At 43.9% G+C, this 118,347-nt stretch overlaps 9 protein-coding genes across 12 annotated transcripts; 1 reads left to right on the top strand and 8 right to left on the bottom strand.

Moving 5' to 3' along the window:
• Positions 1–9,522: 9,522 nt before the first annotated feature.
• LOC115793514 (uncharacterized) lies at positions 9,523–10,834 on the bottom strand. The gene has a single exon (XM_030748544.1). The coding sequence runs from the start codon at positions 10,832–10,834 to the stop codon at positions 10,052–10,054; it is 783 nt and encodes a 260-aa protein (XP_030604404.1). The 3' UTR covers positions 9,523–10,051.
• A 1,017-nt stretch (positions 10,835–11,851) lies between these two features.
• Positions 11,852–30,970, bottom strand: slc22a15 (solute carrier family 22 member 15). The gene is made up of 13 exons (XM_030747580.1): positions 30,818–30,970; positions 28,604–28,747; positions 28,379–28,511; positions 26,601–26,765; positions 26,289–26,418; positions 25,218–25,278; positions 24,431–24,597; positions 21,192–21,332; positions 19,117–19,202; positions 18,282–18,390; positions 18,100–18,172; positions 13,692–13,850; positions 11,852–13,448 (listed from the first exon to the last, which is right to left on the bottom strand). The coding sequence occupies exons 1-13, from the start codon at positions 30,965–30,967 to the stop codon at positions 13,404–13,406; spliced, it is 1,563 nt and encodes a 520-aa protein (XP_030603440.1). The 5' UTR covers positions 30,968–30,970; the 3' UTR covers positions 11,852–13,403.
• Positions 30,971–31,049: 79 nt separating this feature from the next.
• On the bottom strand, positions 31,050–33,332 carry LOC115792932 (uncharacterized). The gene has a single exon (XM_030747581.1). It carries the CDS (start codon positions 33,166–33,168, stop codon positions 32,200–32,202), a length of 969 nt encoding a protein of 322 aa, XP_030603441.1. The 5' UTR covers positions 33,169–33,332; the 3' UTR covers positions 31,050–32,199.
• A 2,305-nt stretch (positions 33,333–35,637) lies between these two features.
• On the bottom strand, positions 35,638–36,522 carry LOC115793558 (uncharacterized). The gene has a single exon (XM_030748605.1). The coding sequence runs from the start codon at positions 36,436–36,438 to the stop codon at positions 35,638–35,640; it is 801 nt and encodes a 266-aa protein (XP_030604465.1). The 5' UTR covers positions 36,439–36,522.
• Positions 36,523–37,750: 1,228 nt separating this feature from the next.
• Positions 37,751–47,910, bottom strand: kif11 (kinesin family member 11). Its single transcript, XM_030748109.1, has 27 exons — positions 47,740–47,910; positions 47,448–47,556; positions 45,978–46,107; positions 45,554–45,651; positions 45,365–45,443; positions 44,944–45,129; positions 44,735–44,859; positions 44,550–44,640; positions 44,329–44,474; positions 44,020–44,116; positions 43,653–43,748; positions 43,304–43,392; positions 43,119–43,206; positions 42,804–42,877; positions 42,604–42,718; positions 42,438–42,509; positions 41,460–41,595; positions 41,044–41,216; positions 40,799–40,924; positions 40,505–40,660; positions 39,679–39,818; positions 39,383–39,543; positions 39,180–39,298; positions 38,799–39,021; positions 38,428–38,600; positions 38,212–38,322; positions 37,751–38,005 (listed from the first exon to the last, which is right to left on the bottom strand). The coding sequence occupies exons 2-27, from the start codon at positions 47,519–47,521 to the stop codon at positions 37,892–37,894; spliced, it is 3,192 nt and encodes a 1,063-aa protein (XP_030603969.1). The 5' UTR covers positions 47,522–47,556; positions 47,740–47,910; the 3' UTR covers positions 37,751–37,891.
• A 12,279-nt stretch (positions 47,911–60,189) lies between these two features.
• LOC115793465 (early growth response protein 2b-like) lies at positions 60,190–61,616 on the top strand. Its single transcript, XM_030748479.1, has 2 exons — positions 60,190–60,406; positions 60,559–61,616. The coding sequence occupies exons 1-2, from the start codon at positions 60,253–60,255 to the stop codon at positions 61,614–61,616; spliced, it is 1,212 nt and encodes a 403-aa protein (XP_030604339.1). The 5' UTR covers positions 60,190–60,252.
• A 5,700-nt stretch (positions 61,617–67,316) lies between these two features.
• adob (2-aminoethanethiol (cysteamine) dioxygenase b) lies at positions 67,317–70,450 on the bottom strand. The gene is made up of 2 exons (XM_030748558.1): positions 70,208–70,450; positions 67,317–68,871 (listed from the first exon to the last, which is right to left on the bottom strand). Exon 2 carries the CDS (start codon positions 68,713–68,715, stop codon positions 67,960–67,962), a length of 756 nt encoding a protein of 251 aa, XP_030604418.1. The 5' UTR covers positions 68,716–68,871; positions 70,208–70,450; the 3' UTR covers positions 67,317–67,959.
• A 19,317-nt stretch (positions 70,451–89,767) lies between these two features.
• Positions 89,768–101,326, bottom strand: znf365 (zinc finger protein 365). 4 transcript variants are annotated; one of them, XM_030748278.1, is made up of 7 exons: positions 101,165–101,326; positions 100,508–100,619; positions 99,450–100,117; positions 99,045–99,354; positions 97,679–97,850; positions 97,298–97,347; positions 89,768–95,995 (listed from the first exon to the last, which is right to left on the bottom strand). In XM_030748278.1, exons 3-7 carry the CDS (start codon positions 100,105–100,107, stop codon positions 95,770–95,772), a joined length of 1,416 nt encoding a protein of 471 aa, XP_030604138.1. In that variant the 5' UTR covers positions 100,108–100,117; positions 100,508–100,619; positions 101,165–101,326; the 3' UTR covers positions 89,768–95,769. The 4 variants fall into 4 exon arrangements, with proteins under 4 accessions (XP_030604138.1, XP_030604141.1, XP_030604139.1 ...); XM_030748281.1 differs by having other exon boundaries at positions 97,298–97,344; XM_030748279.1 differs by lacking the exon at positions 100,508–100,619.
• A 2,194-nt stretch (positions 101,327–103,520) lies between these two features.
• sult6b1 (sulfotransferase family, cytosolic, 6b, member 1) lies at positions 103,521–110,128 on the bottom strand. Its single transcript, XM_030748620.1, has 7 exons — positions 109,781–110,128; positions 108,502–108,614; positions 106,611–106,700; positions 106,028–106,154; positions 104,953–105,047; positions 104,709–104,868; positions 103,521–104,577 (listed from the first exon to the last, which is right to left on the bottom strand). Exons 1-7 carry the CDS (start codon positions 109,974–109,976, stop codon positions 104,450–104,452), a joined length of 909 nt encoding a protein of 302 aa, XP_030604480.1. The 5' UTR covers positions 109,977–110,128; the 3' UTR covers positions 103,521–104,449.
• Positions 110,129–118,347: the final 8,219 nt, after the last annotated feature.

The following is a 118,347-nucleotide window of genomic DNA, read 5'->3' as shown; positions in this document are numbered from 1 at the left end:
CGCCCTCGCCCCCACCGCAGAGGGCGGCCCGCTCCTCCTAGATGCCCATTCACTCAACAATAGACACAAACAGGCGACAGGACATACTGGCCTGGGCATGGAAATGCAGTGCCCAGTCCCCCCCAACCACCCCACCATGGCCCCATCCCCCACCCCACCCCGCTGCAATGCAGGCACCCCAGGGCCTCAAAAGCGTAGACCGGACATCCCGACGTCAGGCCAACCCACCCCACCCGGCGACGCGGCCGGGACAGCAGAGGCCCCCCCGCGCCAGGGGGGGCCCACCGGGAGCCGGCACGGCCCCAGTGCCGGGGCCCCAGACCCCAGCCCCCAAGCCATACAGGGAAGACCAGCCAACCGACCGAGGGCCGGCACCACCCCCCCAAGCACCCCGCCCACACCCCAGGACCAAAGGCAGCACCATCCAAGCCCCCACCACCATCAACCAGGACAGGCACACAGACATCACCAGAAGGTCGCCCCAGGACTCCAGTCTCAGGAGGCTACCAGCTACCCAGGCCCCCGGAGTCCCCCCCCACCCCCCCACAAAGCACATCAGGAGCAGAGCCCGCAGCCCACCACCCCCACTAAGTAATGGAGCTGAGCAGTGGGAACCAAAGAGAGTCAAATTCCTCCAATTTGTTTTTAGAAGAAGCAGACATTCTCTCTAAACTAACATGATCTACTAATAAATTTCTGTACTGAGTAATACATAGTTTATTTTTTGTCTTCCAGTTCATGAGGATCATCTTCTTAGCGATGCACAAGGCAGTAAGAACTATGTGTGATATATTTAACTCCATAATTAATTCACTGACATCACCTAAGATGCATAGTCTGGGGGAAGTTGGGATACGACAGCTAAACCATGTGGATAGATCTTCACAAATCCTCTGCCAAAATCTCTGAACTGGTACACAAGACCACAGAGCGTGTAGATGATTATCCTCTGAATTGCTTGTACAGTGGGTGCATATGTTTGAGTGTGTAAGGCCCATTTGGAACATCCTTTGTCCAGTGTAGTATGTTCTATGGAGAATCTTATATTGTACAAGTTGTATTTGGGGTCTTTTAGTCATTTTGAAGATATTTAAACATATTTCTGTCCATAAATTTTGATCCAGGTTGACAGAAAGATCACGCTCCCATTTTGTAATTGGGAGGGAAACTGAATCATCAGTTTTTATTAATAATTTATATAATTTTGATAACAATTTTGGGGTACAGAGGTTAAGAAATTCTGTTACCCAAGTAGGCATTTCTAGATTCAATTGATTGAGGTTAAATCTTCCCTGTAGGACGGCCTTAACTTGTTGATATTCCAGAAATCTACCGTTGCCAATTCTATATTTTGATATAAGTTCTTGGAACGTGATAAAATTTCCATCTTGGACAATATGTTCTAAGTTATTTATACCCTTATCACGCCATAACGGAAAATTCAGCATTTTCTTTTTCTGACAAATATCTGGATTGTTCCAAATGGGTGTTAGTTTACAGGGGATGAGTGAAGACTTAGTTATTTTTAAAAATTCCCACCAGGCTGTCAGAGAGGTATTTATACTAAGGACTTTATAGCAGTTATGATGTTTAATACTGGAACTAATGAAAGGTAAATCTGAGATTTTTATTTTTCCACAAAACGCCTGTTCTAGATCCAGCCATGGGTTGTCTAATGAATTGGATTTGATCCACTTTGAAATATACTGCAATCTACTGCTTAAGAAATAGTAATAAAAGTTTGGTAATTCTAGACCTCCACTGTGTTTTGGCTTTTGTAAAGTTTTTAAGCTTATTCTTGACGGTTTGTTTTTCCATAAAAATTTTGAGATGTTTGAATCTAGTGACTTAAACCAAGGAATAGAAGGTTTATTAGGGATCAATGAAAATAGATAATTAATTTTTGGTAAAACCATCATTTTAATGTCTGTGTAGATTCTCAGTTATCCAGGTCATAGTAGTCTCTGGAGCTTGAAAAAGGCGACTGGACTTCTTTTTGTTTCTTGAAGACGTTTCACCTCTCATCCGAAAGGCTTCTTCAGTTCTCAACCAAATGGTGGAGAGACCCAGGTATTTAAACCCCTGTGGGCGTAGTCCCCTGGAGGTGGTTACTTACTACCGCCTGTACCCTGGAGAAGCCACTCCATGCATTTATGGACTCCCAAAGATCCACAAAGAAGGAGTCCCACTTCGACCCATTATCAGCAGTATAAACTCGGTCACCTACAACATTTCCAAACACCTCGCCACCATCTTATCACCGCTTGTTGGCATCACACCCCACCACATTGAAAACTCTACAGATTTTACTAACAAGGTCCAGAATCTTGTACTGGATCCAGATGAAACCATGGTGTCCTTTGATGTGGTTTCACTTTTCACTTGCATACCTACAACTGAGGCAGTGGAGACCGTCAGAAGACGACTACAGGAAGACGATTCCTTACTGAACAGAACCAGCTTCACCCCAGATCAGATTTGTGCACTTTTAGATCTCTGCCTTACCACAACATATTTTAAATACAATGATGGATTCTACAGACAGAAGCATGGATGTGCCATGGGCTCCCCAGTGTCTCCCATTGTAGCCAACCTTTACATGGAGGAAGTGGAAAGTAAAGCTCTTGGTTCTTTCAAAGGGATGGCACCTAGCCACTGGTACAGATATGTAGATGACACCTGGGTCAAAATCAAAACCCAAGAAGTAGAAGCCTTCACTCGTCACATTAACTCAGTGGATAAATACATACGTTTTACCAGGGAGGACACCAGAGATAACAAGTTACCATTCCTGGACTGTGCGGTGCTTATCGAGGAAGATGGAAGCCTCAACATTGAAGTTTACCGGAAGCCCACACACACAGACCAGTATCTCCTCTTTGACTCCCACCACCCTCTGGAACACAAACTTGGGGTGATCAGGACCCTACAACACCGTGCGGAAAGTGTTCCCTCTAAGGCAGAAGGGAAGCATAAGGAACACACACACATTAAGAAAGCCCTCAAAACATGCGGTTACCCCAACTGGGCCTTCATCAAATCAGCTAAGATGCACAGGAATGAAGGCCAAACACAAACTACAGAGAATGGGAAGGACAAGAGGAACAACATTGTCATCCCATATGTGTCAGGCTTGTCAGAGAAACTCAGAAGAATTTTCTCCAAGCATGACATCTCAGTATACTTCAAACCAAGTCACACCCTAAGACAAAAACTGGTTCATCCCAAGGACAAACCCGCCAAACACAAGATCAGCGATGTAGTGTATGCTGTTCAGTGCAGTGAAGAGTGCTCGGACCTCTACATTGGTGAAACCAAACAGCCTCTTCACAAACGAATGGCACAACATAGAAGAGCCACTTCGACAGGACAAGATTCAGCAGTACATCTGCATCTGAAGGAAAAAGGGCACTCTTTTGAGGATGCCAATGTCCACATTTTGGACAGGGAAAACAGATGGTTTGAAAGAGGAGTGAAAGAAGCCATCTATGTCCACTGTGAACAACCATCATTGAACAGAGGAGGTGGATTACGTCACCAACTTTCCCCCGCTTACAGTGCTGTCCTGAGCTCCCTTCCCAGACGTCTCAACCCCCATTCACACCTTTGTTCCAGTGACCTCAATAGGCCACAGGAAACAATGGAGCGGAGTCCTAAGTTGGTTTCAACTGAAACCACTGATTAAATATGACCCACGCCCCCTTCACACCTGGGCACATGTGTTCAAGCACATGATCAATAGAGGGTCATAACCACCTCCAGGGGACTACGCCCACAGGGGTTTAAATACCTGGGTCACTCCACCATTTGGTTGAGAACTGAAGAAGCCTTTCGGATGAGAGGTGAAACGTCTTCAAGAAACAAAAAGAAGTCCAGTCGCCTTTTTCAAGCTCCAGAGACCATCATTTTAATGGCAGCAACTCTCCCCATGAGTGATATAGGTAAACTGTTCCAACGTGTGAGATCATCCTCTATTGTTTTTAATAAGGGGATATGATTTAATCGTACCAAGTCTGAGAGCCTGGCGGAAAAATTTATGCCTAAATATCTAATATTTCCTGACTTTAGTGGGGTCCTAGAGGTTCTCTGGAAATTACAATTCAGAGGCAAAACTGTTGATTTACTCCAATTGATAGAGTAATCAGATATAGATGAGAACTTATCTATTAGTGTGATAGTCTTCAAAAGGGAAGCTTGTGAATTCCCAAGGAAAAGTAATACATCATCAGCATAAAGGCTAAGTTTATGGTCCATATTTTCAGTTTGAATCCCTTTAATATTTACATTTTGACGGATTGCTGCTGCTAGCGGCTCAATGAAAATTACAAAAAGAGAGGGAGAGAGTGGGCAGCCCTGTCTAGTGCCCCTCTGCAGACTGAAACTTTGGGAAATGAGATCATTTGTCCTAACACGCGCATTCGGAGAGCTGTGTAGTGTTCTGATCCAGTTTATAAAGGATGAACCGAATCCAAATTTTTGCAGAACTGCTAGTAAGAATTTCCAATTTACCCGATCAAATGCCTTCTCTGCATCTAAAGACACGATTGTCGTCTCTAATTTGTTAATAGAACAATAGTCTATTATATTTATCAGTCAACATGTATTATTGGCTGAGTGCCGACCCTTGATAAAGCCTGTTTGATCTGGATGTACAATAAATGGAGTAATACTTTCTAATCTTTTGGCAAGGGCTTTGCAAATTATTTTAAGATCTACATTAATGAGAGAGATTGGCCTGTAGCTGGATGGGAGTGTGGGGTCTTTGCCTGGTTTAAGAAGCAGGCTAATGTTAGCAGAGTTTAAGGTTGGAGATAAGATGTGGTCATTCTGAATCTGAGTTACCATTCTGAAAAAAATGGGAGCTAGCTCAGACCAAAATTCTTTATAAAACTCGGCTGGAAAACCATCTGGGCCTGGGGCTTTATTATTTGGGAGATGCTGTAGGGCTTCACTAAGTTCACACAATGAAAGAGGTAAATCCAGAGCTGCAGCCTGGCTGTCATTTAGTTTTGGTAGATTTATATTATTAAGAAATTCTTCAATTTCAGTATCAGATGGGTTAATCTGTGGTGAATATAAGGCTTCATAGAAGTCTCTGAAAGAGTTATTTATTTGTTGTGGGTCATGAGTAATAATACCAGTCGAGTCTTTAATAGAAAAAATAGCTGTTTTTTCTTTATTCAGTTTTAATTGCTTGGCCAGGAATTTTCCAGATTTATTTCCATGCTCAAAGTTTTCCAAACGCAGCCTCTGCAACATAAATTGTGTCCTTTTATCAATTATTTCATTTAGCTCCAGTTTCAGTTTCCTCAGGCTGATAATTGTATGTTCTTGTGGTGAAGCGGCATAGGCAGTTTCTAAAGATTTAATTTTTTGTTCTAATTCTAACACAAGTGCTTTTTCTTTATTTTTCCTATGCGAGCAGTAAGATATTATTTTGCCCCACATTACTGCCTTTCCTGCTTCCCAAAGAACACATGGTGATATTCCTGGAATATCATTATATTCTAAGTATGCTGACCATTCCTTTTTGAAATAATTAATAAAATCTTCTTCTTTAAGTAATGATGTATTAAATCTCCAGTTCCTGATTGGTGGTGTGACTCTTTTCTGTGTCAGAGACATAGACACCGGTGCATGATCGCTAATAGTGATAGGGTGAATCTGAGTGTCTGTGATATCCATCATTATGGAGCTGCTAACTAAAAAGTAATCTAAGCGGGAATGAGATTTGTGTACTGGTGAGAAAAAACTATAATCTCTTAAAGTAGGGTGATGTGAACGCCAAGCATCGCAAAGACCAAAATCCTTCATGTACTGTTTAAGAATGTCTGCAGACTGCCAGTTCCTCTGACTCACTGCTGTACTGAGCCTGTCAATATCTGCATTAAGTACCAGGTTGAAGTCTCCTCCTATTACAAGTGTGGTGTCAGAGTGATCTGAGAGTGAAGTGAACAAAGCATGAAAGAAGGAGGGGTCATCAACATTTGGTCCATATATACTAGCAATACATAAATCTGTATTCTGTATAGATAAATTAAGTATTATAAATCTACCTTCAGGGTCTATTGTACTGTTGCTAATGTTAAAGTTTATCTTCTTGTTAATCAATATAGCTACACCTCTTTGTTTGGAGTTATAGCAGGCTGAGTACGTGTGAGGGAACTGTGGAGAGGAAAGAGTGAGCACTAGGGTTTAATCCCGGGATCCGGGATTCCCGGGAAATACGATCAGAACCATTTCCCGTTTCCCGGGAAACGTTAGACGGGAAACCGGGAAAAAAGTCGCGCGCGTCGATTTGACTTTCAGAAAGAAAAGAAAGCTTCAGAATGTTAAATTTAAGGAAATATTGAGAGAAGGGTTCGTTTAATGCGAAAAGCATTACTCTTCATTTCAGGCACGTTCAGCCTCCGTTTAAGGCTTCAGCTTCATCTCAAGCGTTTTAATAGAGGTATTACACAGTTGTACTTTTTTCCTCTTTAATTTGTTGAAATCGTAGGCAACGTGTTTACCCTAAGGTATTTTGTATTATATAATTTTATATTATTATATATTGTTATATTGCATTATATAGCCTATAAAATATGGCTGCCCTGAACAATAAAGAAATATCTGTTTAACTTCGAGTGTTTCTTTTCCTCGTTTGCAGCCGCTTACTAACAATCATGAATTAGGATACGGGCCTAATGTGTGAAGAAATTATCATGAAATAGATTGCTTTAACATATTTCGCTTTTAAAATGGAGTTGAGTAAAATGTATATTTTTTAGGCTATAAGGATTGGCCAGTTTTTCAAAAGACGATTCACAGCGAACCTACTTTAACCCTCAGACACGGTGTTATAAATTTGCTGTAGCCAGAATGGCAATGACCAAGTCGTGGAGCATTACTCAAGGCCCTGTGTTATGTTATATTATAGTGCAGTACGGTAGTTAACTTTTCAATGACTATTACAGCGTTCCACTGGTGGAGATATAGCGCAACAGATGTCGCCACGACAGCGTGGCTGAGCCATTATCAATGCTGTGGAGATGAACCATATTGTTTTGCACCAGCAGTTGTAAAATAGCTTGGTATAATTCCATGTACAATGGAGGAATATTCGAATTATATTTGTTAAGGGAGTGTTGAGGAACGATACAACACCGCATAGCTCGAGCACTCAAATGCCGAGATGTAGGTTTTATTGCGTTAATCAAGACGACGTTGCCCCCTACTGGGCATAACAGGACATAGCTGGAAAGCTACCTCTACAATATCACAATAGGTTAAGGCCGACACAGGCTACAGAAGGCCTAATTAAAATAAAAAAATAAATAAACTTTTTCCCGGGATTCCCGGGAAATGGCTCGTCATTTCCCGGGATTTGATCCATGTCATTTTCGGGAAAAATATTGAACCCTAGTGAGCACAGATGTTTTGGACACGTGTCTCCTGTAGAAAAACAACATCTGCTTTTAAGTCTTTTAACCGATTAAAAATTTTTAGTCTCTTTTCCCTCGAACCAGCCCCGTGCACATTCCATGAGACAAATCTGAGTGTGCTCATATTTAAACTAACTGATGGACTGTTGTGTGCTCACTAAGGATGTGTGTGTGTGTGTACATATGTTCTGTATGTTGGCGTGTGCCCTTTATATTGATGTGTGCGTGTGTATGTGCGCTGTATGTTGGTGTGTGTGCATCTGCGCTGTATGTTAGTGTAGTAAACTGTAGCATTGTAAGTGACGTAAACATATTGCTGAGTGCAGAAAGAAAAAAGACGTGTAAAAAGTGACCTAAGTGACATAAGAATGAAATTAGATGAGGGGAAAACAAAACAGAACAAACAAACAAACAAACGATCACGGTACTATGCTGACTCGTCGGCGTTAATGGTACTACTTAGACAGATTTAGACTATTTAATGGTACTGTTTAGATGGTTGAAAAAAAAAACTCAGAAAAGAACGTTAATATGGACACAGATCACCTGATCGATCAGCAGAGCCATGGCGTGGTGTTTTTGTCTCGGTAAAGCTGTCCGTTTACATACAGTTTGTCCACGGCGATGACAGCCCGGGAGCCTCCCTGCATGAACTTCTTCCGGATGGGGAATAGGGCCTTGCGTCGCTCCAGAATCTCCTTTGGAAACTGGTCGTTGACGCTGAAGTCCGTCCCTCTCAGCTCCCGGCCGCGGCTCTTCACCAGCTCTTTTTCTTTGAAGTGTTCGAATTTGGCCACGATCGGTCTGGGTCTGCGTGCTCCGGGTCGCTTCCCTCCCAGGCGGTGGACTCTATGGAAGGCGATGGTCTTCACGGCGTCCTCCGGGAGCTTCAGGTGAGTTTGGATGAATTCCTTCACTGTAGCCTCCGGGTCCTCCTCTGCCTTCTCCGGGATACCTGAAAACACAAGATTTTCTCTCATGCTGCGGGCCTGAAGCTCGATAATCGATTCTTTAATTTTCTTATTTTCTTCTGAGAGCCGGGTCGTTTCCTCGGTGAGGGAATTCACCGACTCTCTGAGGACAGCGTTTTCAGCAGCCAGTGTTTCCACCTGATGCTGGCTGAACTCGACTGACTCCCGCAGGGCCTGAAACTCCTTATGGAGGATTTCAACCAGGGCCAAGCGGGCATCAAAGCTGGACAATTTGTTATTAATGGACTCCAGAATGTCCACAATATTGGTGGTGGGTGGCGAAGTTGCCTCTGGGGAATCTTCTGGGCGGCTTCTTTTTGTGGACGGCGTTGCTTTGCTGGTGGAGGGAGTCGGCGTCTTGTCTGTTTTCCCCATGACGACTCGCTCAAAACACCCGTCGATGTACCGCAGCAAACTATCCAGGTCCTCTTCACCGTCCTCCAGATTGTTGAAAATAATTTAAGTTAGGCTAAGAAACTACCTATATTTTTTAGTTTTAAGCCTGACTAGTTATAAATTGGCGAAAAAAAAAGGCTAATCACGCAAATGTTTGCTGATAGAATCACGCCGCCATTAACGATACTGCCGAGATTCACAAAGTCTCGCGTGACTACAGCATAGTCTACCTATCCTCCTGCCATTAACTTTCTTTGCAGAGGTGTGAGCATGCAACACTGTCAACACTGTCATGTGTCATCATGTGTCATTTTATCTGAGGCACCTGCATCTCCTTACCCGCCTTGGTGGCCACCAACAGATCATGATCCAGTTTTAAAAAGCCTGCAAAGTCCCAGTCAGGACCTCTGAGGAGCCATCACACGGTTATTGGTCATGTCTCCGTGGTTTGTGTCCTGTTGGGAAGTTTGCTGATGTGACTTGTTAGATGGTTGCAAACCACAAGCCACTAAAAATGACTCGGCTTAGACATGCATACATAAGCATATACAGATAGCGTTCTTCTCCTATATGAAGTCTTTGGTTATTGGACTTGAGGCCTCGATCAGCGCACCGACATTTCTCATAACACCGCATTTCAAACGCCTGATACCAAACAAACCACAGGACCAGAGCAGCTTCATGTGGGTTTATTTAACTCTGCAGCATTACACTGATAATAAAGACAGAAAAATATTATATGGTTGCAACTCACAGCTGTCAGATTTACAGCTTGAAGCCAATAATGTGAGCGTTTGATCAGCAGCCAAGCAGCTCCAAAGAAAACACAGAATCCTGAAGGCTGTTCAAACTAAATAAGAGCAAAGAGGAATGATGGACAGAGGTGGGAAAACTGACTAACACCAGGAGAAATACAATAAAAGGCATAAATGCAGTGAACCAAACAGGTGGAACTACATGAGGGCGGGGCAGGCAGAAAAAAGAGGAAACAAAGACAGGAAGTAACAAACATCAGAGGTGCCGAGAGCACCGATTACCAGAACCACACGAGACAGACAGAGAGGTACAGAAGACACAAAATCTCTGAAAACACAAGAAATAAACCAAAAAAACTACAAACATGGCCGACCATGACTGTGATAAATGAAGGTTAGTTGGAAATGAAGCCGAGCAGTTTTACAAAGATAAAAAGATAAGAACTTCTCTTTCAGGAGAGTCGACATGCTTTAAATCTTCATCAATCAAAGGTGACAGTTCGGTTTAACCTGCATTATCATCATTTCTGCTTTTACAGACAGTCTGCAGTCTCTGACACAGGAAGTAGACGATCACCACAGAGAGTGCCAGGATGGCCAGAGATCTCACCACAGTACCTAAAATTAGAATCCAGTATTCAGAGTTCAGCTCGTTCACCTTTTTCTCCTGGTATAAAGGATTGTTGAAGGGTTTGCTGTCCTCCACACTCACAGGGTTCTCCATCCTGCAGGTGAAAGTTTTCACATTACTTTCCTCAGGGCTGAGCTCCTTTCTGTCTTCGGATAGTTCCCACCCTCCGTCATCTTTCTTCCAGAAGTAGCTGACAGGCCCAGCGTTAGCAACGTCTCCGTGACATATCAGTCTGCAGCTCCCTGAGGTTGGGTGGCACACCAGCGGCTGTAACTCCACCGTAGGCTTGGGCACTTCTTGGATCTCCACAGTCTGATAAGTCAGACTCTGGACCTGGTCGTTGATCTCCACTGAATACACGCCTTTGTCGCCTGAAGTCATGTTGTGGACCACCAACTCCCCGGTCACAATTTTCAGCTCTGAGCGGACTTTAAACTTACTGTAGTAAGTTAGATCAATCGAGCCTTCCACCCACTCAGCCAGCAGGTTTTTGTCGTATTTCCACACGATGCTGAAGATCGACCCAGAGACCTTCTGAGGGCTGAGCCGAAGGTCTCCGCCTGCCTTGAAGTACTTCTTCTCAGTCTGGGCCTGAGTAAAGCTGAGCGCAGCTACAAGCAGCGCTGCCAGGAGCCAAAAACCAGCCGGCGTCTCCATGTTCACAGATCAACACAACAAGTGAGAGAAAAACTCTTTGCAGAGGTCTGAAAGTTTTTCTTCTTTCTAAAGCTGCCTGTGGTTTCCTGTGGTGAACTTCATCACTGATTATTTGAAACAGGAAGTCAGCCCATTTACTGTTTACATCACACTGATCTGTATGAAGCTTTAGACACAGAACACACTGATCAGTTATCAATGATTGATTATTGGTCATGTTGTAAAAGCTCACAGATGGAAAAATGTCTGGATCCTGCAGATGATGGGAATGTTTGAGTGAAGATGAGGCTGAAACAATTTGAAGACTTCCAAACTGAACTAAATGGATTTAAAGTGACTGAAAATCAACATTTTGAAAGTTCTGCTGTCTGAAATTCAGAGTATGAATCTCCACATATTTCCACTGAAAATCACCTAAATCTGTGATCATCGGCTCTATAACGGATCAGCAAACCATGTCCGAGTCCACCTGCCCAGCAGGAGGATCCAAACAGATCAGGATCAGGGCTTCAGACCGGATAAGGTCCAGATCCAGTTCAGGCTCCAGTCATTTCCCAGCTCATCCAGTCCGGATCCGTTCATAATGGATTCATTTTCCCGACATGATCTGTATTCTTTAATTAAATGCCTCATCCTCCCAAACTGTACTGAAATACTTAAAACCTATGAAGCTGAGACATTTGAGAACATGAAACTGTGACTGACCTCTGACCTTTAACAGTAACTCAGTGAAACATTCTGCTGTGGCTGTCAGAGAGCCATCATCTATCAGTGACGCTGATCTCAGATCAGAAACATTAAAGCAGCTTTTCTCTAAATCCAATTTTTATCCAGTAATGGCAGAAATAATGAATAAAGTGAGGTTGACATTCCATCAATATATTAAATTTTACTCAATAATTGTAGTTATTATTTTGGTGAGTGCAAACCAGAAACCAGAAGTTAAACTTAGCAGATGTGCTAACCCGTTTCTGCCTCAACACATGATGGAAAATATTAAACAGAAGACGAGAAGAGGAAGTTTGCAAGTGTTTACTGTCTTTAACATAAAGAGGAAGGTTAACATTTTAAGGACCATCACATCTCTGTACACAGTTGATCTACAGAGTGCTCACAGGACAAATAAAACGTCTTTACAGCTCAGGAACATTAATCTTCTAAAGTGCTGTTTCATGGTTAAAGGCTGCAGCAGAAGGCACGGCAGGCATGAGGAATGCAACGGCCTCTTTAGTAAAGAGAGCTTTGCTTGATTGTATGAATAAAGATGTGTGCTGACTGATACATACTCTAACACTAATAAAAATAGTTTGCTGCCCCTCCCAGTCCTTAGGTGGCACCAATCTCCAGGAAGTACTCAAACACATGACCACAGGTCTCAGTAGGTCTTAATTGATGCACATGAGCCTCAGTGACTTTATTCAGCACATCCATTCATGAGCAAAAGGCTGAATAAGAACCTGGAATAAAATGCTAGAATAATAAAACCACAGAATTCAGTCACTTTCTGTGACTGCCGGTAAGAACCAAGTTATGAGACTTTTAGCTGATGCATCTGTGAATTTGAACCAGGTCACATTATTATCTGCCTCATTTATAGATCATATCTACAAGCTTTCCTCCTGACCGATCCTCAGGCTGCAGAGCTGCATGTGAGGCTGGAGGTTCGGGTGTGAAACCCCCACATCACCTGTCCCAGGTGAACAACCTGTCCTTCACTTGCTGCCCTTCATGCTGAAAGTGCAGTTGTGCAGTTTAATGCTGGCTGTCTGCATCAGGGCTCAGGGATGCAATGACCAAATCCAAGTAAAAAGCTTTTATAATAGTCTGAGCAGAAAATTTATTCATATGATCGCCGACCCGTCCAAGTGTCCACGTCTGCAGACATGAATCAGCGGGTGTGAGACGGGACGGAGGAAATCATGCGCAGGTGAAAATCCAGGAACACAAACTAACAGCATCTGACGAGACTATTTAAAGAACTGCTGTGAGGCCGTTTCCTGTCTCTGCCTTAAATAATAATAAATCAACAAGTGGAAAACTGTTTAAAAATACGCCACCTTCAGTCATATTTTACATTCAGACTGCTTCCTTATTGTTTTCTTTCAGACGAGCTGCATTTCTCCTCCCGTTAAACCACACAGTAAATTAGTCAGACCAGAACCTGCAGCCACCTGCTGTTACATCAGATAAATAAGTTATCTGAACTGCAGTGGCTGAAGGCTTTCTTCCTCCTCTGGCGCTGTGTGCTGACACTTCAACTTCCTCCTGAGAAGCAGCGCGAATCTAAAGCTGCAACTCCGGGGAGTAACTGGAGGAAATGGGGACTTTTATAAAAGGTAACACAGCTTCCTGTCAGTCTCATTCAATTCTCAGTATATCGGTGGGTCGCCTCTCCCAGACTCGACCTCCAAATACGCCACAAACACGATGACGGCGGCGTTCAGGAAATGAAACGATGGTGCTCCTCTCTCCATCGGCGCTGAATGGCGGCCCGGAGACCCGGCGAGCCCTTCAAGTTAATTAAAGGGACAGTTCACGGTTTTGAGCGATGATGACGAGGCCACCGGCTTCATTTGTGGTTCGAGCTCCAGTTTTCATCTTTGTATAAAAGAGGCTGCAGACAGGAAGGAAGACAGGATCAATAAAATAAAGTGACAATTAACACTCTTATTTTGAAAATTAAAATGTTCTGTTTCTTTGAAGTTCCCCTTTACTTGATTCCAGCTGTGGGTTATAATGTGGAAGCTGTTTCTGTAGGTTGTGAAACATGAATTTGGTTCTTAATCAGCTGTAATAACTGGAGAAGTTCTCTCATACTGTGTAACGCAGTGTGTGGTCAGGTCCGGTGTGGCCTCACCTTGCTCTCCAGCACTCGGCTGTGGTTCGGGCTGCCGAGCTCCTCCAGGGTTTCTGCTGCAGGTCTGTTCAGGGTTTCCGGCAGCAGGAGGCCCAAACAGCCCGCTGAGAGGCCGCTCAGGCAGAACACGGTGAAGGGCATGGAGGTATGGAGGGCCCGCTGCAACACACACACACACACACACACACACACACACACACACACACACACACACACACGAGGTCTTTTTAATGTCTGAATATTTTAATCTGGGCTAAACTCGTGTTTTGGGTGATGCTGCATCTGAACTGTTACTGTGAATTTCTCGGATCAGTCCAAAAGTGACATCAAAATCTCACCTCCTCACTTTTTAGGATTTGGGGCTAAAGCTTTTTTTTTATTGGCAGATAAAATGCTTCAAAATAATAATTTAGCCCCTTAACTGGCCACAGCCCGCTGTCGGGCCGTTTGTAGTTCCTTTTATATGGCAGGCTAGGCCCTCCCATTTTGATTGACACCTCATTCCGCCAATCATGTAACTGGCCGCACCACATCACCTGACAAAGCCCTCTGAGTATCATTGGCTCTGGGAAACCCATTTCTTAACACGATTGGCTGAATGAGGTGTCAATCAAAATGGGAGGGTCTACCCTACCATATAAAATGCACTTCATACGGTCCGCGGACGAGACATGGCCAGTTAATAGGCTATGAAATGGGTTGTTCAGAGCCAATAATAACCAGAGGGCGTTATGTAGTTTTTTCAGGTGATTTGTTAAATTGAGGTGTGAAAAAGCAGCAGCACGGAGCTGAGACCTCAAACTCGGAACAATGCAGCTGGAGAACGTGCAGGAATAAGTGTTCGGATTTGGTGTCAGAACCGGATTTCTTCTTCCTGGTTGTTGTGCCAGCACAGGTGAGCTCAGAGCTCCGCCCACATTTGGATTTTAGTGATATTTATGTGGGAAACATGCCAACTGAAGCCAAGAAACAGCGATACTTGATACAAGCACAACTAGCTGCAAGCAAGAAAGTAAAAGCCAAGAAGTGGTTCAATAAAAACAGAACCGGCCTCCTCTGAGAAACCACAAACTTCAGAAAGTCCTGGGAAAACGGATTCATATCCACCTGTGAAACTGAATCTCTGAATAGTTCTCCACTTTCAGCAGAAATCTGCCCACATGTGACTCCTGAGGACTTTTTAACACGACGAACGATGATGGACCCAAACCCCCCCGGCCTTTCAGTAATGAGATTCATCCTTTACCCTGTTTCTGTTCCTCATTCCTGCAGCTGACTGTAGAAATAATGGCTCAACAACAACATGTAAAATCTGATTTTAATCAATAATATGCACACTGCTCATCAAACAGACTGATCACAGGTTAGACCACACCTGTGGTTTCAGGACACACACATACCTGTGCTCAGCTTATTTTCTTTTATAGAGGTGCCATCATTTTTGTCCAGGACAGTTTCTTTAGTTTGTTTTTTAAAATATTCCTGTTGAACCATAATTCAAAAGCAGGTTTTCATGAGTTAATTTCCACTAAATTTTTATTTATCACTTTTGTCAGTTTCAAGTTATTTCAGTGACCATTGTTGATTTTTCTTTAACAGAAGAGTACCGACTCCACTGTCCACGTCTGTAAAAGCACAAAGGTGGGAAATTAAATGCATCGTCTGTTTAATACTAGCATACTCCATAATTCCCTCACATACCTACAATTTTTACACTTTTATTTTAATTTTTATAATGAATAATGAACAAGGATCATCTAAACAAATTCATGTAATTAATGACATGAAAATATTTTAAAAGATGTGCCACAGAAAAGTGAAACTGTGTTAAAGGTGCACTAGTGTTAATGAAAAACTATATTAGTAATATTTAAAAAGAGGATCTGAGATTTCTAACTACAAGCTGTTGAATTTTCCTGCTTCACCACTAGAGGTCCCTGTGTATCCAGGTTTAGGATGCACGGGTACGAGATGTCAAAGGTTAGTGTGAAGTTTAAACAACCCGTGGCCCCCCCCTTTTTCCTTTAACCTGTCACCTGTGCGCCTCATTAACAGGAGATTTTTCCCTGTGAATTTAAAACATTTACACAGCAGGCACGAACTACACAAACTGTGTGTATTTATAGACCACAGTTGTGGTTAAACGAGTTGAACAGCAGGAAGGTGTGTGAGTCATTAATCACTAATCCCTCAGAGCTCTACTTTCAGACATGTTTAAGTTTATCCAGGATTACAGATTTATTTCCTTTACTAAAATGTAAAAATATATCGTCCTGTCCAACGTGACTCAACCAAAGGAGACGTCACCATGGCAGAGAAACAGTCTGCATATTAAACATCCGTGTGGATATTTATAAACCTGAATTAGCAGAAGTCAATGGACTTCCTGAAACGAGGTGGGGGTTATGTGACAGTCGGAGGAAGCCAGTTAAAAGCTCCGCTCACCTGATGTTTGAACGCTGCACGGGGCAGCCAATCAGAGGAGCTGTGGTTTTTGTCCCACCGCAGCAGCTGGATAACCTGCTGCTTCGATAGTTTAAGGACAGCGACTCCGATCAGGGCGAATGTAAGACTGAGAGACGAACGTCAGCGATATGAAGACCATTTTACGACCTTTGTAGAAATGTAAACAGAAAAATCCCACAGCAGGACAATTTTCTGGATTAATATTAATCTTCACATTATGTATAGTACACGGAGCAGAACTGATGAGCCCAAAACACTTTGTAAGATCGCAGCTGTGTTTTAAAGCATTTCTGGCCTCTGACGTCTTGCTTTCAGCGGGTGGAGTCGGGGTCATGTCGCAGAGGTTAGTGAGTCATTAAACGCCCCGCCAAACAGAGTTTCCCCTCAGCCTCCAACATGGTTTCACTTAAATGTCTGACTTCATGTAAAACCCAGTACAGGATCAGTGTGAACACAAATACCTCAGCCAGCCCTCCACAAGTTATTTCAGTATCTTATCTGCAACCCTAAAATTTGAGAAGCTCTTACCCACTTCCTTCCTATTATCAAAAAACGCCTCAATAAGGTGAGAGGCGTGGTGGAAAGCTGAACTCTGCTGCACACTCGTGGTTTCACCGTGAATCAAACACTGAAAGTCCCTGAATAACGAACTGAAACCTGCCCTTTGTGTTTCAGTGTGCGGAGAGCACGAGCGCATCAGCACAGGTTAAAATGCTGACATCACACAGCAAACTTCAACCTTCCCCATTTACCGGCCTCAGATATAGGCTGTGATCAGAGCGCCCTCAGCTATGAATAACTAACGGGAAGTCATTGAGCTGTCAAATGCAAAAAAAAAAAATCACTTTAAGCAACACTGTCTGCTTTACTTTAAACCTGCTGTCAACTGAAAGCCGACCTGGACGTCAGCATCAGCCTGTTTGACAGCTTTTTAAAGGACTGTCAAAGAAAATAAGCAATGATAAAGGAAATGAAAGTGTGTAATAGTTCCTTTTATGATTTCAGCAAGAAGTAAACAGGATACGTGGTGCAGACGCTGTGCCCACTGGGCTGTAGTGACAGAACCCAAAAAAGGCAAAAGAAGAAACTTAGATTTGGAACTAAATGATGGCGATCATCCCACCTTTAACCCGAGTCTGTTCATCTGGGCGCAGCAGAAACATTTCATCACTTATCCAGGCGACTTCTTCAGTCACGTCCGCCACAATTCGTGATTTTAATTGTATTTTTTTTTTAAGTGTTTACTGCATCCAAGTCAGTCTGGGTCTCAGGGTGAGGATGCAGTAAGAGTTCAATTAATCGAACACAGAACAAAAACCTGTCCGACCTCGACTTCATCCTGCGTCCTTCAGCTCGTGACCGATGCACATATTTTGCCAGCAGCTTCTCCGCTGCTGCGACAGTATAGGTGTGTATTTATATATACATACACGCGCCCTATTTATTTATCCTCCTCTCGTCCCTGCTGTACAAATGCCAGCTAACATGTTTATACCATTATGCATGTATGACTGTTTTTTTCCATCCTTCAAAATAAAAGATCTGATGACTAAAAATACAAAACTATTAAAGTCCAGATTCAACAGAAGGATCAACATCTGATCTCTTCTGTGTGCTTATCTCTATGCCAACCAAAGCTCCAACCAGGAAGTGCTGAAAACAGGAAGTGGAACGACTGATCTGGTTACTGCTGCGTTTTAAAGCTCTGAAGGCACGCCGGCGGTTTCATGAGTTTCCAGTTTTTATGTTTAAATGAAGCATCTGCTCACATCCACTCCGTCACAGTCGGGACGCTTCACTGGATTTTTGCACTTCAACAGCTTCTGCTTCTCAAAGTGCTGAGTGGCTCTTAAATTCAGATAGGCTGCTTCCTGTTGCTGTTTCATGCTTTTCTCAGAAAATGGGCATTTATTCTTAAAATATCAACCCCTTAACCTCTTACCATGGAAGGAACAAATGGAGCGAGGATTCCTCCAACTCTGCAGGACATGGAACAAACTCCCAGCCCAGCGTTCCTGAAACACAAACCATCCATACATGTTAAAATCAGGCTGATCAGACCTTTGGGAGAGCTAGAAAACAAGAATTATAACAGTGCAGAACAGAGTCGCTGTTTTGGCTCACCTGATGACTGTGGGGTAGAGCTCAGATGTGTAGACGTAGGCGATGTTGAACGCTGCACTGACCATCAGTTTTCCCACAAGCGCCAAAGACGTCACACTCAGCAAAGTTCCTGCAAACACAACAAACTGTCCTCAGAGTTTCTGCCGAGGAGACCCGGCGACTGGTTTGATGGCACCAAGCAGCTTCCACCTTCATGAATCTTTGTGTTTATTCTGATAAATTTGAGCACAGCACTCAGAACAGCTCCCCCCACTCCAGGAAAAGCAGATTATTCCAGATCATGCTGGAGGAGCTTTTTCAGCCTAATTTTGGGGTTCAGCTGCCAAACTTTAGCTTTAACGTCTCAGTGACAGCTGAAATTAAAGTCAGGGCTTCAGCAATCAGCTTCAAATCACTCCCAAACGGCTGCTGAGACAGAAGCACTTTTAGAAAGCTGGGTTTTATTTTGCTGACAGGTTCTTACAGAGGGGGCTTTGCTTCTATAAGAACCTGAGAGTCCGTGAAAGCCTTTAAAACACAGAAACACCTTTAAAACATGTTCATAACTTGAAGAAAAATACAAATCTGAAGTTAAAGCATTACGCTGCAGCTTTAAGCACTGCACGGCCACAGACACTTAACCCCCACTTCCTTTCACATATTTCAGAGTTGCGTCACTGGCTTTCCACACATGCATGAACAGAGTTAATCCTGGGTAACTTCTACAAAAACTTATCAATATATAAATATTATAAATCAAAGGGAGCATTTGCAGTGGTGCAAACACACCTGAAGACGACCACTTCCTGCTGGTGTGAATATTCCAGATATGTGCAGACAGGTATCAGAGCCTCACCTGCGTTTTCAGGTATGAAGGTGGTGCAGAGGCAGGCGGAGCCTGCCAGGCACAGGAAGCCGGCGATGCTTTTCCTCCTTCCAGCCCTGCAGGACGAGAGGCAGCAGCATTCACATTCACACAGGAGTTAGTAAAGAAATGCACGACGAGCGACAGGAAGCACAGTGAGGTTAGTCACACAGAGGCAGCAGCTTCACAAGGTCTGACCTGAAAACTATTTAACCTGAAATCCTCACTTTTCTAGACTGTTTTATGGAGAGCCGTTTAGATCACAGAGATCTGCAGACATGTTTGAAACAACAAGTGCCAAAAAGTACTTCTGAAAAACCCTTTTCTATAAATCACAGCATCCAGGAGGCATCCTGGTCTAAACCAGAGCAGAGTCCAGACACCCTTTGGAGGACGCTCACTTACTGCTCGTCTCCTCAATCTTACTCCTTCTCTCACTGTCCACATGCCTCCTATGAAGGAAACACGAAGGGCTCGCATTACCACAGCAAGGACTGGATTACCAGCCTGAGGAGGAGACTCAGGGACACACGAGTGTCGGCTGAGCTGACAGAGTCGCATGGGACCGCCACCTCCAGGAGGGGCCGTATAGGTCAGGACGCACTGATTGCCTGTGTCATAAAGTAAAAATAAAGGATTAAAAACCCTGTTGGGAGCATTTAGATGTGGGAACTATTTCTTTCTCAATGAGGCTGCTCACATTACAGCTGAGCGGGGGTGCCATCAGCTACACCGTGAGGAGGCGTGTTTGGTGTGTACTAGGGTTTAATCCCGGGATCCGGGATTCCCGGGAAATGCGATCAGAACCATTTCCCGTTTCCCGGGAAACGTTAGACGGGAAACCGGGAAAAAAGTCGTGCGCGTCGATTTGACTTTCAGAAAGAAAAGAAAGCTTCAGAAAGTTAAATTTAAGGAAATATTGAGAGAAGGGTTCGTTTAATGCGAAAAGCATTACTCTTCATTTCAGGCACGTTCAGCCTCCGTTTAAGGCTTCAGCCTTCATCTCAAGCGTTTTAATAGAGGTATTACACAGTTGTACTTTTTTCCTCTTTAATTTGTTGAAATCGTAGGCAATGTGTTTACCCTAAGGTATTTTGTATTATATAATTTCATATTATTATATATTGTTATATTGCATTATATAGCCTATAAAATATGCCTGCCCTGAACAATAAAGAAATATCTGTTTAACTTCAAGTGTTTCTTTTCCTCGTTTGCAGCCGCTTACTAACAATCATGAATTAGGATACGGGCCTAATGTGTGAAGAAATTATCATGAAATAGATTGCTTTAACATATTTCGCTTTTAAAATGGAGTTGAGTAAAATGTATATTTTTTAGGCTATAAGGATTGGCCAGTTTTTCAAAAGACGATTCACAGCGAACCTACTTTAACCCTCAGACACGGTGTTATAAATTTGCTGTTGCCAGAATGGCAATGACCAAGTCGTGGTGCATTACTCAAGGCCCTGTGTTATGCCATATTATAGTGTAGTACGGTAGTTAACTTTTCAATGACTATTACAGCGTTCCACTGGTGGAGATATAGTGCAACAGATGTCGCCACGACAGCGTGGCTGAGCCTTTATCAATGCTGTGGAGATGAACCGTATTGTTTTGCACCAGCAGTTGTAAAATAGCTTGTTATAATTCCATGTACAATGGAGGAATATTCGAATTATATTTGTTAAGGGAGTGTTGAGGAACGATACAACACCGCATAGCTCGAGCACTCGAATGTCCAGATGTAGGTTTTATTGCATTAATCAAGCCGACGTTACCCCCTACTGGGCATAACAGGACATAGCTGGAAAGCTACCTCTACAATATCACAATAGGTTAAGGCCGACACAGGCTACAGAATGCCTAATTAAAATAAAAAAATAAATAAACTTTTTCCCGGGATTCCCGGGAAATGGCTCGTCATTTCCCGGGATTTAATTCATGTCATTTTCGGGAAAAATATTAAACCCTAGTGTGTACTGTCCCTTTAAGACATTTTAGAGGTCACGCTTAAGGTCACAGAGAGTGGGTATAATTTCTGTGTGTAGGTGTGTGTGTCTCACCAGTGTTTGTTGATGAAGTACATGCAGAGTGGGTAGGCTGGAAGCTCCACGAGGCCGTACATCGCCACATTCACATAACGGCTCCCGGACGTCTCGCCGGCCCCCAGAGTCAGACCGTAATACACCAGGCTGCACGCGTACCTGAGACACACACACACACACACACACACACACACACACACACACACACACACACACACACACACACACCTTCAGCAGATCGACTCAACTAAAATCCAGTAAACGTCCAAAATCTCAGCCTGAATTTCATTAATATTAAATTCATATTTTAATTAAATTCATCCACACTTGGCTAATAAATGTTTTTTGGATAGGATAACTTCTTTATGTTTGCAGCACCTCTGAAAGTGCTTTATTAAGATTAAAATATTAAAAAGTTAAGACAGAGGAAATCATCACATAAACGCAGAAACTGAGTTTTAACAGAAATCAGTGACTCAAAATGCAGAAGACGACCTCTGAACATAAAACATCTGCTCGTGTTTTAAGCTCTTTGTTCTGCTGCTGCGTCGGCTCGTTAAACTCGTTTATTTTGTGATGCGTTTGGTTTTTTTTGGAAATGCTGGGAAATTCCCAACTTCAGGAACAGTGCACGGTCTTATGATCAAGCCTCGTCATTTATTTCATTTATATGTAGTTATTTATGTGCAACAGTTTATTTATGCCATCAGCTTTGGTCACAGTTTTGAGCTCTGCTTGCAAATGATTTATTGATTACTTTAGATTTGGGATGTTTGTAACTGAGATCTCCTTCATAAAGGTTTTCTAATGTCAGACCTGTGACTGTTTTTGTCTCTTCTGCACTGGGATCTTCTGTGAGCCGGGAGATTATAAAATGCTTTTACAGGCTGTGTAGATTAAATCTGTTCGAGGTCAAACATCCACCTGTGAGACTGTGTGTGTGGCGCTAACACAGACGTGCACATTCAGCAGCTTTAACCTTTCACTTTTCATTTCCTGGCCCGTTGTTCCCTGCAGAGGAGGCTGTTTGTTATCAACACCTCAGAAGACCAAAAGCTGGGAGGTGTGGGAGCATCTCCAGCACAACCTGAGCTGATCTGCTGCTCCAAAACAAACAGTAAGAAAAGGTGAACATCCTTCAGCTCCACTGAAGCTGTAATTCAAACTGAGCAGAAAAGCAAAAGAGATAAACGTCTGTTTTCCTTCTGCAGGAGTGATACAGAAAGTGCAACACCTGACCAAAGGACACCATCAGAGCCTTTTAATAACCCGCGCTTAACGAAAGGGATAAATGCATGTTACAGCAGGCATGACACAAAGATCCAAACACACCAATAAACCGCAAACTGCAGCAGTTCAGTCATGAAGCCATCCTCACTGATACACAAAGATTACACAGAGCTGCAGCTGAAACTACAGGTTATACAGGAGTGTACACAGACACTCGCATAAGACCTTAAAAACAAGCTTCAGCTTCCATTAAAGCTCACAGGAAACTGGGAATAATCACATTTGTCCTTTATACATGGATCTCAAAGCTGCACCCTGCACAGCCTATGTGTTCATGTATTAAATATGCCAGCAGGAAGAGCCACGCAGCAACAAATCCATATTTAAATTAATAATAAGTCAAAGGAAATGAGAAGTGATGACATACACCTAAAGCTGCACGTGGATTAAAATAATGCAAAAGAAAACGGAGCTGGATGACTGGAAGCCTGCAGACTTCCATACTCAGGACTCCCAGACAGGTGAAGTCTTTCCTCTAAGAGGAGGTGAGATGGAAATGTAACAAATGTCTTGACTCCCATGAGATAACACACAAGTGGCTTCTTTGTATTTTGGCCTTGAAGAGAGCAGACTGGTGGGAGGAGACACAGCCGTCCTCTAACATCTTCACAATGAGAGCCTTTTATAATGGAGTTTAATGCAGAGGAAGCAAACAAACTTCTCCCTGACAAGGGGGGGGGTCATCAGAGGGACTTTTCCTCTAAAGTTTGGTTAAAGGCGCCTCAACAGTAGAGAAGATGCAACAAAAAAAAAGCTGCAGTAACATTGTACTAACCCCAGGAAGCACGCCGACTGCTGTTTAGAAACAGGATGAGTGTCAGCAGCCTCCGCCTTAGTTTGCACCCACGAAACACGACCGCTGCTTTAGCAAGCTCTCACCATTAAATTTATTTTTGCCAAAAGTTTAAACCAACCAGTCAGTGAACATGAAGCTGCTTCTCTGCAAACTAAGGGATAAAACTCCTCAACCTGGAGAAAAGACCAGGAGTGAACGACCTCAGGGTCGAACTCATCCTCCTTTTGGGTAAAATGAAGCTGCTGAGTAATCCTTCAGGTTGGAACAAAGTTAACACAAACCAACTCAATCGCATAACCTCCACAGCAGATAATTATTTACACATACAGGAAAATTAATTTCCAACAAAATGCTGTTTGGGGAACCTGAATGTCTGTAACCAACCTCCAAATCAGCTGAAATGCCCAAACCACCTCAACTGGCTCCTTTCAATGTGGCGGAGCAGCGGCTCTACTCTGAGCCCCTCCCAAATGACTGCACTCCTCACCCTAAGGGAGGAAGGGTGAGTCACCCTCCCAAAAGCCAAATGTCTCAAATCTTGCTGCCCAACATGCAGACGGCTCTATAAAAGCTGAGACGCTTCTTTAAACTTTAGAGTCAATAAAGACCTGGAAAGCTGCCCTCCATGTTTTCACTTCCATGTGAAAAACTCTGCTAACAGTAACTCAGTCAAACAGCTCTGCTGATGATGGCTCTCTCTCTCTCCTCATGCCTGTGCATGACTCAGGCTGAACACACCCAGAGTTGACTGAACCCACCCTGAGCAGCCTTTCTGGAACTGAAACCTCAGAGTTGCTGATCTCAGGCTGCTTTTACACTCGGAGTTTGTTGAACCTTCTTCCTGAAAAATGAAGCCCCAAAAGCTGCAGCTCCTCTACCGTCCACTCGATACTTGCTCCTCACAGACGTTCATGTTAAGCTGTCCAGATCTACAGCAGAACTACAGACGACCGTAACAACCACTCATTCGAGGTGTCGGTGGTTTCAGGGCCTCTCTACAAAACAGGAAGTCCTGCGTTTACATCCCACCACAGTTAAGAAGGTCCATCTAAGCATCAATATTAATTCTGTGCAAATAAAACATCAAATCAGGAGCAACCTGCAGGGTATAAAACGTCCACTTCAGGCTCCAACTGGGAGTCCCCACGGGCTCAGTTTCAGTGACACTCACCACACATACATGAGCACCATGGTCCGCAGGCGGAGCACCGGGTGGATGATGAGCTGCAGGACGCCAGCGCCTCGGTTTTTGTGGTCACCGGCTTTCGAGGCACCGACACGCTGCAGCATCAGGCGGTTCACGGCGTTCCCGTTCCTCTGCGCCATATAAAGCAGGACCTGCGGATCAGAGCACAGGATCAGCTGATGCATCGGCTACTTCCCGGCTGATGTTCAGATGTTTGAAAACTGAAAAACGGAGCAGACTCAAAGAAAGGAAACAGGACAGCTGAACAAGTCAATAAATCTGATTTTCATTTTTGCTCTTGAATGCTCTCTCAAATCACTAACTGTCATTCGCAGGAAGTGTGGAGTTTTAGGGTTAGGGAAGGGTTAGGATGTACATTTAAAAAAATAAAAGCCTGCAGTTACATCTGATATTTAATACATTTGTTCCCTGGTTTCCTGTTTAGATCAGCAGTCCTGTGGTCGCCGGCTTTTGTCCCTCCCTCCCGTTGTTTCCTGAGCTTACAGGATTTTCTTCCACTGAGGTCAAACAATATTAACTTCCTGTCCCCAAATTCCTCCGAGTGTAGGAGGAGGAAAAACATCTGATCCAAAGCACTTCAGACTGCAACCTTCAGAGACCTCACGCTAAAAACATGAGGCGTGTTTCTCACTGTCACTTTAAAGAATCCCAAATATGACCTCACACACACACACACACAAACTATTCCTGAAGATGATTGTAACAGAGCAGCTCAGGAATGCCTGATCGATAACGTCATTATCGTGCTTACCTCTTCAGCTCGCTCCGTCTGGCCCTGGGAATACAGCCAACGTGGAGACTCTGGAAGAGTGCTGCAAGAGCAGAAGAAGACGGGAGGACGTCACTGGGTGTGTTTGGTTTATTTTTCATTCCCAGAGTAACCGTGTGTGTGCTCACAGTTCTCCAGAAAATCTTTATCTCACAATCGTAACACAGAAACAGCAAAAAGATTCATTTCATACAGAAATTAAGCAGCACGTGCATGAAGATCACATTTTAAACTGTGCCACTTTCGTACGGTCTGAGAAACAGAGGCACAAATACATGAAGAAAACAGACTCAGAGCCAAAACACCTGCTGCTGATCAAAAACTGACTTATTATGAGGGGCCCTTTTTCTGCCTAATATTTTTGTTCTCTCCTCGAGCAGCTTCACGATTCACGGTTTAAAATGATCCTTTTTATCCTGCAGCTCCTCAGTCCATCCTCCGCCTGAAACCAGACCTTCTTGCCATCCACATTCTTCCACTTATCTGAACTATGTGTTAGTAACACACTGCAGCATCTCCAGGAGGCTCCTGAGGTGATCCCAGGCCAAACGAGCCATATATCATCTTTCCAGGGAGTTCTGGGTCTTAACCAGGGCCTCCTCCCATTGGGTGTGCCTGGAAAACGTCCAAAGGGAGGTGTCCTGATCACATGCTTGAACTTCTTCAAATGGCTCCTACAAAGCTGTGGAGGAACCTCATCCGGACCACCTGTCTCCATCAACGTCAGAGCAGCAGGAATGTTCGCAGTTCCTTTCTGTGCAGCGTTTGCATGTTCTCCAGGCGCCTGTGTAGCTTCTCTCTGCTGTAATTATGGATTACAGCAGGTGTGTGCGAGTCACAGATAAATGTAAGTCTATAAAACTGAGTGCATCATTAAAACTTTAACAGTGTAACTTTACACGATGACAGGAAATATTAGAAAACACGAGTTCTCCACATTTCCGAAGTTGTCCCTGACAGGAAATGCTTCCGAAATCCACCGGTTCAGTTTGCTTTGGTTTCCCGCGGCTGCAGGCGGCGGCTGCAGGCGGCGTCTCTGACGCGTGTACTCACACAGACAGCAGGAAGAAGAGCACGCCGGATGAGTTGGCCGCCGTCGCCAGGCTCCTCCACGGCTGGATAAAGTAGCCCAGAGCGCCAAACAGGGCGATGCCGACTGCAAACGTCATGCTGGTCAACGTCCCTGAAGGAAGGAAGACCGATCAGGATAATTAACAAATCGGTTTAACTATTAAAATTCCAAATTCCTGCACTGACACTGAACCCAAAAACTGACATTTCAGCACTAAACTGGTGGCACATAAAGATGAAGTTGTTGCAGTATGACAGTGGATGTGTAACATGATTGTGTCAGTGGTTTTGTACCCGTCATGGCCCAGTAGGACTTTCCCACGTACTCCTGCGTGAGGACGAAGCAGACGAGTCCGATGCCACCGTTCATCAGCCCCACCAGGAGACGGGAAGCGGCAAAGACCTCATAGGTGGGCGCGAAGGCGGTCACATAACCGAAGATGACCTCAAAAAACAGACCTGTGGAGGAGGGGGGGGGGGGGTTAGTTAGGGGGGAAAGCACGAGGGATGATGAGGAGGAGGAGGAATTTAAAGGGTTTCATTTTTGTTCATGTCTCTACACGCAGTGAGAATCCAACGGCTGAGCACAGAAACACCCAACGAGCCCCCGAAAGCTCGTTTGATCGAAGCAAATATTCAGTTTAATTAAACTTTTAGAAAAAATTCAATCAACCTGACTGATTTTTTTAAGCCATATATTTTTTTATTTTTTGGTTTTGTTTTTTTTTAGCTATTAAAACACTTAAAGTATGAGCTCAGTTTAGACTGAGAAGCACAGCAGAGCAGTGAGGAAGCAGCTCGTGGAATAGTTTAATGAAGGATTTACGGCTTGTTTGGCCACTGAAACCTGAGTCTCATGTAAATAAGTGAGAGTGCTCGGACAGAGACGGGAGAACAGGTTTAGTTAAACTGTCGGTTTGCTGTTAACAGGTGTTTGATTAAATTTCTGAGGTTTCTGGAGAATCGCTGAAGGAAAACTGACTCAGTGCTTCTCTTCAAAATGTCTCCGTTTATAACAGAAGTGAATTTAAGGTTTTACGCCTTCCTTTAAACCTAAATCAATCTAAATCCAGTAACGAGTAAGCGTGTTTAAAACACACTTTTGTGCAATAACTGAGCCACAGGTCCAGATCAGGGACTCCAATTAGCGGAGGTGAAGCCAGCCAGCAGCTACAGCCGCCCATCAGTCAAAGAGGCCACGGCCCTAATAATGCATGCTCTTCATCCCGGCAGCTCCTTCAAGGACAAGAGGAAGCCCCCCTGAGGCTGAAGACCTTTGACCTGTTTAGTTTGAAGGTCTTTAAAATGTGTAAATTTTTTTTTTTAAGTACATATTTCATTTTTCTTTAAGTCCAGCAAGTGATTTTCTTCTGTGAAAAACACCCTCAGCGGTCACTTCATTAGGTACACCTTGCCGTCACTCTCAGAGCTGCTTTAATTCTTCATGGCTCAGATTCAGTTCCTGGAAGCGTTCCTCAGATTTTGGTCCATGCTGACATCACAGCGTCGCACAGCTGCTGCTGACTTGTCCGCTGCATCCACGATGAGAAACTCCAGTTACACCACAAGTTCCTGTTGCCTCCCTATCAGCTGAAAGCAGCCTGCCCTTTCTCCTCTGACACCAACAAGACATTTTCTCCCAGCACCGCTGCTCACTGGATATTCTCTCATTTTCAGGCCGCTCTCTGTAAACCCAGAGATGGATGTGCAGGAAAATCCCAGCAGATTAGAAACACTCAGACCAGCCCGTCTGCCACCAGCCAACATGCCACATTCAGAGTCACCTAAATCACCTTTACCCCCCCATCCTGATGCTTAGTTTGAACTTCAGCAGGTCTTCTTGGCCATGCCTACATGCCTAAATGCTGTCATGTGACTGGTTGATTACATATTGCCGGTAACAGGCGCTTGAACAGGTGTACCTAATAAAGCAGGTGGTGAGTTTGGTAGTAGTGCAGCTTTCAGTTCAGTGTGTTTTAGGCCAAAGGGAAAACCCTCATAATGACCCTTTACCACCAAAAAACAAGATGAAATGTTTTATAAATACACGTCATCATCAGTCTCAACCTCACCTGTCAGGTAGACGGGTTTCCGGCCAATCTTATCCGAGAGAGGTCCAAAGATGACGTTCCCGATTAGAAGCCCAGCGAAGAACAGCGACCCGGCGAGGCTGACCTTATAGGCCTGCTGCTTGATGAGGAACCACTGAGGAACCACAAAGACAGGTGGAAGGTTTTACCTGAGGACTCTGAGGTTAGGCAGATGAGCACCATGCTGCAGTCTGGTCTCAGTCTCACCTCAGTCACAATGGTGTCGACGTCCTCTGTAAAGGTGACGCGCTGGCTTATAAGGACGCCGTCCTGCTGCTGCTGCTCCTTGATCCGGTACTCCGGCGAAAACCCAACGAGGACGATGAGCATGGACTGACAGGCCATGTACACCTGAAACACCCCACAAAGAGAAGCACGGTCAGCAACGCAGTCTGGGGTCATCACATGGAGACCTTTTTCTAAAACTAAATTAAAGCTTTGTTATGAAGATGAAAAATCAGGATTTAAACCAGGACAAAAAGAAACCAGCAGCTGCTTAAATGGCTGATTCTGGTCAAACTTTGGTGACATGAGGTTAAAAACTTCACATACAAGGACGTAAGTATTACTGCAGTGAGACCTCCCTGCATTTTCATAATCCTTTAACAAGACACCTGAGTCACACCTGAGTAATGTTTCTGCTTATTTGGGGGGAACTTAAACATGGCCTCTCACTTGAAATGTACAGTAATGACCATAGGAGTAGCTTTTAAAGGGAATGTGGTGTTATGGCCAAATCTGTAAAAACAGATTAAACAAGCTAAAAATGCCCATATGACCTTAAACAGGACACTCCCATCAGGTGTGCCAGCCTTATCAGTACCTCTGCAAATCATTAACAGCGGTGGTCCGCCAGCAAATAAGATCCTTATAATGCAAACTTTCCTTCTTCTTTAAGGCTGGATGAGTTTCAACTACATCAATGCTACAGGGAGGGTTAGCTTAACTAAACCAAACTCCACTTAAAAATGTTTAATCTTAAATAAAATATATGTAACAAAACATGAGACGTGTGGGATTATTTTCACTATACTGGGAGACGAGGTTAGTTTAGAAAAGGGTCGGCTTTCCTTTGAGATGTGCCTGCGCTATTTTGGTTGAATACATGTGGAAAGAAACCCGTTTCATGGTGCAGCTGCATTTCCTTCCTTGTATCAAAGTGTTTATGCTGTATGATGCTGATGAATCTGCAGCAGCTCTGTGATGCGGTCATGTAAATATGGACCACAATATCTGAGGAATGAGCATCTTGTTAAACCTGTCCCACCAAGAACACAGGTGTACAGCATGGTTTGAGAAATTGTACCTCTTAAACTGGCCCTGAGCATCAATGATGCAGAAGCATCACAGCAATAAGACTTTTCTCCTCAATGACACTTTTTGCTGTGTTTTAGGACCAAAAAGGCTTCTGAGCAAATCTGAGGAAGAAACTACATTTTTCACTTTTTGGCAGTCCAGATGGGATCTTTCCAGTTGTAACGTCCCTTTTACGGTAACTCCAGCTGTTATAAAGGAGTGTTTCAAGTATAACCTGTCCCAGATGAGGCTGATGGCTCTCATTGGGTTTTGGCAGCTTTAAAGGAACTCCTTGTTCTCAAAAACAGTACAAAGTAATGAGTACAGTTGAAGAGTAGGTCTTTATTTATTTACCTACAACAGCTACGGTCCTTGAACCAAGGTAAACAAAGATACTAAACATACTATCATACAGGTATTATAAATTATATTGTGTAATTCGTGACTGTGCTGTAAACTGCAAACTTTTAATGACGTGTCATCTTTCGGTTTCAAGACACACTTAAGTTCCATACATACATTTAAACATGCTTATTTATAAAAAATAAATAAATAAAAGAGCATTAATTGTAGTTATTTGCACGTTATGTCAGTTTAATCCCGAAATGAGCAGCTGGTTATGTACGGTAGGTGCTTTAGACTACGAGCAACACCTGCTTAACCAGACCAAAGCAGACATAAAAAGACCGACTACGATTAATATAGGTTTAAACCAGCTTTGTATGCTGAGCCGAATTAAAGGACGGCTCGATTGGATATGTACAAAGATACGAGACCATAAGCTGGAGTAACGTCGAGCTTGACACGAGACGATGAAACATTATTTTAGACGTTTATTGAAGGAAGTCTGGTGTAGAGCTCACTGCCTGGAAAAGCACACCTTCTGCACTCGTACCTCGCTAAATTGTGAGCTTGTAGCTGCAGCTAAAATGTTAAAGTGTTACAATAATTAAGCTTTGATAAGAACTGTTTTTATTTGCTAATAAATGTGCTGTTTTTGTTGCGGATCCGGTTGAGTCCCTGACAGCCACGTATGCGCTGCAGCTGCTAACGGCGGCTACGTCACCGAGCTAACACTTCCCGCCGCTTCCCCCGAACAAAACACCGATTTTCACGTCCACTCACCTGCGTCAGAACCAGCACCGCCACCGCTCGCCTCTGGTAGGGCCCAAACTCTCCGACAAGTTTAAGAGCTTCTTCTAAATCCATCACATGTGAGGTAGCCAGGAGGCTACATACACTCCACAGAGGAAGGACAAACGCAAGAGAATACATCGCCGCCCACTTCCGGCTTCGCTTGAGGCCGGCGTCCATTTTGTCGACTTTTAGGGGTAAAATAAGAGACCGTGAGCCTGTGTAGCACTGCCTCGTTTATTGATAAAAACAATTTCATGATTAGTCTATAATAAATAAAGAGACAGGCTGCAATAAGGAAAACCAATGAGGGCAGGTTAGACATACACAACACAAAAGAGTAAAAATAAGTCCCACACAGCCGTGGCACTGCTTTACAACACATGCATCAGTGAGTGCAGAGCAGTGTCAGCACTCAGCAGCTACAAATGTACATGAAGCATACTGGATAATATAAAACGACATCCCAGGTCACAGAAGCTGTTCATGCTTTTGCTATTTAAATGTTCTCATCCAGCTGTGGTTTCTTCCTCCAAAGCAGTCAGGTGAAGTTAACAGGCAGTTCTTCTCACTTTGCCTCGATGAAGTGCTGCATGGTTAAAACTCCACAAATGTCTGCTTCCAGTTTCTGCTACAGCTCTGCCTCCAACGCCAATCCAACCACAAAAAACATTTGAGCATGTACATATTTACAAAAGGTTTAAAAAAAAAAACAACCTGATCTACACATCAGGATGTTTGTTGTTTAAAATTAGCATTTTGATGTTTTAAAGTGGACCTGTTCTGCTTCCTGTCAGAAAGATCGTGGACAGACCAACAGGCTTGTTTCAGGCACAGGATGAGATTAACAACTGTTACAAGATAAAGAAGGATTATTCTGAGCACAGCTGTTCTTAAAGATTCAAAGAATAAAAATGAGTGAGACAGGTCCACCTCAGAAACACTGGTACATCCATCCATCCTCCACTTATCCTTCTCAGTGTCACAGGAGGAGCTGCAGCCAATCCCAGCTGCCACTGGGTAAGAGGCAGGTCCACCTGTACAGGTCACCAGCCTCTCACAGGGCTAACACAGAGAGACAGACGACCATTCACACTCACATTCACACCTATGGGCAATTTAGAATCTGTAATGTGCACGTGATTTGTAACTGCATCTCTAAGCTGTGATATTTTACTACAAAGACACGATTGTTTCTTTTTAAACTGAAAAACTGGATTTCAGAGCTGATGAGGACACACCCATGTCCCCTTCTTGTCTGTCTAAACACAGGCAGCTCCTGAAATCAAATAAAAACATACTTTCACATGTTCTCTATGTCATGAAGAACACCTTGAGTCTTTTTTCCTGCAGCAGGCCACAGTTGGTGTTTTCTAAGACGTGGGTGCACCACCACCTTCTCCTTTGCCATCACTGGTGTCTGGGGGTTTGGAAACGCTAACGTCTCCCAGCTCAGTATTGTCAGCCTTATCAGCACTGGTGGGAGATGATGACTTTCCTGTGTTGTTGGGCTCATTGTTAACACCGAGCAGCTTCTTATCCTCGGGCTTTTCACTGTTGGGGGGAGATTCTAAGTTTGAGCCAGAACTGAGGCACGGGAGCTTCTGCCTGAGTAGATCCCTCTTCAAAAAACACAAAACTGCAACAATGACTAAAATTACAGCAACGACGCCTCCCACAATCGGCCCGGATGAAGATGGGTCCGCGGGCTTTTTCTCCTGGTATAAAGGATTGTTGAAGGGTTTGCTGTCCTCCACACTCACAGGGTTCTCCATCCTGCAGGTGAAAGTTTTCACATTACTTTCCTCAGGGCTGAGCTCCTTTCTGTCTCCGGATAGTTCCCACCCTCCGTCATCTTTCTTCCAGAAGTAGCTGACAGGCCCAGCGTTAGCAACGTCTCCGTGACATATCAGTCTGCAGATCCCTGAGGTTGGGTGGCACACCAGCGGCTGTAACTCCACCGTAGGCTTGGGCACTTCTTGGATTTCCACAGTCTGATAAGTCAGACTCTGGACCTGGTTGTTGATCTCCACTGAATACACGCCTTTGTCGCCTGAAGTCATGTTGTGGACCACCAAGTCCCCGGTCACAATGTTCAGCTCTGAGCGGACTTTAAACTTACTGTAGTAAGTTAGATCAATCGAGCCTTCCACCCACTCAGCCAGCAGGTTTTTGTCGTATTTCCACACGATGCTGAAGATCGACCCAGAGACCTTCTGAGGGCTGAGCCGAAGGTCTCCGCCTGCCTTGAAGTACTTCTTCTCAGTCTGGGCCTCAGAGACGCTAACGTTAGCCGCCAGCAGCGCTGCGAGGACCGCGAATACAGCCACAAATTTCTCCATGTCGAGGTGATCAACGTAGGAGAGTCAGAGTATCGATCTTCATATGAATAAGAACTTAATCTTGGAAATCTTTTTAGGCGGGTCAGTAAAAAAAATAAAATGACGAACGTGAGGCCGGAGATAAAGAAAGAGCAGTCCGCCCTTCCTGCGTCTGAGAGCCGAGTGAAGGCGGAAAAAAACGCTGCGTCACTCCCAGCGGTGCTTTCACAATAAAACAAACAGAAGCACGAATCCATCCACAGTTCAGGGCTAAATTAAAATCATATCTTTGGTTTTTCTACCTATGAACCAGATGATTTCTTCCTCAATAAATTAACACACATTTTTATTGTTTTTGTAAGCAAATGTTGAAGTTAATTTAGTGATCAAGGAGCTAAAAGTAGGTAAGCAAAAACTTGAATTAGTTGCATAAAGTAGCTGCAAACAAAGAACTACATTGGCTTAATTATTCATTAATCTGACGTGTTTATGCTTCATTATAATTTCGATGTATTGTAAAAGTCAAACATAAAGTGTGACTTTAATGCAAGCCTTCCTTCACAGATGTATTCATTTGTGCTGCACATTAGGACATATTCTGCTTCCTGTCATATACACACTCTTAAAATGGCAGATGTTCATATTTAAAATGAAAGGTGGGCTTTCAGCGAGGAACGGGAGCTAAAACAGCTGGTTTCAGACAGAATGAAATGATGTATTGTTGATGAATAGAAATTATTTTAACCCAATAATTATTCAAAGCTACTCTAGAAGAGTCCACGAATAAAACAAGGAGGTGGAAATGAGCAGTTCACGTGCACAACTACAAACTGCTGCTGCAGGAGATGGGAGCTCCCATCCCTGCACTTATAATGCACACCCAACTACTGCAGTTTACATTTCATGCTCAGATTTAATTTAAACTTCCTGTCTCCCTTTAAAAAATAAACTAGCAGTGCTGTACTGACATTAATAACTGAGGATAACTGGCTTCTTTTAGTCTTGGAGTCTATCTCATGCTCCACTCTTTTCCAGTGTCCTTCCTGTGCTGCTCACACTTCTTTCGTATTTTTGTCTCCTTAGTACCCACTTGTGCAACACTCAAATACATTTAACCCTCCCTTCTCCACTTGGTTAGGATACAGCAGGAAGCAAATCTGGAGTTATGTAATCTATTCAGTATCAAAGCTTCACGTCCACCTTTCCTTCCTGGGAGTTTTCAGTCTGCAGCAGCTCTACCATCATTGCTGGCATCCTTTTTGATTCTGCTCATTTTAATTATGGTTTTATTCCTGTGCCTTTGGATCCTGTTGTCCATATGTTACATGAAGATATGCTTTGTTTTTCCTTTCTGCTCCCCAGAGGGTCACAGGTGAAAGCAATCAATACAGGTGAAGAAAGACAGGAAGTCAGGAAGTGTGACTTTCCTGATAATCCTGATCGACATCGCATTTGTATGAAATAATAAACCAGAACAGCGGCTGATTTATTTTGAAAGTACAGAGGAAAAAAACGTAGTTTCCGTAGAAACCGAAAGTAACCCGGGGACTTTTCCTGGGCATGCTCACTTAATATTTCTGTGAACTACAGCAGAGTGAACACGTGACAGCATAAGCGTCTGCATTAAAGATATCATTTGTTTTAAATTATAAAAGTAAGAAGAGCAGGCAATAAAAGTGTGTGTGTGTGTGTGTGTGTGTGTGTGTGTGTGTGTGTGTGTGTGTGTGTGTGTGTGTGTGTGTGTGTGTGTGTTTCTCTCCTCTGCCTCTTCTGCTTCTGTAGCTCCTCTTAGCTATTCTGGGGATGTTTTTGTGTTTCCTTTGGAGTTCCTTCATCCTTTGATAATTTTTGTGCATTAGACTATTATTATTATTATTATTATTATTATTATTATTATTATTATTATTATTATTATTACAATAATAATGGTGCCCTGTACTTGTGTCCTCTCCTCACAGAAACATCTACACTGAATGTGTGAAAGCTGCTGCATTATGGAGAGCTGGCTTTATAAACTTGTTATTAATGAAACGAGCTGCTGCAGTTCTGCGAGACGAACAGGAGGCGGATGATGATGATGTCGCACCCTGAAACTTCATGAACTGTGTTCCTGCTGGACTGGCACATGCTGATCATACCGGCTGGAAGCCTGTTATGGTTCCGGTCTGGGTTCCAGGGTTCAGAGTTTTTGGATTCATGTTCATTATTTGGTGTTCTTTGATCAGTTTCATCTGCATCATGCAATGCTGCTCTATCAGAGGATAAAAAAAGGAGGTGATGAATAAACGAGCAGAATATGTCTCGTTTGCATTCACATGACTTTTATTGGATTCTTTTATTTCACTATAAATAAACATTTCAGAGTAGTTTTCCTGCTCAGTATGACAAATAGTCACCTATGCAGACAGAGGCAGCAGCAGTTACAATAACACAAAACATTCATTATGTCACAGACAGAAAACCCACGCTGCCACGCAGCTTCACACAGAGTTACAGGTTAGTGGGACCGATATCCCTGAAGCCTTCAAGCTTCTTAATGCTCTTCCTGATAAATTCTCGCATATAAAAAGCAAGCAGAGCCACAGAAACCAGGACAGCAGCTCCGAAAGCTCCACCCACAAAAACCCCCCCACCTGTCCAGCCAGAGTCAGGTGTTTTTTTCTCTCTGTAAAACGGGTTACCGATGGGCTCGCTGTCTTTCTCGCCCACCGGGTTCTTCATCCTGCAGGAGAACGTTCTCACAGGATGTAGTTCATAAATATTGAGGATCTCTATCTTCTTTTCTGATTCCTCCCACTCTCCATCTCCCATCTTCCAGAAGTAGGTGATGTTCTCGGGATCTTCAGCGTGTCCGTAGCAGTGCAGAAGGCACCGAGTCATAGCCTGACTGCAGGCCAGAGGTGTCACAAACGCATGAGGCTGGGGCACCTCATCCATCTCAGAAACACTGTAAACCTGCCTCTGGGGCTTGCTGTTGATCTCCACTGAAAACACTCCACCGTCCTCTGCAGTCATGCTGCGGACTTCCAGCACCCCTGTGTTCGTGCTGAGGTCTGAGCGGCCCCTGAACCGTCCGTAATATCCCGGCTCGGTCTCTCCATCCACCCACTCAGCCAGCGGCTTATCGCTGTGTTTCCACGCCACGCTGGTGATGCGTTCAGGGACCGGGACAGGCTGCAGAGCCAGAGCGCCTCCAACCCGAAAGTATGACTTTATAACCCGGGCCTGAGAGCAGCTGCGCGCGGTCAGGAGCAGCAAACAGAGGAGCCAGACAGCAGCTGACCGCTCCATGCTCACAGATCAGACCAGAAGCACACGGAGGGCAAAAACTAGATCCTCATATCTGCCTTAAGTCACCTGCTCACGCGCCGTCGATAAGACCTTCACACCTGAGACTGAGAGAATGGCGCAGCCGGGATCCTCAGTCAGAACATAAACGCTAAAACCGAAAGTGAAGATGGTACTTTCCGATCTGACCTCACAGTTAAACCAGCCCGTACCGACTCCTGTCTGACACCGAGAATTAACAACAGTTTACATTAATATCGTATTAAAAAGTAATGACGTGTAAAAACCTGTCAGGTGTAGGACTCGAGCCGGTGTCTGATTGGAGCAAATGAATTTATTTGGCATCTTTTCATTCTTAATGTCATTTTAACCTCCCTGATTGATTCTTCATTTATCTTTAGGCTTTGTGTGTATGTACGCGCACACACACACACACACACACACACACGGCATATAAACAGAAAAAAGGTGACAGTGAAGCAATGCAGAGAAAAACAAACGTCCCTCAGAGATGAGACTCTGGGGAAATAGCTGCATGTTTGCACGTGATCAGTGGGGATTCCGTGATGACGTCACTGACTGACGAATCCAGAAGTAAACTTTGGTACTTTCCCCTGTCACCAGCCCCCCCCCCCCCCACACACACAAATATAATCAGCCATACCAGTTCAGACTTTTCCTAATTGTCTTGTCATGAACTTTAACCTCTGAGTCTCAGGCGGAGCTCTAGAAGTTTTGCTGGGATCTCCGCTCCTGTGAAACCAGAAGCTGTCCGAATGTTTGCTTTGATGGACTTCAAACTGGAAATCACCTGATCTCCCAGCATGCATCACCTACTCTGAAATCACTGATGTTTCCCCCCCATCATCATGTTGACACACCTGAATGCCCCAGACCTGCTTTTACAGAGAGGATCAGTTAATTCAGGTGCACCTGATCATCAGCATCTGACTGAATTCCTGTGGAAGCAGTGAGGATGGACTTTTTTGTTTTTACAGTAAGTGATGACATGTTGTGTTACATATCTATGGTGAGATACACAACAGCAGTGGGCAGAGCACAGAAACCTCACACTCTTTTAGTCCACTGACAGAAACACCAGTTTAACCCACTGTGGTTTAGTTGAAACCCTCATTTCTAACCAGATCAGATCATCATGCTGACACCTTAATGACCCGTGTTTAATGTTGCATTCAAGTGCCCAGTGTAAATCTGAAAATCCCCCACCCCTCTTGAGTGGATGCTGCATTTCATTCCTGAAACTCTGAGTCTTATGAATCAGATGGAATAATTAACAAGAATAAAACAAGTAAAAACCTCTTTAATTTTACAATTTGAAGGATGCTGAGACAAACACACTAAAACAGTTCATGAGAAGACACACGTTTAACATTAAGGAGGTAAGAAAACAAACAGTAATAAAGTTATTTAAAATAAAGAAATAAGAGAAACGGGTTTAGTTCTGACAGCGGAGTGGGAGCCGGGATTTCTGAGGCGTCGACGTGGCTTCGTTTTCAGACGCTTTGGGCCGGGCCGGGATCTTCGTCTCCTTCTTACCTCCCTTCTTCGTCTGGAAGACCGAAGACACAAAGAGACAGAATCACCGAAACGTGCTGAACAACTTTTTCCTCCACGTTTTAAACACCTCATCAAGACTCATCCAGCAGCATTTACGGTAACGGGCAGCTCGGGTACAGCTACACACCACAGAGCTCCCTCACATCCAGATCAGCTTTGTTATACTGATACTCGGATGCTCCGTCGTTTGCTGCTCACCTTGAAGAAGGGGCCCCGCTTGCTCTCATTGAAGACGAGGTTCTCGTCGATGAAGGACGGCTCTGTGCCCAAACTTTCGTTGCACGTGCTCAGCTCGTCTTCCAGAGAGTCCTGATGCAACAGAGAACAACAACGTCACAAACCCAACAAGTTTCTTTACATTTGATCACTAAAAAAAAAATAAAAATTAAATGTTCCAGCAGAGAAACAACATACAGGGTCAGTCTGGCTCTGCTTGTCTTCCTCCTCCAGCTCCTCCTCTTCCTCCGCCTCCATGGCGGCCTGCAGCTCCTCCTGCTGCCTCCTCAGGCTCTCCAGCAGCTCGCTGCGGCGTCGAGACTTCACCAGCTGACGGGGATACACAAACTCCCGACGCTGAGGAGTCGCACCTGAAGGCAACGGGAGGACAGGTTTGAGATTTAAAACCCAAAACTGGATACAAACTCACTGAAGATGAGTTTTTAAAAACTGAAGCTCTCCAAAAGCCCCCGTGGAGATTTATTTCTATAAAACTTCAGCATTTATTCAACTTTCCAGGGAAGAAAAAGAAAAGCTTAAAAATAAAATAAAATAAAGTTGAATCTTACCGGTGGGAACGTCTTCCTGCAGCTCATCCCGCAGGAAGCCGTGTACCAGCTGCTCGCTTGTGTCCACGTGGTGTTGGAGCTCCGCCTGCTGCTGGTCCAGGGCGGTCCGGTCCAGGGCGGTCTGGTTCTGGACAGCCATCAGAGCTCGCGTCGCCTCCTCCTGCCGGTCGGACAGCTCCGCCTCGGCCGCTCGGAGCTGCTCCGAGCAGCGATTCTCAACACTCTGCAAATCAGGACAGCTTTTAGCTTTCAGGTGTTAACAGACTCAGAAACAGGCTCAGATTGTTGTAGGGATGTCTTCAGACATGGACAGATGACGTGAAAGAGAAACCTGAGTGTAAAAACTCACTTTTCCAGTAGGAAAACCACCTGAATTCTTACCTGTTGCAGCACCTGAGCTTCAGTGGAAATCTTGCCCAGCAGTGTGAGGTGTTCCTGGGCTTGGTTCTCAATGCATTCCTTTACTCTGGAGCTCCACTGGAGGTCACGCTCCACCAGACCTGCAGTCACACATGGACACACTGAGTGTGCTGTTGATGAGGGATTAGGGTGAATAATAACTGAGGAAAGGATGAGTTTGGTACCGGACACGGAGCTGTGGATGTGGGAGCAGCAGCCTGACATCTCCTCCAGAGACTGCTGACTCTCACCGGCGGTCACACGCAGGGAGGAGGCAAGGGAGGAGCAGGTGGAGGACAGGAGGTCTGCCTGGGCCGAGACCTGATGTTCGACTGCGCTGCAACCGCTGCGACAAAGACACAGTTTTAAAGCTATCGAATAAACTGTTTAACTTCAGGTGAAGAACTGATGATGTGATGAGGATTGGGGGTGCAGTAGAAGAAAAGCTTAAATCTGCAGGTGACTTTTGGGCTCCACTCACTTGCTGATGTTCTCCTGGAGGCTCTGCAGGGGTTTCTGCAGGACTCTGGAGGTCGAGCACAGATCGGTGTAGTCCTTCTGGGCCTCCATAGCCAGCAGGTTCAGCTGATCCTGGATGCACTGGATGGTCTGCTTCATACCCTGAACGAAGCAGCACAGGAACCAGTGTTAGAACACCTGACCGACATAACCAGCCATTTACATACCACCTGAAAACACAGTCGAAACAGATAAACTGTTTTAAACTGTGTCACTGATGCAACAAAGTCAAAAAAAGGCTTCCAGGTATGTGAGGGCAGAAAGCAAACAGGATACAATGCAAATCACATGACATCACTGCAGCAACTCTTCACATTCATCCTTGATTATGGACTCACTGCACGTCTCACCGACGCTGTGCTTCAAACTGCTGAGAGAACGGTTTCTATAACCGAGCCTGAAACTAAAAACTAACGTTTTAAACTTTTACTGAGTGCATTTTTATTCTATTTTGGGAGTTTTTGTTGTTAGAGTCTGTTACCATGCTGGGTAACAGACTCTAAGACTGAAAGTGGATTAAATGTAGTTTAGTTTGAGTTTTTGAGGCTGCAGACGGGCTGAAGGTGCTCCATGTTGAATGACATTTTAAAACCACATTTTAACCACAAATTAAGTCTTAACTGACCTCTGATCAGCTGCTGTGAGTTCAGACTCAGACTTTATTAAACCCACTCGCACATCAGCCAGCATCTGGGAGCATCCAGCAGACTAAGGCTCTCAGGCTCGGTGTCCTCCTGCTTTCTCTGACCTGCAGCAGCTAATTATAACTGCAGCTGCTCTGCTCCTACCTTCTGCTGTCTGTCCTGCGCCTGTCTGATCTCGTCCTCCAGCTTGTCGCGTTCGGCCTGCAGGGCGCTCAGACTCTGCACGGCGACCTCCCGCAGCCCCGCCAGCTCCTGGACCAAGCTGCTGAAAGCCACAGCCACCTCCTTCATCGCCTCCACCTGAGGAGGAGGGCAGAGAGAGAATGAATGTCACTGCTGGAAGAAGAAGAGTATTACCTCTGATATCTGATCAAATCTCAGGCACGTTTGTTCCCTGCACAGATGTTACTGGATGAAGAGGTGCAGATGTGGACTAACTTTGTCAGCCAGAGCTCGCTGCTTCTCCACCGATGTTCTCAGACTGTCGTTGAGCTCTTTGGCTGCTGATAAACCCATCAGAGTGTGGACGACCAGGACCTCCTCCATGTCCTGTCGGTGCTCCTCCTGCACACAAACAACCCCCCCCCATTAGCACAAACATCTGGAAACACCTTAAGCTGTGCACTTCCTTAATCACAGGGTACCACCGATATGCACTGAGAACATGGCCCCCAAACCCTCACCAGCAGCTGCAGCACGCTCTCCTTGTCCTGCAGACACAACGCCTCATTCTGCTGCACCTTCTCCTGAAAGCGGGCCACGCCCTCGGCCACCAGCGGCCTGACTCCGCCCACAAAGGACTCCACAGTGGTCAGAGCGCCTTTCAGCCCCGCCTCGTTCGTCATGAGCAAACCGTCTGCACAGGAAAGACCGCAGCGACGTTTTAATCACACAGTAATTTTCTCCTATTAATGCTCGACTTCAGAAAACAGAAGCAGAACTCCACAAAGTGATGTGAACGCACTGAACGCTGCAGCTCTTCAAGAAGCACAAACCAGTTTTGTGTCGTTTTCTACACCCAAGAAAGTGATTCTCTAAAGGGGGGGCTTCCACAGAGGGGTCTGTGGTGCCCGCCGTGCACCCCTCCCTGATGTCTTACCGATGGCCTGCGAGTAGCTGCTCAGCATGTGGCGCTGTTTGTCTCCCTGCTGCTGAATGCAGCGCTGCACGGCGCTGAAGGCGCCCTCCATCCGCTGGGCGAAGCTCTGCTGGATCTCCCTGTTGTGCTGCTCCACCTGCAGGTTCAGTCAGAGAAACAGGTTTGTTAGATACGTCTGTGCAGGCTCAGTCAACCAGGTGATGGCAGGCTCTGGAGCTTGAGGTTGTGACCCACTACTGTTCATGTGCCAATGTGTGAAAGCAGGAGTGGGTCAGCACCATCAGAGGTTTCGGGTGAAATTAATTTGGGACCCAGTCTATCAGGTGACCTGAAGGAAGGTGTGAAGGGTTTTGTTAGAGGCACAGAAACACTGAAGTGAGAGGTGCTTCAGGACATCTGTGAGCTTTAATGTGAAGCCACAAAGCCGGCTTTGCACCAACCAACCAGTGACCGCGCTGCAGGACCAGTTTAAAGTTGTGGTGCTTTGTGTGACTCATCCTTTGTTGGCTGATGGATCGTGAAGTTTAATCACATGAATGTTAAACAGGAGAACAAACCCAAACTCCTTTTGGGTTTGTTCTGTCGTCTCTTTCACCCTCAGTCCAACAAAAACCTCTCAGGACTTTTCCAGCCGTCTGACTCTTTCTGCTGTTCTTAGTCTGCATTCTGTGAAGCGCCTGTTTTCCCGTCTCTCAGGAGTGCTTATCCAGAGCGAGTATCTGTTTCTCCCTGAAAGAAGTCTGCTGGAGAAACAGTGGTCACACATGGAGGGTGTGGTCCCACCAAAACCCTCTGAGTTCCTGTATTTCTGTGTTTATGCAAAGCTCCACTGGCTCAACTGCTTCTCTTTTCACAGATCTCCAGTCGTTGCTAAATCTCATAATCACACCGTTAGCCGTCATCTTCAGACTGAAATCAGATCCAGTACAACACACTGACTGAAACGAAACATGTCGCTGCTTTAAAAAGATGTTTGACCTTTTTCTTCCTGTCCAGCTTATCGTGGAGGCCCGACACGTCGCTCGTGCTGGCGTCCACCGTACTCAGGAGCTGAAGAGCAAAAGCACAGAGACAAGTTTCAGACTTTAAATTAAACTGAGCTGAAGGCTGAGAAATCCCATCAGCAGGAGGAGCACGTCTGTACCTGACCGGCTGTGTCATACAGCGCTTCCTGGGCGGAGGAGAGCTCAGCGCAGACGAACTCCTCCTGACTCAGCTTCACCTGTGTCTCCTGCAGGTCTCTGCTCGTCTCCTCCAGCCTGAGACACACAAGAGAAAAACCATGATTAAGTCAAACTGCGACCCCTGGTGGTTTGAATCTGCCACTGAAAAACAGCCCTGCACCTCTGCTGCTTTTCATCCAGGTCCGCGGCACACTGCTCCAGTCGAGTTTTACTGTCCACAAACAGCTCCGTGACCTGCACAGAGAACAGGGTCGCACATTTACTCCGACTAGGATGGATGTCCAGGTTTCCTGAACCATTAGAAAACTGAGAATCGAGAGGCTAGATACAATCATTCCTACTCTGGTGCCCAACAGCACTTAAAACTCATTTTAGGTTTTCCTTCACTCGTTTCCTGCTCTTCTGCCACCAGCACACATGCAGCCGCCTCAGACTATAAATCAGGCTCGGGGGTTGAAGCGAATGAAGGTCGTACCTTCTTGAGCTCGTCCTCCATGATGGCGATCTTGTCGTTGTACTCCACGATCTGCTCCTCATGAGAGCTGATCTGAGTCATCATGCTCCTGATGAGGTTAAAAAGATGAATCAGAGGAGTCTCCCCTCACCGTTCGTCTGCCAGTTACTCGGGTTAAAAGAGTTAAACTAATAACTGAGACCTACTCGTAGTTTTCCGAGGACAGGTACACGCCGTTCTTGTCCCGAGTGGCGGCCAGGTCACGTTTCAGGCGCGCGATCTCCTCCGTGTATTCCTGAAGGACACGAAGAAGGTGCTGAAATCTGCCGCTTCACTTATACATAAAAAACAAGCACACCCTTCCAGTCTGACCAGCTCAGGTTTTCCTGAATGAATTCCAGGAGAGACTTCTTAATAGGAACTATAAGACCTGAGTTTCTGCACAATTCCCATTAAGAAGAATTCCCTCTTTTCCCTAATATTTTGCAGGCAGTCTGAGGTCAGACCCTTCCAGACTGAAATAAACCCTGAAGCTCCCGCTGACCTCAGCTGTACCTTAATGAGCGTCCTCTTGGTGAGTTTCTGGTTGACCTCGGGCTTGTTCATTATGTTTTTGGCCCTGCTGGCGTACTCCAGCGTGCTCAGCGTCTCCTGCACACAGAATCATCAGGATGAACTTCTGCACAGTTTTAAACAGTAAAAACACAAAATACTCGCATGGCGTACACAAACGTGGCTGTGAGGCCAGAAAGAGGAGGACGAGAAATTAAAACACAATTATACAAAAAAAAAAAAAAAAAAAAAAAAAATCAAGAAAACTTAAATCTGAGCCTGGAAGTTTTCACTGATGAGTCCTGAAATGCAAAAAGCACATTTAGATCTGCTGCTCTGTCAGAACATAAAGACGTTAAAGTGGACGTACCTCCAGGTTGCTGGAGGACGGCGACACGGTGGCGATGATGGAGGTTTTTGTCCGTCCTCCCAGCGAGTCCTGCAGGATTCTGGTGAGCTTGGACTCTCTGTGGGAAGAATAAACCCGATCAATAAGACTTATAAACTCTACAGATACAGCTGATCGCTACAGCATCCTTCATTCCTATAAATATGCATCAGCAGCAGAAGGAAAGCTTCTCTGAGCTGCACTGAAGTCAAACGTGGCGTTTGGAGGACACCGCGGCGGACTTCTGTTAAAGGACGAGAGGAGAGACTCGATCATTCATCTGTGACTCGCCTGTAGGGGACATGAGGCCTCTTCTCCACCAGCGCGGTGATCACACGGCCCAGCGTTAGCAGCGATTGGTTGATGTTTCCCGCCTCGCGAGCTCGCTTGTCCACGGCACCGGAACGCCCGATGTTTTCACTGCCAGCGAGATCCACCTGGAGGGGAGGCGATAATTTTAGACTTTACAGGTCGTGACGGCCTCCTCTCCGTTTAATGCCACAGATTTTTACCAGATTGAGTTTTCCGATCTTCACGAGCTCCTCTCCATCCAGAGTGATCTCCTTCATGTGGATGGTGACGGAGAACACGGAGTGGGAGCGACTGCGGAGACAACAGGAAACGGGTGAACAAACAAAAACAACGTGGCGGTCGGTGATGGCGGTGAGACCGCAGCTGTTTGTCTCAGAGCGGGTACCTGGAATAGGCGTTCATGAGCGTGGAGGCCGTCCTCCTCTTTGCTGCTCCTCGCTCCAGGATCTGGTAGACTTCATCTTTGTTGTGGACCGTCACCTCCTCCAGACCCTTCACCACCACGCTGCGCTGCAGGAGCAAACACGGAGAAACTTCTATATGCTGAGCTTTTCGCAGCAGGTATTCGTTTCGTCCGGACCGCGGGACGCTCACCTTGTTTCGAGGGTCGTCGAAAAGCTGCAGTCGCTCGCTGACGTCCTCGGTGGGGCTGAGGAGGTCAAACAGCTCCTCGTTGTAGATCTCCAGCAGGGAGACTTTGACGGAGAACTCGGTGCCGTTCTCGGAAAGCTTTTCAAAGATCTGGTGCAGCGTCCGCGGGATGATGCCGGCCAGCGGGTCCTAAAGATGCAAAAAACAGCATTTATTACAGCATCTCTACCTGCAGCTTATTTAGTTATTCAGTTACACGCACACTCATATTTACATTAATGTTTACACGTTTGCTCAGCTTTGCTGTCCTCTTGATTTGCTTTATGTCTGCTTCTTGTTAAAGCTGACCAATAACTAAAAATGCTTGATGATATTTTCACACTGCCTCCTTCATACTCTTTAATTACAAGCCGGCCAAACTCACCTCCTCCCAGGTAAACTGCTCGTCTGGGCTCCTCTCTCCCTCCATGGTGAACGTCTTTCCCGTACCCGTCTGACCGTAGCTGTTTTTTATTTCGTATCATCAATAAAAAGATGAAAATAAAAAGTGATTAAAAACTAAATTCATCCAGCAGGGCTCACGCTGACGCTCGGGTATCTGCAGGGCACTCACGCAAACACGGTGCAGTTGTATCCCATGATGACTTCGTCCAGGATGGGACAGACGACGCTCCGGTACACGTCGATTTGCTTGGCAGACGGCCCAAAAACCTGAGGGAGGTAAATCTGCTGTTACAGCCGTAGAATTTCTCACTTCTTTGTCTGACATAACAGTGGAAAAAGGACAAAAACCAGCATCCCTGACGATGATGTCACCATCACAATGAAGTTGCAACAATGAGTTTAAAATCAGGAGAAAACTGGCAGCTGTTTCAATAAGAAATTCATTTTTTTTAAAACCTTTTTCATAGAAAAATACTAAAATAATTTGAACCTGCTGTGTGACCACAGGACGAGCTGCTTGAGTTTTACTGAATGTCCGTGTATAAAAGGAAAGACAGGAAGGATCGCCCGTCTTCACCCCGGCGTCCGCTCACCATGTCAAACGTGTAGGTCTTTCTCGACGCCTTGTCGTTCATCCCTCCCGTCCTCACGATCACCTCTTTCCGGTTTTGATCGCAGTCGATGACGCCGTAGGACGACTTCCGCTCCATGGTGTTGAAAGGTCTGAAAACACGGCACGGGAAAACTTCAGAGACGTCATCGGCAGGTCCAACATTTAGGAAAGCTTTCCCAAAAACATTCCCAACAAAAAGCTGCTGCTGGTTTTGACGTCAGATTAAAGTCACCGTTTGAGTTTTCTGCCCATCTGTCAAAGCACCATTTTAAAATAATAACTCTTATTATAATTAGAATTAGAGTTTCTGCAGGTACTTTGAGCCAAATGAGACTTTTTAATGCAACATTAATGAGCTACAAATATAGAATTCACATAATAGGGTGAGACATTTTAGACTTTACGGCCTCTTTGGGGGAAATAAAGTTTAACATTGGATTTTCTGAGCAGCTCACTTTAAATTGCTGAAATTTCTGACCTAAATTTTCAGCCCCTGCAGACTCGCCCGCTTCACTCTCCACATGGTCATGAAATGATACCATGTTAGCACATTATGGAGTCTTATCTCATTTACAGTCTTGTTTCAGAGAGTGTAAAAACCCACAGGACAGAAAAGCAGGAAGTCTAAAAATGACTGAAACTGCAACCAGAAACAGCTTTCACTCACTTCAGCTTTCCTCATCTGTAAACAGAAACCTGTGAAGCACCATTTCATATCCTGATCCGTATCATTATCCTTGGATGCTCAGAGAGCAGCTTTGCACTGATTCTTTGTCTGATCCTCGGTGCGGCCCCGTCGAGCCATTTTAACTCCATTTCCCACTTTTTAAGCCAACTTTCTCCTCACCGGCTGCCCTTCAACTTAGGTGGGTGGGGCTTCAGTGCTCTCTGTGACATCATATAGAGCTGACAGAACAAAAAAACTGCATAAACCTGAGCATCCTGCAGGGATTACTTGCATATATGTTGACCTCATTACTGAAACCATGGGTCATGCTTACTTTGAACGTCCACGTCACCATCATCATCATCATCCAGTTACAGCAAAGAACCAGCATTAAGCATTAAGACCTTCAGAGGAAATAAATCAGTGGTTTAAACACAGAGGCTCCATTTTGGGTCAAATATTAACTGTAAGACTGCAACTAATCCTGATTTTCCACAGTAAGCAGACGTTTATGTTCTCATTTGGTTTTGGAGACTGTAAAACGTCAGTGGACTCTTTTTGTAAATAAGATGTACTTTTAAGGCCTCTTCCAGGAAAATAAGTGTACTGAGGGCAGGTTATCCAGTAAACACGCAGCTTTATGATGGGTTCGTGTATTTTGCTGCGTCTGTCCGCCGGGTTTTTAGCAGATTTATCACTTCTGCAGTGTGTGAGGCTGTGTCGACAGCTAGCACTGACAGCAGCACACAGGGACGCACACGGAGGCCCGTCTCCTCTCCTTACCTGCATCGCACCACCACCTGGATGTTCCTGCCCTTCTCCTCCCGCTTCGAGCCGTTCTGGGTGTTTGAAGACATGGCTGCAGAGCTCCGCGCCGCTCCGCCGGATCAGCCTGCGGGACACGGAGACATGTCAGAGCCTTCAGACTAAACGGGCAGAAACTGAAGCGACACGCTCAGAAACGCAGGAATAAACAGCAGTTTGTGTTTTTTCCGCTTTAAATGGGACGAAAGGAGCGATCATTAGCATAATAACGGTAGCTAACACGAGCTGATGTTAATCCCAAAAAACTCACCTAATATCGGTCCGCACGTCAATTCCTCCCCCTCTGCGGGCTTTCCGATAATAAATCCAAACTCGTCGATAGGTTAATAGATCGTATATTCAGCGTTAACAGGCAGCTCCGAAAGCACAGGACGCTTCTTATGATCTACCCTGGCGCACTAAAACCTCCGACAGCATACTTTTCAAACTGTACTTTTAAATTTTGATCGACCAATAGCAGGAGAGTAACGGCCAACGCATAAACGCCATTGGTCAGCATCATCATGTGACACTGCCTTCGCGGAGCATCACGGGATCCGCCATGATGTAATTAGAAGGTAAGTCCAGCAGGGGGCGACAATGTTCTGATAAATCTTCATTAAAACAATAACAAAAACGACTTTTATTCATAATTATGAACAATTGTTACTGATTATAACTTATTTTTATATCCCAGACTAAACAGTTGGACTTTTATATGGTGTTTTAGTTACTGTATTCAGTTTTATTTTATTTCCTTTAATAAATAGAAAATACAAGGATTTAATGGCTTCATTGATGGAGTCATTTCTCTCATATTTTTGAACCTCCGTTACATATAAAACACTTGGATTTTATGTTTAAAGTGACGCAGTAATTTGGTGATTTTGAACGTTCTTGATGTGTTTTGTGGTTGTTTTGTGTTTTTTATGCTTTTTGTCTGTTTTCTTGCGCTTATTTTTTTTTTCATTTTGAAATAAAAACTCTTTTTATGATTTATGGGTCTGTTTGTGGTCATTTCTTTAATTTGAATCTTATTCTGACCTTTACGAATTTGTTTCTCCTGCCTTTGATTTGTGTTTTTAAGTTTCTTTGTGAATATTTTGCATTTTTGTGCAACTTTTTGTCACTTTTTGTGGACTTCATGTCTTCTTTAATGCCTCCGTGTCTCTTTGAAATCATCGCGTGTTTTTATGTTGTTTTCTGTCTTTGATTTGAATCTTTTTGCCCACCTTCTGTACTCACCTCTGTGTCTGTGTTTTGTGTCTCTTTTTGCTGATTTTGCATCTCGGTGTGTTTGCAGTCTTTTTGCTTCATTTTGTTTTCTTGCATTTGATGTTGTGGATTTTGTGCCTTTATCGTGCAACAAGCGTGTGTTTGGACTGTGGGAGGAAAGCAGCACCAACTGGCCACATGAATTAAAAGAACTGCATGTTTTGATGCTTTTGTGTGATTATTTAAGTAGTGTTATGAATTTTACTGAAGTAAAAATACAAATACTTCTAAAATCACTTTGTAAAACAATTATTGAAAACAAAATGATGCTGAAACTTTTCCCATTTTTTGACTCTTTGTGGACTTTTTGTGATTATTTTGCATTTGTGTGTATTTTTAGTCATTTTGCTTCCTTTTTAATGTTTCCTTCAGTTTCGGTTTTTCTTTTTGGTCATTGTGCATCTTGTTGCAATCGTTTCTGCGTGGAATAAATGTTTTTTTCTGATCTACTGAAGTAAAATTTAATTTCAGTATTAAAAAATGAGAGGAAGCAGATTTTGTTTTACAGAAACGGAATTCTGAAAATCAGGATCCTTCAGATTCCAACACTCGGTGAATTTTGGGCCTGAGCTCACATTTTCATGCAGACAGGGTTCACACAGTCCTGGTGAATCAGACGGAGGGCTTTATAGCATGTAATAACACTCAGAGGTCAGTCAGAATAGTCCTGAGTGTGAATAATGTTGTATTTGTAGAAACGAGAAATAATCCAAAAACATGACGTCAGCTGACAGACTTTAAGCTCCTCCTCCTCCGGCAGGCGAGCAGCAATCCATCTGCTGAGGACCGTCGCCCACTCAGCCTCCTGAGGACGACGAAGGGGGGTTGCCCTTTTCGCTCTGGAAACCTCTTCATTACACACACACACACACACACACACACACACACACACACACACGGAGCTTCTCTTTGTCTGATATCTTACAGTAATGCAGCCATGCTGGAGGTCCTCATTGCTGCAGCACCTCTCGTGTTTTTTCTTTTCAGCAGCTGCAGAGTTATCAGAGACAGTCATCTCAATCCGACTGTTTTAGAGATCTTTACTGATCTCTGCAGGCTCACCATCATCACCGTGAGCCTGCACGTTTCCTTCCTAAGCACACAGACTTTGGCCATTTTAATTTGTCTTTCATACGTTAAATCTCTGCTTTTCTGTTAAGTTCTCAACCTGCCACAACCTGCATGATATAAACACGATAAAGAGTCAAACAAACTCAAAATAAAGTGGAAATCGTCAGACCTAAAGAGCCCATATCTCCTCGCTTTGTTTAGAGAAAGAAGTCCAACTCAGCTCAGATTTGAGGTCTGTAAGTGAGAGGCTGTCCACGTACCCCTGCGTCACCCTGAGTTCATCTCAAACACCCTGAACGTTTGAAAAACTGACCGTTCTCCTCATCAGGAAGCACCAAACAGCCTCAGCTGCACGTGAAAAACGCTGAATGTAATCCACAACCAGAAACCTTCGTCCTGGACAGAAGAGGTGCAGGTCACTTTCCCTCTGAGTCCGGTGCTTTTAAAGTGGCGTGTAGAGGTGATGCAGACGACCTGAACAGAGCAAAAGGTGCACAAAACCTTTATTAAGCTGACAAACAGGTCAAGAGCCAAAGAACACGGGGGACGCTTTGAAAACGACAAAGTGGAAACGCAGGACTGAATGCACACAGAGGGCTGATCAGACAACAGCACACAGGAGGAAACAGGTAACAGCAGGTGAGAGCGAAGCGCTCTATTAGGGTGATACAGTACTATGAGGTCTTTGAGGTAAGATGGGGCCTGACTATTCAAGACCTTGTAGGTGAGGAGAAGGATTTTAAATTCTATTGTAGATTTAACAGGGAGCCAATGAAGAGAAGCCAATATGGGAGAAATTCAAAACAGAGCAGAAAAATCCAAAATATCATGAAAAGTCTAAAACAATCAGATCTGAACCAGGATTCAAACTCACAGTTTACATGACAAGTGATTTAATCATAGGTTCAAAAAACATCCCGTTTTATAGTCTTACTACGTTTCCAATAATACTGCACATGATAAAAAATGTCAGAGGCCCGGGAACGTGCCCGTTACACCCGTGTGGTGATCCGTCTGTGCCTGCAGGGAAATCCATTCTCTGCTTTTAGCCCGTCCTCAGACAGCAGACACGTTTGGGTTCGATCTCAGCAGCTTTCAGTGTCTGAGCCTCATGTGGCCCAAATCTGGCCGAGACTCACCTGAGTCAGTGCTGCCAGTCCCAGGTATGCCTTTGTGGCCCAAAGACATACATGGGACATGTAGGGCTGAATATTTATTGCTGTTTGGGAATTTCAGAGCACGGGAACAGAAAAGTTAACCTATGACGTTCTGGTGGCAGGAGGAACCGTGCTGTCCACATTCGGCTGGTTAACTTTGTTATCTGCTTTAAATCCGAGGAAGTGTGGGCACCAAACGCCGGGATGATTTGGGTTTGTTTCAGCCTGCTGTGTTTCCCTTCATTGTGTCTGATCTGACTCGTGTATCCAGGCAAAGAGTGTGAGCTCCCTGCAGCTTACAGCAAGAAAACTCCCACCTGACCCCCTCAGAATGAGACATTCATTTTAAGAACAATAACCTTTGCATATTTAATGAAGCCAATCAAAATGCTACCTTCATAGTATGAATATTTTCAGAGTTACAGTTGAAGGACACTGGTGGTGGTGGTGGTGGTGGGGTCCTCATCCTCTTTACCCCACATTTAGTTTGTTGGGATCTTGTTGTGATGATGAGCAGATATTAAAATATTAAACTTTCTCCACTGTGTCACCACCTGCACCTCCGTCGCCCTCATCCTCACCATCACGAGCTGCAGCATCTTCCTCCACTTCCAGTCAGATCTGCTGTCCAGCAATAACAAGCCCTCTTCATTACCATGACAATTTTAACTGCGAGGGTGGAAGCAGAGTGAGGTGGAAACAATCGTATTGTCTCTCCCCCCCACACTCTCCCTCTCTCTCTCCCTCTCTTTTTGTCATTTGCAGCCCACTCAGACCCCGGGTGACGATGACCCTTTCCGGGGGCGAGCCTCAAACCCGGAGGAGCGGCCAAACTTTTCGATCCAGCGTCCAAACGTTGGGCTGCATTCACCTCAGGAAGCATCTCCGTATCTCCCACCGTCTATCCAAACCTCCTCTCCCTCGTTCTGGTTCTCCCTTCTTCTCAGGAGAACGAGGAGGAGGCCCGGAGGACGACCCGGACGGAACAGCAGTGAGTTTGATTCTTGTTCTTTTGTCACACAGCGGTGTAACTCCACTTTAGTGGGGAGGAGGAACCGGCGTAGACTGACTTCATGGCTTCACACAGATTCCTGCTGATCACTGAAATAAGCCTGAATGAGCTGTTTTTACTGAGAAGCTCACATTTCAAATCTCTGTTTGTCTGAGAGGATTTGTGTGTTTGTGGCCAGAGAGGAGCACATGAAATGATCTGAGAGGGGGTTAAATTAATCAGTGTGCAAAAGTTCAGCATTTTAAAGAGCAGATTTCTGTTCCTGTCCTTTTCCTGGAAGCTGCAGTGAAACTGAAATGCAGTTTATTCTTTTTGCTATCGTTTCTGCCTGATTCAGCTCCACGATCAGTCAGTGAAAGACTAAAGTTTGGTTATAGTTTCCAAACAAACATACAGATATGTCACAATGTGAGCTAAATGTTGCTTTGTTTGGTAAACTGTAGATATCACAGATTAATCAATGAAAATAAGGCAAATATTGAATCATTTCAGCTGTTTTTTTAAAGCCAATTTTTAAAAAAAAAGTTTGGAATCTTTGATTTTTATATTTGAGAATTTAATTGATTAATATTAAAGTAAAAATAGGACAACAAGGTTAAATAAAATCTGAATGTGTCCAGATATTTAAGAGGTTCACTGCCTGATATCTGAGTGTGTTTTCTGTCACATTTAAAATGAGTTTGACCTGTTTCCTCATGTTTCCCTGTTGTAAAATCACCTTAAATGTGTCGAACAGTCATACAGAAAATGAGGCAAATGTTCAGATAGGTGATGAAAAATTATGAGGCGTGTTTTAATTTTTGCATGAAACTAAAAGATGGAGGAAACATTTTAGGGAGCTTCCAGTTTTCTCCTTTTCTAAGAAGCTGCAGCATCATTTATGGGTTTGAGCTTAATATGAGCTCCATAATCAGTCAGCAGAGGGCCAAAAATTAGTTTCTAAAATCCGACTCAGATGTGTCGTAATGTGGAGTAGATGTTGCTTTTTTTGATACATTGTAGCGATTAGAGGCAAATATTTGATCGTGTGTGAAAGATTTCAGCTGTTTTTTGAGCCAAGTTGACCAAAAAATGCAGTCTTTGCTTCTTAAATGTAAAAATTTCATCAATTTCTTAATTTTAAAATAAATAATTTAACATTTGATGATGTTTCCAAAGCCTTGTGCAGCAATATGTGCAAAAGATGCAAAAATGACCATCTGTGATAAATTAATTCATCTAGAATCCTGGGACAGATGGTGGTTCTTCATATTGGATTTAAAGCCATGATTGGTTCGTCTTTATTGCTTTTGTGGATTTTTGGTGAAATATTGGAGTATTTTACTGTAAGGAAACACCAAATATTTTCCTTCATCCTTCAGTCAGTACAGAAGAAAGCTGCCAAAGCAGCTCCACTTGTTCATATTTTTATTTTGTGCTTTAAAAGTTGGACCGAAGAGCGTCAAAGGTCTCGAGTCCATCTGTAGAAATGCTGTAAAAATGATCTGCAGCATGGCTCCTTCACTCAGCTAATTATCCTCCACGCTCATTCATGTGCCTGTCTATTATCCAACACTCAGCAGTCAATACATTTCCCATGAATATGCAATCACGGGTGTGGATGTGTTAGGTGGAGGGTGCATCGCCTAAAGCATCCAAACCTGGACTCATCTGCAGGGTCGGGCAAAAATTTCATTCCCAAATTAAAATCTGAGCAGTTTAACATGAAGGACGTGAGCAGAGCTGCTGGAAGCTGAGAGGAGCTTAAATCCTTCATTCAGGAGCAGCGCTTCATCACCCAGCTCCTGCTCTGCAGGGTTAAACCAGGACGAGGGTTTCCTTCCACAAATGAGTCACCCGCTGTTACAAAAACACCTACAGCTCTGACACTAAAGGTAGCGGAGAAAATTCAGATGATTTATGGTGTTTATTTAAAGTCTGAATGTCCTCTGTGTGAAGAAAAAAAACTGGATTGAACCCGGCTGGGTCACAACTTTCAGAGGACGTCCAAACCTGCAAATGATCTCCTCTTTGCTTCGGTCAAAGCCGACAAAATGATGAAAAGAGGAAGAAATCTGTGAGAGACGTTAGAGCAACGTATGCACTTAGACTAATGCAGAATAGCAAAGGTGAGGGGTCAGGGGAAACTATCATATAAGAAGATGTGTTTTACTAATTTCCAGGGAATTAGATGAAACTTTCTGTTGTGAAAGATGAGAAAAACTGAAACCGTGAGGAAACTAGCGTGCAAATGCTAAATTGCACCTATTTAGATGTTTCTGATGTCAATAAAAGGTCTCAGAGGTGACAAATGTTGCTCAGGCAGCAGCTGATGATTTATAAAACCTTCATAAGCTGCAGAAAAAAACAGTTTGGTGGGTTTTTTTTTTGGTTTGCTGAAATTAAAAAGAAGGTGGCAGGCGGTGAGCAGGCCGGACCTGAGCTTCGTTTGAGGACGAAGACAAAGATCCATATTAACAAAAACCGCAGATGACAGATGATTAATCGGCGTGGTGGGGTTTGCCGAGCTGCCGGACCCCCGGCTGACACCCCGAGCCACCAAACACAAAACCAAAAACCCCCCAGAGCCTCGGCGGCCTGGAGGAGCGTGGGCGAAGGGTGGAAGCAGGGCACCGTCCCCACGGAGAGCTCACATGTGTGTGTGTGTGTTACAGAGGGAGAGTGTGTGTGTGTGTGTGTGTGTGTGTGTGTGTGTGTGTGTGTGTGTGTGTGCGTGTGTGTGTGTGTGTGTGTGTGTGTGTGTGTGTGCATGTGTGTGTATCTGGGTGTGGGAGTGTTTAAGCATCAGAAAGTGTGTGTGCATGTGTTTCCTGTGAATGTGTGTGTGGACTGAGCAAACCCCCCATCTGCCACAGGGTGGGCGGCTCGCCACACAACGACAATACACACCAACATTTTTGTAACTGTGGGCGTTCAAAAGGCTCGGAGAGCTGCAGTCCTCCTGCTCGCTGCAGCTCAGCAGAAGGCTTCGGCTCCATCAGCACATCAAGCACACACAGTTTACCCTCCAAACACCAAGAAGGATTCAGTTCCTCTCCTCTGACTGTGTTTCCTGCTCAACGGGAAAAGAACATAAGTCACAGATTTGCTCAAACGCTTCATCCCCGACTTCAGAGCTGAAGGTCTGCGAGGTTTCGCCGATCACGAATAACTCCACAGGATTTCACAGAATCTGCTGAGCTGCCTTAAAGAAACGTGTGCTTACCAGTTTTCTCACAAGCTTCACCTTCTCAGCACATCCTCACTGAGGTGGAGACTTCCAGTCATTAGTGGGTCATCACATGGGTTTTGTGCCGGGGAGTCGGCAGAGTTGTTGCTGTTGGTTCTGCTAATGCTGCTCTTTGTCGCCAGCTTTCATTACTTTTATAGACAGCGAAGCTGCAGGAGGTGTTGGGTTTGGTGCCTCAGGAGCTTTCGGTTTGCTTTTTGTGGACGATGTGGTCCTGCTGAAGGTGATGAGAACTAGAACTTCCAATTCTGAAGCCAGAAAAGGCTGGAATTCTCACTCTGGGTTGGGGAGGAGTTGCTGGAGAAGTTCAGGTGAAGTTGGGGTTCTTGTCCATGAGGGGGTGGAGGGTGGAGCAGGAGAGCTGAGGGTAAAGGTGAAGCTGTCAGATCTATGCTCAGCCTCAGTGATACAGCGAGGAGCTCAGAGTAGAGTCGCTACTTCTGCGCAGTGAACCAGCTGAGGTGGGTCAGCATCTACCCAGGATACCTGCTGGGTGAGGTGTTTCAGGCATGTCCTACCAGCAGGACACCCCACAGCAGGACATGCTGCAGAGATCACATCTCTGAGCTGCTGCTTTGGAAAGCTTCGGTGTCTCGGTGGAAGATCTGGAGGAGGTGGCTGGGAGAGGGAGGTCCGGGCACCTTAAGCTGCTCTGTCTGAGACCTGGACCCGGATAAGGGTCAGAAAATGGATGGTTGGTGGATGAAGAGGCTTCCTGTGATTAAAGTGGATGCAGCTTCATTTCTGCTGCGTCAGACTTGGCAGTGACAGCAGTGACTTACACTTCACACTTCAGAGCATGTCGGGCAGAGTCGGGTCAGTTTGGCTGTCGGCAGCGTTTTTGAGCATCAGCTGTTCACAGAAGTGTGTTAATGCTGCAGAGGGTTTACAGTATCTGGGCGGGAAAGCCTTCAGTGGGAATCCTGGGACCTTCTGCTGGGACATTTTTCCTCAGATTATTTTCTTCACTGGAGAACTTTTCTCACCAACATGTGGGCAGGTTTCCCATCCACCACAGGGTTTTATTACCTCTAATTACAATGAAAATGGCAGAGATATCATGAGAGAGTCCTGAATTCAAATCTTCCCCCATCCTTTCCTCACAGTGAGGATGGCAGCAGAGGAAAAACTCACAGGTGGAGTCGAAGCTTTTTAAAACCACATTTCAAGACAAAGTTAGAAAATCTGAAGCAGCGATTCTTCACAGAACCACCCTGTGAGGAAAACCAGCCGGCATCTCAAAAATCAACAAACTTCATAATATTTATGTTAATGAAACATGGCGGCACAGCGGTCAGCACTGTCACTTCACAGCGACATGGTCTCGGGTTTGAATCCGGGCTGTTTCTGTTTGCAGTCTGCATGTTCTCCCCGTGTCCGTGGGTTCTCTCTGGGTGCTCCAGCTTCCTCCCGCAGTGCAAATACAGAAATGTTCTTCATGGCAGTGTGCTCATAAATGTTAGCCTGGGGGCTCTTTACAGCAGTCGTATTCCTGCAGTTTGTGTGGTTTATAATGCAGAGAGCAGAACACAGAGTTCAGAAAGAAAACTGCAGATCCAGGTCCAAAATGATGACAGAGAAACCAACAGCCAAAAACACGAGCCAGCAAAGAGACCCGGCAGACAGGAAGACGCAGCTCGAGCAGCCTTAGCAGGAAACACAGGAAGGGACCGAGACACAGCTGAGCAAAATCAAGACAAGGCAGGAAGCACAAAGGTGAAACACAAAGTAAAACAGGAAACAACAAAAGAACCCAACTAAAGGAAGAGAAACTCAGAGAAACATGATGGAGGAGGAGCAAGAAAGACAAAAACCAAAGTGAACTCTGGGAATAATTCAAGCAAAGCAGGGAGCCAAACAAACACAAGACTCCAAACCTGAGAACATCAGGATCAAAACTTCACATACTCAAACACAGAAAAACACACGTGCAGAAATAATCAGCAGGAAACAAGTGCAAAAAAAATCCAGATCAGTAAAATTTAAGCAACAGTGGAACAGAAAATGTTTCATATTCATATGTGTTTGATCGTTCCATCTGTGTGTTTGGGGTCATTAAACTAAGACAGTATGATTTAGAAAATGCTTCAGTGAAGCTGAAAATAAGTCCTGGAGGCAGTACTGAGTGGATGGAGTCACATCTAGGAGGACTTTGGGAATGCACCTGCTCAAAGTCACCTTTCCTGATGACCGTGAGCATAGGCGTAGGAATCGGGGGGAGCTGGGGGGACATGTCCCCCCCCCCAATATTGGAGACAGGAGCATTTGTCCTACCCAAAAATTACACTGTGGAGGAAAAAAATACAAAATCTGTAACTCGCGTGCTTTTATTTTGAAGGAGCAACATAGCGTCATATCAGTGCACCCCCCCCCCCCCCCCCCCCCGCCCCCCTCTGAACAGTGTGTTTTGGAGTATTTGGGAGGCGGAGACAGCGGAAATTCTTTTGAATGAAGTAAAACGGTCTGTTGGGAATGTTGCTGTGAATATGGCTCATCTATAACGCCTTGTTGTCACTTTACTTTCATATATAGAAACCAAATCTTTTTCAGTCATCTTAATCCTGGGATGGTCACTCGTCCAATATTTAACTGCTAACTTTGTCTAGAAGTTAGCTAAACTAGCCATCATGTTTTGTTATCTAATTTCAGCACAATGCCCCCACCAATGAAAAGGCTGAAACAGCAGCAGGACTCACTAAGTTAGTGTTTAATAAAAGAGTGACATCAGTGTGAGTAACAGTCACACAACACAAGGGCAACACCTGATCATAATTTATCAACATGTACAACACAGGGTTATAATAGTTTTGGATTTTACATTATAGTTTAGTTTTAGTTAGTTTTTACTTTTTTTTCTCTAATTCAGTTAGTTTTAATTAGTTTTCAGAGTGGTTTTGCTCGTTTTTATTAGTTTTTATTTTCGGTTTCATGCTTAGTTTTAGTTAGTTTCAGTTAGTTTCAGTATTAGTTTTAGTATTTTCATACCTAATCAGGTGCAAGATTCAAGGCGCAAAAGTGACTATTGTGTAATGAAAACTTGACAAAAGATACAGTTTAAAGAAATATATTCAACAACCAACTGTTCACAAGACATGCTAAATGTGTGTAATATTAAGGACACACATGAACATCAACAGGGAGAAACAAAGAAAAACATGAACTCCCAAACTCAATAAATTCTACAATAAACTCCACAATAAAGTTCAGCATCAGTGCAGTAGATTAACAACAGCTACATGTGGTGACAAAAACAAACTCTTTGAAGGAGTCAAAGCTCAAATCCAGCTGCATCCTGATGTTCTCACCACCTGAAGCTGCTTCTGTTTTGGAGCTAGCTCGGTTAGATGCTGCTAATTAAACCTGCAGGGTCTTTGCGGCCTCTGTACACAAGCTACAGAAGTTGCCGACCTCATGTCCGCATTTATGCTTGTGTAGCTGGATTGTGAGTGTTAATTACCTTGTGGTCGTGTGCAGGTGTTTGTACTCAAAGAACCTCCATACGGGACTCTGCCGCTTTCTCGGCAGACCGCAGCTATTACTTTGCGGACCAGCGCGGTGAGCGCACGCACATGCGCACTCACACAGTTGTCCTGTGGCGCTCCCAGCTTAAACTCGGAGAGCGGAAAAAATGATTTCATATCAATCCACAAGGCTTAAAAAAAAAAAAAAAACAAGTAAATGAAAGTCAGCTTATCGATAATTTCAGTTAGTTTTAGTTAGTTTTGTAAACTCGCAATTCAGTTTTAATTAGTTATCGTTTTTTCCTTTTAATTATAGTTTTTATTTATTTCAGTTAACGACAATGTTTTTTCAATTTCAGTTTTCGTTATTTCGTTCGTTTTCGTTAACTATAATAACCCTGGTACAACAGTACATTAGATATGTGTAATGATATCTTATCAGGAGAATGGTAGTACATAGAGTAATGACTCAGCTGAAGCAATGAAAACTTTTACTGTAAGGGTCAGGTGATGCTCTTAACAGAGTTGACAGCGTATGATATGTAATGTATACATCTTAGGGCTGGGCAATAAATCAGTAGCAATATGTATTTCGATAGACACGTGATCAATATAGCATTTTTGTATGCTTTGCTGAGAGTATTTACGGATCTGTTTACAGTTTCCGATATGTGTCCCCCCCCCCAATAGTAAACTCATTCCTACGCCCTTGACCGTGAGTCTGTTTATCACCTGAAACTGCAGAACACGGACTTTCATCAGCTCTAAAGTTAGATCTGCTCTGGAAGCTTCTGTTGGTGTCAGTGTGGTTTCTCAGCTTTAATTAGTTCCTCATCTTCCTCTTCTTATTAATAGGACACTCCACTGATGATTTGATGGTTGTCAGACGCAGCTCGGGCCTCGCTTCCCAAAGCATTTCATTTATTCTTTTATCCATGTTTGTGCAAGAGGACCGAGCATCCTACCGAGGAAATGATTTCAGTGATTATTCTCCCGTTGTTCACTCCGGGCCAACAATAGCGGGACTCAGTCAGAGCAGTAATCTGTTCCTGACAAGACAAGGGAGAAAACAAATGGGTGTGCGCAGTCAGTGTGTGGGCTCAGCTGGCACAAAAACACCACAATGCAACCCAATTTAGCCGGATACCAGCCATATAAGCAGACGGAGCTCCTCTCACCTCACCGGAGACTCCTTTTATGGAGAAAGGGTGACCGGAATTCCGAATGATGGAGCGCCTTTTTCCCCTTTCATGTGAAGCCAAAGCAGCTCAAAGCGCGTTCGCGTGATGGTGACAAATTAAATCCTGACACTTGAATCCACTCGTGGAGTTTTTCGAATAAAATGAATATCATTAATTTTGTTCCATGTTTCGTCACGGGAAGCTCCTATTTCTGGAGTTCCCTCTTCTTCTGTCTTCTAAACCCAAGTCCATATTTGGTGAATGACGCAACGGGAGATTCCCTTTATAACCCCGCCGCGCCTTCCCGGAGCCGCTAACGAGAGATAAGAGGCGGAACAGACAAAATGAGGGAATACACTGAACAGGTCTGAGAGTCGGTTAAAATCGCCTCCGTCAAAATGACAGCTAAGACAGCGGAGGAAGTTTCTTCGTCTCTCGGCAGCATTGTAGACGGCATTCCCAAAGACGTGTATGCAGAAACAGGGATTGTTTTTAAGCAAGAGGCCGTGGGGGAGGAGGAAGCTGAAGGGAAGGATGGTGGGGATGAAGGCGGTAAGCATTTGTGTCATGAAAAAGTCTTCGAGATATTGGAAGAAAAAGTTGCACGTTAGACGATAATCGTTTCAGGAGATATGAAACTTTCTGCATGACTTATTTCCTTTAAATGCCTGCTGTAACTGAGCGCGTTTTTCTCTGTTTTCCAGGTGATCTGCTCGGCGCACCTGAGCTGTCTCTCCAGGGCGACTTGGCGCAGTACGTGGCCACTTTACGCACGCACCCGCTGGCGTTTACCGGCAAGTTTTCCCTGGACTCCAGGAGCGCAGGGGGACCTTGGACGCAGGGGGACGTGATCAACGTGGTCAGTGCGGACATCGCCGCCCCGGGACCGGCCACGGGGTCGCCTTCAGCATCACCCAATATTTACGCGGGAGAAGCAGGAGGTGGAGGAGGAGGAGACGCAGCGGACGCGGGGGACGGGAACATGGCGCACGGGCAGCCGGATATCAGTCACATGTACGCGCCCCCACATCCACACCCACACCCTCACCCTCACCCGGCCCCGTCCTACTCCTGCAGCGGGGATGTGTACCAGGACCAGCCGGCAGGGGGCTACCTGTCCACCTCCACCTGCGCGGTCTCCTACCACCCGCCTCCCTCCTACAATTCCGCGCCCAAACCGGCAGCTGATGGCGCCGCGCTGCTCTCCATCATGCCTGAATATGGAGGCTTCTACCAGCAGAGCTGCCAGAGAGACATGCAGACCTCTTTCCCGGAGAGGAAGTCTCTCCCGTACCCCTTGGACTCCCTCAGGGTGCCTCCGCCTCTCACGCCTCTCAACACCATCAGGAACTTTACGCTCAGTGCGCCCGAAGCCCCCACAGCCGCCGCTTTCCCCGGCCACCAGAGCCTCCCTCTCAGGCCCATCTTAAGACCCAGGAAGTACCCGAACCGGCCGAGCAAGACGCCCGTGCACCAGAGGCCGTACCCATGCCCGGCGGAGAGCTGCGACCGCAGGTTCTCGCGGTCAGACGAGCTGAGCCGGCACTTGCGCATCCACACCGGCCACAAGCCGTTCCAATGCCGCATCTGCATGCGGAACTTTAGCCGCAGCGACCACCTGACCACCCACATCCGCACGCACACCGGCGAGAAACCGTTCACCTGCGACCAGTGCGGGAGGAAGTTCGCCCGGAGCGACGAGAGGAGGCGGCACATGAAGATTCACCTGCGGCAGAAGGAGAAGAAGTCCTCCGCGTCCTAATCCGACCCCACGCTGCTGAATGCAAACTTTCTGAGTTGCGTGGGCTCCTGCCTCCCACGCAGAGCCCAAACTGTTTCACCCAGTCCAAATTAATCTTAAAATAGGTTAAAATTTCCTTACGAGCCAGAGTCCCCGGGTGTGTATTTATGACAGAAAAAATCCACTCATGTCCACGCAAGCAAATCTGGGCCTGCTGGGATTCAATGAAATGAATTGTAAATGGAGTTTGGCTGACACCGCTCCCCCTGCAGCCAGTCACAGGTGGTGTCAGTGCTCCAAAGTTAATGTCACAGCCTGCTTTCAGTGAAGACTGTGTGTCTGCTGTCTATGCTTCACGCTCTCAGGGATTCAGCCACATCTGGGGCAGAGGACAGGTGGGAGGGCTCCTGCGACTGGCTTCATTTTAATGCACAAAACTTCTTCATATGAGCAAAACGCGGAGTCGCAGCGGCCTCAGAGAAGAACCGCGAGCTGGGAACCGTTTGTTAAACCCTCGCGATCCAAACAGATATGAAGTGATCTGATTTATCACACCAGCCTTTTCTATTTTGTGTGATCACACAGAAAAACATCCCCTTCAGTCCACGCTGAACCACCCAACCGCTCCTCTAACATCTGTAAAAAAAAAGGTTAAAAGTCCACCACTCTTCAATGTCAGCCACAAAAAGAAGGAAGACAGAGACTCTGACCAGTGTGATGGACGCGTAGATGTTCCTCAGGAGGTCTGAATTTGGTTTGTCTATGAAATAAAAACAGTTTGTGCTGCTCTGGATGCTCCAAAGATACCAAAACGGAGCAACAAGGAGCAACAAGAAGCTGTTTTGTGGCATTTTACTGTTATTACCGCGTTTCATCTGATTTCTTACCATAAGTAAGATGACTGGCATGAAATTAGAATTACAAAACTTAACGTTTTATTCAAAGACATCAGAAAGAAGCTGAAAATTGTATCTGTCAGCTGGCCCTGTGAACATGTGTTATTATGTTGGTCGGATATTTTTAAATGAAAAACCTTTAATTTTTTTATTATTGGAAAAACTACCATTAAAATATGACACATTTTCAGAAGAAAACCCTCCAGTTTATAATTGGAAGGTAACAAGATGCTTCTGAGATTTTCAAACTAAAAGCCCCGTTTAGTTATAGAAGGCTATCAGGAGGCAGTAAAAGCCCCTGACAGTGACCAGGATGCTTTAAAGTGTTGGTTTTTCATGATAAAAGGCTCCAATTAGTTATTAGAAGTTATCAAGACAATTTAATTCTGTGAGACCTTCAAAATAAAAGCCTTGGTTCTATGAAGTTGCTAGGATGCTCAGAAAGAAGACTTAAAATCCCTCACAGGAATTTACCAGGATGATTAAAAGTGTTGCATGTTTTTCAGAATAAAATCCTCCAATTATCGAATTGTCAGATTAAATTAAACCCTGGAGTTCGTTAGGGATCCATCAGGATGCTTTAAGATGACAGATTTTTAAAATAAAAGTCTTGTGTTTAATTACTGGAATTTATCAAGAAGCTTTTATTTGTTAGATTTTCCAAATCAAACCTTCGGATTGCTTAAAGAAAGTTATCAGGATGATCAGGAAGACCTCAGATTCTTACAGTTAGTCATATAAATTTACCAGGATGCTCTGACGTTACAGTTTTTAAAATGAAAGCCTTCAGTTTAGTTTATTTCTCGCCTTTTACTCCCTCACACACCTCTGAAAACTGCTCATTTTTTAAAACCTGAGTATTACATTATATTTAACTAACTGAAATAATTCTCCCATAGCGAGCGTAAAGACGTATCTGACATTTGTAACAAACCAAACTTCTCGGAGCTCATTTGAAAATTGATGTGAGTTTTTACTCGAGTACAGACGTCCATGCATCTGGACCAATGGGCAGCCGTAGTGTGGCAGGATCTCATGCAGCATCTACGCGAATGTCCTGGCTGGATCATCGGAGCACACTGAGGGGATACTGTGACATCACAAAGGCTGGGATGTGCTGGGAAGGGTGAAATTTCCGTTAACCTTTGATAACTTGGCTGGGATTTAATGATTGTAGCCTGATAAGCTGTTATTCCTGGTTCTGTTTTTGTTTTCAGATTTCAACCCAGTGAATGTGAGATGGAGAGAGACTGAGCAAGTGGGAAAAATAAGTAAAAGTTCTCTTTTTTCTGTGTTTTACAATTTTTATGCAAACAAGAGAAAGCACTAAAGCTTTTATTCTGAAGGACTGATGCTTCTTGTCAATGCAAATAAATATGTGATTGTTGTGTCACTGTTGCCTCTTTTCCTCTTTGATAGCGTCATATGGGAGCCGACATATGGCAGCTTTGCATGATTCAGAGTTCAGAATAATCCTCCTCAGCTCACCTTCTGTCTGACGCAAGATGTTTTAGCCCCGCCTCATTCAAGACAACTTTCAGTTGATTGGCTGCCCCTCGCAAACACATGGTTTGAAAAGCAGGTGGGCGGGACTCCTGTGCCTGAGATGACCATATTAGGGATATCCCCTGTCTGTGACATCATATAGATCCAACAGTGGAAAAAAACTGTGATAAACTCAGAGTTTAGAGCAGCCTGCAGGCTGAGCTTTACTGTGCATACGCCAAGCTCATTGATTAATATGAGGAGATACAGGACAGGAAATAAGGAAAGGCATGAAATAGTCTCCTTCAGGTGTGTTTATAACAGATTCTGACTCAGCTGTCTTAAACCTCCAAATTCAAAAGGACAAATAAATGACTCAGTAAGTAAAAAGTATGCCAATAACTTGCTACATGGGCATTAAAGGTACTTGCAGTGAATTACTGCCCTTAAAAATAGCTGAAAACCTTCCAGAATTTACTAAAGCCAGCAGCAGTGTGAGGAAACAACCACTGTGCCTCTGTGTCCCAAACATGTGTTTGTTGTGTCAAAAACACATCAGCTGATGCTGAAACATGGCCCAGCTGCACATCCATGTAATACCACTTTCTACCACAGGATGGTGCAGCAACCTTTATTTGACCCAGCCGGTTAAGAACACACCTCACTCTGAGGAAACAGGGCTCAAACAATAAATAAATAAATAAAGAAAGAACAAACATCAACAAACACAGTGGTGAAACTCTGCCCCCTGGTGGCTCTTTTAAAATGAGCACAAAATGTGACATTGAATGACATTTCTGCTTGTATCTGCATTTGGATTTGCTTCAGTTCCCCATTCATTAATGTTCTCATTTAATTTTAATTTTATTTAAATATTTATGTGTCATTTGAAGCATAAATGTATTTAAGCCACATTTGCATGGCTGTGTCAGTTATATGGAGTGTTGCAACTGCCAAAATCACAAGTAATGAAATAACTAAATATATAGTTTGAATAAAAATTGATTACACATAAATGCATGCACTAATTAAAAATAAGTTTCTAACAAGACAAACGCAAAATGCAAATGAAAAAATGAATGAAATGGAAAAATAATTGAAAATGAGGATCTGATGCATTTAAAGTCATATTCATTCTGTTATACAGATGAATACTTTGGAAGTTTTGGTCCTCCACATATGAGCAGGACCGCTCTTAAAGTGAAACTCACCACCAATTTTTCCAAATTTCAGTGGATTTTCAAAATAAAAGTTGCACTTTAATACATCCCCAAACTCTTAAACTGCTGGGCGCAGCAGATGTTTGGACTCAATGCCGTCTCTGCTTTTAGTTTTAGCATTTTTAAAGCTTCGTGCCCGACGAGTGAAACATGAGCTTTAAGGTCACTTTTCAGATTCAGCCGATAACTCGGACTCAACAAACTTCACACTGAGACGAAGGATTTCTGATCTCTTTATTCTGTAATCACATGGACATTTTCTGACACTTCTCTTAGAGACACTTTGTGCTGATAATTCTGATTTAGTGCACATCTTTCAAACAATCAGCGATACAAACCACAAACACAGTCCTGAGGAGCCGGTGTCTCTCAGAACGAAGAAGAAAAAGGCGGGCGGCGGCGTAAAGAGTCCTAACACGAGAAAAATCTGCAGCTTTACAAGATTTCAGTCCTCAAAAGAGACTCGAAGGTCTGACGTCACAAAGCCTGAAGCAGGAAGACAGTAAAGAGACATCAGCGGGGTCCTTCGGTGCTGCATTCACAGTGCAGCCAAGAGCTCGGGACATTTTGCTTCCCTTATGCAGCGAGTAATATGCGGCAGCAGCAGAGTATAAATATACGGAGGACTGAAACTGCCAAAAATCTAAATCCATTATGTATTTTAAAATAAATGCATCAAAATGAATATTAATGTTACATGGACATAAATTAACTGATATTTCTGTGATTAGTTGCTGGTGTATTTATTTATATTTGAATTAGTTACTCTTTATTTTCCATTTAGAATTTATTCATGCTTATTTATTCAAGTATTTATTTGACATTATTTTAAAGGTAGATTAGCCTCAGTTCTGCAGCAACAGGAGAAGAATTAATTCCCATTTGTTTACTTTCCAGATTAATTTTCCATTTTATTTCTGTTTTATGTGGCAGGATAAATTATACGAGTCATATTTATTTGCGATTTTGGCAGATTTTTATATGGAGGAATATCAATGTTGATGCCAAAACCACGAAGATCGTGAAGACCTCACTGAAGATGAAAGCAGAAAATTCCCAACTTTTCTTGAATGCAGCATTATCAACTTTCAGGTGTGACAAATATACCTGATCCAATTTTAGCTTCTAAACATCAGTCTAAATGTGACTGCAGGGATACAGAGTCTGAGATGGTTCACAGAGCGCCGCCATCATCACAAATTTAACTAAAACTATGGAGGACTGAAACTGCCAAAACTGAAAATGGATAAATAAATAAACTAATTTGAACAAATTTTTGGTTGTTGCCCAACTTCTTTACTTAGAGTGAATTTTTGATCCACCAACATTCAAAAAGCTGACCTCATGAAATACTCATAAAAAAACTTAACCAAGAAAAGAACAAAAAGAAAAAACTTGTCACACTTTATAGGATAATTATTTAAATTGTAATGTATCTATACCGGACTTTGGCTGTTGTTAGAATTTATACATTCACATATAATCATAATATTTAGATATATTAAATGTCACATTTATTTATTTTTTTGCAGTTTCAGTCCCGCATTTACACATGGATATTTCTGTTCTAATTTACTTCTCTACTATTTTTAATTTGTGTTAACTCTTCAATCGATTATCGTTAATTTTTTAGAGATTTCTCTATTTATTTTTGGTGAATTTGGTCATTTCAGTTCTTCATAGATCAACCTCAAGCCATTTTCCCCCCTCATCAACTTATTTACTTTGCAAAATTTTTTTAAAATATATTTATGTACTGCTTAAAGATTTAGTATTGCATATAAATAATTGTTCTCACTGAGCTACTGGCTTTCTAATTTTGGCAGTTACAGTCCTCCATACACAAAAAGAAAAATCCCAAACAGATTCTTTATCTAGTCACAAAGTTTAACTAATTTTAAATAATATATAAATGAATTTAAAAAGTGGGAAAGTAAAGAAATAGGGGATTTCTTCTCATAAATATACAAATAATCAAATTTTATAAATCCCAAATTAATTTATGCCCATTCCATTTCATGTATATGAAATATTATATATATATATATATATATATATATATATATATATATATATATATATATATATATATATATATATATATATATATATATATATGGCGGTTTTAATCTCCACAGTAATAGCCTCAGTTCTCTATGAGTTGCACTAATTTTCATCTGATTTACTTTCACAGTTATTTTGTTATTACATTATTTGTGTGTTTCTCTTGTTTGACAGTCTGAATGCCTGTAAACGTGTTTATTGAATTAAATATTTATGTGTGATTTGAGCAGCTAGTCCATATAATTAGTGTAAATATGAACACTGAGTGATTCACTAGGAGTGAGTTAGGTTTTCAGGACAGCTCAGACCTCAGATTCTGGTTTAATTTCTGTGGAAAGAATCATGTTGGTGTGATTTAATTCCCTTTTCTTTTCTTTTTTTTTGGCTGTTTTTAAATAAACTTTGTGAAATTGAGGACCATAAGAGTGTGATGCAGATCTGGTTTCCTGACCATGACATCCACGGGGGATCGCAGCACACACAGGAAGTTGTTTAGTGTTGCCTGTGGCTCTAATGTTTGTCCAAGTGAGGAGGAAACTGAACTGAATAAAATTCACTTTAGCAGAGTTTGTGTTACAGGGCTGGTGCATCACCTCTACTCTTCGCCAGAATTAAATCCCAGATTTGGCCCCTTTAACTCCTCTGGCTCTGACAGATGGTTATGGAGATCCTTCACAGATCTGCGGGTCTGCAGGGGGATCAGAGGCAGACCTCCGGGCCCGGGTACGGCTCCCCTCCGCACCAGAACTCCGCAGGCTGTGAGATCTCCATGAGCCAGACCTCCTTCTCCTTCTGCTCCGAGTCTTTGACCCCATCCCCGGGAAGCACCTTGTAGTAGTGACAGTCTCTGCCGTCGTCCGGGTCGTACGGCGGGGCCAGGATGTCCATGAACGCCGTGGGCCCGTCCACGGCGTCGATCTGGTGGAGGTTGTCCCGGTCAGGGGAGAGGATGCAGGGCCCGCTCTCCTCCGTGTACTCCCCGGTGGAGTGGAGTACGCAGCGCCGTAGAGCGCCCATCTCTCCCCGGGGCAGCGCGCTGCTGCCGCCCGGCCGTTCCAGGCGGTCGAAGCAGCTGATCCGGACCTTCCCGTACATGACTTTGAGCACGCCATGCATCCCCGGGTGGTCGTGGAGAGGGATAGAGGCTCCGCTTTTCAGCAGGAACACCCCCATGCTGAACTGGTCCGTCTCGCAGATGTGCATGTAGGTGACCGGGGGCACGCCGCGGTGATACGGATGCTGAGGAGGGGGCGCGCCGCTGTCGTCGGCTCTCCGCGGGACGAGCTTCAGGTCCGTCGCCCGCACTTCCGACATCAGGCTCCGCAGCTTGCTGTGGTTCTCCAGGAAGCACTTCGAGGCCTCTTCGCCGACCACGGGCGGATTCCTGAAGGTAACGAGAGCCTGCCGAGCTATCCTCTGAACGATGGAGGCCATGCTGCTGTCACCGGGCATCATACCGACTCGAGGAGCCGCCGCTCGGGTCTGCTGGCCGCTCGTTAGCTGTAGCTCCGCTCAGTTAGCGCCGAAGATCGTGTATGAGCGAGAGGACTCACTCCGCAGAGGCAGGAGTCAAAGCTGTCTTCCCCCTCAGAGTCCCAACCCTAAAAAAAACTATAGAAAAAACAAACCACAGAATATGATAAATAACACAAAAAAGTCAGATAGCAGTACATGTATTAAAACCTTCTGACCCCCCCCCCCCCTCCCCCCCCCCCCCCAAAAAAAGAGTCTGAGATGGTTTGCTGCCATGGCACAATTTAAAACTTACAGAGGACCAAAGCTGCCAAAAACGTATTTGCGATTAAATTATTATTTTTAAATTCTCAGCTAATTTTTAATTTTTGCTGTTTCTTCACCAAAAGTCAAAAGACTTATTTTTTTTAACACTGAATCACTTTAATCAAAAATACATTAGAGTAAGTAAATAAACAGGGATCCACGTAAAAAGAAAAGAAAGAACACAAACAATGTCACTCACTGTCTCATTTATATTTACTATAAAAAATAAAATTCTGGTGCACTGTAGGAGATGCAGACGCCTGATAAAAAAAAAAAGTTACCCAAACCTAAGTCATGAACAGCTGATGGCTCACGGTTTTAAAAGGCAGAGATGCTAACAGAGACAAAGCTACACAGAGGCAACGGTGAAACGGTTAGCGCCTGTAGCATATTCTCCACAGGGATTCTAACTGTAACCATCCAAACAGGATGCTGTAACACTGAAACGATGGATAACAGTGAAACCTGCAGACAGAGTTAAAGATGGACCGAGCTTCTGAGCTCGCAGAAGTGGCTTAGACCTGCATTCTCTTTAATGGCCACAGGGGGCGATACCTTGTGGTCCTGGAGAAGCCTGTGGGGAAGGCTGCCCTCCGCCCTGACCTCTGCTGAGTTTACAGCTCGTCCTGAATAAATAATCAGGTCTGTTTTGTGGGTACCACCGAGGCCTCACAGCCAGACAGTCCTGGGCTCAAACCCGCGGGCCTGCCTGGACCCTTTCTGTCAGGGAACTTTAATTTCCCTGATGGAACCCTCCCAAAGGGATTAATAAAGTTTAATCTAATCTAATCTAATCTTTCTGGGGTTTCCTGAACCGTGTTAGTTTAACTGGTGACTGTGTCAGCCCTGTGATAAACCAGCAACCTGTCCAGGTGGAGCTACATCCTGCTGAACAAACCTAATAAACTCACCTGCACAGGTAACAGACTGATGTAATGGATACTTAGTTACCAGAGCTGAAAGTAATAAAGGAATACTGAATGCAGTTTGGCAGCCAATATAAACCTAAAGAAAACCCACAAATCGACTCATTTTAACCCTAAAAACACCGCAGACGTGCCCCCGGAGCGCTCAGCACAGGGTTGCGCTCTCATAAGCGCGATTTTCTGCGCTCTTTTAAGCTGAAAGATTTCCGGTGTCCTGAAACCGCAGCGGAGTGAGACCTCACCTGTCCTCCGTGCATGCGGCCACCTTTTAACGGCCCGCTTTCCTCATTCATTCCCGTTTCTGCTGGTCAGCGCGGGAGCCTCCGTGTGAAGGAGACACACAACAACAAAAACACAAAGAGCCGAGCGGCACCGGGCGGGGGTGTCTGCGGTCTCCGGCGGCCTCCTTCACGCTCCGCCGCGGTCACTCTGATCGGCTCCACTGCCCCATTTTTGAATTACTGTCAAACACGTCCGCACCGCGGAGCGCTGCACGGGTCACACCTGGTGCATTGTGGGAAATGTAGTTTGCCACGCCTCTAAGGCGGAGCTCCGTGACACGGAATCAGATTTAACTCAAATGCAGACGAAATAACTTCGATATTGTTGCCATTTTTCTTCTCATCACCGCACTGCCAACACAGGCGCTCAGTCAGTTAATTTAAAGTCCGCCTAACAGCCGAAAAGAAGCACTCCAATACCCAGCATGCCTCTGAATATTTACTGCTCAGTGATCTTTGCCCCCCAGTCATTACTGAGTTACAAACAGCAAACATTTGAGTCACAGCGGGATAAATATAGAGCGATTGAAATGAATTATTCTTAAAAAATGAAGGCTTATTTCCTGCAGTCCTGTTCCAAAGAAAACACATCCACAGTACACTGTGGGCAGTAATGCGGAAATTTACACACTCACAGCCCTAATTTTCACATTTAGCACATAAATTTCACCCCGCTTGCTTATTAAAGATGCCAGAAAGCCGCGTTCTCATGATTCATGTGGAAATAAGTTGATTTTTATAATTCAACGAACCCTCAACCTACAAGAAACCCGTCCAGAGAAACCATTCACAGCCAGAAAGCCTCGTTTCAGTCTTTATTTATCAGGAAGCAGAAACACACTGATCTTATGACCCAGAGCGAGCTATCAGACCATTTCCATCAGCCCTTGGCAGGCGGACAGGCAGTTAAATAAACAATAAAATACAAAAACATGTCAAAAACACTAAACATCATAAGATAAATCAGTGCATGCAGAGCTTACGCGCCTAAAAATGCTCCAAGACTGGCTCCAAACCATCCATTTCTTTATGGACTTTATGGACTGTCAGCACACACAGACCACCAATAATATAATAAAAAAAAAATGAATGCCAAAATTTACAGCATATCCTGCAAAAGAGAAAAAGAAAACATCATAACTTTACAGCTGTGGCCAGAAGTTTCCGTCCACCCATCGTGGGCTTGAATGTCCTGCTAACTGTTTTGCTTTTAACGATTTATTTGAACTGTTCTTTTTTCCAGCATGGAATGAATGTACAGCACACATCTTTAAATCCACACCCAGTCATCCATACAGGCTCAAATATGTACATACACTCACTTAAATCTTTAAAAAGGGGTGCCGAAGGTTCTCCAATGTCTTTTACATTGACGAAGCCCATTAACTTGTCATTGGCAATCATGAGTAGTTTTTCTTAGCAGCATGAAAAGGATTTGTTCGACAGCACTCACTGGACTGATCAACACTCAGAACAATGGGAAATTCCAAGGAGCTCAGTGAAGCTCTAAGAAGGAGAACTGTAGGTTGGTTGGTAAGTTGGGAAGGTCTCTTGGAGCCATCTCTAAATTACAGATTCCAGGATCAAAAGTTCAAACAACAAGTTATTCAGATGTGTCACCATTTGCCAAAGTCTGGAAGAAGACCCAAACTTCAGATGTTCCCTCAGGAACACCCCCAGAGCAATCAAGGCTCAAGCCTGGCATGAACTGGAAATTGCTGGAACACCAGCGTCACCGTCCACAGTGAAGCCAGGTTTACATCTCCATGGACTGTGAGGGTGCCGACCAAGAACGAAGCCCCTGCTCCAGGATCGACACCTTCAAGTTCAACTGCAGCTGCCCACGTACGAGCCAGATATGTTCTGGAGAAGTTTGATGGTCAGACGAGACAAAGATTGAGCTGCTTGGCCTCAGTGACAAGAGGTGTGTTTGGAGGAGTAAAGGTGAGGCTTTCAAACCTAAGAACACTGTACCAGCTGTCAGGCATGGCGGTGGTAGCATCAGGATGTTCCTCCCAGTGGTACTGAGGAAGGAGGACTCCAAATTCTTCAACTTCACCTCAGATTAGCAGCTTAACAGTTGACACAACTCAGCAGGACAATGATCCCAAACACACATCAGAACCAGTTTAGGAAAGGCTAAAGCAGGTTAACGGCCTTCCCAAAGCCCCGACCTCAGTCTTGTCCAAAATGTGTGGACTACATTAAAGCCGGGTTCATGCCAGAAAACCAACCAGTTTAAATGGACTCTTCCAATTCTGCCAAGCAGAGCGGTCAAATATCCAGCCAGGATTACGCCAGGAGCTTGTTGATGACTATCAAAAGTGTCTGGTTGAGGTGCAACATGCTAAGGAACATTTATCCAAGCATTAGTGGGGGTCTGTGCATATGTTTGAGCCTGTGTGGATACTTTTGACTCTGTGTGGATCGGAGAAAATCCAAAATAAACTCAACCTTGTGTTTTTAAAGGTGCATGCTGCACAGTTATTCCACAAAGAACAGCTCAAAGAAATCACGAGAAGCTCCAAATTACGTCACATCCATGCCCACAATGAGTGGATGCAAACTTCTGACCACAGCTGTAATGTCAGTTTATGTGTGAGTCTTTGGAGTCCTTTTGTTTGTCATTGTGGTCTTTTGTGTGATTTGGTGCCTTCTTGTGACTGTTTTACAACCAAAGTCATTTGAAATCTGTTTTTGTGGAGATTTGGGGGTTTTGTTGAGTGGTAAGTAGGTTTTTAGAGATTCTTTGGTTGTTTCATGTATTTTTGGAGATATTTGTTTGGTTTTTGTGCCTTTTTTCAACATTTTGTAGTATTTTTGTGTTATTTTGAGCGTTTTGTCTCATTAACTTGACTGTTTCAAAGAAAAGGTCAAGGTATCGTCATAGCCTTGGCGTCGGCGGCGTCTGCTCCACAAAAACTCTAACGTTGGCCATAACTCAAGAATAATGTCACGTAGGATGCGTCTACTAAAATCTATGAGTCAAATCTCAGTGACCTTGACCTCAAGGTAAAGGTCACAGGTCAAGTTTCCCGAAAATCTTGCGAACACAGTAATCCTAGAACGATCTCACCCAGGATGCTCAAATTCAGACCATCAAACTTCACACGCTTGCTCACTGACTTCACTATAACAGCACTTTGTGCTAATTTTGCATGCATTTGTAGTCAGTTTTGAACTTCTGGTTGTTTTGTGCCTCGGGCTCATTTTGTATTGATTTGTCTTTTATATTGTTTTAGTTGTGCTCATGTTCACAGTTTTGAGTTTCTTTGTGGTCATTTGATGTGTGTTTGTGGTTGTTTTGTGCCTCTCAGCAGTTATTTTGCATCTCTTCTGTCATTTGAAGTTGGATTCTGCCTGTTTTGTGGGTTTTTTGTAGTTATTTCACATCCTTTTTGGTTGTTTTGGTTTTCTTTGTGGTTCTTTTATGCCTTTTTTTTGTAATTTCATGTCTTTTCCTTGTTTGTGCTGTTTTGTGATCATTTTGCACCTTTCCTTCATTTTGAGGGTTTGACTGTAGTCATTTTGCATCTCTGTGAAGTTGTTTTGAGGTTATTTTTGGGAGTTTTGGCCTTTTTGTGGTCATTTCAAATATTTTTTGCAGTCATGTTGCATCACTGTGGGTCATTCTGAATTTCGTTGTGGTCTTTTGTATAATTTTGTGCTTTTTTTTTTGTCTGTTTTGTGCCTCTTTGTGGTCATCTCCCTCCTTTAGCTGTTTGGGGTTTTCTTGGTTATTTGTGGTTGTTTAATGTCTTTTTCTGGTCAGTTTGAGTCACTGTAGGCAGAATGGACCCCTGAAATAACCCTACTTGGAAGAGGACGTTATCTTTATTCATCATGTTTGGGATGAACCTCAGCTGTTTGGGGTCAGAAGGTCGCATATTTGCATCTTCATCACTTTGCTCCAAGAGGATTAGGAAACAGTAATAAAATGATGGCATCTTTGTGGGTAAAAAAACACACTTTAGTTCCTGCAAGATAAACAGTGACTCATATATGAGAGCATGACTCACTGGTTGAGTTTGGCATTTCATGATAAAGACGTAGGCAGCTCATTTTGGACGTCTTTCTGCTGGGAAACACCCACCCACACACACACACACACACACACACACGCACACAGAGCCTACTTTATGGAAATTCAGCTCTGTAAAGACATTCATTCGGCCTGTTGAAAGACTTATTTTTGTTTATTGCTGACATCAAAACAGAGCGAAGCAGGATGTGGGCGCTCCTCCTCAGGATGCGTTGTCCTGTTAGGGTGTTCATCGTGCACATTCACATAATTTGACCTTTTTTAAAAACATGTCAGTTGCAGGAAACGGACCAAAATGTGATCCATGCATCTGTACTGGAGCTCCCGGTTCACCGGTCCAAACATGACATATTTGAATGTTTTGCTTTCAGTAAGATTTTTTGTCACTGTTGTGCCAAACTAAACAAACATTTTGTGTGTAACTGTTTGTGGTTATTTTGCTCTTCTGAAGTCGTTTTTTGGGGCTTTCTGTATGTTTGACTTTCTTTGTGTTTGTCTCATTGCTTTTATGGTCACTGTGTATTGTTGTGTGGTAGTTTTGAGAGCATTTATCATCATTTTGCACATTTGGGGGATTATTTTGAATTTTTTTGTGGTCATTTTCCACTTTTTAAATTGTTGTTTGGGTTTCATTGCAGTCGTTCTTGTTTTATACTGATTTTGCATCTTTTAATTTTTTGTGGTAACTGTGCATCATTTTGTATCATGTTGTAGTGTTGCATGCATTGTTGTGGCCATTTTGTGTTGTTTTAGTTGCTTGTGTTTATTTGGAGCTTCTTTGTGGTCATCTTGTGGTCTTTTTGTGGTTTTATGAGTGTGTTCTGATGCTCTCGCTGTGCCAACAGTTTCCAGTGAACCTGTAGTGACAGGATGCGTCGGTTAAGTTTTACAATGTGTATTTAGAGCTTTCCAGTTGTACTCACATCATTTGTGGAATAATGCGAGCAGGATGCGGAGCCACCACTCATGCTGACTTTTTAACACCTCAGTAATGATATAATGGACACTCAGGCTGTGTGAGTAAACTTGCAGCAATCACAAACATCCCCCTCCGTCCGTGGAGATGTCACCCGCTCCCACGCAGATCACCTCCTCACTTCCCTTCAGCTTGTAAAGATTCAGCCTGACACCCACCTACTCACAATGTGACATGGAGGCCTCGCTTCCACGCCAGAAATACTGCCGAGCATGTGTGCGGTCAGCACGTGACGTCACAGTTCTCCTGAAGCGACGTGCCGTTTTATTAGCAGGAAGAAGGCCGGCTGAAAATAGACGCAGTGATGCAGAGCTCGGATACTTTTAGCCCTGATGGCGAGCCAGATTGTGGAAGCCCCGCGTAGGCCGTCCTCCAAATCAAATAAACAGTTTAAATTATTCTGCAACAGGCGGCTGCTGTGCAGCCAGGACACACACACACACACACACACACACACACACACACACACACACACACACACACACACACACACACACACACACACTCATGCACACAGCCAGCCTTGTATATTTATAACACGACAGTAAACAGCAGAGGCAGTGCATGTTGTGCATGTTGTGTGTAGACTGCAGAGTCTTTTGAGGTTTGCTGTTCACCAGTTCACAGTTTAATTCTCTTCCCGGACAGAAAATCCACCCATAATGCACTGCTGTCATAAAGGATGAAGCACAAAGCTCTCAAAATTTACTTGAGGTTCATTTGAGTTTGATGCATTAGCTGGAGATCTTCCAAAATCAATCAAGCATTGTGGACCTGAGCTACAAACAATGTGTGAAGCTGTGAGACTGTTTCATTTTGGGCATCTTACAGTGTTTTTACAGTATTTCCTCCCAGACAGGAGGAAAAGAGGAAGACCTCAGAGGAGGTGCGTGGATGTAGTGACGGAGGACATAAAGAGGGCTGGTGCTGGGGAAGGGGGAGATGGAGGCAGATGATCCACTGTGGTGACCCCTAACGAGCAGTTGAAAGAAGAATTTTCAGAATAAAACAGGAAATGAGCAATTAACTGAAAGAAGAAGACATGAAACATGGAAATAAATATGAGCCATGGGGGAGGGACCACCAGTTAGAGATTAACAGTTAAAAAAAATAGAAACTAAAAACAGACCAAACTGTGAGCGACCGAACAACAAAGCAGAGCAGGAGAGCTAAGAACAGGATTCAAAGACCCAGTAATATTCCAAGAAATTAAACTCACAATTAGAATAAATAAGATGGGAATCCAAAAGTACATGAATACTAAACAGTGACAGGAAGTAAAATACACAAACACACACTCAGGATCGGTGGGATGAAAACAAAACCAAAACAGGAATCTAAAAAAAAAAATCACACAGAAACCAAAACTCCCGCCTCGGTCCCGGGGGTCTCATTCCCAGGGTTTCTATTATCATTAGAATTTAGTTTTCTATTTAGGGCTCGTAGTTTCTCTCCAACGGGAGTCTACGGCAGCCCAGAGGACCATCTGGTCAACAGTTGTGAAATTTGGCGCACTTCCTCAGGATAGTCTCATTATCAATTTCACCAAAGTTATGTGCCCCTGCACTGAACACTGTAGCGCCACCATTGGGGCAAAGTTGTACTTGCGTTTACAACTGTAACTTGTGACCTATGCGGCTGATTTTGGAAATCGAGGTACCATTAAATCCTTGGATCAAGCCTGTGATGTAATTTTTCCACCATATTGGATTTTATGGAAATCCTTCAAAAGCTTTCACACATCACGAAGTTCATCCAGTGTTCACCAAAAATGACTCAGATCATCTTCAGGCCAAGCCTCACAAAAGTTACTGGATGGATTTTTCAGTTTCCAAAGTGTTTGCCCATCAGAACCAATCAAAATTTTCAGTGAAGTTGCCAAACAGGAAGTGAGCTCATATCTCAGCAACACTCTAACCTATTGACACATAACTTGATATGTAGACTTGGGACCACCACAGAAGCAAGCACAGCAATTTTGTTTACATTTGACCTTTTAGGGGACGCTATAATTAGTAAAAATCTGTTTTGACCAATAGCTGCTCATGTGATCAGATTTACAATGAAATTTGTGTGTCTGCTGATACCGTCAGAGGTCCTGATAAGCACCAAGTTTTAATGTTGACTGAATTGACTGAGCCGCCATATTGGATTTAATAAAAAGTCAAACAAGTTTTTCACAGGTCGTAAATTTTGTCAGATTTTCACAAAATTTGGGATATATAATCTTCAGATCTTCAATGAGCTGATATCTCAGCATTGCTTCGGCCTACCAAGACCAAACTTCACAGTAGGGTTTTGGACCCCTCCCTGAGGACACACAAGGAACTTGGTGTCATTACACTTTTGTTAATTGCGCTGCAATTAACAAAAGTGGGTTTTTCCATCCAACTTGCTGGCAGATCTTAGCCTGTTCCTTAGCCTGTTCCTTGTTATTCTCACAACTTGTTTCCTGGCAGCTGTCGCGTCTCGCTGCTTGGTCCTTCAGTGCTGCTTACAGCTATATTTCTGTTCTTGTTTATTTCCTGATGCTTTGAATACGATATTTATTGTTTGTTATTGTTTTCATCTGTTTGTCTTTGTCTTTCTGTGTTTGCTCATGTCTCCATGTGTCATGTTCTTGGCTGCTTTCTTTAGTCACTTCCTGTCTTTACTTTGAAAGGTTCAGTTTTCCTTCGTTTCATGTGCAGCTTTTTTTTCCTGTCCCACTGATTCCCTGATTGTCTTCAGCTGTATTTTGGTCCCCACCTGTTTCCTCTTGTTTATGTTGTCTCAGTATTCTTTTGTAATTTGTCGTGTCATCCATGTAGTTGTGTGTTCCCTGTGTTTCCTGAGTTTTACTCCTAGTGTGTTCTGGATATTTGATTTTAGACTTTGTAATTCTCTGGACTAAGAAGAATTAAGGCTTGTTTAATGTCAGCTGAGTCCTTAATATTTAAATTCATATTCAGTTTTAAGTTTTTATCCACTGGGGTTTTTTTTCTGCCCTTTTCTTGACATTCTATTTTCTACGTGACTGTTTTGGGGTCATTTGCGGATTTTTTAGTTACTTTGTGTTATTTTGTATCTGTTTGTTTCTGCTTTTTCCCTTTTTTGTTTCATTACTTTAAATTTGATTCTGTAACTTTTCTTTAAATTTATAGAGTAGTCCTAAGCAGAAGCCCCGGGTACACCACCAACCTGTTCACGTCTCTAACCGTTTTTCTCCACTCGGCGACACACCCGCCGAGGAACAAACTCTGGTTATTGGTGACTCTGTTTTGAGAAACGTGAAGCTAGAGACACCGGCGACCATAGTCAAATGTCTTCCAGGGGCCAGAGCAGGCGACATTCATGGAAATTTGAAACTGCTGGCTAAGGCTAATCGTAGATTTGGTAAGATCATTATTCACGTCGGCAGTAATGACACCCGGTTACGCCAATCGGAGGTCACTAAAATTAATATTGACTCGGTGTGTAACTTTGCTAAAACGATGTCGGACTCTGTAGTTTTCTCTGGGCCCCTCCCCAATCAGACCAGGAGCGACATGTTTAGCCGCATGTTCTCCTTGAATCGCTGGCTGTCTGAGTGGTGTCCAAAAAATGACGTGGGCTTCATAGATAATTGGCAAAGTTTCTGGGGAAAACCTGGTCTTGTTAGGAGAGACGGCATCCATCCCACTTTGGATGGAGCAGCTCTCATTTCTAGAAATCTGGCCAAATTTATTAACCCTCCTAAAAACTGACTACCCAGGGTTGAGACCAGGAAGCAGAGTTGCAGTCTTACACGCCTCTCTGCAGCTTCTCTCCTCCTGCCATCCCCCCAAAACCCCATCCCCATAGAGTCGGTGCCTGCTCCCAGACCACCAAAAACCAAAGCTAAAATCAGCAAAAAGCTATTTAAGCATAAAAATTCAAAAACAATAAATAATACAGCTTCATCAACTGCACCAAAAAATAAAACAATTAAATGTGGATTATTAAACATTAGGTCTCTCTCTTCCAAGTCCCTATTAGTAAATGATTTAATAATTGATCAACGTATTGATTTATTCTGCCTTACAGAAACCTGGTTACAGCAGGATGAATATGTTAGTTTAAATGAATCAACACCCCTGAGTCACAGTAACTGTCAGAATGCTCGAAGCACAGGTCGAGGAGGAGGATTAGCTGCAATCTTCAATTCCAGTTTATTAATTAATCAAAGACCCAGACAAAGTTTTCATTCTTTTGAAAGCCTGACTCTTAGTCTTGTCCATCCTAATTGGGAAAATCAAAAACCTGTTTTATTTGTTATTATCTATCGCCCACCTGGTCCCTACTCAGAGTTTCTGTCTGATTTCTCAGACTTTTTATCTGATTTAGTGCTCAGTTCAGATAAAATAATTATAGTGGGTGATTTTAACATCCATGTAGATGCTGAGAATGACAGCCTCAACACTGCATTTAATCTATTGTTAGATTCAATTGGCTTCTCTCAAAATGTAAAGGAGCCCACCCACCACTTTAATCATACTCTGGATCTTGTCCTAACATATGGCATAGAAACTGAAGACTTAACAGTATTCCCTGAAAGCCCCCTCCTGTCTGATCATTTCTTAGTAACATTTACATTTACTTTAATGGATTACACAGCAGCGGGGAATAAGTTTTATTACAGTAGAAGTCTTTCTGAAAGTGCTGTAACTAAGTTTAAGGATCTAATTCCTTCATTGTTATGCTCTTCAGTGCCATGTGCCAACACAGTGCAGAGCAGCTACCTAAACTCTGCTCCCAGTGAGGTCGATTATCTCGTCAATAATTTTACATCCTCACTGCGTATAACTTTGGATACTGTGGCTCCTCTGAAAAGGAAAGCTTCAAATCAGAAGTGCCTGACTCCGTGGTATAATTCACAAACGCACAGCTTAAAGCAGATAACCCGAAAGCTGGAGAGGGAATGGCGTCTCACTAAATTAGAAGATGCTCATTTAGCCTGGAAAAAAGTTTGTTGCTCTATAAAAAAGCCCTCCGTAAAGCTAGGACATCTTACTATTCATCATTAATTGAAGAAAATAAGAACAACCCCAGGTTTCTTTTCAGCACTGTAGCCAGGCTGACAAAGAGTCAGAGCTCTGTAGAGCCGAGTATTCCTTTCACGTTAACTAGTAGTGACTTCATGGATTTCTTTACAAATAAAATTTTAGACATTAGAGAAAAAATTATTCATAACCATCTCAAAGATTATTCTTCATGTTCGGCTGCTTTCAGCACTGCTGGTATTTGTTTAGACTCTTTTGCTCCAGTTGATCTTTCAGAGTTAACTTCAATAGTTACTTCCTCCAAACCAGCAACATGTTTGTTAGATCCCATTCCTACTAGACTGTTCAAAGAAGTCTTTCCAATTATTGATGCTTCAATCTTAAAAATGATCAATCAGTCTTTATTAGTTGGCTATGTACCACAGACCTTCAAGGTGGCTGTAATTAAACCTCTGCTTAAAAAGCCATCACTTGACCCAGCTGTCTTAGCTAATTATAGGCCAATCTCCAACCTTCCTTTTCTCTCAAAGATTCTTGAAAGAGTAGTTGTAAAACAGCTAACTGATCATCTGCAGAGGAACGGTTTATTTGAAGAGTTTCAGTCAGGTTTCAGAATTCATCACAGTACAGAAACAGCATTAGTGAAGGTTACAAATGATCTTCTTAGAGCCTCTGACAGTGGACTCATCTCTGTTCTTGTCCTGTTGGACCTCAGTGCAGCTTTGATACTGTTGACCATAACATTCTATTACAGAGATTAGAGCATACTATAGGTATTAAAGGTACTGCACTGCAGTGGTTTGAATCATATTTATCTCATAGACTCCAATTTGTTCATGTAAATGGGGAGTCTTCTTCACACACTAAGGTTAATTATGGAGTTCCACAGGGTTCTGTGCTAGGACCAATTTTATTTACATTATACATGCTTCCCTTAGGCAGTATTATTAGAAAGCACTGCATCAATTTTCATTGTTATGCAGATGATACTCAGCTTTACCTATCAATGAAGCCAGATGACACACATCAATTAGTTAAACTGCAGGAATGTCTTAAAGATATTAAGGCCTGGATGACCTCTAATTTCCTGCTTCTAAATTCAGATAAAACTGAAATTCTTGTTCTCGGCCCCACAAATCTTAGAAACATGGTGTCTAACCAGATACTTACTATGGATGGCATTACTTTGGCCTCCAGTAACACTGTGAGAAATCTTGGAGTCATTTTTGACCAGGATATGTCCTTCAATGCACATATTAAACAAATATGTAGGACCGCTTTTTTGCATTTGCGCAATATTTCTAAAATTAGAAACATCCTTTCTCAGAGTGATGCTGAAAAGCTCATTCATGCATTTATTACTTCTAGGCTGGATTATTGTAATTCATTATTATCAGGCTGTCCTAAAAGCTTCCTGAAAAGCCTTCAGCTGATCCAAAATGCTGCAGCTAGAGTCCTGACAGGGACTAGAAAGAGAGAGCAGATTTCTCCCATATTGGCTTCTCTTCATTGGCTCCCTGTTAAATCTAGAATAGAATTTAAAATTCTTCTCCTCACATACAAGGTCTTGAATAATCAGGCACCATCTTATCTCAAAGACCTCATAGTACCATATCACCCCAACAGAGCACTTCGCTCTCAGACTGCTGGCTTACTTGTGGTTCCTCGGATACTTAAGAGTAGAATGGGAGGCAGAGCCTTCAGCTTTCAGGCGCCTCTTCTGTGGAACCAGCTTCCAGCTTGGATTCGGGAGACAGACACCCTCTCTATTTTTAAGATTAGGCTTAAAACTTTCCTTTATGATAAAGCTTATAGTTAGGGCTGGATCAGGTGACCCTGAACCATCCCTTAGTTATGCTGCTATAGGCCTAGTCTGCTGGGGGGTTCACATAATGCACTGTTTCTCATTCACCTTATTTACGTTGTTTATACTCCACTCTGCATTTAATCATTAATTGATATTAATCTCTGGCTCTCTTCCACAGCATGTCTTTCTCTCCCCTCAGCCCAACCGGTCGCGGCAGATGACTGCCCCTCCCTGAGCCTGGTTCTGCTGGAGGTTTCTTCCTGTTAAAAGGGAGTTTTTCCTTTCCACTGTCGCCAAGTGCTTGCTCATAGGGGGTCGTTTTGACTGTTGGGTTTTTTCTGTATTATTGTAGGGTCTTTACCCACAATACAAAGCGCCTTGAGGCGACAGTTTGTTGTGATTTGGCGCTATATAAATAAAATTGAATTGAATTGAATTGAAATAGAGTTCTGATATTTCATGAACATGTTGGTCAGCTTCCTGCATATTTTCAATCAGCATATTGACCAGTAAATGAATCTCACACATTGTCAGTTGACTATATTGGAAATTACAGTAATTCCTGTGTTTTTCAGTTACTTCCACATCAGCTTTGCAGTCATTATTCTGACACTCAGGTGTGCAGCGCCGGGCAGCTGTGCTGTGGAGGACGGTGTTTTAGGCCATGCTAGCTCGCACGCAGAGCGGTTCACTCCATGCTTTTCTGAGGCTCCACGGAGCTCCTTGAAATTGGAATTTGATCTCTGCACAAAAATTTCTCTTTAACTTTTGCCAGCACTGGCAGCAGAGCTCTGTGTGACATTTCAAAGATTAATTGGCTGAGACAGCTGTCCCAGAGGTATTGTATAAATGTCGCTCTCAGTATGACAACTACTTTTCAAATTCAGGATGTGCGCTGAGCTCTGATCAGGAATCTGCATTTCTAAAGCCTGAACGGGCTAATTTTAGGTTTGCGTGCCGTTGTTCCTCAGACACTTCAACTTGAGTGGATCCAAATGTGTTTTCTGACAGACTTCGGTCCACAGGGTATAGACAGGAAGCTGGATCTGAAGGCAGAAGAATCCCACAGAGAACCTTCACATGCACATAACCCCTGTTTTACCCTAGTTTTTACCCCAGGAACCTCTTTTTTGGGGTGAAATATGTAATAATATTAAACATATTGTCCTTTTTTGTTCATTCTCAGTTTTTCATGGCTGCTCCTTGGACCCTCGGGATCTGGACCTGAAGAACTTTCTATTTTATTTTATTTTAGAAGATTAGCGGGGACTCGTTTCTGGTCTTGGTTTTTTGCTTCGGCCTGTTTTTGGTGTTTTCATTTATGGTGAATGTCTTTATGGTGGGTCAGCTTATTTCCATAAAAATGTTCATGCAGACTGTGTCTACCCATATTGCTTTGAGGAGCATGTTGGTCAACATGTGACTCTTTCTTTAAACTGTTCGTACTATTACAGTGAGCATCAATGCTGTTTCTCCGTTTCACAGCCATTAGCTCCATTTGAAAGTGCCAAAAATAGCTGCACTCAGAGGGAATGCTGGCGGGAAGCCTGCTATCAAATGTAGGTGAAAAGGAGACCTTTCACATGCTCTAACTCGTTCTGAGCAGCCATGCCTCCCACATGGTGATAAGAGCCTTTAAAGTTTACCCAGAATGCACTTTTTTGAAGTTTTCTCTAGTGAATTATCAGAAACAGATCAAACATCCAGGCTACGAGTGCTTGTTTCTGTTCCTCTTCACAGAGAGCAGTTTATTCAGACTGTGATAGACGCCGTCAGACTGATGCTCAGAGCTGGTCTGAGGAAACATCATGCAGGTTTTCTCATTAGACTGCAGGTGGGTGTAAAACTGAAATACTGGAGAACAGCATGAACATGATCTGATATGTATGACAGCTGCAAACATGTTACACAGGATCTGTAGTAACATGATGTATAAGTACTGACTGTAACACAGCGCAGTGGGCACAGGAAGTGATGTGTCACTCATTTACAGCCAATAAGAGTCCAGATCTGAAGACAGCCAAGTGTCCACATGAAACACCTCAACTGACGTATAATTACACTGTAAGGAAGAGAAGTCTATAAAATAACCCACACCCCTAAAAATACTGTGAGAGGGGGGATCATTGTTCATCCTTTTAAAACACCCGAAGGTACTCATTACTTAAACTATTATACAACACACCCTCCACCACAAAGGGAAATGTGTGATACCAGTATAAGAGGAAGACATGAAGCTCCATAATACAGCCCCCTCCTTTAAAATACTCTATAGATATTAGTTAAGAATACTTGCAGTATATTTTTGTCTCCTTCTAAAAACCCCAAAAGTACTAAATTAAAAACATTCAAGTTTTTAAATAAAATTCAGGTTAAAGTTTCTTCTTGAAGTGTCACTTTCAGCATTAAAGTACTGAAAGTTTCACCCTAAATTCAGACGTATGGCTAAATGTTGGGAAACGCATAGATCAGAGGCTGTATTATGAAGCGCTGCCTCTAAAGTCGGCCTGATGCGTGTCTCCTTTCTATCAGTGCAACAACAACTGGGCTGTGTGTGTCTGTGCTCTTACAAACCTGTTATCTGCAGCCCACATGGCTCAGGCACCAGGGTTACAATCTGTAGATGCTCTCACCGATACGGCCGACCGACTGCTTCACACAACGGTTTTTTTTCTACGTCAAAGCCATGATTTCACGGCGGCGCACCGAGGACTGAGAGCGCTGTGTGAGCCTCCGCGGTGACGTCAAAGTGCCCTGTTATTGTGTTTACTCTCTCCATGAAAGATCAACACCAGCGTGCAGTATTTATTGACAGGCTGTAGTGCAGTTAGGAACCATAACATAACAAGACATTTAACATTCTGCTGAGGCCGTGAGCTCAGCAGCCAGATGATTTTTCCCAACACACAGATGGAGCTGATTTAGGTCAAAATACAGAACTGGAAACACAAATGCTTCAAATAAAGAATTTAAATTTAGAGAAAAAAACAGCCATTTGGTGGATATGATGATACATATTTTCTAATTATTTACTATTTATCAAGTGAACTAACACAACAGTGACAGTACAGAAACAGCATTAGTGAAGGTTACCAATGATCTTCTTAGAGCCTCTGACAGTGGACTCATCTCTGTGCTTGTCCTGTTGGACCTCAGTGCAGCTTTTGTTACTGTTGACCATAACATTTTATTACAGAGATTAGAGCTTGCTATAGGTATTAAAGGTACTGCACTGCAGTGGTTTGAATCATATTTATCTAATAGACTCCAATTTGTTCATGTAAATGGGGAGTCTTCTTCACACACTAAGGTTAATTATGGAGTTCCACAGGGTTCTGTGCTAGGACCAATTTTATTTACATTATACATGCTTCCCTTAGGCCCCACAAATCTTAGAAACATGGTGTCTAACCAGATACTTACTCTGGATGGCATTACTTTGGCCTCCAGTAACATTGTGAGAAATCTTGGAGTCATTTTTGACCAGGATATGTCCTTCAATGCACATATTAAACAAATATGTAGGACCGCTTTTTTGCATTTGCGCAATATTTCTAAAATTAGAAACATCCTTTCTCAGAGTGATGCTGAAAAGCTCATTCATGCATTTATTACTTCTAGGGTGGACTATTGTAATTCATTATTATCAGGCTGTCCTAAAAGCTTCCTGAAAAGCCTTCAGCTGATCCAAAATGCTGCAGCTAGAGTACTGACAGGGACTAGAAAGAGAGAGCAGATTTCTCCCATATTGGCTTCTCTTCATTGGCTCCCTGTTAAATCTAGAATAGAATTTAAAATCCTTCTCCTCACATACAAGGTCTTGAATAATCAGGCACCATCTTATCTCAAAGACCTCATAGTCCCATATCACCCCAACAGAGCACTTCGCTCTCAGACTGCTGGCTTACTTGTGGTTCCTCGGATACTTAAGAGTAGAATGGGAGGCAGAGCCTTCAGCTTTCAGGCCCCTCTTCTGTGGAACCAGCTCCCAGTTTGGATTCGGGAGACAGACACCCTCTCTATTTTTAAGATTAGGCTTAAAACTTTCCTTTATGATAAAGCTTATAGTTAGGGCTGGATCAGGTGACCCTGAACCCTCCCTTAGTTATGCTGCTATAGGCCTAGGCTGCTGGGGGGTTCACATAATGCACTGTTTCTTTTCATTCCCCTTATTTACTTTGTTTATACTCCACTCTGTATTTAATCATTAATTATTAATCTCTGGCTCTTTTTCACAGCATGTCTTTTGTCCTCTCTCTCCCCCCTCAGCAGATGACCCCCCCTCCCTGAGCCTGGTTCTGATGCAGGTTTCTTCCTGTTAAAAGGGAGTTTTTCCTTCCCACTGTCACCAAGTGCTGCTCATAGGGGTCGTTTGGACTGTTGGGTTTTCTCTGTATTATTGTAGGGTGTTTACCCACAATACAAAGTGCCTTGAGGCAACTGTTGTGATTTGGCGCTATATAAATAAAATTGAATTGAAACGGTCTGTCCAGATGTCAAAATCTAAAAACGATCTATCAGAGGGTTTCCTTCAGCAACTGGTTGGATCATCTATGGCAGGGGTGGGGAACTCCAGGCCTCGAGAGCCGGTGTCCTGCAGGTTTTAGATGTGTCCCTGATCCAGCACACCTGAATCACATATAGAAGTCATTAGCAGGACTCTGGAGAACTTGACTGCAGACTGAGGAGGTAATTCAGTCATTTGAGTCAGGTGTGCTGGATCAGGGACACATCTAAAACCTGCAGGACACCGGCTCTCGAGGCCTGGAGTTCCCTACCCCCGATCTATGGTATAAAACATAGACATAACCACCGTGATGATTTTGGATTCCACGTCTCAGTGTTACTGTTTTGTTTACTGCCATGCTGGTTTTATGGATTCATAAGCTGGAACACTGTCTCTTGGTCAGATAATTATATTAAAAATGTATTAAAAACATGAGGTCTGGTTAGCTGAGGGACTGACTCACTTTGAAGCCCCAAGTGGCCACGAGAGGAAGTGCAGTTTATGGCACTTCAGCACTGGCATCATTTTTCAGGCCCAGACAGCGATGCCTTCATTGATCATATTTACGGTTGTTCACAGCCTTCCCCCATCTAAAACCAGCATCTTCAAAATGATTCTGTAATTTTTAAGAGATTTTTGGACAGATGTGAGAAAAAGAGCCGTGTCCAATGAGCTCCGTTGGTTTTCGTCTATTCCTGTTTTCTCCCTCCGGCATCTTTGGATATCTTGGATCTGAGAAACAGTCATCAGAAAGATGAAAAAAAGCAACATAGCTGTCATCTTAATCACTTCCATATGTTTTCACACACACACAGATGGACAGATCAGCCCCCCAGGGGCCCCGGGGGCAGGAATGAGCTGTGGCTAACCGCCATCCTGACCAGTGTGCTGTATAGATGCAGCCTGCTTCAAGTTCCCATCATGCAATGTTCACACATTGATGTATAAACAAATAACGCACATCACATGATCACAGTAGCAATGTAGCATATGTCTGCTGTTTGATCTGCTTCTGCATGATGGCTGGGATCAGGACAGAGCTCTGTAAGCTGGCATCATTGTAGGCACATACACTTCTACAGCATTTATGGAAACTCTGCTTCTTTTACCAGAATTATGAAGTCCTAAATCATGACTTTGTTTAAGGATTTCTATCACAGTAACATTTTATTGGAGTCATTTTGTTCTGGATATCAACTGGAAGAAAGTTTGGCCCTTACCACAAAAGTTACTTTTAACAAAGCAGGTCAAAGATGTTTCATTTAAGCTCATCAATGGGTCCTACACAGTGAAATATTTCATATTAAAGTTAAAGATATTGATGACACAGAGATAAATAAGACTTTCTGAGGGCTACTTCCCAAAACCTGTGATAACAGGTGTGTAAAGATATTATATTTGGTGGCATTTATTAGTGTGACAATGTAATGCCACTCTTTGCTCCACATTCACAAACATAAATGTCTGAATAAAAAAAAAAAAGAGCTAAATCTTTTTGTTTTTAAGGAAACACGATACGTGACCACGACTCGATCTGCACAAAATAACTCCACAAAGACACTAAATGTAAGAAGCCCTTTTTACCACCTTTAGGCCGTTCTCTTGCTTTTATTTGTCAGTGTTTCATTGCTCGGATCCCACTGCATGTATGATTCACCTCTGATGATTTTTATGGGACGTGTAAAACTAACTCGACGATGAGCAGCTCTGAACAACTTTAGAAACCTCTCCCGCGATTACAGCCTCTGACTCAACAGTTCACAGAAGGCATTCTGAGAAATGTAAAAATGAAGATGAAGAGGAGAAGCTGCCACACCTCCCTGTATTCATGAGAAAAGACTGCCACCTAGTGGCCATTTGTGAGCACTGAAATAAAAGCTGTTAAATATGGATCACCCACTTTAATTCAGTGTTGGGAAAAGTTTTCCACATTCAGAAGAATTTCCTGTTGGAAATATTATATTCAGGAACACACAAATACAATCTATCATTTTCAGTGAAACAATAATGACATTGATTAATACTCTGCTCTTGTCTTCCCTTCATTTTGGATGTGGCTGGCTGTTATGGATCTGTAGGTCATGCTAACCATGACCTTTCCTGGTTTACTGCATGTGACTGCAAACATGAACTCTATAGAAGAGATGCACCATATGGACAAAAATATTGGCCACACCTCTTAAACTTTGAATGCGGATGCTTCCAGTCCCATTGCTTGTGTATAAAATCCAGCACCTACCCATGCAGTCTGCCTTTCCAAACATCTGAATGGGTCGTTCCCTGAATTTGAGTGTGGTGCTCTAACAGGACGCCACTACTGCAAAAAGTCTGCTCATGAAATTTCTTTCCTCTTAAATATTCCACAATCAGCTGTGAGTGGTGTTTTTGCAGAGTGGACGTGTTTAGGAACGACAGCATCTCAGCCAGGAAGTGGAGTTATAGGGCGGGGTCACCGAGTGCAGCATAGTCACCAACGCTCTGCTCACTCAGTAACTGCAGGGCTCCAAACTTCCTCCAGCACCAACATCAGCACAAAAAAGGTGTGCCAGGTCCTTCATGGCATGGGTTTCAGTGGCTGAGCAGCTTCACACAAGCCTTACATTAATGAGCACAAGACCAAGCGGTCAGATGGAGCGGTGTAACGAGGTCCTTAAAGAAATGTTTGGATGAGTTTGGTGTGGAAGAACTTGACTGGGCCACGCAGAGCCGTGACCTCAACCCCATAAAACACATTTGGGATGAACTAGAACAGAGACTGCAAGTCAGACATCGGTGTCTCTGTGAACAGGTAAAAATTCTCACAGACAGACTAAAATCTTATAGAAAGCTGTTATAGCTGTTAAAGGGGGCTTAATGTCATATTAATGCCTTGGATCTAGAATGGGATGTCATAAAAGCTCCTGCAGGTGTGATGTGCAGGTGGCCCAAAACCTTTGTCCATATGGTGCATCACAGCTGGCAGTGGTTGCACCTCTTGTTCGTATTTTTTGTACAAGTCGAGGGGCTCATTCATCATTTTTCACTGCTGATGTAACAGTAACTTTTATTTCATTATCTTTTTATTTATCATCTCACTGAGGAATCATTAAACTTACCCCCGTTTCATGACTTTTCATAACCTTTTGAATGACCTTTTATTTTATTTTTTTTTAAAAAAGACAATAAAACAGCAAATCTAATCTTGGCGTCATGTTTGATCTTTAATCTTCGATGGCTATCACACACACACACACACACACACACACACCGACCGACGGGATTCAACACAAAGTGTTCCAGATCTTCACAGTATTGCATTTTTGCACAGTGTTTTACAGACTACAGAGTTTTTGAGTGAAGGCACAAAACTAGAGATTACTTCTGCAAATTAAATCCCTACAGACGAACGTCGAGAAATGAAAATATCAAACAGAGCACTGCTGCTAGAACAGTTTTACACAAACAGGAAAAAAAACTAACGTCACCTCTACCAACTGGAAGAAAGGTAGAAGAGTCATATTCAAACAAATAGATCAGGTATAATACTTTTTCTTTTCTTACACACTTGCACCACCTCTTAGACATCGTCTCCCCAAACACTGTAAAACGCAGAGGCGATAAAACTCTTTCAAACCTGTGCATGAACCCTGCTGATTGTCCTTTACATTCCTCATCCCTTTGAATGACATCCAACAGCTTTAAGCAAAGTGCTCTCGGATGGTTTAGTGCAACTCTCCTTCCTTCGAATACCATCAAAATAGACCTCGCTCTGCTACAAAAGTACACATAGTAGTACAAGATAACAGTATTTTATAGGTATTTTTTGCTACATATGAAGCATGCTTTCACAGTAACACAAAGCTACATATGTAGTAGTAGTAGTAATAGTAGTAGTAGTAGTAGGGCTGCTTCATGCATCTTTTACCACCTTCCAAACACACAACAGGAAGCAGCTCACCAGTCAAACCTGACGCACTGCACACTTCCAGGAGATCTGCTGCTGTCTGAATAAAAACCCCAAATCCTCAAGAAAGTCCATCAGCATCAACGCAGACTGACCGGCGTCCACACAGGAAGAGACCAGCAGTGTTAAGGTAACCAAAAACCATGGGGAACTTAATGAAATTCAACAACTTGTAGCGATGAACCGCTGGTGATGCAAAGAGGGCGTGTACAGAGCCACGACCAGAAAAGGGCCATTATTCAAGAAGAGGATACGGTCACCACGAGAAATGTGGTTTTCTTCAACAGCAGCAGCACTCAGTTTATCCAAATCTATCTGGATCAGGTTTCTTTAAGTGGTGAAATTCATCAATACCCTCAACATTTTCGACCATAGAACATTAATATCCAAGATATGCTCTACATTACTACTAGAATTCTCACATTTCAGTTTGATTCCAATGAAAACACAAACATATAATTGGCTTTAAAAATATTCCAGTAAATCTGAAACAAATGGTGTTTGAAAAGGGTGCCTGGAAGCTCAATTCTCAGAGATCTGACAAGGTCAATCAAAAGTCAAATTCACACCAACTAACTGGAAGCAAAGACGATGGAATAATAGCTGGTTAATGCTGTGGCGTCTCAGCAGCAGCAGGGTAATATAAGTTCCATTAATACATATTTTTAAAACAAATTTGCATGACTTAATTTAGGAAATTATTGAAACGTTTCCAGAACCTGCAGACACCCTGTTAAACATAAAACGATTTCTGTCTGCAACTCACATAAACGTCCTGCAAGTTATAGTACTGTAGGACCACTACCTCCACTTAATGACATGTAACAGCTGTGTATATAAAATATTTATTAACACCATCAACAAAACCTAAACCGACGACAGCAAAGATACAGTTTACACCAAATACTGCCTTTTACATTTACATTCTAATCATTATATGAGTGCAAAAATGTAAACAGATCGAGGAATGATTCTGTTGAACAAGCCGTCATGAGTCGTTTAGGTATACTGCAAATGGACTGTACGCATTCACGGCACTGTTAAGTCACTTTGGATGAAAGCGCTGACGTAACGTCATTCACGTGTGATTGGAGAATCTCCACCCGTTTCTGTGTGAAGGAGCGCCAGCTGAAGCCCAAAAAGTCAGGACTTGAAGCGCAGCATCTCTTCACTGTGAGCTATACATTAACTCAGAGTACATTCGTTAAGTGTGTGGAGTCCTCCAGACCTGGGCCAAACTCCTCCTTCGTGTACCTTGATGGTTATATTCAGAGGCGTAGTGGAGGGCAAGTAAAAAAAAATAAATAAAAGGCAAAAATGCCGAGCTTCACCAAAAGTAACCAAAAAAGCTGCTTCATGGGACTTGTTTTGGTATTGTCAGCAAACCCTTCAATGGTCAGGTACAAGCCTTTGCTTCTGACAGATTCTCTTCAAGTCACAGTTTGTCCATCAGACAACCAACAGGTCACCAACTGAGGCCCATCCCACTGATGGTATTTCAGGTCAGATTCCACCTTTCTTCAAGGTAAGGAAATACTCCTCCGTCTTATCCAGGAACCACCTTAATACTCCCCTTTCAATGTGAAGGAGCAACTTTCTCTGGATTTCTGAGTTCTGTCTCTAAGGGTTAGTCCATACATCCAACAGAAGAGACTTGTTTCAGCCACTTACAGTGGTTACTTCACTATTCAGGTCAGTTTAAGATAATAGATCAGGGCTGGAAAAGCACAAGCAGACTGAGAGCCCGATCTCCTAAGGCTGGGAAGAACAGAAATGCCTAAACCTTAAATCTGTCAGCTCCAAGTCTTTGGTTCTGACAGCCAAAAGAAAAATGCACATTTGTTTGAGGCTATTTTCAATGATGGATTAGTCCTCAGTTGGTGCTCTCCTGTCTGTTGAACAAATGTACTAAATACAAACTGTGAAGCTTAAACTGTGGCTAGGTCACGCCAGCAGCTGTCTGAAGATGTCTGCTTTTCTCCACTGATGGATTCAGGCTAGCAGTTTCCCTATGTGTTTGTGCTAAGCTATGCTAACAAGTCTTTTTTTCCTCTTCTGACAGGCTGAAATGTTGTGCTGTTTGAGTTTGTCACAGACTGAGCTGGATGACATGACAGCTCCTTGACATCTTGGACATATGGCATCATGTGCAACCACAGACTTCACAGTAATGATCCCACATTTTAACCCCGTCCTCAATACTATGCTAAGAGCAAAGCCAATCCTAGCAGCTACAGATAATTTTACCACAAGCGTCCACATCAACAGTCGAGTGGAGTCAGACGGTGGCAGCTGGTGCTCATTTAGTCCAGGTAGGAGGCAGCGTGTCAGGGCCACGTCTCCAACCCACTGGTCCAACGGGGCTGCCCATTTCTGTGACCTTTCATCCTTATTTTTGTACAGCAGGAGGAAGCTTTGATGTTTCCTCCATCGTTTTTAACCATCTGTCGTGATTAGCTGTGGAGGTCTTTTTACTCTATGAATCATAAGCAGACAGAACTTTGATGGGCCCTCACATGTCAACTCCTCCCAGCTACATGCTAAACATATTTGGCCCAGGTCTGGTGTCATCAAACTCATGCCTGTGCTTTAAAATCCAAATCAGAGCTGAGAAGGAGGTCTTTACTGAAAATGTGACAATTTCACGAATAAGAAACACCCATCTTCTACCTCTTATGCAAAATCAAGTATTCCAGACATTGATTTCCCCAGCAATGCTTTCCAGCTCCTAATGAATCCAGAGGCGTTCCCAGGCCATGAGAGACATATCTCCAGTGAGTTCTGGGTCTACCTCGGGGTCTCTTCTGAATAGGACACGCCTCCAAAACCACCCAGGAAGTATCGTAATTGATCAAACCACCTCAGCTGGCTCCTTTTGGCACAAAGAAGCAGCTCCTACTCCAAGCTCCCTCCTGATGTCCAAGCTCCTCACCTTATTCTGAGTGTGAGCACAGTCACACTACAGACGAGACTCTTTCTGACCACTTGTATGCACACCCTCAATCTTTTAATTGACTGGTAAATCAAAAGCTTAACACAACCATCCATCTTCTTTTCACTTTACTTGTGAATGGGATCCTGAGATACTAACTCCCCCAAAATACTCCAAGAATCACCACCTTATTCTGGTGAAGGGGTTTGCGTGTCCTTGTGATCCTGGGAACAGTACTGTTTGGGACAAGAGCCACCCTCTATGCTCTCTAGGGTTTCTCAATAGGTCCCAAGTAAGGGTCCAGACAATGTTTGATTTGAAAAACTCCAATGAAACTGTCAACTAGAAGCTGCAAAATCTTGCTCAGAAGCAAGAAATGGGACCTTTCCTTAAGCCAGACCTGTGGAACTGGGGGTGGGTGCAAACCACAAGAGCCACAACAGTAACCTCCAGAAGCCTGAGATACTTGTCCCATCTCTGAGGGTTAACCCAAACATCCAAGAGAGGTGACTCATTTCATTGGCCACCTCACACTTCTGTTCAGCCCACAGGTAAGGGTTGGATAAGCAAAGGCCAGACTATGAGCCATTCCTTCAAGGTGGCTGAGCCAGACCTTGGAGAGAGAGCACTGACTCATGGAATAGCCACCACCAGCAGTCAAAGTCGAAAACAGTTACCACCAGCAATAATAAGCATTGGGGTCGGGTGTACTGTCCAGAGGCAAGGAACTAGACTCTCTTGTAAAACTAAGAGTACACCACTTCAGCAAAAATCAAAAGTTTCATTCATTATGGATTGTTAAGCTGAGACTGGACAATGACAAGATTTAAAAAAATCTTAAACTATCAAGATTATCCCAGGTGATTTGGCTTTGAAAGCACGGACGGAGATACAATAACTGGACTGATCAGGAGTTTTTGAGCGAACCAGGCCAGGATGTGAAGGTCTAACCAGAGGAGAGGACGTGTCATCAGATTCAACAACTAATTTCTGTCATTAGACTGTTATTAAACCTTAAATCAACAGATGAATACAAAACATACCTTTAAACCTGAAAATAAAATTACCTATTCTACTTTACCAGACTTTAAGATTTGTGCTGACAAATTCCACAAAAAACAGAAAGCTGTCATTCAATTCTATGTTTAAATATCAAAGGTTTACCCACTCATACATCCAAATGAAAAATAACCAAGTCTAACACTTTACAATGATCCCCTCCAGTTTAATAATCTATGGAAAAGTACCAAAAATACAATAACACAATGCTGGCAATTCAAACTGGAATGTACCTGATGCCAAAGAGTTCATGGAGTTGTAGTTGTTATTGCTTTATGTTGTTAACCCTGTTAGCAGGCATGGTAAGGTTCTATGTAAAAGCTGGATTTAGCCACCCATTGGTCAACAAAGCTTGGACCTGACCAGTTTCAACGCTGCCATCCTGGCGTTTTGAAACCAACTCTGAGGACACTGCATGTGTATTTGTAGGGGACTTAATAATACTAACAAGGTCAGTCCACACTATCATCCTTTTAGAATAAACATATTTACTCAAGAAGACTTGAAACTAGCAACTGAGACAATAAACTCAGCATTAAATTGTTTAACGGAGGTCATAATCCAAGCGAGCAGAAGCATTTTTTTTTCTCTTAAGACTTCCTTTTGCAACCAGACTTCGCCCCCTGCTGGCAATGAAAAATAATGCAAGTTTAAGGCACTGCACTGGCTTCACTTCAGACCTGGAAGCCACGCCCACCTTTTATAAATAGTTTTCCCTCCATTTTTGCCTGTAATTTGTTACTGGAGACGACAGCTCATTTATCGAGTTTTCAGCTAGGGAAGCAATATTTGTAAAAAAATTTGTATATAATATGTAACTAATTTTACATATTATACATACATTGCCAATCAGGCACAAAAAAAATTCCTTCTTTTAATATAAAAAAAATTTACATTCTTTTACCAATAACTGGTTTAATATCCTGAAAAATAAATTCAGAAAAGTTGTTCTAAATTTGCAATGATGCAAAAAATTCCCATGCCAAACCTACTAATGTTTAGAAATTAAATACTTCACTTTTCCTCTTCTTTACCTTCAAACACATTAAAAGTGTTGTTTCAGAAACACCCCTGTGAGTTTGTAAGCTCCAGTCAGACTAATGAATCCACCTTCAGGATAACTGAAGTGGAGTAAAAGGTGGCTGACAGGAATGGGACCATGTAGTACTTTTCCATAGGTTAACATACCGGAATGAAGCCATTGTGTAATAAAGTTTTGACCCCTGACACCCCTCTCCCTGGTTTTTCTCTGCTGGTCTAGGCCTCGTACCCGGTGGACCGGCGCCGCTGATGGTTCCAGATGTCGTCTCTGTGTTCAGGCCGACAGAATAGCCGGGACGACTGGGCCAGGCGCTCCCGGTGTTCCCGCTCTCGATCTCGATCTCCGCCTGGTTTGGAGGATGGAGGATGTCCGCTGAACTGGGAAGAGGACTGAGTTCTGCTCTCAGCGAGACCAGACGAGGACAGCTGACCTCCTGCTGACCTGGGAAAGTCATTCAGACATGATCGAACAAACAATTAGAGAAGCAGGCTGTCATTTATGTGATGGTATAATTCACTGTAGAAATACAACTTTCCACAGTAGGAGTGGGTAGTGGGTCACACGGATGATAAACCAAAACTCCTGACTGGATAAAAATCAGGAGCCTTTTCCTGGGTTACTTCCCTGTTAGATCATCAGCACCTCAAATGTCACCTGACTCACTGATGATGTTCTGAAGCTCAACAAACTTTTATGAGTTTGACAGGAAACAAGAAAGACAAATGCAACACATCCCACAGCTTTTATGGTCAACGGCTTTACATCGAAGACACAAGGACGTCCCTATCAGGTAAGACATGAGTGAGTAGAAAACTTTGGAAAAAATGAAAAACTTGCATCAAACTGCAAAAACACAGAAAGGCTGTTTTGGTGCGTCAGTAGAAAACAGTTTTTTATGAACACGCTTGATTGAACAGCTGGTCTCACACAAGGAATCAAGTTCTGAGAACCTTTACAGATAAACCCCCAGCCTCGAGGACACGCACACACAAACACACACACACACACACACACACACACACACGCACGCACGCACAAACACACAAACACACACACACACACGCACGCACAGGTAATCCCTCTCTAGTCACTGAGTGAAAGAACAGCGTGTCACATGTCAAGCCATGAATTAAACACGGAGAAATCTGACAGACAACAGGAGGGAGCTCCTGAATGGTTCAGCACCCACTCGGCCACCTCTCAGTTTAGACCAGCAGCAGCAGATTAGCTGCTCTGTCAGAGGCTCGTTCCTGCTGAGCAATAAACCTTTTTATAACTGCAGCTCATCAGTTATTGATGCTTTCTTCCCTGTCAGATAAAATTCAAATGATTCCCAATGAAAATCCAAGAGACTGGAAAAAGCTGCCATAATGATGGAATTATGGAGGGACACAGATTAATTCAGTTTAATTTATATAGCGCAAATTCAGAACAGGAGCTTTATATTGTCAGGTAAAGACCCTACAATAATACAGAAAAAAACCAAAAAATTAAAAGGACCCACTATGAGCAGCACTTGGTGACAGTGGGAAGGAAAAACTTCCTTTAACAGGAAGAAACCTCCAGCAGAACCAGGCTCAGGGAGGGGGGGGTCATCTGCCACGACCGGTGGGGGGTCTGCTTAGAGCCAATTAACCAATTAACACTTTTTAATCTTCGTCCTGTTGTTGTTTCATTTCAGTCAGAATATTTGTTGCCATTAATCCTAAAACTGTTTATTTAATTAAATAATGAGGGACTCACCTGCTTTTGGTGATTCTGTGAGGGCCGTTATCAGTTTTCTGCTGGTGCTGCTGAGGTCACAAAAATTGCAAAGTTTAGGCTTTCATTAGAGCAATAACCAACCACAGCCAAACTGAACAGAACTGGAAACGTTTGGGTTAATTCAGTCAGTACGTTTTTGTTTAAGATGACCGATGAACCAACCCTGCTCAGTGTAGGAGGAGCAGTAAAAGCAAAGTAAAAACAGGTAAATGTTAGGGGGAAAAAAAAACGAACATAAAAGATTCAAAGTAAAACCAAAGAGACACAAAATGATCATAAAGAAACACGAAACATAAAAAAACAACTGTAGAGAATTACAAAAGGAGACACAAAATATCTACAACGAGAAAGAGAGTGTACCTTGTAGTGGTTGCACTGTGACGGGCTACCGTTGACCTGGTAATACTCCACCAGCCTCTCGGCCAGAGCGATACGCCTCAACAGATTCTCGATGAAGCGCTGGATTCGAACTTTGCCGCACGTCTCCTGGCGAACTGCCGCCTCCAGAAACTTCTGGATGGTTAACACCTCCCTGCACGGCAAAAATCATTCAACTCAGAGCTTAAGTAAATATAGCATTCACCTCCAGGGCTGCACCATGAGATCCTGTCCATGAATATCATAAACAGGACCGGAGACAAGGGGCAACAGGGATGTGCGATACATATTGTCTATGATAATATCGTAATTACCGTGTTAACAATGTGCGAGCTGACGTTATTGAGTATGCTTATGAAAAAAAAAAACAACAATCAAACCCTCGGCTCTGCACATTCACTACTTCATGCTTTAGTATAGGCTGCTGCGCGTGTGCATTGAGAGTGCCCATACTGTGCGCTAGCATAGGCGCATAAACAACACACCTGAAGCTGGAAATGAGTGCACACACTGCGCCAGGGGCAGAAATTCAGACATTGCAGCCTCGCAATCTACCGCCTTATTTCTCAGGTGAGGAGGTGGTTTGCAGACTTTGTAAGAAAGCGGATAGCTCGACAACAAACCTGTTCCATCATCAGCGAGTATGAGAAATATGAAAAGCTTCGGGAACCCGCCGTCTAAGACGAGCCTAAATCGGGTAAGGTGTCTGGCAAAACACACACTCAGCAAACTTTAGCCCCGCCCCCTGACTACAGCTGGACGTCAAATAAGGTATGTTATAATCACTGCTTCATAACCCAGCGACGTTCTCGGAGCGCACCTGTTTGGAGCCTCGGATACGCTGAAGCGGTCTGCCAAAAGCGGGTTTCTGATCAGATGAAGGTGTGCAGTTTCTGTGATTTATTTTGCTATAATGTAGCGGGAATCCTCCTGGACAGCCTGTTTTTTGTTTTTCATTCTGTCAAATCTTCCGTATTGAGCGACTGCTTTTGAAAAGCTCGCCAAAGTTTTTCTATTTGCATTGGTCATGCCCAGGACACTCTTGAAAAAGAAATTTTAATCTCAATGTGTTTTTCCTGGGTAAATAAAGATTAAATAAAATAAAAATAAGTTAATGTCTCAAAAACACTGATTTAAGTCTTATATTTTATCAGCTTGCACTTCTTGTACGAACACATTTTTAAATAATGCAAAATATCGTTTATTATTGTTTTACGTTTAAATTACAGGAAATATCAAGATACTATTTTTTGTCAATATCGCACACCCCTAGGAGCAACCCTGGCAGAGTCCAGCGCCATCCACCTGGCGCATGCAGTCCACATCAGTGACATCCTGAGCTTCTCACCTCTCTCGTCGCTCCAGCTCGTTCTCTGAGGCGTTCAGCTGCTCTCTCAGTGCGGCAATCACCATGACAGCCACATCCACCTGCCGGCTCAGTGACCTCTCCCTGTCTGCAACTTCCTGCCTCTCCTGGGCCAGATGCTGCGAGTGAGCGCGCTCACACAGGAGCTCCGTGTCGGTCTGAGCCAGCTCGGTGCTGACCTTAGCCAGCCGGCGCTGCATGGTGCTATCAGCTGCCCGGAGGATGCTGGCCAGCCGCTGCCGCACCGCGGCCGAGGCTGCCGCCGTCTCCAAACCCGAGTACGAGTTCTGCTCTGGTAGGTAAAAAAAAGACGAGAAGTTACTGCAGATACAGCAGCTGCACTCTGATACTGCAATATATGGTTCTGCTCCAGACACCTGAACCCACCAGTCAGATCCAGTTCCAGGCCCGGGTCCAGTGGGAGGCCAAGAGGAGCCGGAGGTGGGAACAGGAGATGGTGGTGATTGATGTGGTGGTGGTGGTCTGACTTTTGGGAGGATGTTTTCAAATCCTCCTCATTTCTACTTCCATTTCTCTCTTCATCATCGTCCTCCTCGTCTTCTTCTTCTCCTACATCTTCATCTTCTGTCCCACCTTCAACTTCCTCGTCCTCCTCATCCTCCTCCGCCTGCGTCCCTACCCCGACGCTCTGCGTGCGCCTCCTCGCAGAGCCATAGGAATGGAGGTATCCGCTGTCTCTGCTGTCACTGAGGGAGCGGGCATGAGGCGGCCTCCCTGCGCCCTGCTGCCCCCTGCGGGTCGGGAGGCTCATGTCGTGCCACGGGATGGCCGCCGTCAGCGGGTCGGGGAGCTTACCGGTGATGCTGAAACCGCCAGTGATCATGTCTGGCGAGCGGTACGAGTGGCGGTACTCCAGGTGGGCACGAAGCGAAGCCAAACTGCGGAAACGCTCCTGTTCGCCACAGCGGGGGCAGCGGAAAGGAAGGTCACACGGAGTGACTGAGTCCACAATCGCACCGCAGGCCTGGCCATTTCTTTCTAAGAGGAAGGATCCAGAACCTCTGGAACACAGCTTCTGCTGCATCACTTTACACCTGAAAAGCACGGAAGTGATTAGGGTCGAAAGAATTAAATCTGCAGACATAAATTTACATCTTTTTTATACAGGCATGTATTTGGCCTTGCAGAATACATGTGTTTTGTCTTTCATTCCTCTTCTCTCCAGAGCATACCTCCACCTCTCCAGGCCCTCCTCCACCTGCTCCCTCCTCTCACTACAGATCAGTGTCGTCTGAAAACATCATAGTCCACGGAGAGTCCTGCCTGACCTCATCGTTCAGCCTGTCCATCTCCACTCCAAAGAAGAAGGGACTCAGAGCAGATCCCTGATGTAATCCCACCCCCACCTTAAACCCACCTGTCACTCCTACCGCACACCTCACCACTGTCTCTCTGTCCTCAGACATGTCCTCCACCACCCTCACCTTGTCTGCCACTCCTGACTTCCTCATGCAGTAACACAGGTTCTCTCTCAGCACCCTATCAGCTGCTTTCTCTGGATCCACAAGGACGCAGTGAAGCTCCTTCTGACCTTCTCTGTATTTTACACACACACACACACACACACACACACACACACACACACACACACACACACACAATCTCCAGGAATCACTTCTAGTTCAATTCTCCTTTATTTAAATTTACATTTTATTTCTGCTTAACCTCAAGAAAGGCAAAAACAAAAACAAATCTGAGTGCTTAAAGCCCCGTTTTACACCTCAGTGCTTAAATGTGCATTTTTTTTTTACACAGGTACACCGTCATGCACACCTGGAGCGACGTTAAACTGATGTTACCTTAAAGATTTGTGTGTTTGTGGATGATCTAGACTGAGAGCGTGTGGTTGTAAGCGAGCCCGACCAGACTGAACTGACAAGGAAACAAGAAAACCGAGAGGACATTTTTTATTCCTCAGTCCCCCTTCAGAGGCCGTTTAATCCCGGGTCTGAACAACAGGTACCCGTCGTTATAACCCCGCTGCACCGCTAGCTCTGCCTGCTGCTAGGCTAGGCTAGCCTGGCGGGTTAGCAGCGGCAGAAAGAACCACTGAACCCCGGCGGAAGGATTTAAACTCTTACCGCGCGCAGCGTTAACGGCTGGCTTCAGATGAACCTCCCAGGTGGCCGTTACTGTCTGAAGGAGTCAGCTGGCAGCCCGACGCACTCAGCAGCCCGCATGATGTCATTCATTCAGGACACGGAGGACCAGCCGGCAAGCTAGCAGCGCCGCTGACCGCCACATCCGGGACATCCTTTCAAAGTAAAACCCAGGCGTCACTTCCGTCCAGGATGCAGAGAAAACGATTTTTGTTCATTTGTTCATCTGATAAAGTCTTTTTCATTTTTTTTTCACAACGTTTTCACAAATTTTACTTATTTTGCTTTATTGAGTCACTGAACATTGTGGATCTGCATTGTTATCAATCCAATACCAAGTAAATACAGGGCCAGTATTGCTGATGCCGATGCTGATATTGATACCAATATCGATACTTTTAACTCACAAAGGCAGCTTATGTAGGGGAAAGCAGTGTGTCATGATCTATTATGAATCATCATAATTTTGCCAAATCTGAACTCATTTTAATGACCCACTGAATCTGTAATTTTTCCACATGTATTATGAATTATGGGTATGTATTATGGGTCTTTAAAGCACTTTGGGTCAGCTTCTCTTTTAAGTGTGTTATATAAATAAAATGTACTTGACAGTCAACACAAAATGGTTATTGTATTCAGACATTTTTCATAGTTCATGTTTGAGGTATTTTGTTCACTTTCAATAAAATAACAAGTCAGTGGCCTGAGAATATAGTCCATAGATAATCAGTCTGCTGAAGTAACAACTATAATGACCAATAACTCTTTAACATTAACTAATGCTGAAAAATCAACGAGTCATGAATGAAACATCACTTTCACCACTATATGAGGGACTGTAACAGTGACCTCTGACCTCTGTGCTGGGGGTCTGGGTCTGTCTTAGGGATTTTCTCGCTCCTCTCTTTGTTTCTTTTGCTGATCATTCTGAGACACAGCTTTTTCTTTTTCATGGTCGTGGCGGGGGAAGGCGGAGCTTAGAGCTCGGTTTCAGGGGAGGGGCAGGGCGGGTTCAGGGTGTGGCAGCACAGCTGGCTGGCATGAGTGTAATGATGATTTATCTTTTTACGCAGTCATGGGCAGGTGAAGAGAGGAGGGGGACATGGAGTGTGAGCTAGCGGCAAAATCCATTTGTCCCGCAGAAAGACGGAAAAGATTTAAAAAGGAAAATAAACATTGCATATCATGTTTGTGAAGTGTGTAGGGACCAAATACAGACATTTGTCACAGTGGTCTCTCGTGTTTTTACATACGGGAGCAACGTAATGAACTTACAAGACAAATAAACTAAAGCATCGATCCTATCAAGCTGGTATCAACCCGATACCAGCATAGGAATCGATACCATTGATATTTGGATCAATCTGCCCACTTGTAGTGCAATCCATTGCGTTACCTCCTGACTGCAGGTAGAAGTAATTACCTCACCTGGGTGAATACCTCACTGAGGACCTGGTCAAGAATGGACACCAGCGCCTCTACTTTCCCAGGCTCGTCAGACTTGGGATCAGTCCTGATGGCGGAGAGCGTCCTGTGCTCCTGCATCACTGTGTGGTACGGCAGCTGCTCTCTGAGGATGGTGAAAGCTGCACAGGACTTTATGCAGCAGCCTCCCCACCACCGCAGGCATCTACACCATCAGGTGCAGGAACAGGACCTCCTGTATTATGAAACACCTCACTCACCCAGCACACACGCTGGCTGTCCCCCTCCCTTCAGACAGGAGGCTGCAGAGCATCAAGAACAGAACCACCAGACTGAGGAACAGCGTCTTCCTGGAGGCTGATAGACTGCTGAGCTCTGGTGGTGCTCTGCAGCCTCTGCTGCTTGAAAGTGTTCTTATTTATACTAAATGACACTGTAAACGTGTTTCTGTAAATGTCGCTCTTGTGTCTCATTCTTATTGGCTTCTAACCAGGACCTGGGTGCAAACTTTTGTTTCACCTCACGTGTTGAATAATAAAATAAAAAATCCTTGAGTCCTATTGCATTTTATTTATATTCTAAATAATACCTATAGTGTTTATAATTTAATGAAATATGTTTCATATGCATCCTTTGTAGATATTTAATTTTCATTCAGATTTGTGATCCAATGAGCTGTTAGATTAGCAAGTTTTCTATAACCGTCGATCGATACATCAGACAGAAAAAGCACCAAAGTGACCAAAAATCTGCAGTAGGATTAAAAAAAAAAAGAATAGAAATATTAAAGATATTCTGAGGAAACTCAAGATTTTCAAGATTAAAGTCCTACATTTTTCTTCAAAGACTCAGATATCCTCTCATAACTGGACTTTTACTGGTTTTTATGATAAACAAAAAGAGACAAAGATGGAGTCTCGACAAAAGAGCTTTATTATTCATTGTGTGTTCCAATGAAGTGCTGTATGCAATAATACACATGTAATTCAGAGAGTGAATGTTTTACAGTACTGTTTCATTGCCACAGAATCAGGTATGCTGACCGTTTCCTGAACTGCACCAACGTGGATTCAGGTAGCTGCTGGTAGAACGAGGCTTCACCTGCTGGGTGTGTTCAACCCCCCCGAGACTACACCGAACATCTCAAACTTCACCTACTTTACCCATTCTAAAGGACAGAAAAGTAGTTTTAGTTTAAGGATATTTTTCCTCATTTCCTGCTCCAATTATAGATGTTACATAATGAGATCAGTGTTAATCCCTGTTACTCAAAAGCTTTGGTGCAGTTTATCAGGTTTTTTCTACTCTTGGATCTGTATGATGTCACAGAGAGAGGTACATCAGGTACAGAAGCCACCCAGCTGATGTTCAAACCCAGCAGCCAATCAGAACAAAATGAGCTTGAAGTGGGAGGGGCTAAAACGGCTTGAGGATGAACTGAGGGGCTGCGAATCATCCAAGGCTACTCCAGTAGAGTTCAGTGATTGAAACATGGAGCTGAAGGGGTGAGAATAATAAAACAGATTTCAGGTGAAACCAAATGAGGCGTTTCATTGAACGGACTAGTTTCACAGATTGGAGTTAAAAAGCTTGAATCATAAGATCAGTTTACTCTCCTTCTATGCCTCCGTCTTTGTTTTTCCTTCCTGTTTTACTTGAACAGTGGGACTTTGGCCCCTGAGCTGAGCCTTGCAGGCAGGTTCTTTGTCTGCTCCTCTCCTCCACCAAGTTAGCTTCAAAGATGTTTAAGGTAAAACCACATGAAGATTCCTATCTGACTCAGCCCTGGGTGGAAAAAGTCCCAGAAACTCTCCCGTCTCTTCCTTTGTCTTCCTCCTCCTACTGGCAGTGCACCTGGTAGTTGAGTTTGGCTCCCACCTTGGTTCCTGCCAGATGTTTGTTGAAGGCCTCGTCCATCTCTCGGCTCTGCTCCGGTGTGAAATGGTTCTTCCAGTCTCCAACCTCACCTTCGGAGAAACAAAAAACATGAAACAGCTGCATCTGGATTTGACCTGATCATTACCTGATTGGTTAGAGGATGGCTAACAGTCTCATAGTGCTACAAGTTTGACATTTTCTTTGACTACTTTCTGGGCACCTTTCCTGAAGATGACATTTCCAATTCTTTGGCCATGGGAGCTGGGGGAGTTCTCCTTCATTGCCTTGAAGGTGCTTGCATCTGCGATCTGCTGCACCTGAGCCTCTGTCAGGGTGAAGCCGAAGAAGCTGGAGACCTTACGGATGCTCTCAGGCAGGTCCTTTGGGAAACAGAAGAAGAAACATCACAGCACATAATAACTGACCCCTGAGGTTCTAACTGTCTGTGTCAGAAGCAGCTTTACCTGTTTCATCTCTTCATACATAACAGCCATGACATTGGGGTCGTCCATCCTCTTCTCCCAAGCCAAGGCATGGTCAAAGTATGACCCCCAGGCAACTACACACACGATGACAAAGAAATCCCCCAGTGAGCATCAGAAGAAGACAAGTTTTACTTTAAAACCCCAGAAGGTCAAAGCCATTCTTTCTTATGCTTAGTTAGGGATGCTTCTGTGATATGAGCCCTAAACTTCACACTCGGCTTTTTATACATATTTTATTCAGAACAACTTATCAGAATATGTGATTTCCAGGTCTATGCTCTAAGGAATAAATATCAAAAACTATTTTGATTTTTTTCTGAAAGAAGTCCTTTTGTTCTTCTCAGAAACATGCTGTGAGGATATTCAATCAATAATCTGGTCCATTCTTTGCTGTTTCAGGAGACTTTACAAGTTAACTGAGTGGTTTTAAGCAACTAAAGCTAAATGAGTCATTTTGGTGCCTGAAGCTGACCACTGGGAGAAAGCAACGTACAGGCAGAGTGAAAATGTAACCAGTGAGTGAAAACAGTGTAACAAAGAGCCAGATGTAGTCTGGGCAGTCATTTGAACTCTGAGCCACTGGTGGATGATTTTCCTTGGAGTGGAAATGATTTGTTTTAAATCATTTTGCTCTTTTTAAATCCATTGTCAGAATCATAGAAGCCCACAGTCTTCTTTTTATAGACACTATAAATCTCAGTTACTGGTAGTTTTATGGTGTCTGTGTTTATTGTACTCTCACAAATCTCTCTGTGCTCACTGAAAGCCTGATAAGCATCTTAACACTGCTGTGCTGGTGTAGTAAACTCACTAGGTGGGGCGACAGCGGCTCTTTTGCCCCACTTGGATTCGTCTGACATTTCCACAGTGACCCTGCTGAGTCAGCGCCGTGTGCTGTTTAGGAGCTCATAAATGCAGCTAAGTTCAGGATTATGAAGTTAAACTGTGCACAGTGAAACCAAAGGTGGTGTTTCTGTGGTCGCCGCAGGCTTGGACCCGACCCCACAGCACCAGAGTTTGTTTACTGTGTTCAGCTCTGGGATTGTTTGCTCACCGTCGCCGCTCATGAAGCTGGAGAAGAAGGAATCCCAGGACTGTGCAGCTGGGAGGACTGGGTTGTTGTTGCAGAAATGATAGAAAGAGACCAGAGTGTCTTTAGGGTTCCTGAAGACCACCAGCATCTGTGCAAGAAAACCCACAATACCATTTGATTAATAGAAAAAACCTCTTATTCTAAGCTTCTAACTTCAGGAAATTAAGACAGAAAATTTTAAGCAAAGATGGTTTTTTTTTTTTCACTGCAGGAAAACTTCAAAGTTACAGCAATTATTGTCATTATCAATCAAACAGCTAAATCCAGGGATTACACCTGGAAAAGCTGCACTTCCTTGTAGGACTGAGACCTTCATTTTCTACCACACTGAGAGATCCAGTGTCTCTCCTAAATATCCCACGAAACAGACAAATTCAGGAGGATAACGCGAGACTTTTAGCTGGTTTGTGCTTTTCTTAGCTCCACGCTGGATGTGTGGAAAACTTAAGATCTTCCTCAGAAACCATTACAGAGAAATCACCAGTGCACACCGGCTTAAATAAGGATTAGGAGAACCCTTTTCTGCAGAGCTCACGAAACTCACCTTAGTTTTCTTTTCGTAGAAGGACGCAGGGATGTTGTCGGGGTGAAGGTGAGCCCCCATAAGCCTCGGAGACGGAGTCTCATCCACTTCCTGAGGGGATTAGCAGTTTAGAGCAAAAAGAGGAAAGAAGCAGGGTGGACATACAGTAGCTACAGATTAGCTCCGGATGTATGTAAGAACATCTGCTCTTGCAGGAAAAGTGGAATTTTTTTTTATCTTCTCTCATCCCTTACAGAAGCTTCCACTGCAGGATGTGCAGTTTCCTGGAGTTTGCTTTTTACCCTACGGATGTGATGAAAACTGGGAAGGCATTCCTCGTGCCAATACTTTATCCCATGGGAAAACCTGGAGTCACCTCAAAGCCACAAGCAGTACAAATTTGAGTTGGATGTGATGGAAATGACCACAAAGAAAACAAGCTGCCGGTGGAAGGTGGCTCTCACATCAGCAGAGTGGGAGCGTCATCAGCAAATGTGCAGCTTTCCAAACTTTCCCTTTAAGGTCTTTGATTCCTGAGCTGGAATCTGTCAGGATTTCAATGCTGCAGGATGAATCACACACACACACACACACACACACACACACACACACACACACGTTTCTGATTGAACAGCTGCAGCGGTCCCAGATGTGTCTTTTCTTTCAAACAGGAAGTGAAAATGCACCTTCGAGGAAACACATCTGGTCCTCAGTGAAGCAGTCAGCTGGTTTTCTCAGACACAAACCTCAGAAATCACCGAACGAATGCTGGACTCCTGTTTGTTCACCTCAACAAGTAGAAGGAGGAAATCTTTAAGAATGGTTTCAAACTTTTAACACATGTCTTCTTTCTAATAATGAAAAAACTGAAGAACATCTTCTCCACAGTCTGCTTTTAATTTAAAGCCTGAGCTTTGGTTACAGTCCAGGGTTACTGCATATAAAGGCACACTGGGATCCACACACAGAGACAACAAACCTGACCTGAATTGAAAAAGTAGTTCAGAGATCCTGCAGCTTATGGAGAGCAGATGTAATGTTTTTGCTCTGGTTTGTGGACAGCAGGCAGAAATCATACTGAAAATGAGATGCATACTTTGAGTCTGCGTGCAGGAACTTCCAGTTTCTGAAACCATACCTGTTTACCATGAAGCTAAAGGCAGCCTAACTGGAGCCCCACCCATGAGTGGTTCACCGGTGGACGTGTTGCCGCACTGAATCTATGAGATGGTATCTGATGGTCGTGACTACGCAGAAACCGGCGTGCCACGCTAACACAGACAGATGTTATCTCCCCCCGTCTATCTGCACCACTCAATCTTTCACCTAAGGACCATCAGCCTAGCTGTGCAGCACGCCCACAGACATCAGGCTGCTTTCTTATGACTGTAACTGTTATATTAAGATTATATATGTGACTGAGGTGCAGACTTACAGCTTTTATTTAAAGGGTTTAACAACAGAAATGCATAAACTGTTCAGGACTTCAAACATCACTGCACAAACTAACATCATTTAAAATAATGTTTGGATGAAAATCCTTTGCAGTCAGTGACTGAAGTCTGGAACCCATGAACCTGTTCCCCCCTCTGAGATGCTCTGCCAGGCCTGTTTGTGGGTCTCTTCAGTATTGTATGTAGCTAGCTGTGACCTAGCCACACATCCTGCACCTGCCATTGGGCCCTTTGGTGGTAGTTCAGCATTAAAGTGCAGGTTGTGGTTTGGCTGATGCTGCAGCTCACATGAAACAGAAAGATGGCTGTGCAGCCACAGGTGTCATTAATCACAAAGGTTTTCTGGGAGTTATGCTGAGCTCATTAATTGTACTGTTAACGACAGTAATTCACTTAATTTTATTGTGCTACAGTAAGGTTGAAACACACACACACACACACACACATAGAGTGAATACCTTTAAGCCTTCTGGTCCAAGAAACTCAATCAGTGGTGCTAATTTCTTTTCTGACTTCACCCCTGTGGCCTCTTCAGTGATCTTCCTCAACACTCCCATGATCCAGTTAAATCCTGCGCGCGTGCATGCACACACACACACACACACACACACACACACACACACACACACACACACGCGCACACACACATTATTATGGCATGACAGGAAAAAGTCTGATTCCTGATTTCAGGAAGGTGGAAAGCTGAAGCAATGGAAAAGGGAGGACGCTGGTTTTGATCGAGCAATCTTCCAATACTTTTAATCCTTCGTTTCTCAACTTCACTGGGAAGCTTGCAGTGTGTGGACCTGTGGTGAAGCTGCACGTTCATTGGCTATTGACTTGTCGGTCACAAATTTTTAGCCAATGGGCATATATTGGCTAATCCTCTTTTCTGACACTTGAATGATCAAAATTTCCTAAATGGACTTAACTTTTTATCTAGTATGACCTAAAATGAACAACTAAGACCATAAACTCTGCAGACTCTGCAAAGTGTTCACAGAGGTCCCGTGCACTCTCTAAAACAGTTTTGTTTCAGGCTGCACAAAGACTCAGTTTAAGATGAATCAGGATCATTATTGAACTGTGAATCATGCAAAGCTGCTCTGAAAGAGTCTATGAACAGAAATAAGCAGCAGAGCAGCTCCACTTTGACCCGAACTGTTTTTACTGTGACTTCCCTGTTTTGTCCTGATCCTCGTCTCATGTCGTGTTTGTTTCTCCTGCTCTCGTTTCAGACTCACCACTTCCTGCTGTCACGTTTCCCACCGCTGTGATCTTCATCCTGTCCCTAATGTTTGCCCCCCCCCCCCCTCGTGTCGAGCGTTTGAGCCTCAGTCGTTCCTGTTTTTCACTCTGTTCTTTATACTTACGGCTCTGCCTGTTTTCCCTTTCGGCTTTGTTTGCCTGCTCTGATTAATAACCTGCTTTTAAAGTTGCCATTCGTGATTCATTGCAGTCTGCTGTGTAGTAATTTGCCTTTCAAAGTGTGAGTCTGGCTGTTTTTGGTTTTGCAGCTCTGATGTGAGTTAAAACTGTTAAAAACAAATACTGGATGGGATTTAAATGTTTAAAGATGTGGATCAAGAGTTCGAGGCGTGCACCTGGAGGGCTTACAGCTCAGAGGTCACACCATCTGATGCCCTTAAACAAAACTAAAAACGTGGAAGTACAAAAAGCTTCCTGAAACATTCCTCCGTCTGGCAGTTCTCGACTTCAGCTCGGCACATTACTCACCACATTTGGGGTAAGCCACCACCATGATGTCGTCCTCTCTGGCCTTCATGTTCTCCACAGCTTTTAAATTGTCTTCGGGGCACATGATGGTCGGGTACAGCACGCCTTTGTATCTGTACAGCTTCTCCTCGTCACTCATATCCTTCGCCCGCTCCACCTTGGCCTGCAGCCTGCCGAGCGGTTCCTCGCTGCTCATCCTGATTTATGGAGCTGCACAGATCCCAAACTCAAAGAAAAGAAATTCCCGAGAAGCTGCAAAGTGGGAAAGCTGCAGGGCTGAGAGTGAGGAAAGCTGAGCTGAGACAGAGAGTAAAAAAGGGTGCGTGGGAAGCAGTGAAAGGAGGACGAGGCACCAAGCACCTCCTCCACACACACACACACACACACACACACACACACAAACACACACACACACACACACACACACACAAAGAAAAATGTGGATTCACGGAGGAGTGGCTGAATGGAACTTCCTGAACAATGTTTACCAGATGAACCTGACAGACTGAATGCCCCCCCCCCCACACACACACACACACACACACACACGAGTCATTTATCAGCTGCACCCTGCTTACACGGCTTCACCTTCCTGAACTCCTTTGCGTGTGTGAAACCTGCACAGTCACGCTAACACAGACACATTTTATCCCCCCCATCCATCTGCACTCCTCAACCTTTCACCTGAGCAGCATCAGCCTACCTGTACAGCACGCCCACAGACATCAGGCTGCATTGTTATGACTGTAACTGTTATATTAATGACTGATAATCATCAATATACTCTTAATCATTCAATATATATATATATATATATATATATATATATATATATATATATATATATATTAGGGGTGGGACTCGATTAAAAAAATTAATCGAATTAATTACAAGCTTTGTAATTAATTAATCGAAATTAATCGCATTTTAATCGCATTTCAATATTTGACATGAGAAATATTAATTTAAGTTTAGTTGATGAATGAATCAATATACATAAGCTTAAACTTCTAAATGTTGTTTATTTTCCCACCAGTCTACTACACAGACTAATGAAGGGTGGAAGTGCTCCTGTGATAAGCAAACTCCTGAAATTAAAGTTAAGCATCATAACTGGATAGTTTTATTCAACATTAATGTCTCACTTGTTATAGTTGGAAATTAATCATTCTCTCAGCTGTATTCCTTGATGTTGAAATGTGTTATGCTTGTTTTAACAGCTTATTTTGAATTAAAGACTTAAAATTAAACCACAAAAAGGAGAAAAAGTTCGTTCTCCGTTTAACAGCTGCTTTTACACAGCTGTGCTTCACACTCACGGTTGCTAGGCGACATGAGCTACGCAGAGGTGACGGCAGCTGATATGAAGGCTAGCCGCTCACTTCCGGCCTTTGTGGTGTTCGTGGGCTGCGAAAGACGTGGGCCGGGTCCTTCGCAGGATGCGGCCCCTAATTTGGACATTGTGCGTCGATATAATCTGTATGCCGGGAACTCGTGCACTGAGAAACGTTCCACGGTGCAAAGTGCGATTAAAATGCGTTAAAATTTTTAACGCGTTAATTTCCCCATAATTAATTAATCGAAATTAACGCGTCCCACCCCTAATATATACATATATATATATATATATATATATATATATATATATATATATATATGACTAAATGTGACCAAGGTGCAGACTTTCATCTTTAATTTAAAGGGTTTAAGTACAAAAAATCATAAACTGTTCAGGGCTTCAGGCTCAAACATAACTGGACAAACTAACATAATTTTAAATATAAGGATTGTTTTTAATACTTGGACAAACACACACACACACACACACACACACACACACACACACACACACACACACACACACACACACACACACACACACACACACACACACACACACACACACGCGTGCACGAGTCATATATCAGCTGCACCGTGCTTACACAGCTTCACCTTCCTGAACTCCTTTCTGGCTGATGAATTATAAAATACTCTGTCATCTGTTACTGCTGCAGATGTTTAAATAACTTATTTAAGCGATGCATCATATTCCATGAAATTCCACGTGTGGCTGTCCAGCGAGGTCGAACTGCTTCCAGCACTTTTAATCCTTTTGTTGAATCTTCGGGGCTGGAAGGAAAAGTGACAGACGTGAGGAAATGCACGTCGGCCATCACCTTCGTTTTATTTGTATCTGTCCATCCATTTGAAGCTGTTTAAGCAGCCGGGTGTGTCTTTGCATTTTTATTACCTTTGTAAGTATATGATTCATTTGGTTTTTGGATTCATTTCTTGCTTTTGTCGATGACTGTATCCCTGCAACACAGAATTCATCGATTTGTCTCCGGCTGATTGCTGGTCATTGTCTTAAGAGACGTACAAAACCTAAGCAAAGAAAACCAAAACTATAAAGTTATGTTTATTTTCATAAACTGACACCAAAATACACATAAAGCTAAGAGATTTCTTTGTATTCTAGTTAAATCTCACAGGAAATGACCCCTGGGTAATGCCTGGACACTGAAAATGAGTGTTGCAAGAGATGGCTTCAAGAGCAGAGCGCACTATGAATGCTGTGATAATCCTCCTTCATATATTCACTGAAACCTCAGGATGTTGTTACGTGTGGCGGTCCTTTAAGAGAAGGCCTCTCATTGGCTGCACTTAGCATGCACAGTCACAGTCCCCTGGAGGAAAAAACGCCCTGACTGGGCCAGAGTCCATGTGGGCCCCTGTGCGTGAGGATGTGGGAAGGTTGTGCGTTATCTAACAGTCCTCCAAACGTGATTAACTCGTCTGTCTTCATGTCAGCGAGCTGCCGTGCAAAAGTCCTCTGAAAGTAAACATTTCCCTGAAAAGAAAAACATGTCACATTCCTCAAACGCACCATGTTACACCACACTTCCTGTACAAACCCAGGGAGGAGGGCCCAGAATTCCTCTAGAGCTACAGTCATTGAAGTGGTCTCTGAATAAAGACACGAGGAACCTTCGAGAAGTGGCATCCGGCTGAAATTATGAGGAAAAAAAAAAGAAACCTTTGTAGCATGTGGCACCAAATCTCACTGAACTGCAGATGAGAGCAGGTTCAGTTACCATAATTTGCTGTGTGGGATGTGATTTATTTTGGGGGCCTAAGAGCAGGATGCAGAAGTAACACAAATGCTCATAAGTCCAAATCCAAGAAAACACAAAAAGACAGGCCAGGGAATTCCAAAATCCACAACAACCAGCAAGAACACTCACTGCTGGGAACACACAAGAGGTGAGGAGGGAGGTGGTGACAGGAGTGACTCTGACCCTAGCCAAATGCAGAACTAGTGAGAAACAGTCAGAAAATATGAGGAGGGGAAACTGTGAGCGTCCTCCACCTGTAAAACCATTCCCGTTTGGGGGGTGTCTCATCGTTGCCCCTCTAGTGCACCTGATGGTAACTTCATGACCACCAAAGCAGCTGAAACTGATGAACACCCCCCTGATACTTACTGAGCACATCAGTATCTCAGAGGTAAAGATGCTGAACTCTGATTAAAACAAAAACCTTTGTGCCAGAATAAAGATGGATCCATAAAGATGAGACAGAAAACTACATGAAACTTAAGAAAATGCAAGCTAATAAATACTAGACTATAAACCTAAGAGTCAAAATAATAGGAACTAAGAACCCAGGGATCATGACGTCGCTGATATTCATTTATAGTTATGATTAATGTCAGTGTATCAAATATTAAAGAACAGCTGAGGTCTGACGGGGCAGTTTTCTTTGTTTCACCTCCATTTGCTCTCTTCATACTTTCATTGCAGGTGTGGCCAAAAGTCACCTGTCCTTCCAGCAGCTTTACAGTCATTACTGTTACTGTTAGTGTAGTCAGAGGTCAGATTAGAAGACAAAGGCCAGCTGGGTGGAGCCACCTCAACTACAGCAAATACGTAGGCGGACCCTAAATCTTAAGAGCTGCTGCTAATGCCAAAACTGCACCTATATACAGTGTTTAACTGTGTGCAGAGGTCATGTGGATTTCCATAGGATAGAGGTCTTTTTGCAGCCACAGCTATCGCCCCCTGATGGCCTTTAAAAAGAATGCAGGTTTAAGGGACTTCCACGCTGGCTTCAACTTTGCTTTACAATTTTAAAGACCTCCATTGGTGGATATTAAACATGGCCAGAGGTCAGTGTGTGTACAGTAATCCCTCCAGACTGCAAACACTCAAACAGTTTTTTTCTACTCTTGGATCTATATGATGTCACAGACAGGGGGTGTTCCTTTGGAGGCACACAAGATGGCGGCGCGCACAGACGCAGCGGCTCACGGCTCTTCCTTTCGGTGCTCTTTTTTGTATTTCATATTTGTTAGTTTTGGTGCATTTGTCTCTGCAAACAACTGCTACACAAGCCAGGATCTTGTGGACATTGGCTACCGGCACAAGATATCAGTATCGAGTGATTTTCACTACACTCATAACATCCCAGACGCTATAGCGAGACCGCCGGGGGCTCCGTGGATTGTTATCGGGTCTGGAAGGCGCCGCCGTCGGCGGAGGGAGAGGAAGCAGAAGCGGGGCTGCAAGTCCAGCTTTATGCTGAAGCTGAAATGTCAACCACACAGGCCTCCTCTGCCGAGCCTGTATCTCTCCAACGCCAGGTCCATGGTAAATAAAACGGACAACCTAGAGTTAGAGCTGGCTGTAAATCGCTATGTTCGTGACTGCTGTGTAATGATTATCACCGAGACCTGGCTAAACCCCCACATTCCCGATGCTAGCGTGCAGCTAGCAGGCCGCACTCTGCTACGCGGAGATTGGACCAAGGACTCTGGTAAGAGCAGGGGAGGGGGTCTCTGTATTTACGTGCATGAGGACTGGTGTAACAATGGAACAATCATATACAAACATTGTTCCCCAGACCTCGAGTACATGTCTGTAAGATGTCGGCCTTTTTTTCTACCCAGAGAGCTAACAGTAGTGATCGTCACAGCTGTGTATATAGCTCCCGATGCTAACGTTAGCATGGCGCTGGCTCTCCTGCTGAACGCCACTAACGAACAGCAGCGGGTCCACCCCGACGGTGTTCTTATTATCGCGGGAGACTTTAACAAGGCCAACTTAAAGACTGTACTCCCGAAATTCCACCAACATGTCAAATGTTCCACAAGAGGGGAGAACGCTCTTGACCATGTTTACTCCAACATTAAGCATGCTTACAGAGCCAAACCCCTCCCCCACCTCGGCCAGTCCGACCATCTTTCCCTGCTGCTCACCCCAGCATACACCCCCCTCAGACGGAGAGCCAGGCCTACTGTAAAAACCATTACAACCTGGCCTGAAAACGCACTCTCCGACCTACAGGACTGCTTTGCACACACAGACTGGGACTTATTCGAACACGAGGACCTAGAAACATTCACAGGGACGGTACTGGACTACATTAAGTTCTGTATCGGAAATGTGACTGTCAGCAAAAACATCTGGGTTTTCCCTAACCAGAAACCCTGGATGAACAGCCAGGTCCATTCACTCCTCAAAACCCGTGATGCTGCCTTCAGGTCAGGCGACAGAGCTCTGTACAGTGCTGCTCGAGCTGACCTGAAAAGAGGAATTAAAAAAGCCAAAACGGACTACAGGAGGAGAATAGAGTCCCATCTGTCCAGCAGTAACACACGGGAGGTGTGGCAGGGCATTCAGAACATCACAAACTTCAGAGGCTGTGATGTGACTGCAGGAGACCTGAGTGTGTCACTAGCAGAGGAACTTAACTGTTTCTTTGCTCGCTTTGAGATGCCTCAGGACCACCCATCTGCTCCAGTCCTGCCCCCCCCACCAGTCTGCACCCCACTCACTGTCCAGGAGCATGAGGTACGGCGCGTGCTCCTGGCAGTGAACCCCAGGAAGGCTGCCGGACCAGACGGAGTACCTGGCAAGGTGATCAGAGCGTGTGCCCACCAGCTCACCCTGATTCTCACCAGGATTTTCAACCTCTCCCTGGCCCAAGCAGTCATCCCCCCCTGCCTAAAAACAGCCACAATCATCCCCGTGCCCAAAAGGTCATCTGTCACCAGCCTAAATGATTACCGCCCTGTGGCCCTCACACCGGTAATCATTAAGTGCTTTGAGAGGCTGGTTCTCCAGCACATCAAATACCATCTGCCCCCCACGTTCGACGCCCATCAGTTTGCATATCGTGCAAACAGATCCACAGAGGACGCCATCGCTGTAGCTCTGCACTCTGTGTTGAGCCACTTGGAGCAGCAGCAGAGCTACGCTCGCATGCTCTTTGTGGATTACAGCTCAGCGTTCAACACAATCATCCCGGACATTCTCACCACCAAACTGCACACCCTGGGCCTCCCCCCTCTCACATGTTCCTGGATCAAGAACTTCTTAACCAACCGGCCCCAGACTGTGAGACTTGGCCCCCATCTCTCCTCCACCCGCACACTGAGCACTGGCTCCCCACAGGGCTGTGTGCTGAGCCCCCTCTTGTACTGCCTCTACACCCATGACTGCAGTCCGGCCCACAATAACAACCTCATCGTCAAATTTGCTGACGACACCACAGTGGTCGGACTCATCTCGAAGGGAGATGAGGAAGCTTACAGAGAGGAGGTCTTGAAGTTGACAGCCTGGTGTTCAGAGAACAACCTGGTACTGAACACCATGAAAACCAAAGAGATCATCATCGACTTCAGGAAGCACAGGACTGACCCAGCTCCCCTCTACATCAACGGCGAGCGTGTGGAGAGGGTCCACACCTTCAGGTTTCTCGGTGTCCTCATCTCTGCTGATCTCTCTTGGTCAGATAACATCACAGCTGTTATCAAGAAGGCTCAGCAGTGACTTCACTTCCTGAGGGTCCTCAGGAAGAACAACTTGGACTCAGACCTGCTGCTGACCTTCTACCGCTCATCCATTGAGAGCCTGCTGACGTACTGTATCACAGTATGGTACGGCAGCTGCACTGAGGCAGACAGGGTTAGGCTTCAGAGGGTAGTCAAGACAGCACAAAGAAACGTTGGCTGCCCTCTCCCCTCCCTGATGGACATCTACACCTCCCGCTGCATCAGCAGAGCCAGGAACATCATCAAGGACAGCTCACACCCTGGCTTTGACCTGTTTGACCTGCTGCCCTCTGGCAGGAGCTACAGGTGCATCAAAGCCAGAACAAACAGACTCAAGAACAGTTTCTTCACCAGAGCAATCACCACCCTGAACTCTCACACTCACCCACTGTAACTGTGCAACACCCACATCTCTGTGCAATATTATATCATTCATACTGAACAATATCTAACATTCCTATATTGTGTAATATCCAGTATTTATTCACTAGTGCAATATTCATTCACCAAGTGCAATATTCATCATCTTCATTATTATATGTATACACGCATTTACTTTCTTACAATGTACAGATGCACCAATGTAGGTATGTATGTATATATTTTTATACATTCTATTTTTTGTATATTTTACACATTGTTTATTTTCTGTATATCTCTTGATCATATTGATTATACTAGATTATAATATTTTTATAATATTTTTATTTTCATTTTAGAGAGTTTGATTTTCTGTTACATGGCACTGAACAGGAGTGGCCCTCCAATCTCATTGTACATCCTGTATAATGACAATAAAGGCATTCTATTCTATTCTATTCTATTCTATTCTATTCTATTCTATTCTATTCTATTCTATTCTATTCTATTCTTATTTGGTCATCTCAGGAAAAGGTGTGTGGCTGAGCCCAGAAACTCATCAGAGAAGTGTTTGCATGGGGCATCGTAGGCCCAGAAGTCACAGATATCGCCCCATTAAAAAAGAACTCGGGCTTATGGCACTGTCAGATCGAGCTGGGCGGGCGGGCCGCCAGCAGTGGAGATGTGGTAGCTCTGGTGGCTTGACAAGGAGCAGATGATGAAGAGATAGGAGTCCCAGTATGTAGAAGATTTATTGTCAGTGTAATTGTTATTTAGTTACAGTTTTTCATAAATACTCCACATCATTTTGATGTATTTGCCTTTTTGATTTGCACACTTTGTGAACCTTTAATAAAAGTTTAGATTCTTATTGAGCTGAAACCTTTGCTTTTCTGCAGTCTTTGCTTTTCTTTTAGATTTAGGTGAAACAAGAAGAATATTTTATTTCATAAAGACTAGTTTAACTCATCCATCTCTGCACTGTAATCACATAAAGCAGTAACTATCAGGAGGAGGTACTGAAACTCTCTGATCTGGTTTCAAAAACCTCCCTGACATTAAATGTTAGTCTGTTTTCCACTAAATGTAAAACCTTGCTGTGCAACACCGACTAGAAGTGTAAACACTTTCCTTACAGAAACACACCCGTCACTGCACAGCAACAATCAGCAGCACCGGGGTGCTTTTTCTGAGGGTTAGCAGATGTGTCTGGAAACAGATCCAGAGGCCTTTTTCGGGGGGATGAAACCAGATGGAGAAAAAGACATTTTACTCTGATGGTCTGCGCTGCTTCCTCTAAAAACAACAAAAACGTCCCCGTCTGAATCGCTCGCTTGTTCCTTTCATGCCCCTCTCCCTTTCTCTCCTCCAG

This window comes from Archocentrus centrarchus, chromosome 15, assembly GCF_007364275.1.
Source record: "Archocentrus centrarchus isolate MPI-CPG fArcCen1 chromosome 15, fArcCen1, whole genome shotgun sequence".
NCBI classification, from domain to species: Eukaryota; Metazoa; Chordata; class Actinopteri; order Cichliformes; family Cichlidae; genus Archocentrus; species Archocentrus centrarchus.
The sequence above is the reverse complement of the archived record's forward strand: the minus strand, read 5'-3'. Positions and strand labels throughout refer to the sequence as shown.

Bases quoted from the DNA above. Each gene is read 5' to 3' on its own strand.
- LOC115793514 (XM_030748544.1), bottom strand. From the start codon at position 10,834: ATGGAGACGCCGGCTGGTTTTTGGCTCCTGGCAGCGCTGCTTGTAGCT.
- slc22a15 (XM_030747580.1), bottom strand. From the start codon at position 30,967: ATGTATTCTCTTGCGTTTGTCCTTCCTCTGTGGAGTGTATGTAGCCTC. The intron at 26,766-28,378 runs GTGAGGTTGAGA...CCTCCTCCACAG, and splicing joins GAAACCCGTCTACCTGACAG to GTCTGTTTTTTGAGGTCATC. The intron at 18,173-18,281 runs GTGAGCCAAAAC...TTTGTGTTTCAG, and splicing joins CTCTACCCCACAGTCATCAG to GAACGCTGGGCTGGGAGTTT.
- LOC115792932 (XM_030747581.1), bottom strand. From the start codon at position 33,168: ATGGAGAAATTTGTGGCTGTATTCGCGGTCCTCGCAGCGCTGCTGGCG.
- LOC115793558 (XM_030748605.1), bottom strand. From the start codon at position 36,438: ATGGAGCGGTCAGCTGCTGTCTGGCTCCTCTGTTTGCTGCTCCTGACC.
- kif11 (XM_030748109.1), bottom strand. From the start codon at position 47,521: ATGTCTTCAAACACCCAGAACGGCTCGAAGCGGGAGGAGAAGGGCAGG. The intron at 45,444-45,553 runs GTGAGTGCCCTG...AATAAAAAACAG, and splicing joins TACAACTGCACCGTGTTTGC to CTACGGTCAGACGGGTACGG. The intron at 38,601-38,798 runs GTAAGATTCAAC...CGTTGCCTTCAG, and splicing joins GCAGGAAGACGTTCCCACCG to GTGCGACTCCTCAGCGTCGG.
- LOC115793465 (XM_030748479.1), top strand. From the start codon at position 60,253: ATGACAGCTAAGACAGCGGAGGAAGTTTCTTCGTCTCTCGGCAGCATT. The intron at 60,407-60,558 runs GTAAGCATTTGT...TCTGTTTTCCAG, and splicing joins GGATGGTGGGGATGAAGGCG to GTGATCTGCTCGGCGCACCT.
- adob (XM_030748558.1), bottom strand. From the start codon at position 68,715: ATGATGCCCGGTGACAGCAGCATGGCCTCCATCGTTCAGAGGATAGCT.
- znf365 (XM_030748278.1), bottom strand. From the start codon at position 100,107: ATGCAGCAGAAGCTGTGTTCCAGAGGTTCTGGATCCTTCCTCTTAGAA. The intron at 97,851-99,044 runs GTGAGAAGCTCA...TTTGCCGTGCAG, and splicing joins GAGCTGGAGCGACGAGAGAG to GGAGGTGTTAACCATCCAGA. The intron at 95,996-97,297 runs GTGAGTCCCTCA...TGACTTTCCCAG, and splicing joins CACAGAATCACCAAAAGCAG to GTCAGCAGGAGGTCAGCTGT.
- sult6b1 (XM_030748620.1), bottom strand. From the start codon at position 109,976: ATGAGCAGCGAGGAACCGCTCGGCAGGCTGCAGGCCAAGGTGGAGCGG. The intron at 106,701-108,501 runs GTATTCACTCTA...TAATCCCCTCAG, and splicing joins TTGGACCAGAAGGCTTAAAG to GAAGTGGATGAGACTCCGTC. The intron at 106,155-106,610 runs GTGAGTTTCGTG...TTTCTTGCACAG, and splicing joins TCTACGAAAAGAAAACTAAG to ATGCTGGTGGTCTTCAGGAA.